This window comes from Harpia harpyja, chromosome 1 (genome assembly GCF_026419915.1).
Source record: "Harpia harpyja isolate bHarHar1 chromosome 1, bHarHar1 primary haplotype, whole genome shotgun sequence".
Classification (NCBI taxonomy): Eukaryota; Metazoa; Chordata; class Aves; order Accipitriformes; family Accipitridae; genus Harpia; species Harpia harpyja.
Genome location: NC_068940.1, coordinates 40,610,596 through 40,729,718, shown reverse-complemented (window position 1 = coordinate 40,729,718; position 119,123 = coordinate 40,610,596). Strand labels below are relative to the sequence as shown.

Here is a 119,123-nt window from a genome sequence, read left to right as displayed (position 1 = left end):
GTCTGGAGCCTGCCCCGCGGCGGGGAGCGGGGGAAGCGCCTGCCTGGCCGTGCCCGCGCCCGGCCGAGGGAGAGCACCTGGCAGCGGCTGCCCCCAGCCTGGGAGCGAGGGCGTCCATTTTGTGGAGGGCTCCCTGAAGGCTCCCCGTGGTTTCTACGCTGCCTGCTCCAGCAACCACGTTCTCCTTGCGCCGGCTGGGCCAAGAGCGGCAAGAGAGGGAATCCGGAACGGCTGAGGTCAAACACCAGCCTGTGAACAGCTGGGGCCAGCAGCCACAGCCCCTCTCGGGGGGTTCCCTGCAAGGCTTTGCCGTGCACCAGGACTCTGCAAGGACTGTGCCCGTCCCCGGCGTGACTTCTTCTCAGCTCTTCCCGCTGTTGTCTGCTCTCCCTCTCTCCTTGACGTCTCCTTTCCGGAGGGCAGCGTCTATCTCCGGGCGCAGAGCCGTCCGGAAGCGCCCTGCTTCCACCGGCTGCCAGCCCAGGCCAGCCTGGGGCCACCCCAGGAGGAAGCAAACTGCAGCCGCAGCAACGCAGCACTGGGGGTGGCACTCCGATGGAGCTCACGATGCCTCCCGCTCCCGGCCGGTCATTCCCGGATAACTGGGGTGCTCCAGCCAGTCTCACAAAGGGTTGGCTGACGCCGGAGGGTGTGCAGTAAGGTCCGAACGCCCCCTGGGTAGCAGCCGGGATGAGGAGCGTTCCTTGGCTCCTGTCGCTTATCTCCCAGGCTCCTTTCCTCGTGGGGGTGACCACGGTTGTGCTGACACAACCCGAGCAGGGACAGCGCTTTCCTGGCCTGCAGCCACTGATAGCGGTAGCAGAGCTCTGGCTGGCTTTGTGCCTGACTCCTCTTGACCTGTTGTGCAGGGAGCAAGCGTAGCGGGCTGCAAAGTGGCTTCATTCTGATGGCTCTTCCTTTGCTCCTCTAAAGCAGCCTCCAGCCAGGGCTGCTGCCATCATGCTGTGCTGGGGGAGCAGTGGCTGCTGGTGCTGCCTGTGCTGATGATCTTCAGTCAGCCGATTTGCATGGGAAATCCCTCAGTGTACTCATGGTCTTACAGGTCACCAGCAGCTCTGCTTAGGTCAGCTGTGCCTGTACTGCAGCTGCTGGCTCTGTCCCTCCTGGAGGCAGCACCCAAGTTGCTCAGTATGGTGATCTGCTCCGCTAACAGCCACCCTTCTCTGCCGAGGTCTGTGCTGTCTGCCCCCACCCTGGGTGCAGGAACCATCCCTGCACTGGAGGTGGGCTGTGCAACAGGAGGCTTTGTTTGCACCCTTAGCACATGGGCTTTACACCACTCCCCCTCCTGCAATCCCCACCTAACCCTCACCCCCAGTGCTGTTTTCTCCCAATAACACACACACCCACTGCTTGTTTAGACTGGAGTGTTATTTCTTTGTATGCCATCATTAAATGCTTGTCTGGACAGGACCTTTGTCAGTAGGACGGGGGAACTGGGATCCCAAGGGATGGCTTTCTGGGAATGGTGGGGCTGTGGGATGCTGAGCATTTTGGGGAATGAAGCAGGGAGTGTTAGCAGCAAAGCCTGAAGAGTTAATTTTGGGAGCCTACAATACCCCCTTCCTTTTCCTTTGGCTGCCAGTAGAACCTGTGGAGGGAGAGGAGGGGAAAACCACCTCTCCCCTCCTGCAGGGCAGCAGTCCAGGATGGGGTTTACTGAGTGCCAGCACCTTTGCTTCCTCTGGGCTGGCAGGTCTGTATGGAGGAGGCTGGGAGCAGGGCTGAGCTGGCTGCTAGCTTCTTGCCACCTGCTCTTTGGCACTGTCCTCCTGCAGGTCCTCCTCATCTGACTGCACCACGGGGGTCTCGGCCCCCTCCTCACTGGTGTCCAGGCTATTCAGATCCGTGGAGACAGAAGACGTGGAGGAAATGCGTGACTTGCTCTCGGCTGCATTGGGCACTTGCAGGGTGATTTCCTCTGGGCGCTGGTGGGTATCTGCTCCTGGAAGAGAGAGCGGTAAGAGAAAGAAAAAGGCTTCTGGAGGTTTACTGCTGCCTAAGCTTCATGGATAGCCCCTCCAACACACATGTCCTATTCCTTGGCAGGCTGCGCTTTCCTGGCTGCTCCCCACGCGGCTGCTGTGGCTGTTCCCTACCTCACATCCCCGGCTTGGCTCTGGGCAATGCCGCACATTCCTTCCCCGTTTTTGTCAGTGGAGCCTTTTCCATCTTGCGTGGAACATGGCTTGGAGCCATGCTATGTGAGGCCATTGGCTGTAGCAGGCAAGGAGACATTTGGCTTGGCCTCGGTGAATCACTACAGCGTGTGTGGATGGGGAGGAAGGTGCTGGCGCTCCGGGCTTTCCCTGCAGGACCCAAGGCCAGCTCTCTGGGGTCTGGCTGGGAGGTGGAGGGGTCCTGCAGCCTTCCCGCTCAGCACAGTGAGCTCTGCAGCGCAGTGGGGACCTGGGAAATCGTGACAAGACACTGGCCACTCCAGAGGAGCTTCAGGACAAGAGGATTTGCCCCACGGACTCTGGAAAGTGCCTGGGCTCTCCTGTCTTCTGCAGCATAAGGTATTTACAGGGGTCTGCACCTCTGGGCTGTGGAGGTGGATACTGACATGGACTAGCCCAGGGTGAAGTCCCTCCAACCTCACTGACCCCAGCACCACGTGTCTGTCTTTGTATGGGTGCATGTAGATCTGCACACAGGGTGGCCAGGGCTGAGGAACAAGCCAGTGTGGGCACTGGGGGCAGGAAGGCCTCCCAGCGTGGCCCGCAAAAGGCTTGGGACTGCACATACCTGGCAGGGGCCCAGCAACACTGCTTTCCTCTGTCCCACAGCCCAGAAACACGTCCACGGTGTCCTGGTCTGACAGGTCCATCATGTCCATCTGCTCCAGCATGTCCACGTTCACCTCCATGGAGGAAATGCTGCCTAAGGGGGCTGCAGAGACAGAGGTCAGTGAAAAGGTGAGTGCTAGTGCCAGGCAAAGGGCACTGTGAGCCCTGTGCAGGCAGGACCCCGAGGAGGGAGGCCAGCCTTGCCACGGGGAACTGAATTCTACCTGCTGGTAAGAGGTCCCCAGGAAAATCGTGTTTCCTTAAAACATCCCTCTGGAAGCCCCTGCTGTCTCCTTGCAGTCCTTGTCCCTGCTCCAAACTGCTGTCTGGAGGAGCCTGCCTGAAGCCAGTGACTATGCAGGGCACCAGCCTGGGTACCCATGTGCAGTGACTTCAGTTAAGTGATGTGAGTAATCCACAGCACACCCACATGCAGCGTGTGTGGTCCTGCCTCAGTGCAGGACATGCATGTCCCCGGCCGCCTTTAGACTGTGGATGTCCCACTGATCTCTAACGCCTGTGTCACTGTTCCCTGAAATGCCCCCAGCCCCGTGCTGGTGCCCGCAGCACTTACGTCTCCGATGCTCTATCTGCAGATGAGACATAGGGAAGAAGAAATCCACGTCATGCTGGAAAACCTCCTCAAAGAACTTCTGCCGGTCCCGTAGTTTCAGCTGCTGCTGCTGCATCTGCTCTGTGTCCAGGCTCCTCTGTGCCTGCTCCATGTCACCTGGGGAGAAAGGTGAGGAGGGTCGGACCAGGCAGGGCTGTCCAAGCCCTTCAGCCTACCCAGCTCATGTGGTATGGCTGTGCTGGAGGGTAGGCAATTCCCTTCTGCTCTGCTTTACCAGCGCACATTGATTTAGTCACTATGAATAGATGTTACACACTGGAACGGCAGCGTCACCAGCACTTGCTGTGCTGGAGCCTCAGATCTCACTTCTGAAATGCAGGGCAGCCAGGAGTGGGGAGCTCATATGCTGTGTTCACTACTGCTGAACTGAATTATTGAGGGGGGAAAGGGTGTTGTTATGAGATCAGCCACGGTTTGCACATGTTCAAGTTTCAGTTTCCTTGCTACAAAACAGAGGGCTGTCTCTGAATGCTAACAAGCAGGGGAAAGTCCCAGGGACAAGAACTGGCATTAGTGCTCCAGGCTTTCTGGGCTGAGGGATGCATAAGTTATAAAAGGCATCAGCAACCCTGTCACCCCTGCACATGCGCACCCCTGCCACCACCGTCGCTATAAATACAGCCGCACCCACGCTCACAGGCTCCCTCGTTCGCATCCCCCGCTTGCACAGCCAGCTTGGCTTCTGCCTGCACAAACATTTTCATTCTTCTAATTCCTCCCGCAGTCCAGTGCCAGTGCCTGTGTCCTTGGCTCACATGGGAGGGAGCGATGGGAGCCCTCGGGCTGTTGTTGAAGGAGCTTGTTGCTGCATCCCTGGGCCTGGTACCTCCCTTTCAGGCTGGGTACCCACAACAGCAAGGACCCAAATGGCACAGAGAGGCTGTGGCCTCAGCTGTTCCCAGGCTGGTGTTTGACCTCAGCCATTCCAGATTTCATCTCTTGCTGCTCTTGGCCCAGCCAGCACGAGGAAAATGTGATTACTGGAGCAGGCAGTGCAGTAACCAGGGAAACCAAACAAACATCCTCTGCCTGCCCAAACCCTCCGCAACAGAGCGAGCAGCATCCCCACCCTGTCTGGCAGGAGCGAGGGCGAGGACAGCGGGGGGGGGGGGGGGGGGGGGGGGGGGCTGGCTGTCAGCAATATGTAGCAGCATAGGACCCAAATGGGAGAGAGGCTGTGGGCCTGATGAGATGTCCCGGCGATCAGTGTCACATCTTCCTGAGAGCTCTTCCAGGACTCCTCTGCACCCCGCTTCTGGGGCATCCTTCAGCTAAACCCCATTGTCTGCGGGCGCCTGCCCCAGGAGGCTGGGTGGTGCCTGCAGCACAGCGCAGGGATGCACCGTGACTCAGGGCCAGTCACCATGCACTTTCTGGAAGAGGCTCTGGACCTCTTCTGGCTGCTCAGCATCTTCCTGCGATGCCTGGGGTGGCAATCCTGGCTGCCTGAAGGGGCCTTTGCCTTGGTATGTCTGACCTAAGCACTGGGTGCCTGCTCTGGTGCAGAGGCTCGGTGTGCTGTGCAGTGCCCAGGCTAACAGCCGCAGTGGTGGACGCACTGTGCTAGTGAAGCTTTCCTCGCAAGGCTGACCAGTGGCTGCAGCCCAGCGCTGCTGGGGTAAGGCAAAAACCTCCTGCCTCCCCTGTGCTATCTGCAAAAGAGAATGGAGCCAGGGACAAGGAGGGGGTGAGCGGGGCACTGATTATGGAGCTGGCTCCCTTCAGCAGCTGGAGCCAGCCTTGTCCTGTCTGTCCCAGGCAGAGCTCTGCCACCCAGCCCAGCTGTGCCAAATCCATGGCAAACTGCCACAGTTCACCACACCGAGGAGAGCCCATCGGGCTCCAGCTGCAGGGAGGCTGGGCTCAGGGCAGAGGCTGTGCTGGCTCCCAGATTCAGGGTGACAGAGCAGCTCTCCGTGTGGCAACTTGCCAAAGGGACCCCAGTGTGGAGGTAAGGAGGAGAGTTTGCAGTGCAAATACAAAATAAACCAAAATGCTAGCGGGCGCTGCCCTGAGTGTGGCTGATCTGTGCCATTAATGTTCTCACTGCCCATCTCTCCCTGGCACGTGACCGATACTCAGGGTAAGGGCGCTTGGGGAGAGTCAGGACGGGTGCTGGTGGCAGCATTCCTGTGGGTGCTGGGATTTCTCTTGTGGGAGAAATTAGCAGGACCTGTTTATGAACTTGTTTTCGAGCTCTCGCTGGCGAGTCAGGCACGAGCACTGAGATCCCATTATGTAAGGAATGCCGGCAGCGGGAGACGGCAGCTGGGCTGTGCTTGGCCGTGCCTGACCCGTGACCGCGGTGAGAGTCGGGGATGGAGCCTTCCCCCCCTCCCGGGGCTCTTCCGGGCCCGGGGGGAGTGAACAGCCCTGCTAGTGTAGCCGCTCCTCAGCAACCCTCGACAGGGAAATAAAGGAGAGCGGCATTCCCTGCCGCGGCCCTTCCCCATGTGACGGCCGGTCACGCTCCCCGGCTGTCAGTCGTGGGGATTGTCTCATCCGGCTGGCATGTTCCCACCGCGGGACACGTTCGCACACACAATGCAGCCCCTGTGCACCGTGGGGGATCTGTCGGTACCTGCTGGTGGCCTGGCTTTTATTACAATTGTCATGGTTATTACTACAGCCCACTCAGCCAAGGGGCTGGAGGCTTATCAGCATTCAGAGCCAGGCTCTTCCCCACTGGCTGAACCGCCCAGCATGGCTGTGATGGCACCAGGCACCCCGCTGCCTTCAAATCCTTCCGGCTCTCACACCTTATTAGCCAGCGTGGCTTGAAGAGGAACCGGGGCCAAACACTGGTGCAGAGGTTGCTTTTCCTCACCTAGCAGGTGCAGGCAGGGATTTCCTACTCACCTGCTCCTGGGCAGCTGCCCACAGGGTGGGCTGTGGGCGAGGATGCTGCCAGGGCATGCCAAGGAGCCACCTTGCACGGTGTGGGCTCGTGGCCACTGCCGTGGTGGGGAAAGGTGCGGGAGGGCTGGCTGCGAAGCAAACCGCTGCGAGCTCTCCCGTCCACGCCCTCGCCAAAATGGGCTGGGAGAGGAGCAATTCCTGGGGTGCAGTTAGCATGGGGGAGGGCCAGACAGGGGTTGAGGGTGCTGGGAGCACCAGCTTAGGGTGTTCTCCGACCCAACGTCCGCGCCGGGAGCGGAGCACAGTTCAATTCTCTGGCTGCGTTTCTGCTGGGAGCGGATGCGTTTTTCATTCCTCCTTGGCCTGTGGGATGCCGGTACAACCCCTGCTCTGTGCTGGTGAATAGGAGGGGTGTATTTGAGGGTGGGAGAAGGCTTGTTAGTGGAGGCACAAGGCCAAGGGAGGATGGGGATGGCCTTTTCTTGAGGCCACGGCTCTGCAATACCTTGCAGAGATTTTGAGGGACTTAAAGAAGGCCCTGAAAAATAATCTGGGCTGTGGAAAGGCACAGGGTCTGATGTGGAGGTGAGCAGAGTTTAAGCGAGGTGTTGTTCCAAGCATGGGCCAGTTCCCTGGTGAATGAAGGAGCTGGGGCACGCTGGCCCAGCCAGATTTTGCCTTCCTCCCTGCACTTTCCCAGAGCCCGATCCCCTGACCCTGCTTCTCCAGAGAGGCTTGGGGCACTCCACCACTGCCCGGCTTGCTGGACTGCAGCTTGTGCTCCCGGTCCCTGCGAGCAGTGCTGCGAGGAGATCGGGTGGGGGGAAGGTGCAGCTCCTCAGCTGCCACAGCATCTTCCAGGAGGCTCTGCAGAGATCGCAAGCCTTTCCCTATCACCCTGCCCCAGTAAAACTGCTGCGGGACAACGGTAAATCCTGAGGGCTTTCTGCTCCTTTAGCCTTGGGAGAAGCAGCTGGTGTGGAGAGCTGGGAACGCTCCGGAGAATCGTGCAGGGGCAGGCCATACGGAGACGGGATGCCTGGACACGCCGGCTGCCTGAGTGTTAATTCCCTGCACAGTCTTTTCTCGATTGGTACATCTGACCTCGTGTTGCAGCACAGCAAAAAATGACCGTAGCCCCGGTGAGAGGAAATGCACCAGGCTAGTGCGAGGGCGGCAGTGGTTTTGGCAGAGCCGCTTGCTGGGAAAAGCGGGGGGATGGAACTAGAGAGGGAGGACATGGCACCTTGTAACCCCTGTCTGTGCTGCGGTTTCATTGCCTGCACTCCTCCGAGCAATCTCCAAATCCCTTGCGTCTCGGCTCTAAAAATATCCCTGCCGCCCAGAGCTCCTTCCCCAGCAGAGGCTGTGTCATAAGACCCTGCTATTTACAGGGCCCTGCTTCGGTTCGTGCAGGAAGAAGCGTGAGGACAAGAAAGCCAGGAGCGCAGCGCGGTGCCCGAGGCACGGCGTCCAAGCCCCGGGCGCGGATCCGTGGCAGGCTGTCCCCTTGCAAGCCCCCGGTCACCCCGGCTGCCGCTCACCCTGCCACGCTCCCTGATGTGTTTGCTCTGCTCAGCCTCCTCTTCCCCTAAACCCGGAGGGTGCAGGGCGATCCGCTCCTCCCGGGGGTCTCGGGGCTCCGAGGGCTACCGGTGCCACTCCGCAGCGAGCCCGTGGCTCAACAGGTCCCCGAGCTAAGCCGCTTCCCAGGCAGGTGTCCCCCCCGGCCCCGGCCCCGGCCCCGGCCCCGAGCCTCCCTATCCCAGGCACGGAGCTTCCCGGGCAGCCCCTGCCCAAAGCAGCCCGGGAGCGGTGCCGGCGTAGCAGGTTGTTGCAGCGGGAGCTCCGGGGTGGAAGCGGGGGGGCATGGCTGCTTTGCAAGGGGCATCGGGTGGGTGTTGCGGGGGAGGAGGGATGCGGGCAGCCCGAGCCCTGCCCGCCCGCCCGCCCGGTGCCGGTGCCCCGCTCCCCTCTCGCCAAGCGCACCCCGCGGCCGGCTCTTACCGGGCAGCCGCCGGCTGCGGCTCTGCGCCCCGGGCCCGGACATGCGGCGGAGCGGCTGCTGCGACCGGGGTCGGGATGGGGTCGGGGCGGCCGGGCTCAGCGCGGGGCGGCCGCCCCCCCCGCCGCCGCCGGCCGCCGTTCGCCCATGCTGCGCGCTGCGGGGCGGTGCTCGGCGCTGCGCGGGGCGGTGCCAGCGCGCCCAGCCCCGCGGCATCGCGGCGGCGCCTGCCGGCCGCTGCCCCTGCCGGGGTCCCGGCCCCACGGCTGCTCGCCGCTGCTGGGGGGGGCCGGGCCGCGGGAGTCCTGGGGAGGGGGTCTCCGGTCCCCAGGGAGGGTCCTTGCGGAGGGTCCCCCTGCAGGGTCCCCGTGCACGGTACCCGGTCCTCAGGGAGCGTCTCTGCGTCCCCGGGACACATAGAGAGTCCCCGGGACACATAGAGAGTCCCCATGCAGGGTCCCTGGTCCCCAAGGAGCGTCCCTGCAGAGGGTCCCCCCCGCCATCCAGGGCCGCCCCAGGCAGAGCCCTGTGCCCCGCAGTGCCTGGCTGCAGGTGCTCTGCTCCGGCAGGAGCTCTGCCACGGGTGGCGGTGGGCAGGGCTGGAGGCGGGGGTCTCTGTGCCTGGGCAAGGAGCAGAGTTACCATTCATGCTTGCTTTTTGGTTTTTTTGCTTTTCTTCTCTAAATGCCCCGCGCACACGATCATGACAGCACGCTGCGTGGATGGGCCGTGGGCTCCCTCCCCAGCTCACCCCTGGCCTTCTGAGACCCTCATTCCCCAGCAGATCCCGCTCTGGAGTGTTTTCTCCCACGTTCAGCCCTGCACATCAGGGCTGCTCCTTGGCAGAGAAGCGGACTTGGCTGCCCGCCTCCTTCCTCTATCTCAGCAGGGTGAGTCAGTGCCTCGCCGTGCCCAGCGCCAGCTCTGCCTGCAGCCTGGTCACTGCCAAGCCGGGAAGGGGGGGCATCCACTCTGCCCTTTTCTCTGGCTGAGAGGGAGTTTCCAGTGTCTGTGGCGCGTCCCGCCTGCCCCGTTCTTACTGTGTTTCTCTCACTGTCTGGGTGACTAAAGATAACTGGGTATTGTTTGTGTCCCAGCTCTGTTTTGGCTACTGTTGCTTTGCTGTCCCCCCCATGCCTCCTGGGAGCTCCTGCTGCCAAAAACTGGCTTTGTGCTGGGGACCCAGTGCCCACATCCTGTGCACTTTGCCTGTAGCTGCTGGCTTCAGCTCACATGGTGGTTACGAGGCATGAACTTTGTCCACGTGAATGTTTATCCGTATCCAAAAAGCACCCTCAGTCCTGCCTGATGGTTTCCACCTGACTGTGGGATGCCAGCACTGTGGCTTGGCCCTGGAGGGGCGGGGGGGGCAGGCTGGTGTAGCAAGACTGCGGGGCTTATGTTCTCCAAGGAGCCACAGGAGCAAATCTCTGCTGGGTACCTGCCGATTCTGGCTTGCTCGCAGCTCTGTGTGGTCTGGCATGGCATCTGGGCAGCATCAGCCATTCACCACCATCCCTGCTGACCCCCTGCCCTGCCCTGCTAGCAGGGAGGCGAGGAGGCAGGGCTGGGGAATTAGCTCAGGTCTCTGCTATGTGACATGTCTGTGTCGATTGGCACCAGTTACTACTGAGAGGCGTGGAGACTGTTTCTGTGTACATGAGTTGCCCCGAGCACCCCGAGTTCCTTAGGGCTCACTGCAGCCCAAGTCCCCGCTGTGAGGATGGCACATGTGGGTGCTGCCTGAGCAGAGTGACACGCACCCAGGCCCCCCACTGCTGTGGCCCCTCCGTCCTGCCTCGCTGGGAGGGGGTTGGAAAAGCAGTGATATCATCAGCATGGAGCCTGACTCATCCCAGCTCTTCAGCACAAGCCGTGCCACTCAGCGGGGCACACATTTTATTTCAATTAGACTAACGCAGGCAAGCCAGCTCCACATAATGATTTTTTTTGCTCGTGGCCAAGCACGCCTGCCCCTGGCCAAAAGGTGAGAGGGGACAGAGGTGACACTGAAGTCGGTGGAGAGTCTCCACTTCTGGTAGGGAGCCCTAAGAATAAGCCTTGCCATATACCTGCAGGGTCTGCCTCAGCCGCCGCAGCATCCCTGCCTCCCTTATGCCTCCAGCACAAGCTGATGGAACCGTCTTGTGTCAACAGCCCTCACCCTAACCGCAAATGCCCAGGTCCTTCAGAGTTGTTCCCTGGAGATCCAGGTCACAAGCCCAGGTAGGAATGATGCCTCTTTTCTCCACCACACAGAGTTCAGGTCCTGCCAAAAGTCCCCAGGGGAGCCAGCATCAAAGTGCACCCGTCACCAGGAGAAAATGTAACATGACTTGTTCCTCCTGCCCTTCCCGCTCAGGTTTCTCCCCTCTATTAGAGGTTTAGGAGGTGAGTCAGAGAGCTGCGGGGCAGGGATGGAGCTGGGAAGGAGTCAGCTGCTAAGGGAAAGGTGAACCAGTGCCAGGCAGGTGAATCATTGCTGGTGAAAATAGATCTTATTCTCTAGAAGGCGTGCGTGGATGGGGCTGGGAGTGAGCTGCAGCTTGACTCGATCAGTAAACTGTGGAGTCAAGAGAAACACAAGGCAAGGCTGCTTTCCCAGTAAATGAGGCGATACATTGCAAGGGAGCAGCCTGCAGCCGGCAAGGCTCCAGCAACCCGTGGTCCTGCGGCTCCCTTAAAAGGGGCGATTTTAGCTTGGGACAGTGGGGAGACAGAAAAGCCATAAACACCCTCAAAGGAATGTGGCTGCTGAGAAACGAGCATCTCCGCAGGGCCGAGGAGGCGAGGCAGGGTGAGCCGGGCTGTGCTAAGGAGCTGCCCGGCTGGGGTTCGCAGCACCGCTCTGTGCCAGGAGCTGGCTCCTTGGCCATGTCCTGCCCCGAGGGAGGGGAGCCCAGTCCCGGTGCTAGCGGTCCCTGTGTGGTGCTGGGGGAGGCTCCTGCCAAGCCCCAGGGATGTCATGTCCCCACGTCCTCGGGCTCCACACTATGCAGACATCCCCGATGGCCAACTGCTGGCACGGGAGCTGGTAGAGCTGGAAGGTCGTGTGCGGGCAGCAGGACACCCAGCCCCGGCCCAGGGTGAAGAAGGGGTGTTCCTGGAGCACCTCAGCAGACACCTGAGCAGAGCAAGGAGAGGTCCCACATCAGGCTGGAGCAGGGGCAGCCCCCCCCCCCGGCCGTCCGCTCTCGCCTGCTTGCCCTGCAGTTTGGGCAGGCTGTCTCCTTCCCAGCTGTGCCAGCAGCCACGCTCAGCTGTGGTGTGTTTGCCCCCAGTAAACCCACCAGCCTCACTGGGTCCCACAGCTCCTTTTTATCCTCCTGCATCAAAAGAGGTGATCAAGGCCATGCAGCACACCAGTGGCAGAGCTGGGGTTCACCTGCTCCGGCCCTCCCTGACCATTGACCCCCTCCACTGAAGGCACAGGGCCAGCCTGGCCTTGAGAAATGGTACTGATCCAGCCATCAGGAAGCCAGGAGCCACTCAGGGCTGGCCAGTCCCGCCCTACAATAACATTTGCAGAGCCCATGGAGTTGATTTGGGTAACAAGAGCTGCAGGACTGCAAAGGATGGTTGTTTGTGTTGGTGACTGCCACGTACCCTGCGTGTTTGGGCAGGGTGAGCAGGGGGTCCCCGGCTTCCCTAGTGTTCCCTTCTCTCTGTAGGACAATACCTTACGCACCTGCCTGTCCTGGTCCCCGAGGTAGACCTGCAGGCAGGTGAAGCCAGCGTGTGGGCTCTTCCAGATGCCCTGCACCAGACAGGGGCTGAGGCGCAGATCCATACTTGCTGTGCACCCCAGGAAATCCTCTGCCTGCAGCTCTTCCACCCTCTTCTGCTGGCCCCCGGGCAGCACCGTCAGGGAGCCCCGCTGGAAATGGGGCAGCGCGAAGGCCGTGCTCACCGTCGGCAGCAGCAGGGACCAGAGCCCACCAGCACGGGATGGGGCTTGACGCTGCCAGTACGCGACCGCGGGGCAGAGCGGCTGGGAATAGACCAATGCGTAGGATGGTCCCGTGGGAGACAGCAGGATGGAGGCAGAAAGGTGGGTAGGGACGGGTGTGGGCACCGTGGGGACGTCCCTTGTGTTGGCATGTGGCTTCTCCTCGCCCTTCCCGTGCAGGGAAGCAGCCCTGGGACGTGGCTGCAGAGGGGCAGCGCCAGCTGAAGGCTGAGGTGCGGGGCTGGAGGGCTCTGAGGGGCTTGGGGGGGGAACCCTGGCTGCCAAGCAGGGCACAGGAGGCAGAACGAATGCAAGGACAAGGGGTTGAAACCCCTTGTACAGGGGTACAGCAAGGAGGGGACAGAGGAGAGGAGAGGAGAGGAGAGGAGAGGAGAGGAGAGGAGAGGAGAGGAGAGGAGAGGAGAGGAGAGGAGAGGAGAGGAGAGGAGAGGAGAGGAGAGGAGAGGAGAGGAGAGGAGAGGAGAGGAGCGGCTGAGGCTGCTCCTCCAGCTGTGGGGGGGGGGGTGAAGCCATGGTGTCGCAGGTTGGCCCTGGCTGTTGCAGAGGTTTGCCAGGTGCTGTGTTACCCATCTGGCTTTCTGAGCTTTGGCTGCAGTTCCCACCACCCCTGCGGGTTTTGCCTCCCGTCTCTTCTCAATGAGGTCCTGGCCCTGGCTGCCCTATGGATGCTCCCCACACCAGGGAAATCCCACCAGCTCTTTTTACTTCCACAAGCGCTACAAATGCATCGAGGGTTAGTGCCAGAGCCCTGTCATGCAGGATGCTCTTTTCTGCCATGACTTTTTTCCCCCATCAGCTTTAAAACTCCGTTGGCTTTAACGGAAAGGCAGTGTGAGCCAGCCCCAAGCAGGGCTGTGCCATGGCCCTGCTCTGCAGCACCATACTGGGTGTGCAGAATCAGCCCTTGAACAGGGTCTGCGAACTCCCTGCTTGTCTGTGGGTGTCTCTGAAGGCAGGACACCCCTTCCCTGTGGGACGGGAGCTCCGTGTGCCTGGCCCTGGCAAAGCCTGGAGCAGGGATGGCCACCCTGGGCACTCAAATGGGTGCAAAGCCACGCAGCCAAGCCTGCTGCAGAGGTAGCGGCATTGCCTCTCCCTCCTGCTCACCCCTGGAACAGTCCTGCTGAGCTCTGGGCTTTCCCCAAACGCCCATTATTCCCTCCCACAGAGGATGGACACCCCATCGCCTCCCAACTCTGTGAGCAAGCAGCCAAGCCATGTGCTCCCTGCACCCTGCCCCACACCTGGAGCCCCTCACCAGCATGGCCGGACACTTCCCGCCTGGGCAAGGGGATGGTGCAGCCCTTACCTCCTCGCCGGGCTGAGCCAGAGGGTGTGGAAGCTCGCCCTGTCTCCTGCGCTGTGCTGCAGGCACTGAGCACCGGCAGAAAAGGTCACCCCGCAGGGCGGCGTGGGAGGCTGCTCGCACACGTGTTCCCGATCTCCCCGCTGCCGCGCTGCAGCCCCCCGTCCCCCGGGAAACCCGAGCCTGCAGGGTCGGAAGAGGGTCTGAGGTCGGAGGTGAATGGGGACAGAGGGACCGGTGGGCGGCAGTCCTCACCGGGGTGACCCCACCAGCACTACCATGTAGGGACCCGGCGAGGAAGAGGGTGGCACTGGGAAATTGCCCATGGAGCCAGTGCCACTCGAGTGCTGGGCATCCTGCCATGGCCTTGGCCCTGCAGCAGTCCTGGCAGCCTGGGGTCCTGAGACCCCCCTGGGCCCTGCTCACCCACGGGGGAGGTGGGAGGAGGAGCAGAGCCAAAACCGCCTCCTCCAGCCCCTGACATTTAAGGCACATGCTCTGCCTCTGTTTTGTGGTTAAACACTGCTGTGTGAAAACACCTTCCCCGTCTTGGCAAAGCGCTGCTCACAGTCATCTCGGTACATTGAGAAGGGGATGGTGGCGGGGAAGCACACCGACACAATGACGTAGGATAGGCTGCCAGACTGGGGGGAAGCATGGCTGGCAGTGAGCACTCAGCCTCAGCAAAAAGGCGAGGAGAGATGCCCAGAGACAGGGGGGTGCCGGGAGCTCGGGAGAAGGGAACAAGGGCACGCAATTCTGAGACTACTGCCAGCCGCTTGTAGAACGATTCATCCGTCTCTTCAACCTGGTCGGGCGGTCTATAACAGACTCCCAGCACAAGATCTGCCTGATGGGGCTTCCCTCTCATCCTCACCCAGAAGCACTCCACCTTGTCGTCACGATCGTGTAGCTCTGTACAGTCCAAACTCCATTCCCTAACATAGAAAGCCACCCCACCACCTCTTCTACCTTGCCTATCCCTTCTGAAGAGCTTGGAGCCATCCATTGCAGCACTCCAGTCACGGGAGCCGTCCCACCATGTTTCCGCGATGGCCACTAAGTCATATCTCTCCAGCTGCACGATGGCTTCCAGCTCCTCCTGTTTATTGCCCATGCTGCGTGCGTTGGCATAGGTGCATTTGAGCCGGCCTATCGAATCCACCCCTAACATCGGCACGCTGCCCCCAGGCTCATCTCTGGTGCACCTTGTTTTATCCCTTACCCCCTTCAAACCTAGTTTAAAGCCCTCTCTATGAGCCCCTGCGTCTCCCGAGCGAGGATTCTCTTACCCCTTTGGGCTAGCTGGATACCACCTGTCGCTAGCAAGCCCGGTGCCGTGTAAACCTCCCCACGATCAAAAAAGCTCAAATTCCACCGACGGCACCAGCCTCTGAGCCACGAATTAACCAGGTGTGTTTTCCTGTTCCTTTCGGTTCCTTGCTAGGCGGGGTTTGCTGCTGTGCAGAGTTAGTCCTTAGAGCAGAACTTGCCCCACCACCACGTTTGAGGCGTTAACTCCTTCGGTCTCTCACAACAATAATGATACTATTAACAACAATAACGTGACACTACTACTAATAAAAGAATTGGACTCTACAAAAAAAGCGACGCACGACGCAATTGCTCACCACTCGCCAACAGATGCCCAGTTAGTCCCCGAGCAGAGATCCACCCCCCAGCCCCGCTCCCCCCCAGTTTATATACCGGTGTGATGGGTTAACCCTGGCTGGATGCCAGGTGCCCACCAGAGCTGTTCTATCACTCCCCCTCCTTCTCAACTGGACAGGGGAGAGAAAATATAACAAAGAGCTTGTGGGTCGAGATAAGGATAGGAGAGATCACTCACCAATTACCGTCACGGGCAAAACAGACTCAGTTTGGGGAAAAATTAACTTGATTTATTACAAATCAACCGGAGTAGGGTAATGAGAAATAAAACCAAATCTCAGAACACCTTCCCTCCACCCCTCCCTTCTTCCCGGGCACAACTTCACTCCCGGATTCTCTACCACCCCCCCAGCGGCACAGGGGGACGGGGATGGGGTTTACGGTCAGTTCATCACACGTTATTTTCTGCCGCTTCATCCTCCTCAGGGGGAGGACTCATCACACTCTTCCCCTGCTCCAGCGTGGGGTCCCACCCACGGGAGACAGTCCTCCACGAACTTCTCCAACGTGGGTCCTTCCCACGGGCTGCAGTTCTTCACGAACTGCTCCAGCATGGGTCCTTTCCACGGTGTGCAGTCCTTCAGGCACAGACTGCTCCAGCGTGGGCCCCCCACAGGGTCACAAGTCCTGCCAGGAAATCTGCTCCGTGGGCTCCTCTCTCCACAGATCCGCAGGTCCTGCCAGGAGCCTGCTCCAGCGCAGGGTTCCCACGGGGTCACAGCCTCCTTCGGGAACCCACCTGCTCCGGCGTGGGGTCCTCCACGGGCTGCAGGTGGATATCTGCTCCACCGTGGACCTCCATGGACTGCAGGGGGACAGCCTGCCTCACCATGGTCTTCACCACGGGCTGCAGGGGAATCTCTGCTCTGGCGCCTGGAGCATCTCCTCCCCCTCCTTCTTCACTGACCTTGGTGTCCGCAGGGTTGTTTCTCTTACATGTTCTCACTCCTCTCTCCGGCTGCCGAATACCGCCGTCCCAACTTTTTTCCTTCTTAAAAATGTTATCACAGAGGTGTTACCACTATCGCTGATTGGCTCGGCCTTGGCTGGCGGCGGGCCTGTCTTAGAGCCGGCTGGTATGGGCTCTGTCGAACACAGGGGAAGCTTCCAGCAGCTTCTTACAGAAGCCACCCCTGTAACCCCACCCGCTACCAAAACCTTGCCACACAAAACCAATACAACTGGGCACGACATCACGTGCTATGGAATACCCCTTTGGCCGGTTGGGGTCAGCTGCCCTGGCTGTGTCCCCTCCCAACTCCTTGTGCCCCTCCAGCCTTCCTGCCGGCTGGGCGCGGGAAGCTGAAAAGCCCTTGACTTGGTCGAAACACTACTTAGCAACAGCTGAAAACATCAGCGCGTTATCAACGTTCTTCTCGTCCTAAATCCAAAGCATAGCGCTATACCAGCGACTAGGAAGAGAACTCTCTCCCAGCCGAAACCGGGACGCCATGCCGGAGGACATCGGCAGCGCTCAAGGGGGCTCGCGGGCTGCTCGTGGGACGACGAAAGAGCCAAGGAGACGGTCCGCAACCCATGGAGCTGGCCCTACGCCCCGGCCCGTCTGCAGGTGAGACCTGCTGGGTCCAGCTGCGCTGCCGTCAAGATGAGCTGGTGGGGAGCGGATGGTGGGCTGGCAGGTCCCCTCTGCCCACCCCGGTGTCCTGGGCTGCCCCCTGCCCCCCTCCCTGGGCCCGGCCAGGCACAGGGGGGTGCCGGGAGCTCGGGAGAAGGGGAAGCCAGAGCTGCCCCCTCGGGACTGCAGGGCTGGGTGCTGGGCTCCGGAGGGGGAACCCCACTCCCAGCTGAGCCTCGAGCTGCGTCACCCTCCCAGGCTGATCCCTGAAGGGGCAATTCGGATCGCAACTGAATCTCAGCGGTGGGCATTTGTGGGCGAGGAATGAATGACCTGGCGTGGAGGACAAGATGGTGCAGCTGCAGAAGGGTGGGAGAGACTGAAAGAGTTAACGTCTCAAACATTGTGGTGGGGCAAGTTCAGCTTAAAGACAAACCCTGCAGAGCAAGGAACCAAGGTGGATAACCCATCAACTCAGACACCAGCAGCTCAGACAGGACGGGGAGGGCGTGCTGGTGCTGGAGGGTGCCCAGCTCCCTGTTCTGATAAGCTCTTCTGATACAAAGATCAAACAGTGGCCACGTCTGCAGGGAGGGAGAAGTTACTCCACAAAGGACCCCCAAGGCCAAAGGCTCACAAACTGCTCCTTAGCCTGACGAGTTCGGGTGCCCGCCCGAAGGAGGGGCAAGGATGATCAAAGGACGCAAACTAAAGCCCCGGTCGCGCAAGCCCACTGGAGCTGGACCCCTCGGCTGACTGGACCCCTCGGCTGGCTGAACCGACGCTGGAGCCAGGGCCGGTGAAATCGCTCTCTCTTCCTTGCTCCGTCTCTCTGTCTTCTTCTCTCTTCCCTTTTCCTTCTCCACAATCCCTACACCTCATCCGTTTCAAGACATAAACCGTTGACCAAGTCTGAGACTCAGAGTGGATCCAGCCGCCCCTGGGCCCTTCGCTGAGGAGGAGTCTAGAAAGCAAGGGGGTCTGCTCTGAACCTCGTGGCTCAACGGGAGGGATCTCCTTATTCCCGGAATTGACGTGCGTGGTTACCCTGGGTTACCCGCTTTACAGAAGTAGTCTTGTGCCAATTCCTGTTGTGAGAAACCTTGCCACCGACCGCCACGACTCCCCAGTTCAGTTTGCTTCTGTCATGAATAAAATCTTTAACTGATCGTTTGGTGTTTAGCCCGAGGGAATTTTGAACTAAACACGACTGACTCCCTGGTCTGTCCAGCCTGGGTCGTGACAAAGGGCTTGAGCTGGCTGGCGGCAGGGATGCCAGGACCAGCAGGACTCCCTGCGAGGGAATGGGGTTGCCCTTGGGGAGGAGAGCAGAAGCAGCCACGGCGTTGTCCTGCAGCCGTGCCGTGATGGGAGCGCTCAGGGGCCGCCTTTGGGCAGCGGAGCTGGGCTGGGGGATGGACCCCCAGCCGGGCTGAGGTGCCCCGTGCAACTGCTCGGGGCTGGGTGCTGGGGCAAGTGGCTACGAGGGATCTCCTCGTGACGCATCTCTGCAGACTCCTTGGAGAACCGCTGGCGGCAGCAGGACTCTGCCCAGCGCGGCGTTCCTTCGTTTTAGTTTCCATCGAAGCGCAAGAGCGTGCTTCGTTTGTCTCGAGGGGCAAGACAAGAACTCCCCGACGTTCCCCGTGAGGCTGCAGCCCCTCAAGGGCTTGTCCCCAGTCCCCCGCTGCACAGCCGGCACCGGAGCTCCCGTGTCACAGAGGTGTGATGGCACGGCCCGTGTTCCAGCTGCAAGTGCCAGCACCCAGCGACGAGCACAAGGCAGACGACCTTCTTCTCCCCTGCTCCCGACGCAGCCCTTCTGCCCTGCTCCCAGCCCAGCCCTTCTCCTGTGCTCCTGGTGCCCCGGAGTCATGAGTCAGCCCTTCCCGCCTCTCCCAGCGCCTCGCTCCCCATCTTGGTGCTGCCATCTCGGTGGCGTGGTGAAGGCCTGGAGGAAGAGGACGCTTGTGCTGCTGGAGGTACAGCCCCGCTCCACGGAGGCGGGCAGCCCCGCACTGCCCGGGCAGGCTGGAGCAGGCACTGCGGGGGGTGGCGTGGGCTGGGGACCCCGCTGTGGGGAGTTCGGGGGGGCCGGGAGCTTGGCTTGCCCTTGCCACCCATCCCTGCAAGGCCAAGGGCTGGGAGAAGTCCTTCTGGGCTGCTCATCCCCTGCTGAAATCATCGAGCATCCCTGCCTGGGGGGACGTGTCAGCAGGGGAACCCCGAGCGCCCTGGGCTCCTGCTGGAGGGAGAGATGCTCGCCGGGAGCAGCCAGGTCCTGCCCAGAGCCTGAGCCGGTGCCTCCTCTGCCCCTTTCCAGGCTGGAGCCAAGGGAGCTCAGCCCTGCCCGTGGAGCGGCATGGAGCCGAAAAGCCGCCTGCGCAGAGTAAGGAGCTTCTGGGTGCCGAGGCAGGCACGGGGCCGGGGTCTGCGCCTGGCGGGGCCGGGGTCTGTGCCCGGGGCCCCACGGGGCAGGGAGCAGGGAGCAGGGCCGCTCACCTCTGCCCTCTCTGCTCCTGCAGATCTGGAGGACGTTGCCCCTTCCCAAGCTGCTGAAGGGCGTGAAGCGCAGGATGGTCCGGCTGCGGGCGCTGGCCCGTCAGTGCTGGTGGGTGGTGGTGGCGAAGGAGCTGCCCAGCCTCCAGCCAGCTCCCGCTGGGGACGTGCCCAGGGGCCCCATCGCCCCACGGCTCTCCCCAGGCGGTGGAGAGGGGGCAGGGGTGCCGAGAGCCCTGTCCCACAGGTCCGCTCGGCTGGCCAGGGCAGGACCAACGCACTTTTCGGCTTGGCTTTTGCCTTAGGGTTTTCCGCCTCGCGCTGGAGGCTCTGGAGCCGGCTGCCAGCAGCGTGGAAGTGGAGGCAGAGATGGAGGAGGAGATGGAGTGGGAGGCAGCGACGGACCCACCAGCAGCAGGACAGGCACCTGCTCCCCACCCACTGCCCGCAGTCACCGTGGGCTGCCTGCCGCCGGGCTGGGGCTGGGGCTGGGGCTGGGGGGCCCCGCTGCAGGGACCCGGCACCTGGTCCCCCTGTCCCGGCGGCACAACCGCCACCACCGCGCTGCCCTGCGCTTTCTTTGGGCCGGGCAACCCAAGCCTCACCGGGTAGTGCCCGGCCCCCATCCCCAGCCAGGGCTTAACCCTGGCGGCAGAGTCCCACTCTCCCCGACGGAGATGTGGGGCTTGGCGGGGCTGGAGGGGAGCTGGCAAGAAAAAGATTCGTAGTTTGTCGTAGTGAGCCGTTGTTTCGTGAATAAAGAGATTTCCTTAGGTCTTTCAGAGCCCAGCTCTCTTTGCCTTTCTTTGCTTTGGGCACAGGCGGCATTTGCAGAGCTGTAGTTTCCACTTGCTCTGGGTTCCCAGGGCTGGAGGCGGCTGGGGCTGCTGGCACGGCTGCCCCGGGGGCAGGGGGGTACCTGTGGAGAGAGGGGGTCCCTCCCCCTCACGGGTTTCACGGCACTGGGCACCAGGGAGGTTCAGGGGCTGGTGGAGAGCGGCGTCCCCAACAAACAGCAAAGCTGTCCCCAGCAAAGAGCGAGCTCGGAGGTGACCGGCCCCTGCAGCGATGCCACCAAAGCAGGCAGGAGCCCTTCTGCTCCCCTTCCTGCCGCAGGAAAAGAAAAGGGACTCCCGGGGTAAGAGCCAGGGTCAGGCCGTAAAGTGCAAGATCTCGGAGGCTTCGAATGAACCTACACCCGCTCAGGGCTTTGTTTAGTGTCCCGCTTCGCTCTGCCCCGCGCCATCGGGAGCGTGGAAAGCGTGGGTGCACGGAGAGAGACTAGACGGAAAGCAAAGCGATCCTTGCCCTGCCCGGATTGCTGCTGCCGCCGGCAGCGGGCACCGGTCCCTGTTCCCCGCTCGGGCTGACGCGCGGAGTGGGCAGGCAGCGCAGCCTGCGGCGGGGAGGGGGTGGGGGGCTTGTCGGCCCTGCCCGAGGGGCTGTGGGCACGCGTGGGTGGGTGGCTGCCGGCGTGGGCTGCCCAGCAGGCGGAGGTGAGCCCGGCCGATGGCGCTGGGGTTGCAGCAGGGGCAGGGCGGGTGGGGAGGGCGGGGTGCGGGAGTTTGGGAATCCTGGAAAGGGGCAGGACTGCAGGATTTTGAGAACCCTGGCAAGAAGCAGGACCGCAGAGGCAGAGAGTTGTGGCGAGCAGCAGGCTTGCACGACGACTTTGGGCGCGTTGGAAGGGGAGAGGCTGGGCTGTGGGACGCAGGCGTGCGTGTCCTACGCGCTCCTGGCACAGCCCGCTTTGGGGCTGGTGAAGGGGTGCCACGGGGCCCATGCGTGCAGGGTCCTTGGATGTGGGGTGCAGGGGGTGGGGAGCCGTGGGTACTGGCAGAGGGGCCCGAGGGGGCGCGATGCTGCGTGGTCCAGGGATGCAGGATGCCGCGGGGCGCGATGGGGCCGGGGGTGGGGGGGTGCGGGAACGGGGCTTCCCCCGGGGTGCTCATTAGCCGCAGCCCAGCCCCCTTCTTAATTAGCCGCGGCCAAACCCGCTCATTAGCATCGGCTGGGGCCGGGTGCCCTCCCCGCCGAGGCGGGCGGGAGCGGGCGGGGAGCGCTGCCGGCCATGGGGGTACGGGCAGCGTTACTGGCAGCCGCAGCGAGGCTGGAGGCCGAGCTCGGACGGAGCCGCGGAGCCGGCGGCGGGATGGGGCAGCAGCGTGGCACGGCCGTGCTGCTCCTCGCTCTGGGTAAGGATGCCCGGGCGGAGGTTTGGGGTGTCCCCGGGCGGGGGTTTGGGGTGTCCGAGCTTGGGAGGGGCCGCTTCCCCGGTAGCCCCGGGGTGGGGAGGGGGGCGATGAGGTGTCCCCTCCCTCCTCCCCGGGTCGGTGCCGCGCGTCTCTCCCCGGCGGGTCCTGGCTGCCGGTGCTGAGCTGGTCGTGCCCCCCCGCCTGTCCCTGCCCTCGGCCCCGGGCCGGGTCTGCTAGTACTGGGTGCAGGTGAGTAGCCAGGGCAGGCTGGGAGCGGGGTGCCCCGACTGCCCCTGTACCGGCTCCCTGCCCCAGCAGAGCAGCACTTTCAGGCTCTCTGCAAACGCAGACAGGGCTGGGCACGGGTGAGGGATGGCACGAGGTTCCCGTACATGCTGCGTGGAAGGGAGAGCTCGCCGTGCCTGGGTGGCACTGGCACTGTGACGGCCCAGGGGCGCTCAGGTCTCGCTGGGAAGGAGGTGGGCTCCATTCCCAAAGGGATGGGCTCATGCCGACCCCTTTGACGGCTGGTAGGGCACCTGGCTGGGCTGCTGGCATCGGGTACCGCCTGTGCCAACATTTACCAAGGCTTCTCGGACTGCGTCCTCAAGCTGGGGGAAAACATGGCCACGTATGAAGAGATGGATGGCATGGAGCTGCAGGGATTGCACCGAGTCTGTGGGTGAGTGTGGCCCCAGGCCAGGACCCCCTGCATGTCCCACCCTGTGGGGCCGGTTCCGGACGAGGGAGGATTGGGGGGGTTATCTGTGGTGCGCAGCCAGTGTGGCTTTTTGGCATTGCCCCTGTGTTGGGTGCTGCTGTGTGAACTCTTTTCCTGCACTCATGAATCCTGCCAGTGTGTGCACACGCACACGAGCTCCCCACCCTGCTCCAATTTCAGACAGGAGCTCCCTCCCTCCATCTGTCCATCCATCCATCTGTCCGTTTGTCCATCTGCCGCTTGGCTCCAGCAAGAGTTTGCATCCCCGTCCCTTAGCAATAGCTCCAGCCACCAGGACTTGTCCCATGACCCCTTGCATGCCTGCAGCCAGGAGGAGCAGGGCTGGAGGGACCTGACCCCCTCTGCCCCCTGGGAAAGGCTCCTCTGGACACCTGGGTTTCAGGCAGTGACTTCCATGTGGCAGGGAGCAGCCTGCACCTGGCCTCAAATTGGATCCTGTTGCCCAAAGGAAGCCTTCTCCCTCCCTTCCTCCCTGCTGAGACCCTTCGTCCTTCTGGCTTGAATTTGCCCCACCCCTGGTTTTTGTGAGTTTGTAGCAAATGCCCCAAGGTGATGGTGTAGGGGAGATGTTAACTTCAGCAGAACTGAAATAATAGTAAAAGAGTTGGGTAACGAGGGGTGGTATTGGGCAGGTTTGGGGAAAGGTCAGCTTAAAAAGCAAAGGAACAGAAGCAGCAAGGGGGGGGGCAAGTGAAACGTGGAAATAAAATGTTTGTGGAGATAAATGGAAGCAGCTTTGTGTCCCTAGCAGTGAGTTGTGGGGAGTTAAAAGGAGCTATAAGGAAATGCAGACAGCAATTAAGGGAAAATCCATGTGCCTTGGGGTGGTAGAAACCTGCTAGGGTGAGGCAGAGGGCTGAGTGCCCTGCAGGTCAGGCTCTCCAAGCTGCTGAAAACCAGCCCATGGGCTGGGAGGAGAAGGCATCACCCTTAGCAATGGGGTGGAGGCTCTGGGACCTGCTCTGCTGTGCCAGCACAGCTGGCTGGCAATGGATGGGGCCGTGGCAGGGCAGGGAGCAGCTGGGACGGGGCAGTTGGTGGAGGCAGGTCAGGCTCTCAGCGAGCTGGGACAAGGAGCCGGTGCTGCTGCTGAGGCAAGCAGAGGGTCCCCAGCCTCTCGCCTGCCCCAGCTGAAATATCTAACTTTGCTTGTTGTCAGGAGTGGAAAACACTTCAGCAAAACTCTTTTGTTCAAGGAGAATAGAAAACTACCTACCTCCCATTTTTAAAAAAAAATTATTTATTTTGTCCCCGCATTCCCCTGCCAGCAAACATGCCAATGGGAGGTTGGCTGTGACCTGCTCTTTATTCCCCCTTCTCCATGGGACAGCCTAGCTCAGGACGAACAGCCTCTGTGGGACATGGCTGAAGGCTGGGTTGAAATGGTAGCTGCTCTGGTTTGGTCTGCAATATATACTTTATTTTTGAAAATGTGGCTTCTTGGTATTAGAAAACAACCGAGCATGCAGCCCAGCATGTGCTGTGGTTGACTGCTGGAGGAGCGATTCCTTTGCTGAAACTCACGTGAAATGTGTGAGTTGAGGTTTGGGGTTTTTTTACATGCTCTGGGGCACTAACCATCACAGAACAGGTCCTGGGATCTTCCCTGCCGGCAGGGCCAGGGCTCTGCACCTTCTGGGACATGCCAGCTTCTTCTGCTGGTGCAGGTGCACAGCTTGGGCTTGCCGTGGCTGGAGGAAAAAGTTGGTCATGTCTCAGCTTCCTGCCAGGAAATATTTCTGAATTATTGGCCTTTAACCCTCAGCCTTGTCCACTGCTGTCTGCTTTCCTGGTGCCATGGTCCCCTCTCTGGGAGCATGGGTGAGGTACAGATGTGGAGCTGGGAGCCAGCATGGGGCTGGTGGCATTTCAGCTCTGCGTGTGCGGTGCTGCCCCAGAGCCGGCCTGGGAAAGCTGCTTGACAGCAGCCTGCCTGGCTGAGCAGATGGAGGCTGTGGAGGGTGAAACGTTGGGAATTGCCATCCTGGCTGAAAGCAGAATGACATCCCCCTCCACCTTCCCCCAGCCACCCTTTGCCTGAAGACATGGGCCAGGTTTAACTCTCACCCGGCAGAGCTGACTTCTGCTGCTGCTGCAGCTTGGGAGCGAGCGCGGGAGGTTACTTGGATTGGCATCAGCTTTTCTCATTATCTGGGGACATTTGTTCTGCCAGAGTGACTCAGTTTAATGAACTTCCTCACAGCTGGCATTCTGACGTAAGCCCCGGTAGGAAAACTAAGTAGAGTGCTCGGGTCTGTGTGTCTGCACAAGGTGTCGTCTCCAGCACAGGGCACTTGGACAAAACAAGGTGTCCCCTTCCCGTGCACAGGGTCCCTGCTTGGCCGGGCTGCATGTCCTTCCCAAGGGGTGGCACGTGTGCCTGGTGTCCTGGCGGGATGGGGAAGGTGACAGAGCCAATTGCTCCTGTCCTCTAGGCAGTCACCAGCTTGCAGGTAAATTATGGCCTGGAGATGGTGCCCAGCCCCAGCTAACGTGGGACAGCAAAACTGAGGGGGAGAGGAGGGCAGGAGGGTGTCTTGGAGTGCGAGTTGCTCGCTCGGTACTGTGGACTGGGGGAGCCAGCTGGGACCCAGGGGGGTGCTGCCTGTGGCTGGTCCCTGCCTTGCCCTGGCATTGGGTGCCAGGACATGCGTTGCTCCAAAGAAGCTGCAATACGAAATGCTTTTCTGAAACTCTTTTCAGGTAAAAGAAACTATCTTTGAAAGAAGTCATGGGGGGAAGGTCAGTGGCAAGTGTGGCACAGAGCCTTATCTGTCCCTTGGGGAAATTTTTGTTTTGGAGAGGAGCCACTTCCAGAAGACAGGATGGCCCATGGCATTTGCTGAGACTGTCGGGCTCCTGCTGGTTTATTTTGTGGGTTTGTACCTACAAAACAGACCTCACCTGTGAATTCAGCTGTCAGGACTAGTGTGTGTGCAGCAACCCGCCAGGCTGTGGGTGCCCTCCCCATCGCAGCACCTACAGCAGCCTTTGGGGAGTCTGATATAGAGTCTAATGCCCCACTATCCTGAGATACTCAGCAGCAAAAAAACAAAAAAAAAATCAGACAGGGATGCCCATTCTTGTCCTCCCCACCCTGGGGGTGGGGGGGACATGGCCCAGCCTGGTACCTGCTGTCCTTGTCCCTGGACAGCTGGAGCCTGCCCCTCCCTGCTCAGTGTGACACCTGTGGGCAGGGAGGTTGTTGGAAACAGCTCGAAACCAGCTGCTCCAGAGCCACTGTGCTGCTTCACCAGAGGTAAGGAAGGAGCTCAGGGAGGGGATAAAGCCTTGGTAGGCTGGATACTGCTCTGGATAAAGGCAGTGTGGGGTCATCCCACATGGTGCTGGCCCCAGCGTGTCAGACCAGTGAGGTGGTGTCCACCGTGCCCTTCCGGGGACAGTCGTCTTGGGGGCTATTGTTTTCAGCCTCATTTCTGCTGGGGTTTTTCCCTGCTTGGTTCTAGCTCTGGATCTGAAAAAAAATAATCCAAGTTGCCATCCCCAGGGGAGGCAGCCAAGGGGGTCTTCAGTGAGCACATTAGTCATTAGCAGAGACTAATACCCAGCAGATAAATGGAGATGTGCCTAATGAGAACACAGTGAATAACTCCTCCTGCCCATACCTTAGTTATAATGCTGCGACAGTCTGTGGGAGCCGTTGTCCTTCTCCTTGCTTTGTGCTCGCATTTGGCCCTTGACTCAGCTTGAAGAAAGCTGAATGAAAAGTGCTGGGCCTTTGTTTGCAGCCTGTTTTAGATACTCAGGGTGCTCAGTGCTGAAGGGAAACATTTGTTGATGGAAAATAATGGATTTTATTGACTTCCAGAGAAAGAAGAAAAAAAAAAAGAAATAATTTCATTGTGTTTGGGAGTTTGGAGTTTTAGCCAAGATGCTCTGGGAGATGATGGAGGGGATGAATAGTCTGGGCAACTTGCACAAAGCACAGAGGTTGTTGCTGCTTGAAGGGCAGGCTCGGGGCAGCAAGGCTCTGCCTGGCATCTTGGTGCTGTGCTGCTGCAAAAGGACTGATGGTGTGGTGTCTCCCCTGGCCGCAGGTACTGGGATGAATTTCACACGTGTGCCCTGACAGCACTCTGGGGGTGCCAGAAGGAAGCAGCGGCAGTCTGGGAGATGCTGAGAAGAGAGTCTCGAAAAATCAAGTTTCAAGGCAGCTTGTTCGACCTCTGCAGCCCTAGCACGGCCCAAAGCTTTGCCTGGACCCACGTTCCCAACGTTTCCATCCTCAGTATCCCCCTCATCGTGACTTGGCTGAACTTATAAACTGCAGCTCTGTATCACAACAAAGGTGGTGGCAGTGTGTGTGAGGTGGCATCTTTCTGATGATTTTTCCAAACCTTTGAGCAACACACTGTGTGGTGCTTGGCGAACACTTGGCTCCGTCCTGCGCCTATGAGATGTGGAAGAGCTCAGCAGCATCTCCTGAGTTTTGCTATTTCTCTGTAATTTGGGATAACACCTGTCCCCTTCTGCCTCAAGGCACAGGCATGGATCTGGCTGACTGCAGAATTTGGGAACTTGTAGGTACAGGGCAGAGGATTTGGGGAAAAGTGATAAATTGGTCGTGAATGCTGGATTCTTTTGCATTCTTCTATGGCCACTGGAAGGAAGCCTGTTTACTTTGCTGATTCTTTCCACCAGATCAGCTCTCCAGATTTTTGATTTGGGCACTGAAAACAAGATGGGCATTATTACAACTGATTAGTGACGTGCAGGGGACTGTGTATGTCCTGTCAAAGGCAGAAAGGAGACCTTACTGCCCTGTACTGGCCTTTTTTTCTTTGAGGACATGGCTGAAGAATAATCATAGGTGCATGACCTCTTCTCTTGCACACACCTGGATTCCTAAGTAACTCCTGTTTTATGTGTAAATCCCTTCTCTACAGAAGGAGAGGGCAAAAATATTTGGAGGGAGTGTCAAGCTAGCATGGCAAAAAGGATTTATAGCAACTCTTTTGCTTTAAAGCTTTCTCCAAAGGTACCTGTAAGCAGCTCTGTGGGTGGCAGCGTGTAATTCCAGAGCATTAAAGTTTGTTGTAGAGCCTACAGCATGGTAGAAGTTATTTGTCCTGCCTCCTGTTCGATAGCACAGTCTCTTATTGCCCTCTTTGTGGCTCAAAGTGTTGTTTAGTTTTGCAGCTTCAGTACAAGCATGAAACTACATGCACCAGAGAGGTGCTTGCAAGTGATTTCTGGGTATGTTAGAAAAATTCAGCAATGTTTTTGGGCAGTATGATGCAATTCTGTGTTTTAAGGATGCTAATGAAGCTCTGCACCCTGCCTGGCTGCACAGGGCCAAAGCCATGGTGACACAGCGTGTGTCTGTAACCTGTTCCTGTGAGGGTCTCGGGGCAGTTCCTCACTAAGAGGAAGCACAGTGAGTCCTGATGGGACCTTCTACTGCTTCCAATGTGTTCCCCACATGGTCCTGCCACTCTGGAATGGGGAAGGAGCTGGTCATCTTCATGCTCTAAACTATGGCTCAACTGCTGGATGTGGTGGTAAACTCCATGTTCTAATAATGGGACTCAGCTGTCTTTCATCCGATCTGAAATTTCCATGTTCAACTAATGAGGTATTTCAGCCTGACTTTCCTAGATCTGTTACGCATCACTTTGGCTGCTGCCACAGATTGTTGGCCCCTTAACAGGGCACCTGCTTTGTCTTCAGCAGGGGCAGGCAGCTGCTAACAGTGAAGGATAGCCCTGTGTGGAGCTGGGGAAGCTCAAGGCTCCTCATAGTCCTGAGAAGCATTGAACAAGGACCTCAGGCTGATGGTTTGAGTGCTGTCTACCGTGAGAGAAGGCACAGCAGTAGATACCACCAGCCATAAATGGATCAGTAGGTTCTGAAACAGTGTCCCCAAACCTGAAAATGTGCTTTACAGTGTGAGCGGGGGATGTGGGGCCCTGCTAGCCCCAGAGATCCCACTGGATGCGTTACAGGCCTGTGGAAAAGCTTCTCCTACAGCGAAGGATCTTTTTACCAACAGTGGTGTTGGGCTTTTTAATGATGGGTCACGTGGCTCTCCTTTGGCGTTCACGTGTTCTTCCTCTTACCTTCTGTATCACTTAACGCTCTGTTCCTGCAGCAGCAGGAGGGAACAAATAAATTGAGGCAAATTCCAAGAAATAAGTCAGGGAGGAGCAGCTGGTGTTCAGACAGCACTTCAGTGCAAGGTACCTAGGCTTTCAACAGACAACAGGGTTGGTACTTACGTACTTGGCATCTTGGGCACAAAGCCTTAGCATAAGTAGTGGAGAAAGGGTAAACCAGAGCACTGCAGAACCTGGAGTGAACTACTCAGCTGCTTTGGTTTTTCTTCTTATCCTGCTGCAACAGCAGCATATGCTGTTTGATTCTGTTCCCCCCTCCCCTGTTCTCTCTTCTGCCTGTGGTTTGTAGCTGGGGAAAGCTGAAGCAAGTGGGTATCATGTACAACCAAAGCTGGAGTCTTTTTGGATCTAAATCCTGTACCTGCTCTTCATTTAGGTTAGGTGTTTAATGTCTTTAGGAAAACAAATAAGCACAATCCCCCCAAATCCCACAACCCTTAGCTTGTCTTTGGATTTGGCATGTTCCTCTCTGTTAAAATTTTCTATTTTTAAATAGCTTTGGGAAGGGGAACGTAAAAGTCTCAGCAGAGATCTCCAAGAAGTCTTCTTTTTGCAAAACCATGTATGCAAATGGCTAGCTGACACTACCACTGTCTCTAAGAAGAGCAGGTGTTGAGGCATATCTTCCCTGGAAGCAAATCCCTCAACTCTATTGCACACAAAACCCAAAGAGTCATTAAGAAACAATGACCATCTGCCACCATTCTGGTATGGAGCAGCAGATTTCTTTAAAGCCAAAGGTGCTCCTAAATCTGACTGAAAGCATGTGAGTGAAAATTAGGTCTCGCAGTATGGGAGTGATGAGTTTCAGAAGTTCCCGCCTCAATCAATATTTCATTTTTAGCAGAACTTCCCCTATCACTAGGACAACTACAGTAGTTTTCCTTTAAAAAAGAAAAAAGTAATATACAAATTCAGTCCTCAAAGGCAAAGTCAGCAGACTTTCAGACAGAATTTCTAATCCTACAGCATACTTCATGCTGATGCAGTGCAGCTCATTGGATGTCCCGCAGACTCTGTGTTAAGTCCACATTTGTCAAGGATTCTTCTCGTGGCCTTGCTGAGTGTCTGCAGATACAAAGCTGTACCTGGACTTCACACACACACACACACACACACATAGGCCCCCTGCTCCTGCAAGGGAGGCCGCTGAAGCAGTTACAGTATATCTCATGTATTCAGAAAGGAAGGAGGTAACTGTTCCTCAGTCCAAAGTTTTCATCCCTGTTCTTACAGGGGAACAAAGCACCTCTTTAATATGGTCTCACAGCAACTCTGGGATCAGTTGCCCATTCTCCTTTAAGAAACAGGATGAATGTGGCTTTCCTTCTGCTCTCTCATATTCACTGTAATTAGTCTTCTAGCTCACATTTGCCTTAAGACCACCCCTGAAGAACACAGGAGTTCACACTGTGCTTTGGTGTGGTGTTAAGCCTTGAATTAAACCTGCAAACTTTCCCCATGCAGGTTTGGGATGTTCTTTCTCAATAATAGCAACAAAAAGCAGTAGAGGACAAAATGACCCTGAAACAGTCCTAAAATATGACTGCCATCAAGCCAGTGTTTGTCAGCCCCGAGGCAGAGTGTGCCTTCTGCTGTGTAGCCTGATCCCAACTGCATGCACACTCGCTGCCCTTTTTCTGAAGGGAGATACTGGCACCTACTGGAAGACCAGTTTATATCTAGGCTGAAGGTGACTGGAAGAAAGGCAAATGTCCTTATATATAAGAAATGAGCAGATTTTGAGAAGGGATGAACTGTGTTGCTGACTGCACAGCAGAGTTGCAGGGGAAGCCCTAGGAAGTGACCTCTGGGTGGCCCTCCAGCAAGTGTTGGCTCCTGTCCAGAAAAAACTTGGGTAAACTCTTCCCTCTGAAAGACTGCTGCTGTTTAAAACTGTGCTTAAAGGGGTTTTTGGTCAGGCAGAGGTCTTGGCAAAATCTCAGAATATAAAAAGTTCTGTCTAAACAAACGTAACTGGCAATCCTCCTCTGCAGCAGACCGGCCAAGTATTTAAAACATCAGGATGTTATTCTGTCTCAATTTATAGTATCTGAATGTGAGAGCAGGAATTGAAATACAGCTCCCCCAGCAACAAAAGAACAGCTTCAAAGAGTTTATCAACTTCTGCATCTCAAATCATCCCACCACTTTTCAACAAGCTGAATTAGCAAATAATTTATGCAAATTAACACTTACAAATATTAACATACAAAGGAAAATTACTGCAGCAAGATGCTGCACAGGAGAAAAATCTGTCTTCAGAACTGGCTCTGCCCTTGTTTGGGCTCGCACAAACTGGCCATCCCTCAGCAGAAACCAGGCAGGATGCAGGTCTGCTTGCTTGGACTGTGGGGTCTGGTGGAACCATCCAGCTTTGGCCCTGTAGCAGTAAGGTGTTGTCCCTGCCTGCCCACAGGTGACATTTATTTAAAGTGCCTCTAAATAAAGGCACATCCTGTTACTTTGAGAAACAAGCAGCAGTCTCTCACTTAACTAAACATCACCTCTACCAGACCAGATCTGTTGCTAGACTTCTGAAGCCTGACTGGAAGACCCAGACAAGTGGGAAGGGCAGCGTGGCTCCAGGACACCTTTGCAGGCTTCCCCAGGACAGCTCCAGCCTCAGGCTGAACACGTGGAGACCCTGGATTGCTGACACTCCTCCTGAAGCGAGGATTATGCTGGCTGACTTCCTAAGACAGCACTCACTGATGCCTTCATTTCAGAGCAGAGGTATGAAATACTTATTGTAGGAAATTTTACGTGCCCTAGACAGTGGACATCTTCCAGCCACGTGTTCTCTGGCTGTATCCTTCTGGTGCCATGATACGGACACTCATGGTATTTCTGGAAGTGCTCAGCTTCCCAGGAGAACTATAACACGCTCACAGCAACATAATATTTTTATTATTACAAAAGATTTCTTCAGCAAACTGCTGTCTGACATCTGTGTATTAAACATGGAAACAGCAAACAAACCCATCTAACGTTATAGGTTATTGAGGGTCTCAGCTGGTGATTCAGGTAAGTACAACTATTTTCTTTCTCCCCATCCATTCACTTCCTTGACTTTTTTTCCAACCAAAGCCTAAACAAGTTACAGATTGGAAGCAGCAGCTCCCAGCCCCACTGCTCACTGTGCCAGCTCCCGCAAGAAGAGCTGACCACTGCATTACCCACATAGGGCACTCCCACATTTGTTAAATTCCAGATGCTCCTCACGCATCAAGTCTTGCTACCTGGCTTTTAACAGTCTCATGAGTGAAGAGTGTAAGAGCACACTCGCCATACAGTCATAGTAAATGCTTTGTGTTAACAAAATAAACATCTGCTCCTCCCCCATTGTTGGCTGATGCCAGAGGAGATGCTCACACTCATGCAGTCACCAAGGTCCAAAAAAAAAAAAAAAGTCTAAACAGACCTGCTGTGCTTCTTCAGTGATGATTCTCAGGCATTAGACGCACTTATGCTGGAAACGACGACATAATGCAGCATGTTGTTGCCAGAGCGAGTCTATACGTTGGATTTGGGGGCAGAATTGAGGGGGATTTCTCTGAGTTCTATCCTCATGCAGAGGTACTCTCCGATGGCAGCCATCAGCGCGGTGCACACGATGTGCACCAGCCACCACGTCAGGGTTGAGGGAAAGTGCGAGTTATAAATCCAGCAGCCCAGAAGGTGGAAGAAGTGAACGGTGACTGTGAAATCCAGGCACTGCTTTCCTCGGCGGATGAAGTACAGCAAGCCCAGAGCACTGCAACATAAAGAGAGGGATTAATAAACAAACTGTGCCAAGCGTATGCAAAGGGGATACAGCAAAAGCTATCAGCAGTTGTCGGTGCTGATTATTTAGTTGGTTTAAGACTTCTTAAATGTTTTAAAGATAGGTTGTTTCTGACCTCTCTCCTGGCTGCTGCAGCAAGACTTACATGCTTACAGCTTTTTAATTATGTGATCGCAGGGAAATGAGCTTTTAGTGCAGAGAGCCAGGCAGGAATTTTTAAACTATCTCCCCCAGTAATCGTTGCCCAGTAGCAGGGGCAAAATACATTCTTATTTATAGATCAGTGTTTGCTGAGATCCATTAATTCTAACTTTCAGTACAATCTCTCACAGAAGCAAATCTCATTCCCGGCTGGGAAACTGAGGCAGGGAAGTAAAATGACTTATCCAGGCTCTAGAAAGTCAGGAGTCAGCAGTTCCCAACTGCCCTCAGCAGACAAGCTCAACCAGGCACAGGGTTTTCGGGAGATGTTTTGAGAGAGGTAGTACATCACGCTGAATTCTCTTAAAGTTTAACGTTAAGGAAGAACGAGACATGGGTGCTCCAGCTAGTTGCCGACTTACCAGGTGAGCGCATTGAGGATGAAAGCCATCATGGAGAGCCTCCCCGGCGGGGTTGAGAAGCCTAAAATCTACACGGGACTATTAGTAGGAAACCGCGGCACAAATCACAGCCCACAGCACGTAATCTCCTCCCGTGGCCCAGCCGCATCGGCGCGGCCCTGCGCTGATTGTGAGCTATAAGAGGAGCCTGAGCAGTTACGGCAGTCCTTCTAAGAGGTCCATCTCTCTGTCTGGGGGTACCTATAGAAAAGGGACAGGTCTGTTTCTCTACTGAGGGAGGGTGTGGAGCATCCGTGTCTCCGTACTGGGGCTACCTATATGGGGGGAGTTCTTTATACTGGGGGTACCTATGCAGGGTGTCTGTCTCTATACCGGGGGGTACCACCTATACAGCGAGGTGCTGTCTCTACACCGGGGGTACTACTTATTCAAAGGGAGGGGTCTGCCGCCGCACTGGGGGCACCTACACAGGCAGCGGGTCTGTCTTTATACCGGGGGGCAGCTACGTGGGGTGCAGGAGGTCTGCCTCTACACCGGCGTGCTACCGACGGCAGGGGGGGGGAGCTCTCTCTAACACTGGGGAACGCCTACAGGGGGAGGGGGGTCTGTCTCCCCCAGGGAAGCCCCCGAGCAAGGGCCCCCCACCCCAGCAGCCCCTGCCCACGGCGGCGGCCCGGGCGGCCCGGCGCCCTCACCTCGTCGCTGAAGACCTGGTGGAGGGAGGGCCCGGTCCTGCCCAGGGTGCCGAGGAGGGCGAGCCAGAGCCCGAGCGAGCTGTAGTAGCCCGCCTGCAGCAGCACCATCTGCGCCACGATCAGCGCCGGGTCCCACACGTAGCTGCGGAACTGCGCCGCCATCGCCCGCCCGCCACAGCGCGCCGGAAGTGGCGGCGGCCGCCGCCGGGCGGCAGCGCCCCCTAGCGCGGCGGAGGCCGCGGCGCTGCCCCTCGGGACCGCGGGCTTGGCCCCTGACCCCGACCCGCGCCCTCTGACCCCGCGCTGGCCGCGACATGGCGGGCGGCGGGCCCGGGCCCGGCCCCGCGGCCGGGGCTTACCGCTGCTTTCCGCCCCCGCTGCAAGGCAGGTAAGCGCCCGGCTGCGGGCCGCAGGTCGGCCCCGGGGAGCGGAGCCCGCCGGTTAACGCGGCCCGGCTCCGTGCGGGAGCCCTCGGGCCTTGGGCGAGGGCTGAGGTGTCGCCCCTGAGCGCAGACCGGGCGGCCGGCGGAGGGGAAGCGGTCACCCCGGGAGGCCACAACCAAATATTTGGTGATTTATACGGGAGGGGTTTGTCGGCAGCGGGTTTGGGCTGTGCGCCGTCTGCCCGAGGACCAGCACCCGGCCTCTTCTCATGCTGGCTTGCTTTGGGCTTTCCCTATCTCCTGCACGGTGCCGATCGGGGTCTGTTTCCGTGGATTCAATAATTTGGCTGAGCAGCCCTTGCTAAAAAGACACAGATACCAAACATAAAAGAAATTACTGTCTTGGGATATTTCCTTTCATCTTTAGGCCAATTCCCGTAGGCGCCGAGACTGTCCATAGCTGCTGCCCAGCTCTACTCACTTTAGCTTTAGGCCATAGGGCACCGAGATGTCGTTACGCATCCTGGTATGCCCTGGCAGCACCTTTCCGTTACAGGGCTGGGCGTGTGTAGGGCTTGGTTTCTTTTGGGAGGTTTCTTCTAGTACATGGTGGTTTCTTCATTTTATGCCTCGTGATATGGCCAGGTGCCAGAGTCCCTTATGTTCAGCCGTACCCCCTCTGTGACCTGCTCGTGGCTGCTGGAGCTTGTTTTAGTGGCCTCAATGAGCTGTCCTGCTTGTTTGGCTTCAGATACAAGAATTGTCGCTATCTGAATACTAAAATCCCCAAGGCTGCGTGGGACAACAGCGTTTTGGAGATATGTTCTCTGCTGGAAAAAGGAGAGGAGGCACCCCTGGGCTGTGCCGGTGGACAGGGGAGTTGTCCCAGAGCTCTGGTCACCTGGAAGAGAGAGGAGGAGGACAAAAGGGGAACACAGCTTTTATGGGAGGTGGCAGACTCACATCAGTCATGGGTGTGGATTATTTCTTGCTATCGGAACTCAGATTATGATCTCTGACATTCTCGCATGACGTTTTTTCCATGTCCCCACAGGGGAAGTTCCCTATGTAGCTTTGCTGCATGTTTTCCCTTCCTCGTTCTGTGGATGTTACTGCGCCGAGGCAGGTTTGACACATTTTCCTCCTTGTACCTGGACCTGCCGTTCCTAGAAAGGATTGTGGGCCACCGCTGCTGAGTTCTGACTTGGGCCTTCGGCGAATTTATCTTTGCAGAAGCTTATGAGCCTTAGCCAGTGCAGAAATAAACACAGGAAAATCCCAGCCTTATCAGAGCTCTCTACTGCCAGCACATTGCTGAGCATAAATTGTGAGACTCAACACTTCCTCTGTTAACTCTTGGTAGAAATTGGTTTCCTTTCCTGAAATCTGCTGTGGTTGGCTCTCTGAGACATGCAAGCCACCGCTTAGATATTAATTTTCACTTCCCTCTTTCCTTTTCAAGCTTTATAGGACTGACTTTCCTTCACCAGCAAAAATTTTGGTTGTTTAGTCATAGCCAGCTAAAACTCCAAGCTAGTGTAAGGCAGGACTGTTGGTATAATTGCTGGGTGTCTTTCCACAGCCAAAGTCATCAGCAACAATATTTCTGATTTATCCAATAGTCCCTGGGATCACAAGATATGAGCTGGTGTGTTGGGAAGTGCCGACTCGAATTCCTTCCGAATTTGAGACTCCTCCCTGCTTGATTGCTGCCCCGTAATTGAAGGCATTGGCATGGCAGCAGTTGCATCAGACATGTGCGTGGAGGCTCCCTCCCGCCTTGGGCAGGCAGTGTAGCAGTACGGACACAGTGAAGCGCTGTGGCACAAAGACATTTGTGCTGCAACTCAGCAGCGGCCCGGTTTGTGAATTGATTTCCTGGCTGACTTCGCAACGGCATGTTGCATGGTCACGTCTGTTCGTCTGCGGTCCTGAATTCAGCTCTCCCTTCTCTCCAGGCTGCTCCAGCTTAGGGGACCGTGTCCTTCTCCTGGAAGAGAGGGTATTCTCCCTATGGGGAACCTTGCCCCACACCTCTGCTGTGTGGGAAGAGTTTAAAGTGGACCTGGAAAGCAAACATTATTGGGGAATTAAGTGGCATTCTCAGTTTTCCTTTTCTTCTTTAGTTCAAATGAAAGTCAGAGACGGCTGTGAAGGAAAGAGACGTTAAAGGGGAAAAGGATGTTGAAACACAGAGATTGTGCTTTCTAGCGTGCTGCTCGCCTGGCTTCTGGTTAGAATGTCCTTTTTTAACCAGTTGACTGTTTTGTACGTGACACCTGCGTGTCGTGAAGAGCAGCAGGTGGAAGAAGAAGTGGCTATATGCCCAGGACATAGCAGATGCCCTGAGAATGTACCCAGATCACATGCTGCTATCGTGGTCACTTCTTTATCAGGAGCGTGGAAAAAGAATGCCCTATTTAGCCAGGGATTCTTTCCATAAGAAATAGCTGTTTAGGATGGTATTGTTTTTCCTTCTCAGGAACCATTGCCTAAAACAGGAAGCTGTTTATTTAGGTGATCCGTATTTTACCAGCTGGTGTACAAAGGGCAGTGCTATCTGAACTGACCTTTGCTGGGGTTTGTTTCCCTCTTGCCAGGCAGGTAGGATTTGTGCTAAGGTGACCTTTGCTAAAGGGACAGTAAGGCTAAGTTTATACATTTCCAGAATAACTCAGCATTAGGTAGCTCAAAATGTGGGATGAGAGTTTTCAGTCGCTCCTCTTCCTCTACCCATGCAGTATGCAGGTGTGTTTTTCCAAAGAGCTCAGTGTACTGAACTGGCTTTGGGAGTTGAGATTTTTTAAAACTCTAATTAAGGGTTCTTTGTGCTTGAGAATACTGCTCTAAGCTCGTTTTGAAATCTGCCTGTAGGAACTGTGCTGAGCTTGGCTGAAGAATCTCTTCTCCTGGCCAGTGCAGTAGCATTTATGATCTAGAATTGTCTAAAGGGCTCTGTGTGTGGCCTTCTCAAGATTATCTAGACATTTCTTGATGTGTCATGTAGAAATGTGATTCCCCTCACCCTCCAAATGCATTGTATTTGGATGCTCCATTCCACTTCCAGCATGTTTGTGTCGTGTATTTGGAACTGGCAGGTGATTATTTTTATTTTCAATGCAAGAGTTAGGTAACTGTTCACTGTTGAACACTGGGTTAGGAACAATGGTGGCCAGCCTATGTTATTTCTCTGCCAAATGTAATTGTTAAATGGAGAAGGGAACTGACACACCTTGAATATGAGAATTTATTGCCCAGAACAAATGTGTGGCTCAAGATGTGTTTTATTTTTCTTCTGCTTCTCTCACTTGTAGTGAGGTTTTGGGAAAGTATATTTCAGTTGCGCATTTTTTCTCTCTGGGCCCGTTTGTCCTGTCGCTCTTGGTGAGTGTCATACACCCAATGCATTTCTGCATTATTCCAGAGAGAGGAGAATGTCAACATTTTGAGAGGGGACATTTGAAGGGCAAAATGAAGCAGGCTATTTTATGTCATGGGTTTACAGAACCATATTATGATTTTTGTGGCTGCATTTTCTCTCATATGAATTGTCTTGAGATACGGTCGCAGAAAGTGTGTGTGTGTGTGTGAGGGAGGTGGATCTACACAATGCACTTTGAGAATGTCATTGGTAAAGTTACGTAAATTTGTTCTCAAGGTTGGAAAATACATTAGGGTTGAGTTTCATTTTCTCTTATGTTTCCAGAAGCCTAAGATTTCTTTCAGTTTGCTTGAAGGATTGTGTGTGCAGGTGCATCTTTGATGGACAATGCGTGTGGTCCCTGGGCCAGGTAGGCAGACTGGCTCCTCTCCATTCTGTCAAAGCAGAACTTCCCTAGGAGGGAAAATGGTGCCCTGTGCCATGCAGGGGGACTTTCTTGGTGGAGGGGATGTGTGTTGAGGGGTATGACAACCAGGAAGAGTATGGTGTATTGTGCTTGTTTGAAGAAGAAGTTAACAGGCAAGTTAGCAGTGTTTGTAGCCACAATACAGACAGCTGGTTTTGAAGGCATCTTTGTGGTGGCTGCTTTACCTGGAAGGAGGTGTAGAGGGGTCATGGCCACAGGCACACAAATACAGGTGCCATTTAGAGGGTTAGGGAGGATTGGAGTGCTTCTGGCCACCTTGTGCTGCTGAGGCTCTCTCCTGTCTGGCAGGTGTTGTCATGGTGTGGACCAGTCTTTGCAGATTTGACCCAGCCCATGTGCTCTTGTTCCTCTCCATCTTCCGCTGCCCACCTCTGCTGGGTGTCCAGAGCTGGAGACTCACTGGAGCTGGGCTCCCTGGCTGCACCAGGAGTGACTTTCATCAGCTCCTCTGTGTGACGAAGTAAGGGTAATAAGGAAGGATAGTAACCCAGCACACGGCACAGATCCCTCCCTCGTGGCCTTGGTGGCCTTGGATGCTGAGGTGAACTAGAGGGTTAGTGATAAATCACTGTCCTGAGCACAGAGGGTCACGTGCTACAGGAAACTCCACCACAGCCTCCTCCAGGCTGGTTCCTACCCTTACCTGGATGTATGCTGTCTTCAGATCTTATTTTTTTAAACTCCAAGCAGTGCTCCTTATTACTTCATGTTATGCCAACCGGCTCCTCAGCCAGTTCAGCACGGTGTTGCCAGGAGATTCTCCTGCCAGTGGTCATGTGTGCAAGCACGGTCCTAACAAACATTGCAGAGACCTCGACCTCAGCTCACACCCTCTGTACCTATTTATTCCCAAAGGAACAGCCAGTTGGGAAGGCTGCTTCACCTTAGGGATCTTTTTGGTTTGAGGGTTAACATGCTAAGGTGGGACGGGGGAAGGCTACACGTTCTCTCGGTGTGGCTTTGTAGTGCTGGAGCGGGCCAAGAACCAGATCTAGCAGTTTGCATCCATACCTGGCAGATGGGATCACGGTACGCACGCTTTGTAGTCTGTGCATTGCTTCCCCGTTAAGAAAATATTATTCTGTGCAAACTAGAGCCCAAGCACAGACTGATGTAACTGCAGTGTGAACGAGGGACTGACACAGAGGGTGTACCGGTATGGTAGCTCAGGTGCACCTTGGGTTGTTAAGGGGCTGAAACAGATGCTTTTAAGCACATTCTCATGGTCAGGCAAAGTTATTGAGAGAATTAAAACTGAACTAGTTAAACTGTGCTGTTGGCATTTTTCCCTTATTAATCTGTGTGGGTTTCTTGTGCTTGCCACTTACGGATAAAACAGAAGAAGTGGTTTCGTTTTCCATCTCCAACAAGAACTGTGTGATGTAACACCCTGCCTGATAACCGCAGCGATGACATGCTGCGAGAGAGTCGTTCCGTTTTCTGTAAATGTGAGACTGTTACTTGTGGAATGCTGCGAAAGCGGATGCTGCATGCCTGCTCCCCCCAACTTTCCCTTCCCCCCCTTTTTCTCCCCCTCCCCCCCCTTTTTCCTTCTCCCCTTTTTTTCCCCCTTCTCCCCCCTTCTCCCCTTTTTCCCTCTTTTCCCCCCTTTTCCCCCCCTTCCTTTCTCTTCCCCCCCCTCCTTCCCTTTCCCCACAAGTTAGTGGCTGTCGCCACGCCGGCTGGAAGCGGGGGGACACACAAGCCGTGCAGAGCAGGCTCCGCACCCGCACAGTCACAGCCGGCCCCTCCCGGGTTTCGCAGCAGGGCTGAAGTGCTTCCGAACCGCCCCCCCCCCGCCCCCGGCAGTGTCCCCAGGTGCCTCCCGCCTCCGCCAGCCGAGCCGCCCGGTGCCCGGGCTCCCGCGGCGAGGCTGGCGCCGCCCGCCCGGGGACGCCCGGTGCCGGTGCGGGGCATCCCCCGCCGGGGCTCCGGTGCCGGGGATGCGGGGCGGAGGCCGCGGGCATTCCCGGCGGGGCGGGCGGCAGTGGCGCTCCGCCCCTGCGGGGGCTGCACCGTCCCTATAAGTTCGGCGGCGGCGGGGAGCGGCCAGAGCTCGTTCGGCTCCGCCGTGCCCAGCCCAGCCATGCCGCTGCCCCGCGTCCCGCCGGTGCTCCGCGCCGCCCTGCTGCTCGGCCTCCTCCTGCAAGCCGTCGCCGCCGAGTCGGTGAGTCCTGCCGGGCCGTGGGAGAGGAGAGGAGAGGGGAGGGTCTTCCCCCGCCTGCGAGCCCCGGGAGGGAAGGGTGCTCCCGGTGCCGGGGGGCGGGTGACCCGGCTGCTCCCCGCCGCGCCGGGGCTCTCGGCCGGGGCTGCGCTTGGCGGCAGGTCCCGCTCGCCGGTAGCCTGAGAGCTAATGCCCCCGCTGCCCGCCCGGGGATCTGTCCCCAGCCATTTGCCCTTCTCCGGGGAAGGAGGGGCCAAAATGGGTTAATGACAATAGGGCAGCTCCCAGTCCTTCCTCCGGTTCCCCTGCCTCCTTCCGGGCTTGCACGCCTCCGTCTGATGCCAAAGCAGCGTTGTCCCGGCCCAGTCGTGCCAGGACTCCTGCCCTGTCAGTTACCAGTCCCTTTCTCCCCCCTACGCGGTGGTGAGCCTCGTCTTGCTCTTCTGTAATTGGGGCTGGTGGAATTAGAGCAGTACAGGGTACAAAGTTATGTGATAGAAATGAGTGGCTCTCCATTACAGCTTTGATCTCCAACTGCTGGTCATGGACTTAAGTCCTTTAATCCCTCTTTTATTGTGTGTGTGTGATGGGTTAGATATGCGCAATGCATTACAGCACCTGGGTAGACTTTCCAGTCTTACCTGAGTTTGGTTGTGCCAGTACCTGGTGTCCTTCTCTGTGTATCCAACCTTCCTCGCTTCCACATGGGAGTGAAAAATGATGTATTTCCATGGAGAGTTTAAGAGTCTCTTAAATATATAATGAGGTGAAACAGTTTGGATGCTTCAAGCTGGGCACACATGGGATCTTCATGGTGAAGCAGAGATTTTGGAATTCTGCCTTCCCTGCTGTTTGTTTTCATTTGTGTGTGTCCGTCTTGCTGATACTGCAGTCAGGGCAGATTCCTCTGCTAGTCTGAAAGAGCTGCTGAGATTAAAGTAACTGCAGGAGATCAGGGGTTCTCAAAACGAGGTTTAATCATCCACACTGCTTCCTTCTGGACTGAAGGCTGGGTGGGCAGATCAGAACTGATAAGGCTCTGCTGCTCCCTCTCATAGGGACACAGGGTTGGGGGGTTGCTGGTTGTAGAGTAGGAAACTCCCACAGAGAGCATCTGTAGTAATTGTCAGCTACTCTGTGCTAAGACCCACCAGCCCAAATCCACTTTACTCTAATCTGGTGTCTTTATCCCTTCTATTAAGCACGTGAATTGCTCATTTGAGAACTGGCCCAAACTAGTAGGGCAAAACTTTGGGGCAGATAGCATCTGGAAGTTGCATTGACCATGTTTGGTATGAAATGTAACTTGGTGTCCCTGGGGAACTGAGTGGTCTGCAAGCATCGGATTTCTGCAAAGACAACAAATTTTGCACAGATGTATTTTGTAAATCCTTATATAGAACTTGTACGGAGTATTTGTCCGTATCTTTTAAGCTACTTAAGATGGAGTGTATGCTTGAGAAGTAACACTGCCCTACTATAAAGCCTTATCCAAATAAATTGTTGGGGTTACAGGTTGCTGGGGAGGAGATGAGGATGACACACTGTTTGGGAGAGTTCTGCTGGTGCTCCTCCCATGTTTTTATTTTTTTTTAATAGCACTGCCAAAACGTGCAGAGCTGCACAGCACGTGGCTCTTAGTTTTTCTGTGCGGGCAGGGTGAAGACAGGTAGCCGTTTCTTAACAAGACGGGGATTGTATTTCTCGTGCTTATGTAAGAGCATGGCTTTTGAGAGTGATTCGGTGCTTGAATATTTCCCTGAGCCTGTACAAACAAAAATGCCTTGGCTCCTTTCCCCTTGCGTGGCTTTCTGGTGTAGATGAGACTTTTCCACGTGAAGCAATCTTGGATGTGTAAGAGGGTGGGGAATATTACTGAAGTGCTGAAGTGTGACGATGGTGCTTAGGCTGTGGGTGGGTTGTATTACAACAGCCCAGCAGCCTTGTGTGAGAACATCATCTTGTTCCTGGGGGTGGGGGGGTGGAGGCTGGAGCTGAAGCCTGACATCTCCCAGTGGTCCCCAGCCCTCTCTGGTTGAGTGCTTTAGAAAGCAAAGGCTGTGCAGGCAGGATGCTCCCCTCTGCTTGTGCTGTACGAGGATGGGGTTCCTGCAGAAGATGCTTTAGGGGCCTGCTGCTGGGGACGAGCAAGAAAGCCACCAATGCAGCCAAGACATGGGATCAGTGGAGTTGATGAAGGACTTGAGGTCTGCCTTGCTTGGGCAGAGTAGCGTTATTGCACTCTCCCTGTGCTTTTAGCATCTGGAAGTGCCCCTGGCCGCACAGGAGGGAAGCAGGGGGTGTTCCCCTGCAGCAGAGGTGTCTGCCTGCTGCAGGCTTGGGCTGCTCTTATGTTTGACTGAGCTGCAAGAAGGCTCTGAGTGCCCTGAGATCAGCAGGGCCTTAGCAGTGCTAATGGGCTTCAAGGTCATTGCAGCCGTCCTACTTTTCTGCCTTGCAGTACGCAGAAAAAGTCTCTGTGCAGCACAGTGTCGTGTTTGTGTGTTCCTAGCAGTATAGACAAGCAGAAATCCCGCCGCAGAAGCTGCTGGCAGAGGGTTGCTCAGGGAGAGGGGGGAGGCTTTGTGCTGTTTGTGGTCTCTTTGCTGGTTTAAAGCAATCATGCTTGGAGGCCTCCTGATTGGCAAAGCTGGTGTCTTGTTGATGATAGCTGTGTTTGGAAAGTAGTGCAGCATTATTAATGTTGAAACCGGTTTGGCTTGTCCTGCTGCCATTGATCCCCGAGGCCTGTTCTTTCAGCTCTTTGCCCAGTTTCTCATCTGTCCCTCCCAATCAAATCAAGACATTGCTATCTGCACGTTTTACTTTATTTTACCTTCTGACTTGGCAAACACACGGGGCAGCTGAACATGTGGAGCAAATCCTTGCTTTGCTTCAGCCTCCCTAAAACACAGAGCAGCAAAATTACAGTGTCTAAGGCGATGTCCCTTAGTCCTGAAAGGAAGGAGCCCATGACTTCTAGTAGCCGAACCTAGAGCTGGCTGTGGGGATGAAAGGCCTGTAATGTGTAGAAAGAAATAGCCTCTCTAGTAGCTTGCACCTTGTCGAACTGTATGCACAGCTCCTGGGGTGGGAGTTCAGGGGTGCGGGGTCCCTCTGCAGCCCAGGACCTTGTCCATACTAGACATGGAGGTACCCACATGGGTGGGAGCAGTTGCCCCTGCAGTGCTTGGGGCACAGTCAGGGAAACAGCCCTGCTGCCCAGTTCTCATCTGTCTTAAGTGCCTGCTAGCTCCCATGCTGGAGAGCACTTCCTTGGGGTTCAGTTTTCCAAACAGCTTATGCAAGAGGCAAATCGCGGCTGAACTTGGTACTTTCCAGACTCACGATACCAGAGACTTATTCACTCTAGGAAGTTAAGGCTGTTAGCCAACATGATTGCTCTCTTCCCTGCCCCTCCTGTTGTTGTCTCCCAAGGCTTTGGCACTTTGAGGTCCTGCAAAAGCCTGGATCCAGTCCAACAACAGTGAAAATGTTTTTCCCTGTGTGTCTTCCCCTCTCCCCTCCAAGCCTCTGTTAATGTCTTTACTATTGCTTTGAGCTGTCTGAATGGTAGGGGTGGGGAGGCCATTTGCTGGTCTCAAATGCCTGAAGTGGAGCCTAATGGGGCCTTGTCATGGTTTCCTGTGGTGGCTTACTGCCTTCTTGATACACTTGTGTCCCACTTCTACCACAAGCTGGAAGCTGCTAACTTGACTTTCAGAGTGATGATGGAGAGGAGAGACTCTGGCTGGCTGCTTGGCATGCAGACATCAGCACAACTCCTGCAGCCACTTTTCCTTCCCCTCTGACTCCTGGTGCTGGGGAATGCTCCCTTGAAAACATGCTGGCTGCTTGAATCCACTTGGCTATAAGTTAACAGTGCATCGTGTTGCATTTTGTGTGTGTTAAGTTCTCTCTCAAACGGACAGATAGATGGACCTTGTCTTTAAAATCAACTTTTTTTTTAATTCAGTGATAGTAACTGTACCAATAAAGGAGGCATGATAACTGTGGTTCTACGGTCTGCAATGTAAATGACTTAAGTTGACTCATAAGATTACTTGATTAAGTTACTGTGGCTCGCTGATGCCGCAGAACTCCCCAGCTATTGCTTTCGCTAGACAGAACGGAGTGTCCATCCTTCAAAACACTTCCTTGCTCTTGAGTTAACATTTATCCTCTTAAGCCTGCTCTTAGATCCTTGCAGCTGCATTCTCCCCTTCCACTCATTACAGCTTGTTCCTTTATGCTCTGTAACAACAGCAGGGTTGTGCTGCTTTTGCAACCTCAAACTAGAAGCTAATGCCGTTGAAGCACCACAAAACCAGTGGGGACAAACCCTGCGCATGCCTGACCTCCGGGCTGCTGTTGCAGAGCATATATGGCTGTTCGTTTGAGACTTGGTGGAATGCAAATGCTTTAAATTAAGGATTCAGATGATTTGCACTAGAATGAGACTCTTGTGATGAGACTGGGCTTGGTGGCTCTGAATAGACAGGGCAGCCTAGTTAAATTCTTTAACTTGTAATAAGCTACTGCTCTGAGGGGCTATAAAAGATCCTACATTAATGAGCTGTTAGGGCTGCACTTCTGGATTAGTTCAGACTTCTATTTTTTTTTTTTTTTCCTTTAAGCGCGTGCCTGAATGGTCGTCCAACAAATGCTGCTGCCTCTGACCAGCTCTGCTGTGTGTCACCATCAGCCCTGACTCGCAGCAGTCATGCTCTCTTGACTCAGGGTTTCTGGCACTTGCCTGCCCTTGCAGCTCCCGGACACTCTGCTGTCACCCTCTGAGTAACAGCCCTGGCCCCTTACCCAAAGCAATGACTCAGACTTCCGAGGTGCTGCAGCACGGAGGTGGATCTCTTCTTATGGGGTTAGAAAAGGGGTGACAAGCAAAACTAGTGCTGCTTGGCAGATGGTCTGTGCTGCCCTCAGCACTGAGCACCTTCGCTGCTGCCTCTTGTCTAATCTGCCTCACATTGTGGCTATGGTGGGCAAAAAAGCTATTGGGGCTCTGACATATGACTGCTGCCAGTAGCTGAGCTAGTGTTGGCACAGGCAGATCAGAAAATGGCCTTGTCTTGAGCAACCACTAACTTGCTCTGGCAGCTCTGTGGTTGCTGCGTTTTCAGACAGATACAGTTGGAAACCCGAGTTGCATGGGGGAGAGGGGAAGGCAGTAGTATTATCTGAAATGACTGAAAGCATTCAAAGCAAGCTGAAGGAGTGGAAAGTCTCAAAAGAGAGAGTTAAATACTTAATCCTGAATCTGGAGAAAATGTCAGTGTAGGAGGGGAAAACACGCAAGATGTAGCTGCATCCCTCTCAGTTTCTGAAGGCTGGCTGACTTCAAAAATACGCTTCTTGTAAAAGTCTTATTTTTGCTGGAAATATGCACTCTTGTCAGTTTTATGCTTAAATCCTTTGAGGCTGAGACTCTGCTTATAAAATGCCAAGAGGCTGTTGTTAGACAAATTATTGGGATAACTTAAAAATCAAAGCAGTTAATTAAAATCTTAGAGAGACACTCCTTGGGGTGGGAAGGAGACTGGGAGACCCATAGCACTGTTACCCAAGCAGCTAGTGTCATGTCAAACAAAAACAAGGTTTCTTCTTGCTTAAACAAATTGTGTTCTGTCAGGGAAAGCAAAGCCTGCCATGGGAAGGATTTCTCTCTTCTGATGTTGTTCTGCCTTAGCTGCTGAAGGGGAAAAGGTGTCTCCACCACAGTTCAGCTAAAACTGTATTGCTGTCTGCTGTAGAACTTGAATACAAAGTGATGCAGCCTTGCCCCGTTTACCTTGCTGCGAGGCTAACCCTGCCTCCTGCCCTTCAGCTGCCATTACAGTCAAACTGTAGCAATAAAAAGAAATGTTAACGTCCATTAGTGGCTGTGAAAGTGCCTGTCTTGGACTTGCACCGAAATGGCCTGCATGGCACAGTAGCCAGAAATCTCAGTGCTTAAGGTGAGATGACTGAGGGGAGCATGGCTGGAAGGAGGACGACTGGTGTGATGGGGTGCTGCCAGGCTGGCTTGGAGAGGAGTGGGACCCATAGGTGGAGGGATGGATCCTGGCCAGCGTGGTGCCTGGAGGGTGGCAGAAGCTTCTTTTGTGGGCTAGTGTGCCCCTTTAAAAACAGAGAAACTTCTACTCTTCCCCAAATGGAAATACAGTCTGTACTGATGTCAGGAGCTTTTGCTTGGAAGACGCTGTTCCCAGTGAGATAAATATTTATTGCAAATCCACAGTGTGCAGTGGAGCAGATTCTGGAGCCAGGATCTTGCAGGAGACTGTTTATGTGCGCGCTGTTCTTGGCGCTAATTCTAAATTTCCCGAGGCTGAGTATGAGGAGCTGGTCCTGCGTGTTGGTTACTAAACAACTTGCTAGTCCAGCCAAGCACAGGCTTTGCAGGGCCAAGGAAGGAGCGACCAAAACAATAGCTGGGTCCCTCTGCTCCTGGCTGTGACAGTGTGGGTGCAGAGATGTGGTCAGGGAGGGCTGGAAAACTGCTGCCAGCTGCTCACCCCCTGCTCGGAAAGGGGCGGAAGCCTGGCTGGGAGTCCAGAGCTCTCCAAGAGAGGAAAATGCTCCCGGGAGTGACAGGTTTCCCAAAGTACAGCTGCATGATCCCCAATAGCACACGCTGTGTCTGCTGCTTTCTGGGCTGAAGCCAAGGCAACCTCTGCACAGGTCGGGAATGCCTCTATTAAAAAACAAAACAAGAAAAAACCCCACACACTGAAACCCTGTCTCTGCTGCTGTAGCTAACTAGGAAAATCCCTGTTGTTGAAATGCTTGTTTGTATAAATGCTTACATGGGTATAGCCTGATAGCAGAGTGGTAGGGCTATGCTGTGTCAAGTGCTTTGGTGCTGATAACTTCCTCGGCTACAATTTTTTGCTGGTATCTTTGCCAACAGAGCAAAACTTTAAATAGTGTAACTGTGCTGGCAGAGCTCAACTGCCTGGGCTAAGCCTGAAGCTTTAGGCTACTACTTCTGATTAGATTAAAACAGATTGTGGGAGGGGAAGCATTTGTAGGGTGCAGCATTGAGAATCTTGACTGTACAAACAAGCTGAGATTAGCTGCATGGTGAGCCCGCTAGGAAAGGCACCCTTTGAAGTTGGGTGTCTGCCTGGCTTAATTTTGCTAACACTCTGGCATGAGGGAGCAAAAAGATCCCGAAAATGCATGTCACACATTTCTTGCCAAGTGGAAATTCTCCTTGTATGTGTGTCCAGGGAAATACTGGGGTGTAGCTGTATTCTAGGAAAGGGCAATGAGGGCAGGCCTATCCCCAGCGTGAGGGGGAAATATGATATATGAAATATCCCAAGCCTGAAGTATCAGCATGAGAAATCATCCTTGATGGAAAAGCTGCCTTGCTGTGGGCCTTTATATCCTTGTTTTTTTCCACAGGCAAGGATGCAATAGGAGCCTCCTGGTATAGAGTAGGGCAACTCAGAGTGAGTCATGAGCCAGAAAAACTTCCTTTTTTAACCTTGACTAGATTTCTCCAACTTAGGAACTGAGCCCTGGGCAGTGAAGTATATGAAATACCTATGATCAGGTTTGTAAATACCATAAAAAATAGAATCTCTTTATGAACTAGGCGTGTATCACTGCCCATGACCTGGAGAACCAACCTTTCAGGGACGTGAAATGTCTCTGCCGCAGTTGTTTTCCTCCTGAGTCACATGAGAGCTCCTGCTTTCCCCTCCTCTGAACCTTATCTTTATTTGCTTCAGGGCAAGTGATTGACCCACAGCTATCTGCAACTGCCTGCTGAGCATTATCTCCTCTAGCTGAAGGCGGGAAGCAGTCATCTTCTTCCCGTTCTGGCTCTTGTAGGTCTCCCGGAGCTGGGCATTGACTATTTAGAGCAGCTTTTTTGCCACCGTTGCAGTAAACAGATCCCAGCATGTGCCTGTCTGGTAAAGGACTCAATCTTTATGGCTTTGCTCTTGGTTGATAATCAGGCAAGAGCAGTTAAACAAGAATTCATTCCTTTGTAATCTCTCCGTCCTCCTCCTGCTTGCTTCTATGGCATGGCCTGAAAGGCACGCGCATACCGTGTGGTCTGAAGAGAGCAGGCTGTGTGTAAGCAAACACACACGAGTTAAAAGGTAACTGAGGTTTGACTTTGTAAGTGCAGGGAAGCCTATTTTGAGCAAGCAGAGCCCGGGAGGATTCATCCCTCCTGCAGGGGAGGCACCCGTGACAGCGGGTCGCTCTCCAGAGCCTGGGATTACGGTGTAATTGTCACGGGGATTATGCCTCTGCTGCCACATGAGCCCCCAGGAGAGCTGCTTGCGGCGACACAGCTTAAAGAATCACACGGGGAGCAGGGGCAATTGGGGAGTGACCCAGGCTGAGGCCGTGTTAGTGCTGGACTTGTTACTGCACCCTGCCACCACGTAGCACGTGGGCTGCTGAGTGTGAGCACACAGGACTGGTTATGTGGCTGCAGGGAGACGGATACCTGGTTGGACAGGGACTGGGGATGCTTCTCTTAAGTCACCTTGAATGAGTGACACTTTTACCAGCTGAACAGCCTGCATGTTGCTCTTGCTCTGTCTTATTAAGCAAGACCCTGCTCCTTGCTTGTATTCCTGAGCACAATTCAAGAAATAAATACATTTTTTCCCTCTTCGGTAAGAGGCACAAAGAGACAGCATGCAACAACTGGTCTGGGGTACTGGAGATGCAGTGCTATCCCCTGCTGCCAGCCAAGAGCTGCCTGCAAGCCCTGATCTGTACTTCTGTCTTTGATTTCCCCCTTAGTCCTCAGAGACATTGCAGATTTACCTTTATGGCTCACTGTGGTGCGATTGCACCTGTACAATGGCTGTTGGAGAGGACATGGGCAAGGCTGGCTTTGCCCAAAGCCACTGTGCCTGTGGTCCTGCTCTAGGACTGCTTGAAAAGTGTTGAGCAAAGGCACGGTAGTATTTAACCATGTCTGGAAGCCTCAGGGTGAGCCTGTCATGCAACTAAATACACGTGTGCCTGGATGGGAGCTGTTCAACTTCTGTCCCTTGGTACAGAGGCCAGTGCGGGCCATGTGTGCTGCGAATTATGTGGGACAGACTGACCAGGAACAAGAGGTAAAATGGTACCCTCCAAGCATGGGCACAAGGAGCTGGCACAAGTGGATTTTTTTTTTTTTTTCCCTGCAGCTGATGTGTTGAAGGAGTTAGGTGTGACCTAGATTGAAATACTGATATTTGCCTTCCTCTCAGGACAAAAGTGACTTTTGTTTTGGTTTTTTTTTTCCCCCCTTACGTAGAGCTGGAGCATGAAGGGAGGGGAGGGGAGGGAGTAAAGGGTCTTTTGGGAGGAAATATAGACCCTTCCCTTACTAGTCTGGCAGGAGCTGCCTCTGCTGGAAGCTCTGCTGAATAACTTTCTTTTAAAGTTTATTAAGATGGGAAGATAGAGCTGTCTTTGCCTGTTACCTCACTGCACGCCTTGCTCCCTTGGAGGTCAGCTCTATTTGGCTGACTCGCACCGATCTGAGCCACCCCGTTTCCAGCACTGTGTGGCTCTTCAGCTTTCCTGCTTTTGGGGAGCTGGTGTGCTTCAAGGGGATGAGCTCAGCTCCTAACCCCTGCTCCTTTGCATGCTTTGTGTGAGCTTTAAAACCTTCCTGGTTTGCATGCTTCTGCAAGAGCTTGGTGGAAGTGAACCATATGGAAATCCCTTCTGTTGGGCTCGGTGGTTTACAGAGCTTTGCATCCTTGCACTGGAGAGGCCCCATTGGATTCGGTGCTCTTTGGTTCATGATGCAGGACAGCACGAGGGCCAGGGTGGTGGCTTTGCGAGAACAATCTCTTAATAACCCGGCTCCAAGGCTGGGGCATGTGGCCTGTTGCTCCTGTCATCCAGGAGCCCTTTCTTGTTGAGCTGATCTAGATATGCATTGTGGTGGTGAGGTGACATCTGTCCGTGACAGCACAGGTCTGGGAAAGATATATTGTGTAATACTGCTCGCTGAAGTGAAACAAGGTGATCTGTACAACTGTCCCCTAGTACAGAGCACCTGAGAAAAGCCCCAGCAGCAGTTTACATTTATCTGTTCCTACAGGCTACAAAGAGTTAACAGGTCTGCACCTCTGCCCTCTCTTCCGCCACCTCCCAGGCTGGCCCAGCTCCATGTGCTTTTGTCTAGGAAAGATTGACTTTCACCTTGCTCCTGTTTACTGCTAGACTTGTGTACACAGTGCTGGGGAGGGAGATGCAGGAGCGAGCGCTGGTTCTCCGTGCCAAAGTTATAAACTTGATAAAAAGCTCCCTGCACTTCGGATGCCTGAGTCTCTGCAGGTCTGACTCCCTTTGCAGCTTGCTGGCTGTGACCCTTCTAAGAAGCTTTTAATGAACTCTGGTGTGTTTGATCAGAGACAAGGACCAGCCGTAAAAGCCCATTCCATGTCTGGAAACCTTTGTCTCTGCCCCAAAACATCATTTTGGTTTTTTTGAAGCGGTTTGCAAAGGCTGTGGTGAGGACGTGTGGGCTGTGGCAGGCGAGCTGCCTGTGTTTGTTATTTCCCAGAACTAGCCAGCGGCTGGGGAAATTCACACATCGGACAGAAACTTTGCTTGCTCCCTCAATAAATAGATGTTCTTGCTTTGAGAAGAGGCTAGTGGTATGCTGGGGCTGTAAGTGAAGGCCCCAGGAGCACAGAATGGAGCGGGGTGGGCTAGGGATGGAGCACAGCAGAGCTGCAAGCCCCTGCATGGGGTACTAGGGGTGTGATTCCTGTGCCTGAACTGAGCAAACAGTGTCTGGCTTCATCCAGTAGTGCAGCCTGTCTCAGGCTCATACATGAGACCTCTGTGCCTGGCTTTTCCAGGAATGACGCTCATAGTTCATGTGCCTGACATGCTGGTTGTCTGGCAGGGAATAAACTTATTTTTTTGCCACTGGCAGGCAGGAAAAGCTTCTGCTCCCCAGCATGTTGGTTAATCCCCCTTGGTCCTTACTGGGGATAAAGCTGCTTAACATGAGGAAGAAATCCTGGAACTAGACTCCTGCAGAAAAGGTTGATTTTTGTACAGACCGCTCCTAGAGAGGAGCATATTAATAGTAGGGCTTGACTTCAGCTGCTGAGGTGAGGTGGGGCTGTGCAGCCACCCAGTCCGACTCCCCCAGCAAGTCCCTGGCCTGGCTCCAGTGCTGGGATAACAGGTGGTGGAAAGCAGACTCCGAGCAGCACTGGTGCCCTTCTCCAGCTGGCAGTTGCAGAAGGTGTTAAGCTGAATGTGGCCAGAGACGACTTGGCAAGGGCTGACCATCGTCCTGTGGCAGTCTCCTAGCTTTTTCCTCTTGGCTGCGGCCTGCCAGCCGAAAGGAAGCATGGGCACCTTCCATGGGGCCTGTTCACCTGGTAGCGGAGCTGTAGGAAGGACTGAATCCTCTTGGAAAGAGATGCACTTTTTAAGCAATACTCCAGGGACCTCTTTATGTGGCACTTGGGAAGCCTGAAGCCCTTGCTTTTAAGTCTGTGAAAGTGCCTGTGTGCCTTCTCACAGGTGTGTATGCGAGGAATGTGCCTGCTCCAGACCTGCCCCTTGAGCACAGCACTCCAGTGTTAACTCTTCCTGGGCTGCCCATGCCCCAGGTCCCAGTGGGAGCCTGCTCCCTAGGAGAGCATGTCTTGAAACCTGGACTGTAAGTGTGGAGGTGCCCAGCAGCCCTCTGACTTCCCTGGCAGATGAATCTGTAAAATGAGGCTCGCTGCCCACAAGAAAAGTTTCCAGTATGGTTTGAGAAGCTCTCATGGCTTCCAGGAACTTCCCCGTCCTTGCTCAACAGGATGATGAAGAGTGAGTTCAGGGAACGCTCCCATATAATCTTATTTAAGCTTGTGAGTCAGTAATTTCCTTGTTATGTCCTCTGGCTTGTAAACACTGTCTGTCCTGATTTAAATAGGTTTTTCTGATAGCCGAACCTGGTGCGTTCCACTGTATGTACTAATCACCGTGACTGTCTGCCACTGCTTTGCTCATGGCTGGGCTGATCTGATAAGGCCAGCCTGCTGTCCAGCCACTTGGTGGCTTAAACGCAGGTTTTCTTGAGCCGCCCTCATTAGGACATTAGCTAGCTGTGACTCATAACAAAGTATGGCATGAGCTGGCACAGGGGTGCGGCTCAGCGCAGCGCTTTTGCCAACATTGGTCTGCCCTGGCGCAGCCAAGTTATACAGATCTGCAGCAAACGTGTTCCCCAGCCCCAGTGCCCTATTTCGGGCAGATGGGAATTGGGCTCTTCCTGCCCCTTGATGAAATGGCCAGAAGCTGTCCTGGGAACAGCTACTGCATGCTGGCAGCAGTTTCCATTGCAGGTCTGGCTTTGGCTGGGTTTCACATATCTTGAAATGAATTTGCCTTGGAGCGAGTGATCCATAATGTTAGGAATGCCCGGTTCCAGGCCGGGAGGGGATTTCTTCCCAGCTGGCCTTCTTCCCCAGCCCCCTTCCCATCACCTAATGCCAAGCTCAGGCAGAGTGGAGACAGGGGGTCTAGGAGGAGAGCTGGCCTCAGCACTTCATGCCCTCTAGGCTGTTCATTTGGTTATCTTCCAGCAGAGCTGCTGGGGAAACCAAAGATTCCTCAAAAAGCTAAAGAAAAGCACATCTAGTAGCCACTGCTCCTTATACAAAATGAGAAACATCTTGTCCTGACCATGAGGTCTTGTTTGTGGCAAAACCAGTATGCTAATGGGCAGGGAAATCTGGGTTGGAAGCAGGGCTGGGGCTGTGGACAGAGGAAGCTGACACATGGGTTGTGGCTGATTGTTGGTCTTCGCTTGTGAGATCGATAGCGGATGTAATTAATCAGTCGGTGTCACCGCTGGGCTGTAGGATGGGCAACACCTGGCTGGGCAAGCAGGAAGGCTGGTGCCAGCTGCTCAGGGTCTCTCTGCTGCCCCGATGAAGCAGCAAGCGCTGGGGCTCCAGTGGTGCCACCCAGCTCTAACTGTCCCCACGAGTCTCTGATCCTCACCCCTGTGAGGCTGTAGCTCATGGTAAACCGGTACATTAAGAAGAGCCGTTGGGTGTGCAGGACTATGGAGTAAAGGGATGTTTTAAAACTGCTCTCCTGGGTAGACAAACCTTCAGAAAGACTTGCCAATTTTTCTGTGGGGACAGCATGAAAAAATGTTGACAGCTTAGCCCCTAGCTATGGGACTTCTTGCCTTAGGGGAAGGGGTCAAGTTCCCCACACCCATGACTTCATGGCTGTGGAAGCATCTGGAGCTGCTGGAATCTGCAGGCTGGTGTTAAGCAACCTGAGAGCTCATACCTGTGGTGCCCTCACCAGGGCTGGCCCCAGGGCTGTGGGGCAAGGAGAAATAGTTCTGGGGAAATTGCATAACCTTGGTGAGGGCAGGAGGTTTGTGCTTGCGGCTCCTTGAAGGTCCAAGTGCAAACAAGCTCTGGTGTGTAAATTGCCATTGTGGCCAAACAGCTGATTCTCTGGGAGGCTCTCCTGCCATTTTGCTAAGGTGTGTCTGTAACTGATCTGGCCATAGGATCGTGGACTTCATTTTACAGACTTGTTTGTTTACATGCCTTTTAAGAAGTGAGGCAGGGGAAGCTCTTCCTTCAGGCAAGTCATTACCGATAGCAAGTGCTCTTAAATGTCATACTATATTGCACTGCAATTCAGCTGAACTGACAGACCAGTTTCTAACCCTTGGGTGATAAAATAGGTTTGTTCTCGGTACAAGAAGCAACAAATTGCCTCAGCATGAGGCTTTGGTGCTATGCAAAAAACTGACCTATAGGTGCCAGGCTTTTTCTCTGGGAGTAGCAAGTCCTTCCAAATCCCCCCTTATCACAAACTGAAGGTATTGCTTTTCCAAATGCTTTTGCTACAAACTGCTGACCAAGATCTTGTGTTATTTTCACCCTGTGTGTTCAAGTGAACCTCCTGAATCTGTAGCCCTCGGGAAATTCCCCTCCCAGGCTGGCTCTCACTTCTGTTCTGAGAAACTCTAGGGGAATTTGGCTATTTCCAGGCTGATGAAGATAATGCTCTTGGTGGAGAGGAAGTTCAGTATTTAATGTTCTTCTGATGGAATTGATGTGCTCAGCACAGGCTCTGAACTCCTGACCTTTTGTGAAATGCTTCTGAGGAGTTGCCTGATACTTAACACTTTTCCACTCCCCTTTACAGGTGAGAGAAACAGAGACCATGGATGCCCGATGGCTTGACTACCCTGCCTCTGGAGACTTGCCAGATGATGAAGACATTGGCGAATTCAGGCCTCACTTAACTTCTGATGGGTTAGATATAGATGAGGCATCTGGGTCTGGAGGTACGCAGGGAAGGGGGGGGGAATGGATCTCCCTCAGTTGATGCTGTGAAATTTCTTCTGGCACCAGCCCATGAGTGATGGGCTAAGTGCAGAGCCAGAGCTCCAGAGGGAAGTAGTGTCAGGTGGAGATGAGAAAGCCGTGTGAATTGTAGTCACTCACAGATGAGAACAGTGAAAGTGGTTGTACCGTGATGTTGAATCACTTGGGGAGGACAGATGGAGTCCAGCCAGGCTTGTCTTGCTGCAAGTGAAAAGGCATTGCAGTGGCTGGATCTCTTTCCTATTGAACTCCAAAGAACTTCTGAGAAACTTAAAAAAAATTTAAAAATAATAATTAAAAAAAAAATCTGTTGTTGAGGCAGTGTTAAAAGGCTTAAAGTTAGTATCTCAGCTGAGGCCAAACAAGGTAAAGGACTAACTGATGTTCAAGTGAACTCTGTGACATGCAAAGTTCCTTGCCCAAACCAGTTTCTGTAACTCCATGTCCCCTTTATGTGAACATTTGTTCTCTAAAGGGGAAAGAACAAGTGCTGAAATCGGTGCCCAACATGTTTAGGCAGATCCAGTAACTAGAGGTTTGGCAAACTATCCTTTAGGGATGGGTGGTGAGAGCATTGCCTTTCATTGGCATTAGCTTAGCAAGCTATAGCAGACCTGCTTTGCAGGGTAACTCCTGATAATCTGCAGCAGGGGCCAGTGGATCCAGCTGAAGACCCCTCCCAGGCAAGAGGTGTTGGTTTTAAGATTATGTCTCATCGTCTTGTGCAATCAAAGCCATTAAATGGCAAAAGTACTAGTAGGTAAGGGGGAACTGTAGTCAGCAGAGAACAAGAGTCCTAGTTTGTCTGCACTTGCTGGCATTGTGGGAATTGTCTGAATTCTGGAAAAATAATGAGAGGAAAACTTAGTGTCCTCTTTTTTTTTTTTTTTTTTTTTTTTTTTTTACTCCCCTCACCCCCTGCAGACTACTCAGACTCTGAAGATGCCATATATCTGACCACCATGGATACTCCTGTGGTAGGTATTGCCTCTGCATGTTATAAACAACACGTAGCTACTCTGGTCTGTCTGTGAAGCTTTCTGAATACCCTTCCCCCTGCAAGATGTGGCATCAAGATGAGTCTACCTGCATGAGCAGGAACAGTGTACTCATAATGCACTAATCAAACTTTCTTTTCCCTACACACCTTCCTACTTTCACTTGTGGGTAGGCTGGGTGCTACTGGGTGCTACCACTGATGGGTGTGGTTTGTCTATATTCTGTAGGTATCTGACAACTATATCCCTGGAGATACTGAGAGAAAGATAGAAGGTGAGAAGAAAAATACAATGGTGGACAATGAAATCATTCCAGACAAAGCTGTACCTGTCGAAGAGAACCTGTCCAACAAGATCTCCATGGCAAGCACAGCCAACAGCAGCATTTTTGAAAGAACAGAAGTCCTTACAGGTAATACTCCACCTTGCCCTGATAAATCATTAATACTGTAAATCAAAATAGTTTCTATTGTTCCCTGTTTTTCTGAGGAGCAGTTCCCTGCTGACAAGGGGAGTGAGATGCATTACCTCTGTGAGTACCTGTAGCAATGTCACTTCTGCCTTCTAGTCCTTAAACAGCAGAAGAGCCTACTGCTTGCCTTGCTGGGGTAAACAGATTGGTTTTGAGCCTGCCAGCTGAGTGTTGGCTTAAGTGCCACTTAAGTCATGCAGCAGCTGCTCTGCTCTCAGATACTACCTCAACAAGAGGCGTATCTAGCCGTAAATCAATGACATCATAGACTTTCATATCAAATGGAGGCATTTGCCTTCTAACCTTTGCCCAAGTCCTGCCTTTTTGTGAGCCTTGCCAAGAACCAAACCACCCCTCTAAGGGATTTGAACACCTAGTCAACTGTTAAAAATCTAAGTACCTCTGTCTAGAGCAAAACCTCAGCATGTGGGACAGATCTGTCTCAAGGCACTCTTCATCAAGTACTTGGCCTGATGTGCCAAGGTTTGTACTTGGACCATCTTGCTGATCTGCAGCCATCCCTCCAGTTGGAGGAGTGACTGGAAGAGTGGATTGCAAAGACACCTAACAGAGAAGCTGATGGAGTGCAACAAGTAGGTGCACAGCAAAGGATAAACTTCACTAAAGTCTTGTGGCTACCCTTGGTGTGAGGAGAGAGAAAATCTTGGTGGGTTTTTGTGGGTTTGTGGTTTTTGGTTGTTGGAGTGTTCTTTGGAGGGAGGTGGTGGTAGTGGGATGTTGCTATTTAATTGAAATGCAGAGTCCCCAGAGTGTGCTCACACAGATAGTTAACAAAGCATTCAAATCGGAGCTATACCATTTTCCTAGAGTTGACACTGTTTGTGGGCTGTGGTGGGGCTTTTTTGGGTGGGGTTTTTTTGTTTTGTCTCCACACAGGGAGGATGTCTTTTTGTCACAATTTTTCTTGCACTAAACTGGAAGATTAACATGAACTGGTTGATGTGGAACATGTGATTATTCTATGGTTGGATTGAAAGCAATTTATGGCATTTTCCAATAGCATCTGCTGTCTCTGAAAATGCCAGCATGTATGGTGACAGACACAAGGACAACGCTGACACTGGAGGCAGTTCTGGGGGCTGGTATCCTTAAGCAGATTTTGAGATGTAGCTGATCGTTTGGAGTTGTCCAGAATTTAGACTTACTCTGTGCTCTTTTTTCCTCCTCAGCTCTCATTGCAGGAGGGGCGGTGGGCCTCCTGTTTGCTGTCTTCCTGATCCTCCTCTTAGTCTATCGCATGAAGAAAAAGGATGAAGGCAGTTACGACCTTGGGAAGAAACCGATCTACAAGAAAGCCCCTACAAATGAGTTCTATGCTTAAAGCTCAGCAGCACCTTGTGCCCATCAAGGGATGAACAGACTGTATGGAAACACTGTGCCCTCAGCTGAGATGTGCTGAACAAATGCTCTTTTGGGATTGAATTTCAAAGCAACTTTGAGAAAAAACAAACTTCCTACATGATCCTTCCCATCCTGCTCAGCTAACAAGGGCCCAATGAAATACAAAGAGTCTGAAAAAACCCTCAGTGTATTTTTTTTCTAAAGCTAGTGTGAAAAGAATAAAGATGCCAAATTTTCTGCTTGGTTTTATAGAGGGTATATAAACACAAAACAGACTGTATGGAAGCAGACACCATGTGTTTGCATCCAGTGTGCTGTGCTCAGATTGGCTGCTTCTATAGAAGATGGCTTTTTTTATAAACCTTGTTAATAGATGTCTTGCAGCAGGCTGTTGATGTGAAGCATTTTTGTGGAGAACTACTTATTGTATCTCTTACACTACAGATAATGTTGCCTTATCAGGGAGTAAAAGGCCCATAGGGGCTCAAAATCCCTGAATGCCATAAAGGGCCTATGGGAATGTTTTCCCCAGGAGACTTCTGTCTCTTCCTGTCAGCCCCAGGCAAGGGTCGTTAGTCCATGAAATTGCAAATCATGACAGCCAGTTTTGTTTGGCTATGATGACACCCTTTCCTTGCCTTCAGTCTCGTTAACTTTTTTGAGGATTGCTTGTAGGATATTTTTATAACAAAATTTTAAAGAAAATAGCCTAATGTTTATATAAAGTTTGTAGAAATTGTTTTGTAAGAATAAAAAAAATTACTTTTTTAATTTCCTCAGATTTATTTTTTCAATCCCTTTGTGTTTCCTTTGGCTGGGCATTTCTCTAGAGATGTTGTTTTATATGATTCATATTCTGAACTGAAGCAGAGTTAGCTACAGTGTGTTACAGGTTTCTTGTAGTTCTATAGCAGCTACTGTAGAGGGTAAAGATATTTATGGTTTTCCCATAACTTTTTTAGGATTTGATTTTTTTAAGAATAGAATTATTTATAGTTTCTGAAATGGCTGCTCTTCTCATTTGGTAACTTCTATCCTTTTTATGTAAAACACTAATATAACGAGTCTCTGTGAAAACTATTTAAGCTTTATTCTGTGAATTTTAATTATAAATTCAAGGCAATAACTTCTAGGATTAATCTGTATGCAAAATTGGATTCATAATGATTGAAGTAGGGAAAAGATGAGAGTATTTCTAGCTTGTAATATATTATAATCAGTACTATAGAGCTATATATTATATGTTTTACTGGGAAATATACAGTTAAGAGTGAGAAGGCTGGAGTTAATTCTTCAGCAGCTTTACTGTATGTAAGAGGCTTGATCTCGTTTGTACTGCTGTTTGTCCAGTGTCTTGTCTAGAGGACAGGTGGGCTTGTGCTAGGGAAGGCAGCTGGGAGCAGCCTGAGCCCTGTGGGCTCCGTTGCTGTGTCCCAGGCTGTGCCTGGAAGCAGGCTGCAGTCAGTGGTGGGTTTGATCCTCGCAGTTGGAGCAGAGATCCCTATCTGGAGTTGCTCTTTGAAGCGAGCCTTGGAAGCTCGCAGTACAGAGAAAATAACTTTTTGTTTTGGGGGCTGGCTGCGCTGCAGAGTCCCCTGCGGTAATGTGCTGAGTACCTGCCTCTTGCAGAAGGCTGGCTTTGGTAGCTAGAAGTCTGTCTCGGTGGCATCTCCTACCTGGGAGCACTGAGCTTTCATAGATGGCTAGCTCTGAACCTCCCACGGTGGGTCTTTCTTAATATATCATGTACATAGCTCCTACCTCTGCTGAGAGTTAGACCAATTCCCCCAGGGCTCCTAGAGTGAAAGGTAACGTGCGTGTCCAATGTCTCTGTTGCAGGAAGGTGTTACAGAACTACTTTGCACAAGTCGTGTCTTCCTGCAGCTCTTTGAATTTAGTGTGGTTTAAGACAAAATCTGAGTGTGGGTCTCCAAATTAAGTAACTGGGTAGGCTGCACAAAACCAGATGGTTGCAAAGGCTCTTTAGAGAGCTTATTGACTCCTGAAGCCTCCTTACTGAGGCTTTGTTGTAGGCTTTAGGCCAAATTCAGAGGCAATGGAACAAAGAACTTCAGCTGCCACCAGCTGAACCTGCTTCTCAGAGCTAGGCAGGCGAAGCGGGGAACGCAGGGGAGCCATGTATTGAGACATCAGTGCAAGAGGACTTTTCCCAAGGGTCCTCCTCCAGTTTGACTCACTCGGTCGCAGTACAAGCGTGTTTGGGGAAACTGTGGTCTCTGGGAGGCTCTAAAATCTGCACAGAGTTCACTGTAGACTGGGAAGGAGAGTGAGAACTTTACTGCCTACGGACAGCATTACCAGAAAGGCAGGAGTGGTGCTGCTTCTCGGGATATTTAGATTCTCTTGTGTAATTGCTCTGGGGATTTTCCACTGTTACTGATTTTTATTTTTTTTTTTTCCTCAAATAAACTGGTACTTTCTAAAATTGGCTTTTTGGACTGTTTCTGATCTGAAATTACTTTTGGGAGCTGGGTAACAGGGAGCTCTGCAGCTCAAAGGAGCTTTGTCAGCTGCTCCCGAGCTGCCTTCAGCATCTGACCCACAAGTGACTCCTGTGGGACCAGCGTCACTGGGTTTCTGGAGCTACCGAAGCTCCTCCAGGCAAGTAAAGCAGATGCAGTATGGCACAATGAGGTGAGTCCATCCCTTCTCTGGTGATCAGTTTTGTGACACCACTTTGAGAGGGCTGTCCCCTTGCAGCCGGAAGGCACAGAGGGAGGTAGAGATGGGCTTGTGCATGTCCCCTGATGACAGCAGCACATTCGTGTGCCCTCAAACATAGGACAGCAATGTGCAGAGAGTCTTGCTCAACCAAGTTTCAAGCCAACCCTGTTTAACTGATGTGGGTCTTCAAGTGGGTGTAGAGCTGTTTCAGCTTCCCTGGGATCAGCTGCTCTGGGAGCAAGTCCACAGGTGACTTCATGCCATTTTGGACTAAAGCAGCTCTTCTCTTAAGCAAGACTTGGAGGAAGCTGCTGCTTCTGCACTCCAAGCCCCTCTGCTCTGACAGCTTGGTGCTCTCGAGGGATGGGACCCATCTCTGTCTCCCCGGGCACATGGGAGAGGGCAGGCTGTGCGGAGAGTAGGGCTGCTTGCTGGGAAAAGTGCTGAGTCTCCTAGGAAGTGCTGTATTTAAATGGATTATTGTCCTTGAGAAAATCTAATTCTCTCTTCCCTGCTGGGAACTCCTACTCTGGGTGGTTAGGATTAGCAGGGATGGAGGAAACAAATTAGGACTAGTACACAGGCTCCCTCAGGGGTGAGGGAGTAGCAAACAATTCTGCTCCTTGTTGCCTGGTTCGTCACTGGTGTGCTCTCGAAGGTCCTCTGAGAATCTGCTTCTAGTACCTAGTAAAGCAGAGCCACATGTTCCCAGGGCTGGCCTTTGGTCTGTGGGAGCTGCTGTTTGTCAGTAAATTGGTGACGTACGCCTGCGATCTTCATGTTCTTGTGCCTCTTGCGGCTGTGACAGGTTCTTGGACGTGCTTCTTGGAACAATGTATGTTTGTCTCTCTCTCTCTCTCTTTTTTTTTTTTTTTTTTTCCTTTCCCTCCAGGGCTTCATCTCTTGGTTGTAAGAATCCCGTGTACTTTCCAAAACTGCCCTCAGCGTAAAAGTGCCTTGTTTTTGCAATGCGATCTGGACGAGTACTCTGCGAATCCCCGGAGCGCAAGCCTGGCTGCCTGCCTGTCCTTGCAGAGCTGCGGTTCTGGGACAAAGTTGTCACCATTCCCTCCTTCAGCCTTTCTGACTGCCTTGGCCAGCCTGCCTGTATCCACTGTTAGCTGAGGGGCAACTCACACTAACACTTCACAAATTCCTGGTCTTCAGCTCTGACCCCTGAGATGATACTCGGTTGTTTTTCCTCCTAGTGCTGCTCTGGTTTTAAAATTAAAACCATGAGGACCTGCTTCACCTGGCTTGAAAATAGCTGGATCCTTCCCAGGTACTGACGTGATCGAGTGGCCACTGGCAGGTCTGCCCTTCTCAAATGCTCCCTGGCAGGAGGGGCTCAGGGGAAGGAGTGGAGCTGCTGGGACATGAAGTGTAACCTTGCTCATCCCCTTTATTTTATGGCTCCCAGGGGGGTTTTGAGGTAGAGTTCATGGGTGTTTGGGTCCCTTGTTTTGCAGGGTGAGCCACGGTGCTGGGCTGAACGCTGTGCCATGCTGCGTGCCAGAGAGGTGCCGAAATGAGTCACGGAGATGGTGTGCAAGAGTGAGAGCGGTGCCTGTCCTTTCTACCTCTAACCCTCCAGAGGGGTGCAGGGCACCCACCTGTCTGAGCAGGACACCCAGGCAGGCTGCCCACAGAGACCATGGGGTCTGGGCGGGGGGACAATTCCTGCACCCTGGAGACATGGTGTTTCCCACAAGTATCCCCCAGCCCCCTGGGTGCTGAGTGGGGTGCACAGCTGGGCTTCCCATGGCTGCAGTCAGGGGACAGGGAGAGCAGGGAGAGCCCAGGGGCTGGGGGTCCTGGTACAGCCCTCCTCTGCCCACTGCGACTGGAGGGCACCAGTGGGGGTCACTGGGCTCCCAGTTGGCCAGATGAGCCAGGACTGTGCAGGAGGTAACAGGACGGATTGTCCTCAGGCCTGACAGGTGAAAACCTTCCTTCCTTGTTATTGCTGGGCGCAGATGACCCTTCGCTGCAGGGATGGTCCGATCGTTGGGGCTAAAGCCTTTCAGCTCCTCCTTCACCCTCCTCTGTCCCATCTTGCTCGGTGCCAGCTCCGGTGCAGGCAATGCTGCCCAAAGTTTGGGTGTCTTTGGGGTGCCCAGTCTGTCACACGTACCACAGTGGCTCCTCGAGGGTTGTGTTTCGGACAGACTCGGAGGAACAGGAGGGCTGGGATGCTCGCTGCCGTGTGATGGAGCAGCAGTGCCCAAGCAGGCTAACAAGAAACACGCCGTGGATAAGAAGGGTGGGTTTCGGTTGTTTTTTTTTTTTTTTTGCACCAGCAGTTGCACCCTTGGGTGTAGCTGTGCTGTTCTGGGTTTCAGCTGCAAACTCTGGACGGCCGCTGCCTGCCTGGTTTCCCTGCCCATGCCCCCCTGCCTGCCCACCGGCCCCGTTTTCCTGGGTGGCCCCGCAGAGCCCCGCGGCCGAGCACCCCGGGCCCACCCGTGACATCCCTCCCGGGGCCCGTTCCCTCCCGCTCGCCTTGTCTCTGCTGCCATCTCCCGGGCAAACCCCTCCCGGCACGGCCAGGCCCCTGCCCGCTGCTCCCACTGGGGAGCGGATTTTTTTTTTTTTTTTCGGGGGGCATCTCTGCTAATTACAGGCTGTTCAGCCGTGGCACCCCGCCGCGGGTGGGAATTCCTCGGCAAGCAGCGGTCTCGGACACAGGACTGTGAATTGCAATCATGCTAATAGAGTTAGTAAATCCAGCTGGCTGCTAAGAGTTTCTCCCCCCCTCCCCTTTTTTTCCACCTATTTTCTTTTTTTTTTTTCTTTTTTTCCAGTGCATTGTAAGAGCCTCAATACAGCTAAAGGCCCTGAGCCCTTGGCGGCCATGGGGAGGAGGGACTGAAACAGCTTCTCACCTGGAAGTACCACCAGCTTCTGAATTCTCAGATGGGAGCAAGCGCTTCCCAGGGTGCTCCCCGGCCCAAGTTTGTGCTCCTTACAGGGAGGATTCAGAGAAAGCATTATCAAGGCTTAGCTATGTCGCTTTTTGTCACGGCTATTGTAGCCAAAGCTCGTGAGCATCTTTACAGAGGTGGCCTGGGCTCTGAAAGGCATCTGGGACCCACAGGGAAACATAATTTCCCTGCAAAATGTATTAAAAGAGCCTTTGTAGGGCTTTGCTGTGGGGAGGAGCAGCACACGGCCAGACACCCCAGCAAACCAAGGATGGTCACCCATAATGGCTGGTTAGCTGGGGAGGGTGGAGGATGCGGCGTGAGACCGGGGAGAAGGGGAAACCCCCAGAGTGCCCTTGTGGCAAGAGGTGCTCAGGCTGAGCAAGGGCTGGTGAGGTGCTGACCTGGTTTCCCCATGCGTGTGTGGGCTGCATGTTTCAGGCGCTCAGGGCTGCGTCCCGGGATATCACCCCATGCCCGAGTCACCACTGAGCTGTGGTGGGTGAGCAGGGCTGGGAAAAGCTGCACCTCCCCAACAGCACCCGCCTCACCCACCAATGTAAGGATCTGCTTCTTTTTGTGTCTGGAGACGATCAGACTGTGCTGTGCCTCATGCTGCAGCCTGCGCAGGGAGAGCCCCCCAGCTCACCAGCATCCCCCTCCTGCCCCAGCGACACGGGGATGGGCCCTTCCCCTCTCCCTTTCCCCAGCACAGCAGATGGAGACGCAGATCCCCTGGCCCCACATGGAAACCAGAAGGGGCAGGTATTTCTCCTGCCATCTTAAAATATTGGTGGCTTGGGAAAAGTGTGGGTGGGAAAAGGTGTTCTGATGCATTTGTCCTGGGAACAGATTAAACTTAATAACATGGGGTCACTGCGGTGAAGGTGTGTCCGATTGATGCAGTGAGACGAGGCAGAGCTCGATGATGGGTAACGGACCCTGAGGGAGCAGGTCCTGCATGTCTGGTCTGACCCCATGGTGCTGGGAGCTCACCTGAGAAAATCCACCTGCAGCTGTGCCAAGCATGGGGTGGCCAGGGCTGCCCTGCCCAGAGAGGGGCTTGGGGGTGCCAGCCAGTCTGCTTCATGGAGGAACCCACCACCCAGCATGGGGTTCCCCCTGGGACAGCAGCATCCCCAAGCCCCCCGGGCTTGTCCTAGCCTGGGACCAGCACACTGCAACGAGCTTCTGTGTTCGCAGCTCTGGGAGCCGTGTCGCCAGAGACACCGGCAAGCCCAGACCTGCGAGGGCTGTGTCAAGCATTGCAGAGGGTGTGGTGGAGCCAGCCTGGCTCCCAGCGGCACCCCCAGCCTCGGGGCGGGGGGCGGTGGTGGCTCAGTGCAGAGCCTGAACTGCTGGGGATGTCTGGGGCAGGGTTGCTGGCTCAGTTCAGCCTCCCCATCTCGTGCTTTGCCATGGGAGAGAAGCTGAGTGGGGCCATCCTGAGCCCTGTGGGTGCATCTCCACTCAGCTGCAGGGATGGGATGCTTGCCTGGGACTGGTGGCCCTTCATCCCAGCTGCTCACCTGTGTGGCCAAGCCAACGAGATATGTGGGGTGCTGAGCGTCTGCCAGCAGCCTGTCTTTAGTCTGGGTGGTGCTTGCGCAGGATCTGACCACCAAGGCTACTGATGCTGTTGGGGTCATTGCAGGTTTGGTTGCAAGTTCATCCTTGGCAAAGGTGATCCAAAAACCCTGGTCCTCCTGTTGAGCCTTTCCTGGGACGGCCAGGATGATGATGGCTGGGGCCACTTTGTGTATGTCTCCTTGCAGCAGGCTCGGGAAGAAGCATGGCCTGAAAGCAGAGCCAGAGCTTGGGGCTGCCTAATTTTGAAGGCAACCTGCCAGGACCAGCATGAGGGCCAGGCTGGCATGCTATCCCCTGCCACTGCCCCAGTGAGCAGCCATACCACCAATGACCAGTTCATTGTTGGAAACCAGTTTGCTGCAGCCACGAGTCCATTGCTCCTCTGCATCCCAAGGGTGGGAGCGTTTCTGCATGGGTAGGGCAAGGACTCGGTGTCCCCGGATCTCCGTGAGGTTTGGCAGAGGCAGGCATGGACACGAGTGTGGATGTCCCCATGGCTCTGCCCAGCTGGCCTTGTATGAGGGCCTGGGGTGTTGGGGGTGCTCCCAGTGCCAAAAGGCACCGTCTCACCTGCGGGGACTGCCTTTGCTGCCGCAGCGTCGCCCTGCTGGCCCTGGCCACAGGGGAGGCTCAGGGCGTTTTGCCCAGTATTGATGTTATGGAGGGAAAAGACCTGGTTTTTAATCATGGGCCTGTTATTTCGGGAAAGTCGGGGGTGCAGGAGGTGGGACGTGGGCTGGCTGCCCCAGGCGTGTGGGAGGGAACAATGGGGCCAGTGTGCAGCTGAACGCCCCAGCTCCTGTCAGAAAGGTCCAGCGAGGGGTTTTCAGCACGTTTCTATTCCCCTGCTCGGGTATAATTACACAGGGGAACAAAGAGCCCTTCAAACCTGCCCGCTCCCCTCAGCACAGCCCCAGGGGGCTGTGTGCACGCACACGTGTCAGCTCTTGGCCGGGTGTGAGGGGATGGTGACCATGCCCCCCCGCAAAGGCAGCCCGGCGGGGATGGTGACCATGCCCCCCCGCAAAGGCAGCCCGGCGGGGATGGTGACCCTGGGCAGTGGTGTGGGGACAAACCCTGGGTACGTCCCCAGATTCCCTGGGAGCCATGGCCAGGGTGGGGGGGCTCCTCTCCCGGAGCCACGCTCCCAGTTGTGCACCCCAGGGCAGAAAGCAAACCAGCAAATCTTGCCCTGCCTTCTCAGCACTGATCCTGCTCTTGTTGTTGTTAATTTAGTTGTACGCTAGAGCGGGTTTAATAAAGTGCCTTTTCTTCTGCCCCTGTGGTGCCTCATCCTGTGCATGGGAGACCCTGCGAGCTCCCTTGCTGGGTGCTGGTTTGGGCTCGGCAGGGGGGCAGCGGCTGCTCCCTTTGCTCCCGTTCAAGCAGGCAGCTCCTGGCAGCCCCTCCGTGCAGGGTTGGGATGGACAGCCCCCCACAAGCGGTGTGCCAGGGGCCTCGCATCAGCCCCACATGGGTCTGGCAGGCGAGGGCCACGCTGAGCATCCCTGTGTGGAGTGAGTGTGTGAAGGGCTAAAGCCCCTGTGCTGCTGCCCTGCACCGTGTTGCCTGGCCCTGGCAGGGCTGAGCCCCTCTCGCAGGGACCTGCTGCAGCCCGGCTCAGGCAGGGACTGTCAGGCAGCAGTGCAGGCAGGCAGGGTCTGGCTGGGGCAGGTAGCTCCGTTCACTCCTGGCCCCGCTCCCCAGGGACATTCCCAGGGCCGGCTCCCTCTCTGGGAATGGGTTTGTGCTGGATGGAGCTGTGCTCACACATCAAAACTGTAGCAATTCATTCCCCCTGACTTTTTTTTCCAGCCTGTGTTCGTCGCTCAGCCCACACCCCAAAATCCCTGTGCTGCCCAGGGCCGCGGCCAGGGCTAGGTCCCTGTTTTGGTTGCAGGGAGCAAGGGCACATCACTGCAGGGTTGAAGCCCTCCAGCTGCTGCTTCTCCTTCCAGCTGCTCTCCTGGCAGAGCCTGGTGCCCATCTCAACATCCCTGTCTCTTCACAGAGAGCAGTTGGAGCAGGCTGTCCTGGCCAGGCCTGATGCAGAGGTGAGGGGCACCAGCGGGGGAGTTTGGGGCTTCATTCCCAAGCTGTCCCAGCCCAAACCAGCCAGGGCAGGAGGCCAGATTTAACAGGGCAGGGGGCACTTGCAGCCAGCACGACCATGCAGCCAGGGTGCCAGCACGTTCTGTGCACGGCGCTGCATGGTACTATAGTACTGTCTGCTCCCCGTGGTGCTCTGAGCAAAGCCATGCTGGGGTAGCACCCAGCCCAACAGCCCTGGGGCTGCGGACAAGCACCCAGGGGTGCTGCTCAGCTCCTCTGCTGGCGGCTCCACAGATGCCACGTCCTTGCTGGGTTCACAGGGAGGGAACTGCACCCAGTCATTTCTTTCTCAGTGCTGATCTGTAACTGTCTGCCTGGTTTGCATGCCTAATTACAGCAATGGTGCATGGAAATGAGGCCGGTGTTTTTCAAGCCCATTTGTTTATTTAAGCTGTTTAAAAATCTACTTTCCCTCCCCAGCAAACCCTGAGAAAACTACTCCTGTTTCTTTTGAGAGCGGGATGAAAGCAGATTGCCAGCTCCCTCCATCTTGCCCCTGCTAGTCAGGCTCCCTGGACCCCCCAGCAGCGCTGCAGCATGGGGTCAGTTGTGGGGAGCCATGTCCAGCACTAACCCCACACCCCTAATCCAGACACAAAGCCCCAGCTGCAGCCTTGGGGCAGTGGTCCAGCCCTGCATCCCAGAGGGATGCTGCCAGCCCCCATGCTCAGTCCTTCCCTGGGCTGCAGGGAATCCAGAGTTTGCCAGGAGTAAGCTTGTTTTCAACTTGGTTTTCTTGTTTTAAAGAAAAAAAAACCCACAAAACCCAAAAAAAAGGAAACTCAATTTTTCACAGGCTTTTTGGCTGCATGGGCAGGGCTGAGTGCCCAGAGCTGTGGGCATAGAAGTGTGGTATTCTCTGCCCCCAAACAGCCCGTCTCGGGACAGAGGCTAATAATACCCGCTTCTGGCATCATTGGTGATGTGGGCACCCATGGGTGTCTCCAGCTCACTCTGTCCTTAATGCTATTTGGGTTTTTTTAGAGTTTGGCCAGTGGGGCCACACACCTGGGCAGTTCCCAATGCGCTTGGAGTCTCTTGAGCAGGTAATTGTAATTCCTCAGTGACCCAACTGAGCTTATTTTGGCCCCGGTGTAGTTTTGCATGCTGCTGCCCAGCTGGGTTATTTATAGCTCTGTCAGAAAAAGGATAAAGTCAGCACAGGTTTTCTGGGCACTGCCCAAACCTATGGCCCCGTGTGCTGGGCTGGGGCCAGTGGTGCCCTTGGAAGGATGCTTGGGGTAATGGGACCCCACTGGTGTCTGCAGGTAGGGCTGGGGCCAGTGCAGGGGCTTGGTAGGGAGGGGGATTTTTTTGGCTCATGATGCAGTAACAGGCCCCTTGGTTCAGTCCTGTTGGCTGAGCCCCATTCATGCACTGCACCAGCCCTGGGTGTCAGTCCCAGGGGCACCACGTTTCCAAGAAAGGGATTTTTCTCTGCACCTTTCCCCTGGCTGGTGGGCAGAGCAGCATCCCCACATCCCCCATTCTCGAGGCCCAGCGATACAGACATTTATACCAAGCAGCACGGGCCATGGGCCCGCTGGGCCACCTGGAGGCTCTGCCCAGGGGTGCGAGGCAGGGACAGCCCCAGGGGAAGGGCTTAGGGCTGGGGGCACAGGCTGCTCTGGGGGGGGGGGGGGGTGGCCCCGCTTGCCCCGTGTCTCCAGCACTGGCTGCATCAGCTCGTCCTGACGCAGGGTCCCCAGCGATGCTTGCCTGCAGCCCCGTGCTCCTCTGCAGGCGACGGGCAGGGACCTGGGAGCGCTGCCACCACCCTGGTCCTTGGGGGAGCCGGGGGCCACCAGGTCCCCTCAGGAGGGGTGAACCGCCCCAGGTCAGAGACAGAGCGGGTCAAAACTCCTGTGCTGATCAGTAGTGGGATTGTGCCTGTGAACAGTCCCTGTAGCACAGCCTGGATGAGAGAGCAGGACCCAATTTCCTCTTTCCCTGTCTTTCAGAGAGATAGATAGATAGATAGATGTACACCCACACACAAATAGCATTCCCTTAGTCTATGGGCCATCCTTCTAACGTGTCCATCGATTTTATTCAATCCATGACTTTGGGGCTCCATCTGTCATAACAGTCCTTCAGGGTAGGAGAGATGGTGTGTGACATTGGATTGTTGTGTGCTGCCTCCGGAACTTGCAGCTGGTGTATTTGGTGCAACCCATGCCCATGGTCTGCGAGTCGAAGATGTCGATCTTGAGGAAATTGCTGGGTGTCAGTTCAAGTTCCATCACTGCTGCACTTCGCTCGGTTTCAAGGTCCATCCTTCAGTCGTTTGGGTAATTCTTACTGTAATACCCTTGATATGGCACATAGCCACTGTAGATATAATGACATACAGTGGCAGGTTATTTAGCAATAAACATCATACAGCCTAATTCACTGGCTATTCCCTCCCAAAATCGAATCTCCTTGAGGCACACATTGAATTTCCCAATCCTTCCGCATCACCCACTGGCTCGTGTCGGGGAGGTGACAAAGCCACAGCACAGCAGAGGGACTTGCCCTGGGCTGCCTCTTGCCAAGGCAAACGCCTCGCTGGCACAGAACAGCCCCACCCCTTACAGCCCCCTGGCCAGCTGCCCCCCCTCTGCCCACGCCTCATGCTCAGGGAGGTGCAAAAACCCCCTTTAACTGGAGTTTTTCTGGCCTTCCTGCAGGTGTGGTTGCAAATTGCCCTACAAGCAAGCCAGCCCAGCGGCCGCCTCGGTGCCAAGAACGGTGTCACCAGGCTGGATTTGGGCTGGGTGAGCAGGGAAGGGACATTCCCCTCACCCTCCGTGTGCCATGGCTGCCCCCCACTCTCTGAAAAAAACATTCAACCAACACATCTAGAAACCTGCTGTATGGCTTGGTGCAAAATGCAGTGCAATGGCTGTTTAAAAATATCAGGCAAACCCTCTGAGTTGGAAAGAAAAATGTCCCCTGCGGATGGCCAGAGATGCCCAGGTGATCCCCAGCACTCAGTGCGGCTCCTGGGCTGGCCTGAGCCACTGCACAGCATGGGCACAGGCAGTGTGATGAGTGTGGCGGTGCTCAGCAGGCAGGGTGCTGGTGCCTGGGCTCACTAGATGGCAGTAAGTCTTCTTCCAAATGGCCAGGACAGTCCTGCACAGCCCAGGCAGAAAGGGAGGCAGACCAAGACCAGACTTCATGTTCCTCTGGGATATTTTTCATGGAGACAAAGCCAGGATTTTATTTTCTTCTTGATGTTTTTGAAGGTACACTCACCTCTGGGACCTGAAATGGCTTCTTGACGTGGTGGGGCTCTGGGCAGCCCCAGCTGCACCCTGGCCTGGTGGGAGCAGGGGATCCCTATTGCCTTCAAGCCTCACCATTGCCCGGGGATGCTCATGCAATGCCACAGCTGCACACAGCGTAAGTTATCCTGAGCATCCCTAAAGCATTTGATGCTTTTCCTAAATCCCCAGCTCTTGGAGTGATGTGAAGGTTTTTTCATGCTCCATTTTATACCCATGTTTCTGGCTGCCTTGGGGATGGGGCAAAGCTCCATGTACAATTCAGGAGCACAGAAAAGAGCTGCCAGATGGGCTCTGCCGGGCAGCCCAGCTCTGAGCAGGCAGCCCAGCTCGCCAGAGCCGGAGGGACGCTCTGTGCGTATTTCCCAGACACGTGCTGGGTTATTGTACAATCTGGCGGAGACTGGCGTTGCCGACTCGCGAGCGAGTGAGAACATACAACTGGATGGCTGGCACCTGTCCGAGACATTTGTGTTAATTGGTGATTATGCAAATAAACAGCTCTGGCGATGCTACCAGCTCCTCTGCTGAGACATGGAGCATATGCTCCCTATGGCAGGGAAGTGTCTCCTCCAGAAGCTGCAAAGCTTCTCCTCTGCATTTGTGGGACCTGCTGTGAAAAGCAGATTAAATGCAGCCTGTGGCTGGTCAGAGGAAGGCAGGAGCCCCTCGAGGCCCCCCCAGCCCGCCTGCCGCCGCCTCTCCCCTTTCCCCATGTGGCTTGAATTACTGCGGCCGTTTGCTTAATCCATCAGTCTTCAAGAATGAGCCACTCGGTGCTTTCTTGGCCTCTCCAGCAAAGCGCTGCGCTGTAAACATAACAAGGCAGGCTTGTTCCAAGCCCTTGAAGTCAACAAGCAGTGCTCTTCCTGCCCTTCGGGACCAGGCTGCTGCTAAATATAGCAGAGGGTGCTTTCCATTCATAAAATGTGAATTATGCCCGGGCCTCCAAGGGAGGGGAGCAGGCTGAGAAGCCCCCGGGGTCCAGACACTCCTGTGTGGGATGCAGGCAGAAACTGAAAGGCTTGGCCCCATCCTTTCACTGCCCTTCAGCTCTTCCCCGAGGAGACAGGGGAGGAAATGCTTTTGGGGGAGATATGAGGGATCCTTCTGTTGAGGTTGATTAAAGGATTTTCTTGCATCTCGCCCTCAGTTACATTAGGGCAGGGGTGGATTTTCTGGGGATGTGAGCATAGGGGACGGTAAGCATGGGCCGATGGGGTGGCCACGCAGGGTAAGCAGCTGTCACACAGGGGAAGCCCCCGTGGCCCCCAGCACCTGTACAAGATGCTCGAGCCTTTGCCAGGAACAGGAGCAGTAAGGTCTCGTACCAACTGCTCCTGACACCTAATGAGCACATCGGGACCTGCCTCCTGCTCGAGGGACTTGCTTCCTTTTGAAACCCCCTGCGGATCTCCACATGGTTACCCTTCCTCTGTCCTCCAGCCCCTTCCTCCACCAGCCCTTGGCTGTTGGCATGCGCTGTAATATTCTCCCTGAGTTTTTCCTCCAGCAGCTGCAGCTCCAGATGCACACAGATGTGTCTGCCAACAGCTTTTCACCTTCTCTGAGGTTCCTGTTTTGGGGACGAAGGAATCCCATCTCCTGGTGGAGTTTAGGGAGGTGCTGCCCCCGGGAAGCCCTGGGTTAGGACCCCGGAGACCCAAGCTCTTGTGCTCCCGTGGGAGCCAGGGCCATGCACAAGCTGCAGAGGGAGGAGGCCAAGATACCAGGCATCACTGTGCATTTCCATGCTGGGTGGTGTGAGGCTGTGAGCCCCTGCAGCCCCAAATTCAGCATCTGGAGCCGCAGCATGGCAGGGAATGCACACAGCGAGGCCGAGGATGGGCTGCATGCTGGTGCTGTCGGTCCGTGCAGTGCTGGCATCCAAAATGTGCTGGATCGCACAAAACACGCGGGTAAGCCGGGTGATGAGCCAGTGATGGATGTCGATGTGCAGGGCCAGGCACCCCACACTCCTGGGTTGCTGTGGGTCGTGGGGCACCATGCTTTCCCTGTTCCCCTGCCCGCTGCCGCCGAGTTCAGTGTGGGTTAAACACCTCCATAGGTTTGGCAGCTGGGTTGTTTCAAAACCCAGCTCAGGACTGCCAAACCAGCAGGTTTCCAGGTACACCATGGGCCTTTTGATGCTATGGAGAGCTGAAGACTAAATAAAGCTGTAAGACCCACTCTGCGTAACGCTCGGGTCCAGCTCCAAGAAACCTGGCTTCTTCTTATGGCATATTTAGATCAGCAGTTTCCTGCTGATGCCAGCACTGCAATTTCTGTGTGTGTATAAATGTGTAAAACAATGGAGCTCGGCAGACCCACACCAGCTAGGAAGGGGCTGGGTTTTGCACTGAAGTTTTTTTTCCTCTCTTTTTCCCTTTTCCTTTTGAAATAACCCCATTTGGGCCTCCAGTAAAAAACCAAAACATCTGGTGCCAGGTATTTGGCTGCTGGAAATCAGCTCCTCATTACTGAAAAGCACAGAAGCAATGCAGGGATTCCCGGTATAGATCAATAACACTTAAGGTCATGTTCATGCATCATCCCTGTCCCTCCTGGCCTTTGAATATATGGACTGAGGACATGAAGAGAGCTGTGATTCTCTGTGCCAGCACAGGAAGTAAATCGTGAAGGTTAGTAAAGAAGCAATTGAATCAGTAAAGAAGTCCTTCAAGCCTGATTTATTGACGCTTTCATGTGAGATCTCAGCAGGGTGAGATGCTGCCGTGAAGAACAGACAAGTCAGCAAATCACAGTAACACGGCGGGCATTCGATGTGCAGGGAGAGCCCTTTGGCAGCGCCACCTTGAGCCCTGGATGGGGAACCCTGGGGCCAGGGTTGAGGCCAAGCCTCTGCCCGCCCAGCTTGCTAGCTCTGCATGAAGAGGTGGAAGTTGGTCCTGGTGAACTCCTGATGGATGCTGTCAAGTAATTTGTCCGAGTCCTGGGGGACATCTGAGAGGACCTGCTGCCCTGGGATGAAGCTCTGCTCCGGGGTGTAGGTGAACGTGAACGAGCTGGAGTAGATGAGGCCATCATCCCTGATCAGCAGGAGTGGGACTGTGATGGGGTATCGCAGCCACCTCCAGTCACTGCCAAAGGCAGAGACATCAGGGACGACGCAAACGAGGGACTTGGGGCTCCTGGGAACAGCGCAGGAGAGGAAAACATGCATTAACAGATGAGGGTCCCATGCAGAAGCGGCTGGCACATCTCCTCCAGCCTGGAGCTCAGCATGAAGCCTCTGGCCAGTTTCCCCTCTCCTCGCTGGTGTTTCCTTCCTCTCTGCCCGGGCTGCTTGCTTGTTTGCAGCCCCCTAAGTTCCCTGTTGTCTCCCAGCCACTGCTATCCCCAGACTGCAGCCAGGGCAGAGAGCAGGCAGCAGCCAGACTTGTCCCTGCCTCTCCTTGCAATGCTCATACTTGGTCCCACAGAACGGGCAGTGCAAGTGCCCCCGTCCCCAAGGTCAGCAGCCACATCCCTCCCAGAGCTGCCCAGCACAGCCCAAACCCAGCTGCTGTTCCCTGCCTGCTCCCTGGCCCCCTCGGCTGTGTTACCTGTACATAGTCTCTGCTTCCACGTCTCCGAACCAGACCTTGAGGTGTGCGTGGAAATGCTCCCCCTGCACCTCCAGCATGGCCACATCCCCGCCACCCGTGAGCTGTGACGGGCAGAGTGCACGGCAGTGTGTGACGTGGTGGAATGAGCCCAACTCCTTCTCCCACAGGATGCTCTCCCTGCGCATCCCGTCCCCGCCGCAGCAGTCCAGACCCGGGCATTCCCACAGCATCCCAAAACCAGGAGATGCCGAGCGTGGGTGCAAGGGCTCAGGAGCAGGAGCCATGATGGAGGCAGGTGATGGAGAGGAGGGGGTGGCCCGCGGCCAGTGCTGTGCCTACCTGCAGGGCAGCGATGAGTGGCACAGGGCTGACAGGCTCGCGGACACAGGCCAGGCTCTCGCTGAAGGTGTACTCCACCGTTTCGGTGCCGATGATGGTCCAGCAGGAGCCGTCATTCAGCAGCTCCCGGTTGGCTTCCTTCGGGCAGGGAGATGCCTGTGGAGAGTGTCACAGCTCCAGTAACACTGCAGCAGGGGCAGCAGGGGACTGGGGCCAGGGCACCTGGCTTCTTCCCCTGGTGTCTTGGTTCCAGCAAGCAACTACTTTGCTCACTGGGAAACAGGGATCATGGTGCCTTTGCAAAGACCTCGGTGACAATGTTCCCACCGAAGCAGGGAAGCCAGAGGCAGACGGCTTTGTAGCAATTCCAACCTTAATTTGGATGCTAGCCCCCTTCAATGGAAGACCCCTCCTGGTGACGTGTTCCCCAGCCAGAGGAGCTTGGAAAGAGGACAGGGAGCACCCCGGGGGTCCTCACCTCCTCCTCACACTGCCGTACCTGGAACTGGATCACTTTCTCCGTGGAGAGACACAGGTACATGCGGTCGCTGCCCTGGAACTGGAAGGCGCATTTGTGGAGCTGGGAGATGGGCTCGTCCACGTCCAGCATGGCATACTGCTTTGTCACCTTCCGGATGATCTGTGGGCAGCAGCAGCATCTCAGGGATGGCATCCATCGCTCAGAGCCACAGAGCAGCCAGGTCCATGTGCCTGACACCCGCAGGGATGGAGGCTTACCAGGGGAGGCAGGGTGATGCCGGTGGCCGTGCAGACCAGCTGGACCACGGAGCCGTAGCGGATATACCCTTCCCGCAGGGGGAACTCGCTCCGGGTGCAGTGCTCATCGGCTTGCCAGGAAGGAGAGAGGCAAAGTCACCGCCCGGAGCAGCCAGGGAGCAGGTTAACCTGGGCTGCCTTGCTATGCACAGGTCTGGCTGTGCTCCCAGTGCTTTCTTACTGCCTTCTCTGCTCTGCAGGTGCTCACTGCTTGGAGAGACCACTGCTGCCTGGGAGCCCAGCATGGAAGAACGGGACTGGGATGTGGTACCTCGCAGGGACACTGCCAGAGGCAGCAGGGGCAGAGATGCTGTTGGGCTGTGGCCTCTTCCAGGCAAGTTACTTGTTTGGATTTGTGAGCCTCCAGACCAGTACAGTTCTTGCTGTCCCATTTGCAGCCTGTGTGCTCTCAGGGCATGATGCCAACCCTCAAGGCCAGTGGGAAACAGCCATCGGCTCCAGAGATACCGCAGGAACACCAGGCAGAGGTGAGATCTGAGTCAGGTTCCCACATCCCCAGGCTAATTCCCATTCCTTTCGCCCCCCCAAAACTGGCTTTGCAGGAGGGGAGAGCCAGGGCTGGAGGCAGCCAGCCCTGGGCATGGCCAGCATCAGTGGTCCCACAAGCTTCTTACCCAGGTGGAGGGTGAAGGCTGCCCACTGCCTGGCGCTGGCGATGAAGGCTCCCCCCTCGACAGAGAGGTAGCGGGTGCTGACGGTCTGGGAGCGCAGGCGGTTGAAGAGGGAGACTTTGGAGCCCGAGGAGATGCAGACTGCTGGGAGAGGTGGTTGTGTTGTTAGCACTTGCCAGGTCCACGTGTGGCTTGATCTATGGCTTTTGTCAAGCCAAGGGAGGACAAGTCCTGGTTGCTGCTGTAACCAGCCCAGCAGGAAGCAGCACCCCCTCCAGCTGCCTTTCTCTGTATATGAGTGCCAGCCCAACTGGGCTTTTCAAAGGTGAAGCCCAGGGAGTGGGCAGTGTGTTGGTATCAGGGCATTACACACTGTGGTGGCTGAACCCTTCAGAAAAGAGACATCAATATGCCCAGATACATTGCCCCTCTTTTGGGGATGCCCATGGGCTTTGGGTCCAGCCTGGACCACTTCGGAGCCAAGCCGTGAGCATTCAGAGAGCATCCCACCCTGGGCTTGCACCCGCTTTCCTCCCCACAGAGCCATCCCTGTACGCACGGTCCGTGTTCTTCAGCGACTGCTTCTTCTGCGAGGGCTTGGAGATGACCTTGATCAGCTTGCTGTGGAAGGTGCCAATCTCCTGCCCGTTGCTGAAGAAGAGCTTCAGAACCAGGCGGAAATGCTTGCGCTTGTCTGCGTCCGAGATGTACAGTGCCTTGGCACAGCTGAAGCCCTGCCAAGGGCAGAGAGGGGCTGCCAGCAGCTCCAGCCCAGCCCCGCCAGCCTTCCTCACCCTCCTCACCGCCCCGCAAGGACATAATAGTGCCCTTTCAAAGAGCCCCGGGTTCATTTAAAGGGGGAAACAACCAGAGATGTTATTACAGGTGGAATGAAGAGCTGGGGATCAGCAGAGGCTTTATTTACACTGGGGGCAGAGAATTCCTCATGGAAATGAATGTTCACGTGTGATTTATCCCACATAACATGAGAAATCGCCCTGGGTTTATGGTTTCCCCGCCGTCCTGGCTGATACACCGTGCCATAGCAGCAACGCAGGCACTGCAGACAAAGGGTCTTTTTGTAAGGTTTCTGGCCCAACTCAGACCCCGTGCTCTTCAGGGACCCCAGATAATGCTTTTTCTTCTTTTTTCCCGCTATCAAAAGATGCCAGAGCTCTGCTGAGGCTCTTGAACTTGGGGATTGACTGAGGGTTTTTTAGCCATTTATCTCCAAATGAAAGACTGGGCTTTACATTTTGCGATAAGCAGCAGTGCTGCTCATCGGGAGAAGGTACCGGGGCTGAGGGAGCTGTGCAAATTTTGGCAGCTTGCCTGCCACAAGGCTGTCAACCTGAAAAGATGGGGCCGAAGAAAGACGGGGCTCTTTGCAAGGCAAGGGAGCCTGCCTGGCTGCCCAGGCTGCTGCATGTGCCACAACAGGGCAGAGCAGGAGTGGGGAGCGATGGCTAGGAAGGAAGGATGGCGACATCCCAAGGAAGGGGATGATGCAACATTCCAGGGCGTGGGGTGACACCGGGGACAGCCCAGCCCCTGCATAAGCAGCTCCAGGGAGCAGCGGGCTTTACCTTTGCGTCCGGCTGCTCCTCAAAGCTGAGTTTCTGGGTCTCCATCAGGCTGCTGCCCATGCTGTCCAGCCCCATGTACCCGCACACCCGAAAACCTGTCTCTCCCAGGTCTCTGGCTGGAAGAGATGGGGAGAAGCACCCTCCAGCCCCCGCACAGGCACAGGCATGTGCTCAGCTCCTCCTGGCACGGTGGGTTGCCCCAGGCTCCAGCCCTCCCCAGGTCCGCACCACAGAGGGGTCAGCCTCAAGGGGAAAAGAGGAGTTTGGGGATGCAAAGATAAAAAAAACTGGGTCACTCTCCGCTTTGCAGAAGTGGAGGGCAGCTCTCTGTGGCATGGGAAGGGAGGGAGGAGAGGTCCAGGGCTGCTACCAAACGCTTACCTTTTATCTGCTCCTGTTTTAACTTCCATCCTGGCCCGCTCAGGTAGACACAAGGTGGGGGGCAGAAAAACCTGCAGAGGCAAGAGGACATTTTCTTACTGCACTTCAGCATCCAGAAAAGATGCTCGGGGGTGATGGAATGGCTGCGCTGAGAGCACAGACCTTTGCCTGAGGCTCACCGGCACCGGGAGCAACCCGGCACCCTGGGAGGTACGTGGTGGTGCAGCGAGGGGCTGGGGACCCCCCGGCTGGGGGGCACGGGCAGGGCTGGCCAGAGGAATCGGGCTCTGCTGAAGCAGCTGTCTCAGCCTCTCTGCCCTGCACCGGCTCCCTCCAGCCGCAGCGTCCAGCCCCAGCCCGGGTGGCTGCCACATCTGTTGGTGCTGCTGATGACCACTAGCCCACTGGCCCCGGGATGGCCCCAGGAGGGGAGGACAGGGCGCCTCAGCCCACCCGCCCTGCCCTGAGCCGAGGGGGGGATCGGGCCCCCCGCCTCTGCCTGCCTGCCATGTGGGAGTTTCGGCAGGTCGGGAACAGAGTTTGCATTCACAGCCAGATTCAGAGCCCAATGCAAATAAATCTATAGCCAGGGTTTTAGAAACCTATTTTCCTGTGTTTTATTTGGGTTTCCACTGTCTTTGCACTTGTGTGAATGGTGCAAATTCATCCTCTATTGATACTGGGTAAAGCGCTAGCAGAGAAAACACCAGTGCGGGGGGTTGGATATTTCAGAGCCCTAAAGTCCTGGGCATGGGTTTATTTAAACAAGTCATCCACAGCACAGGCCCCTGACTCCCACCATCAAGAAAAATGGCAACAGCACCTTTAAACTTTAACCTGGGAGCTCCGTGCTGGTTTTCCCTCCCTCTCCAGACCCAGCATCTGATTTTCACCTCTTGCATGGGGTCTGGAGCAGGGGAAAGAGGCTGTCCCAAAGGCTCAGTGATATGGGGCCTTCCGTCCTGGCTGGGAGACCCAGTCCCGAAATAAAACCTTTACCTGTGGACCAGCAGCCCCTGGCAGGAGACTGGATGCGATGAGGACTTTGTAGGCACAGCCAGCCCAGCTTAGAGCTGCCTCCTGGGGTCGCTGGGGTCTGGGTGGGTTACGCCTTACAGGTAGAGCTCATTGCCTCATAGCTATTCCACACTTGGTAATAACAGAGGATTATTTATATCACAAGGATTAATGGAGGATTAATTATATTACAGTGCCACAGTCTGACGTCACTGCCCAGGAGTAGCAATTTTGGAGATTCAAGCCAGAACCTCAAGGTTGCAGTGCGGGAAGGATTTTCAAAAATAGCAGCTTTTGGAGACCGTGGGCATTGATGGAAACATCCCAGTCCCTGCTGTGGCTGTTTGGATTATAAGACAAGATTTCCAGAGCACTTAAAACACTAACCCTTCCTCTTCTTCACTGTTGTAATTTCCTTCTTGGGGGGTAAGATTTGAATAGTATCTTTCCTTCCTTCACTTCATCTTTCTGCTCTCCAGTCCTTCACAGGAGGAACCTAGCCACTAGGAATGTCTAACTGGGATAGATGCGGGGGGGGGGGGGGCGGTAATATCCTTCTTGTGTTATTCAGTTCACAAAGACTAAACAATGGGTTTGGATGCAAAGAGGTCATGAGTGGATGGAGAGAGGATATGTTAAATCATTTGCTTCACCAGCTGAGATCACAGAAATCTAGCAAGGCTGAAATCAAGCTTTAGGTAGCTGGGTTTGGAAGCGGCTATAGGAGAAGTCGGAGCAATCTCCTACCTTTTTTCGTTGCCATATGACTTCTGTGCGACTTTGGCATGCAGTATCAGTACCGTCTGGTCTGCCGGCAGCTGCAGGTACCTCCGCACACCGTCTCGAAGTGGGTTGGTTTGGTATGGGTTGGATCTACAAGACAGCGGTCCCCCAGCACTGTAACATCAGAATCGGGCTCCTCGCCTTGCCCTACCAGCCCTGTGCTGAGCCAGGAGCCTGGAGCTCCCTCCGTGTCCAGCCCGATGGGGCGAGGAAGGTGGAGAGGCTTTCCCATCGGGAAGCACTGGAGCTCAGTTGCTCTAAGACTGGGGCTGGCATTGAAAAATATAAAGTTTGGATAACTGAATAACTGCTTCATCAGTTTTCCATCAAACACAAAAAGGGGACTATGTTAATAGCTCTGAAACACGCATTTCTAAGACTTCCACGCAATGGTGGCAGTGCTCTAATTGATTATTAATTTGGTTTTCCACCTGATGTGCTTGTTGCTGTATGTTTTTTTGGTGAGTTGGGAAACGATGCTGCTGAGCCGTGAGGGCAGCTGTCACGCAAGGAGGAGCTGCTCGTTGGCTTCTGCAAGAGCTGTTGGGTGAAAATAGCTGCATTCTTCTCCAAGACCTAAGAAGTGGGTGGTTTTGCCGATTCTTTCTGCTCTATTAACTAGAAGGAGTTCCCGTGCACCCGGCATTTAACTCTGCTAACTTAGTAGGTTGGGCGTTAACCGGCTAGAGAGAGATGAGGTGGGTCCAAGCCCGAGGTGCCCTGCTCTGCCACCGGGGACTCGTGTGCAAGAACTGGGGGATGAGAGCGGGGAGAGTTATGGAGTGTCTACTGGGGAGGCCTTCTGTGGTACTGACTTGCTTTCAGGGGAGGTGAGACCACCCATCTGAAGAACACCAGCTCCTGCCCTACTGAAAGCCCCTAGACCTCCTGAGTACCTTCGGCTGGATAAGAGGAAACAAGGAAACCAGAGGAGAGGGAAGGGCTGCTGCCTGGTCAGGAGCCCCTCCTTTGCACATCTGCCAATGTTTGGGACATGGCACCGGGGCACACTCAAGAAATTGCTCCTACCAAGGGGACCCAGCCTGGCTGGTTATGAAAAGGTCTTGACTTAAGCCTGAGCTCTATTCTTCCACGGGCTGAGCTCCCTTGCCTTGCTGCAAAGGGGTGTTTGTGCCTGCTGGTATTTGGACAACGTCTCTGTGTTTCTGCTCTGCATGGTCAGGGGATGTTTTTGGAACCACCTGGATGAGCATCAGACCCAAACTAGGTCCAGTATCCTCAGGAGAGAGAAAGCTGTATGGAAACTGGCTTCAGGCTCTGGCTCTTGACCCTCCCAAGGCTGCTGGGGGTCACTCATGACCTCTCCACAGAGCAATGGCCTTGCATCGGAGACAGAGAGAAACAGCAGTGGCCAGAGAAGGCTGTGAACCACAGCTGCAAACACATGGCTGAGTCACCAGGAGAAAGTGGCCGGGGACTGTGGGCAGTGCCAGGGGATTGCTCGGAGGAGAAGCAGTGAGGATGGGGGGCACCAGCCATGGCCACAGCCACCCACAGAAAATCTTGCAAGAGGTACGCAGTGGAGCATCCCCATTAAAACCAGTTCCTATTCCTCTTAAATGGGCTAGAAATGGAGAATAATTGAGGGCATAAATGATCAGATGTGTGAAGAGAGGTAAATCTGGTCCTGCCAAGCACCCCAAGGCAGGCTATGGTGAGCTCTTGCTGGGCTCAGAGGCCAGAGCAAGTTCCCAGGGAGAGAAGCAGCAAGCAGTCTTCCCAAGCAGCCTTTTAGAAGAGTTCACCTGCCAATTCCGTTCTTCCCAGTGCAACATGTGTATTTTAAAAAAGCTGTGCCCTTTACAGCTTCTAGGACCCATGTTACAATTCACTTTAAACGTATATCCCTTCACTTCCAGCTTTCCCACACTGTGGATGGAGTTGATGCTCTCCTGTTTGTATGTGGAAGATAAACACATCTCCCATACAAGCAAATATTTACCCAGCATCTCCTCTGGGTAGTCCCACGGGGACCTGATGCTTTGCACTCCACAGATTCTCCCACCACTGCTCTGTTCAGTTATTAGATGGGCGATACAGTCTCCTGCCCTCCTTGTTCTCAATTCTTTATCCTAGATGCGTTAGCCAGATCACCAGCAAGCATAAATCAACAGAGCTCTGCCAAAATCAGATTTACAGCTGGTGCCAGTGTCACCCACAGCATTAGCTGCTGCTCTGTGTCTGGGGAATGAATGTTTTATGGCCACGGCAAGCCCGTTCCTGACTGCAGAGCACATACTGCAACCGAGCTCCTCTCCCCGTGGCAGCTCCAGTGCTGCTGCCAGCGCACGGCTCTGGGCTCAGCCACGGCTCGCCCCAGCCCACACTCACGGCAAGGCAGAAGGAGCTCCTTTGCTAGATAGACCCTCAGATTGCCCTTAACAGCTCCCGTGCCCAGGCTGGATCTGTTCCCTCCGACCCTTGCTGGGCTGGGAGAGTCCAGCTCCAGCATGCTGAAGTTGAGCTTTATCAACCAGTATCCCACCAGTGCTCGCTCCAGGGGGGGTTATTTAGTCTTGCTGAAAAGCTTCACTCCAGCCTTTCTCTCTCCTGAATGGTTTATATCTCTGCACAGCCAAAGAGATCCCATAAGAAAGTTATTTAATCTTTTTCCATAATGGCAATCTGCAGCTGTCTCACTCCTCAGCTGCCAAGCAATAGTGTGATTTCAGCTTTGATCCGCCTTTGTTATTTTCCCCTTCACCTAAAAGCACCATTTGGGAATCTCTCTGCAAAAGTTTTGGGGTTTTTTTTTACAGAACTACTGATTGTGATCAGGATAAGTGTGGAAACAGATCGAGGAAAAGGCTGTCCATTGGCCTGACACTGGATATTCTTTTACACTAATGCAACATCATGAAAAATGAGTACTAAACCTTGCTGGCTCCATTCAGTAGCATTTTGCCCTCAGTTTGTCAGAGACAACGGGCACAGAGCGGGAAAGAACCAGGCTGGGTGTGAGAATATTGCCCTGGTGAGTCTTATCATTCAGTATTCAGTGCAAAATGAGGAGGGTAGCTTTGGGTCCTTGCTCGTGTCTCAGCTGCGGAGACATATGCTCCATCCCTGTTAGTGTCACCCACCAGCACCGACGCACTCACCAGCGCCCATCCACATAGCATGGGGTCTGCCTGGGAAGCACCGATCCCCGCGGAACTGCTGGGCTGGGAGCTGCTGGAGGGAGCCTTTCCCATTAACCCATTGGCAGAGTAAAGAACAGCCCGGTACCAAAGCCAGGCAGCAGCAGGGAGTGTTCAGGAGCAAACTGCCAAAACCTGTGGATTAAGACGTGTGCTGACAGCATAGCCAGCAGCAACGCTGGCTCCGCAGAGCCTCCTGCGGCACCAGCTCGGGGCAGGGCCAGGCTTGTGCAGGTATCACTGCTCCCTGCCATCCGTACGTAATACCAGAGGCACGTGGGTTACTGCCTGGAGCTTATTAAAGAGCCTTCTGGAATAATTATCCACATGCTATTTACTGCTCAAAGTGGGAACGTGCATGCCAAAGGCAGGTAAACAGACCGTAGTTCTTCAGATTTGATGTCTAGCTGGAAGAACAACTACCTAGAAACTTGTTTTTCTTTTCTTTGTCCATTCTCTGCAGCCATTGCCTTCCCAATTTTGGGGCTAAATTGTTTCAGTGACGCACTTCTGAACAGTGCTCACCATTCTGCCCACGGAGGCGACCACCCAGCATCCATCATCTGGTTTAAATTTACCTTCACAGAGTCAAAGGGCTATTGCTAAAGCAGCTCAATATACCCACTTGGCTCCTTCTGGCACCTACAGCCTCCTCAGGGTTACAGGGAATTATTCACTCCTTCTGACATTTATTATATTAAATTATTAAAATGCTTTGATTGTAGTGCAGTGTTAGTTCAGTGTCACGTTAGCAGCACCGCACGGACCAGGCTCTTAGAACTCATGCTAAAAGCCTCCTTTTCAGAGCCTGAGGTCTCAGCTGGGACTCGAGTGCTCTCGCACACAGTTAGGCATTATGTGGAAGCAGGGGGGGGAGCAAGGGGGGAGCCACCACCTTTCTCCTACACTGATTTTTGTAAGCCTTTCCCCTTCCCTGCTCAGCCTGGCATCGCTTACCACCAAGGCTTTTCCCCGGCTTTAGGTCAGGATGTGCCTCTGGAGAGGCTGCGAGCGTGCTTTGAGGTGCATCTCTGGGGTGGCTCTGCCCTGGTGTTGGAGGTGGGAGAGACCCAGGGCACCTGTGGCTATTTGCAAGCCCTGGCCATGCTGCTGTGCCCTCTTCCATAGGAAATGAAGCAGAAAATGAGGAGTGCCCTGTGTGCTTTTCATAGGAGACACACAGCTGGACCGTCTGCTGAAGGGCTGTTTTATGCGGGCACGCAGGGAACCCAGGCAGGCGCTGAGAGGCTTTGGTAGGGTCAGACCCTGCAGTCACATCACTGATTTTAGGAGAGCTGATGTTTAACACCACAGCTGAAATTTAGCCCTCGCTTTCCCAGCGGTGAGCATGGGGGGCATCACTCAGCGCTTTGTCCTGCCTCCGGCCGGGAAACGCATCTTCTCCTTCCTTGGTCCCAGTGGGTTGGGCAGGGCTGTGCATCCCCGGCGACCTCCCACCACAGAGCACTGCAGCTCAGCGCATCCTGCCTTCCCGCTCTGGCTGCTGCCCTGGGTGACCGCCCTGCCGCAGGCACGGCTCCTGCCTGTGTCACAAACAGGGGAGAACCCAACCAAGGGGCCTTTTCAGCTCAGCCTTCCCCTGCCGCCGGGTCGCACGTCTCTGCTGAGACTGCCACGCTCATGGTGTGCGACGTATCCTGGTCCCCACACCACAATCGGCTCTGCGAGGGCAGATCAGGCCGGGAAGTCCCACAACACCCTGTGTGTCCACCCTTGGGCAACCGCAGGAGCAGAAAAAGCACTTTACGGGCACCGGGAGAAGCAAACTGCCTTCTGCACTGCTGCTTTCCAGTTCACCAACGTTCACCAGCTCAGTCTGCAGAGGAAGGCATCCAATTTTTTCAGTCCCCTGGGAATGAAAGTCCTCGGACTCAGGAGACCAAAATACGATCCCGGCAGCTATTGTTTAGAAACTGGGTCTTCGAATCAACTCTTTATACAAGAACTTTAACTCATGGTAACAGTGTCCTCAAGTGCAGGTAACACTAAATTCAAGTGCAGAGGTTTAACTTGCTGCTTTTCCCCCACAAAAGAACTGCCGTTTGCCTCACTCAGGAGATGGCTGCCCTGCAGCTTGCTAGGGACTTGCTGCCACAGAGGTCAATTGTTCTTTCCTCAGCTTGGGGAAACCAAAGGTTCTAATAAAAAATATCCATTTTAGAAGTCTGGGTTATATTTTGTACAGAGCAGGGGAGAAAATGCCTGCAGTGCTCTTGGGTATGGAGTCAATGCAATGTTTATGCAAAAGGAAAAGCCATTAGAAATCACAGAAATGAGAAGCCTGCAGTTTCTGGCTTCCCTCATTTTTCAATACCTCCTTTAATCCAGACCAACCCAACCCACAAGCCCTTGTATATGCATGGGTATTTATAAATCCTATATTTTCCTCACTGCACACACAAGTGAAATTCAGCCTTTTCTGGGCTTGGGGGATTTATCGACCACACCAACAGCAAACACCAGCCGAGAACAGGAAGCACAAAAACCCTGTGGCGGTGAGCTCTGCGGGGGACCGGGGGCCAGCCGGAGTGGTCACCCTGGGCATGTTCCCGGCTGCCCTGCGCCTGCCCCTGCAGCACCAACACCCTCAAAATGCCCTAGTTTGGTAATGCAGTATTGGCTCGTCTGCTAGAAAATTCAGATGATGTGGGTGATTTACCATAGTCTCCTTTCTCTCTTCCTCATGTAGGCATTGACGTTAGTGCAAAGAGGAAGGAAAGTGCTGTTAAAGCAGTAAAAGACAGTCCTATAAAGCACTAAAGGCGGTTCCTACCACCACGACGTAGATCTAAGTGCTGAGAAGAGGTGGAGGGCTGGGAAGGTCTATTCCAGGGTGTCTAAGAAGACTCTGCTGATGTTCTCCATCACTACAGTCGAGCACATCAGTTGACCTTCTTGCTGGAAGCTCAGCCTGAGGCTCTACAGCTCTCAGAGCTCTGGTCTGCAGCTCCCTGGTTCAAACCCACCTCCCCACCCTGCAGCCACTGCCTGCAGAGGTTCCTAAACTCCCAGAGCACTGTAGCTCAAGTGGCTATTAAGCTTGGACTCTCCTTTTTCCAGGACTTGCCGAGTTTATGGGGCTCCCAGGTGCACTCCCACAGCAGGGGAAGATGAAAGAAAAGAAAAACAAAGAAAAAAAAAAGAAAAAAAAAAAACTTCTCCCTGCCCGACGAGCTCCTGGCAGGCAAGGGCTGTGAGTAACCCCGGGCCGTGCCCGGCTCGATGCCGATGCCGCCGCACAGCTCTGGCGATCGCCGTTTCCACCTGCGCGGAGCTCCGCTCGCCCGTGGGCACCTGCACGGACGCGAGGGGGAGGTGGGAGCCCGCGGGCACCCCCCACGCCGGGGCAGGCGGCTGGACACCCCCCCTCCTTCCCCCCTCCCCAAAGCGCTGCCCCGGGGCCGGGCCGGGGCGCGGCGGCCGTGCCCGCCCCGCCGCCCCCCCCCCCCCGCTCCCCCCGCCCCGTTAAATGCCACGCGGGGCCCCGCCGCCTCCCAGCGCCGCCGCCGCCGCGCCCCGCTCCGCGCCCCGAACCGCGCAGCTCCGCGCCGCTCCGCGCCCGCCGTACCTGACCCAGTAGCGTGGCGGGGAGCGGCTCCGCGGCCGGCACGGGTGAGTGAGGGGCTCCGCGGGCACCGCCGCCCCTGGGGAAGGATGAGGAGAGGAGAGGAGCGGGGGTGAGGGTGAGGGTGAGCCCGGCCCCGGCCCCGGCCCGGCGGGGGCTGAGCCGCGGGGCTGTGCGCAGCGCCGAGCACTGCCGCGGGGGTTGGGAGCCTCCGGGGGGGGCTTTTCCTTGGAGGGGGGCTGGCAGAGAGGGGGAGCAGCGGTCCTGGGCATGAAGAGCAGCAAGCAAAGCCGGGGGCTGGGGGGAAGAGCAGAGCCTTTGACGTGGGTTTTATTCCCAAAAGCGGTGGGCTGGGGGGGGAAGGGGGGTGTGTGTGTTGGTGGGGCAGTAAGAGGGCATGGTACCCCGCTTTGTCTGTCTGTCGGTGCCTGTGCACAGGACGCAAAACTCTTCTCCAGCGCTGGGATGGCACAGTTCGCAGTCTGCCTGCCCTGCTCACCTTTTGCCTAGCTTTCGGGCAGGTTCCTGCTTATACAATCAGGGATCTCTTTTAGCAGAGAATAATAAGGTCTGGTACACCTGGGCAAGGCGTACTGAGCAACAGGAGATCGAGATCCTGCAAAAAGATAAGCTTGAAAGTGTGCCCTAAGTTTGTTATGTACTGTTTCTGCACGACTGGAAAATTGGGTCTGTGCGTACTCATAAATATGTTTGCACAAGCAATCCCCCACCTTTGGCTTATAATTCCAACCATTTCACGAGGAAAAATTAGCTTTGGGCACTTTTGTTCCAAGCAATTACGTGGGAAAACTTGTTTGGAAAATCAGATTATTCTGCACTCATCGTATTTGTGCTAACATGCAGCCGTCTGAGATAAGTGGAGCTGAGCAGATATACGATGTAGCGGTGGTACGTGCTCTGCTGGGGTTTTCCCCCTCGTTCTGCGAGGACGGCCTTTGCTGTGGTGCAGAGAGCTGCCGAATCCATCCAGGAGGCAGGGCTGCAGAGAGGGAACCGGTGTCGGTGAGGAGGCCGGCAGCGAAATGGGACTGTCCCGCTTCGAAGGAAGCCACCATGTGTGTGCAGTGGGACTGGAAGGGGGGAAAGAGGGCTCTAAGATAGGAGCCTGTTCAGAGCCCTAACTCAGAGAAGGCACACAACTTTAGCTCTTCTGCTTAAAACCATAGGATTTTTGCTTCAGTCAAGCCCAGATTATTGATAAAGTTACTATGAAGTCCTCCCTGTGGGACCCTCTGTAGTGTCTCTTGATAGTAAAGATTATTTTTTTTTCTTTTTCCAAAACCAGGAGCAATTAATCACAGGCAGTGAGAGTGCAGGTTCTCAGTAGCAAGTAGAAACTGCATTTCACAAGCAGATTCTTGTGATCTCTGCAGGGATTCATTGGATTGGCATTCGGTATCAGCAACAAGTGTGTGGGGGAAATCTATTCTCAGATCTCTGCCCTGATCTTTGCCACCAGGATATAGATAAATTTGGCCTCATCCGAAATACAAATTCCTGTCTGGAAAGCATGCAGGAGATCTTGGTGTTTGTAGTAAAATGACACTTTCCATTGAAGCAGGCAGGGTATTGCTGCATCCAACTGGAAAAAGCTGTTGTTGATTTTTGTGGAAGTTTTAACTTTCTTTTTTCTTGAAGAATTAAAGAAATTTTATGTGATTAGTACAAGATGGGCTTGGAAGCTGCCCTTGTTGGCAATGGTAGTGAACAGAAAAGACGTAGCCAACAAGGCAGCCTGTTGTAGGCAATCTGCGGTCACAGAAGATGTTTGTGCTCCGATTGCTCATAACATAGCATTTCCCTTGAGGTTGGCATTAGGGGTTAAAGGTTTTCAAGAGAGGCCTTTGTTTAAACATCTTTAAAGTTTCCAATAGGGGCCCCTTTGTTCGCTTTTGGAGCAGTGTGCCTGCCTTGTTAAAAACTCAGCCCTCATAAAATGCCATTTACAAATGCTTGATGAATAGGGCTGAAACATGGAGGGGGAGATAAGTAGTGTTTGTATCTACACGCACATGTGAATTACAGACAAGCCCTACTGTGAGTGAATAAATGGGACCTAGAAAGAAACACACCAAAAAAAAAGATTGAGTGGTGCTTATAAAGAAACTTATAAAAATCAGCTATTCCCCCAGAACCAGTCAGTCCTTCTTGTGCCAGATGTCACACGCATCTCCTCCAGCCGTGCCAGGAGGCTGAGCGGCTCCCGCCACTTATCATTACCTCTCAGTAATCATGTTTTCTCCACTTTGGGCCCAAACAGTAGCAAATTGATCACTTGGGCTCCATTGGCTGGAAGGGAGCTCACGCAGCTGCCGTAAGGGCTCCGTTGAGCAGGCGGGCATGGGGACCTGGACTCTGTGCTTTCTGTTACCTGCTGTGGGCTAGCAAGAGTCACCCCTTTGTAGGTACTTGCAGCACAGATGTACCTTTGGGTATCAAGTAACATTTTTAGCACTTAGAAGGCTTTGGTTCCCTCTCCCATCCTGGCTAAATATACAGAGTTTGAAAACAGGTCTGTTAAAGCAGGGGAGGGGATAGGCGTATGCTCAGGAGACTCCAGAGACTGGTGCACATCTATGGCAGTGTTTCCACAGGGGGTGCCCCTGGGCTGCCATGCCTTATCCTGTGTCTGAAGCTTTTCTGGTCCTCGGGCAGCTTGTCCTTCCTGGTGTTTTTTACTGGAGGCTGGATCCATCTTCCCTAGCAACTTTCTGCCTTTGCTTGTGTCTCTGTCCGCAAACTTCTAAACTTTCGCCTTGCCAGCCCTTGGTTGCACATATGAACCCATCACCAACCTGGTCCCTCTGGTGCCCATCATGGAAATCTGTAGGGGTCCGCTGTGGTTCCTTACAGAGAGGTGGCAGTAACTTAGTTTCGTTCCAGACTTCAGCCTTCCCCTCTCTGGACTGTGTCATGCTGCTTCGCTGGTTGATTGCCAATGTATAAGTTTGGGAGTCTTCTGAGTTGTAGCCTGTGGACCCGTAGGAGTCCGTGGTCTATGGCAGGAATCAGTAGGAGCAGACCTGTTGACAGCAGAGGCAACCCACTACACAAGAGTCTGTGTCTTGGCTGGAAAATTAGCAGGGTCCACAAGCTGAAAAAGACGGAAAAACCCTGCCTTTGGGTATTCACAGCTCCTATGCTTGCAGCTGGACTTGGATGGCTTCCCCAGAGTGTCACGTTAGACATCCCCCTCGCTCTTTTTCTCTTTTCACAGCATCTTGCTTTGGCTTTAATAGTACCAGCCAGGATGAGTGTGACACAAAACATTTCAGTCTGTGCTCAAATGCCAGGCAGCAATCTCACTACTGCTCTTCCATTTTGTTCTCCCTGTCATCTGCTGAACCTCTCATGTCAAGTTGTTGAGGCAGATGATGGGCTGAGAGTGGCTGCCCTGTGCCCAGGTTTCCTAAAGCATGTCTGGGCTTTCCCTCGTCTGTCTGAAGTGCCCTTGTTTCACCCCAGCTGGGTCTGTGCCCTCATCCTGGGATGCAGGTGGGAGAGCCAGCCCAGGTCCTGGCTCTGCCACAGACTTCCCACAGGCTTGAGCAAGTGGCTTTGACTCTCTGGGCTCTGGTTCCTCATGCCATGATGTAGGACTCTCCTTGGAGAGCCTCATGAGGCCTGAAAGCCTCAGTGAAGCAACCTCAGGCTGTTCCCTCATCTCTCCTGGAAGCAAAGACCTTGTAGGCACGTTTGGCAAGAACTTGGTAAGTGCAACAGAATTAGATGATTTCAACTAGTTGCTCACGAGTTGACCAGAAAGGGGTAATCCCACACAGGGGTGAGGTTGAGGTCAAGTAGTCCTCAGCCATGGCCTCAAATGCTGCTTTGAGTCCGTGGGGAGGCCTCGCAGGAGGTTTCCATGCAGCATCTGTGTGTGCTGACAATGACAGGATGATGCTGAGGCACAAGGGTCCCCAAGGCACCTGCTCTTCAGTGTGAGCAGGAGTGAGGCTGCCAGCCACTGCGACGCTGGTGGAAGTTCTTTGCTGGTGCATCTCCTACGGGCTGATGGCATCCCAGTCCTGGAACAGCAGTTCTCCTGCCATCCTGCTGTCAGAGGGATGTGGCAGCTGTGAAGTTAGGTGGGAACAGTTTCTCATGCTACCTTTGGCGTTCTCCCTGTGAAAAGTATTTAGACAAAGAATTCAACCAGCTTTCTCTTCTGTCTTGAGGAGGGCTGAAAAGTCTCCGCATGCTTTTCTGCAGCTGCCAAACACTCCTTGCTTTCTGCTATTTCAATTAAACACATAGCAGGATGGGTAGGATAAAGGGGAGAGGCACAAGAATATTCTCCTGGCGTGTTTCCTTATGCCAACACATTGAGTCACGTCTCCAGAGTGAGAAATATGATATAAAGGTTTAGAGAAGGAGGTCAGGCAATGAATCTATGATTGTGGGGCTGAAATAGCAGGCGTTCTCTGTGGTTGTCTGTGCCATGTAAGCTTGCTGGAGGTCAGCTGGGGATATTGGTCCCAGCAGATTTGGGAGACAGACGTCCTGCTGGTTAGACATTGCTTAGAGATACTGGCTCTGCTGCATCAGGAGCTCAGCTGACAAACTCTGCACCAGGAGCTGCTCTGGGCCATTTCTCTTTCCTTTGTGGTTGAACATGCATATTTCTGGGGAAAAAAATGCTCTCTAACACCTTCCTCCCAGAACAAGAACTTGGGCAATGGATTGCTGCCTCAGCTTCTGGATGGCCCAGACCTCCTTCCCTCCAAAGTTGAAGTGTCTTGGCCCAGTTCAGCTGTCCTCCAGGGGCCCATTTGCTGAAGAGCATTTGCTTTTTAAAGAGAGTCAGTAAGGTGGGTCTTTCCCCCGTTCATCACTCTCCATCAAAATCTAAAAGTATTCCAAGATCACTCCAGTTTTGCTTAAAATACCAGTTAGGAGCAGCGCTGAGTTTGCCTGTCATGCAGCTCAGGGGACAAGTGCAGCCTAAGGTCTTGAGTGGGACAGAGAGGAACGGAGAAATGCCACCAGCAGTCCTGAAATAGGAGCCATCTCTTGACATGATTGGTTGAACAAGGGGAATCGGCTGACCATGTTTTCCTCTTGGCTAGATCTTTAACACGCGCTTTGGAAGGCCATGTTTAATTTGCAAGTGAATATGGCATTTATTCTTGCCAGCTGTTGCTGCAGCAGCCCAGGTACAGCCTGTTTCAGTGCAGAGGCTGGCTGGACAAGAGGCTTTCCTCCTACCTGAGTTGCAGAGCACTGGGAGGTCTTTTAGAGACAGAGTGGTGGCAGAGAAAGACCCCACATGCTGTCATGGAGAACATCTAAAAGGGGATGCTCTGTCCACTGCTACACCCAGCATTTCCCTCCCAAGGGGACTTCAAATGTCATCTCATAGTATAAGCCTGTCAGGACTTGTATGATGTTACGTCCATGAGCTGTGAGACAAAGACGTCTGTCACTCAGCCTGCAAATGGACCTGGACAAGAAACCCGTCTTCTTCCTGCCCTCCCTGTGAATATGCTAATCCTATTGAGTGCAGGAGTGGGCCCCATAAAACAGGGAATTGGCTTTTGGGGGGAGCAAGGGAAGAGAAAGAGAAGTCCCTTCTGCATCCAGCAAGGTTTTCCTGTTACAGCACTCCTGCCGATTCACTCCTGTTGGGTTTGGAGCCATGATGTGCTGTTCGAGAAATACAGCCTTGTTTTTCAAACTACATGTACTTCCAGGTGGCACTTGGCCCAGTAGAGCTGCCATAGCGTTGCAACCAGAGAGTGCTGTGATATCCTGGAAAGAGTCTGCTCTTGTTCTCCCACACGTGTGTTTGGGACGAACCAAGGACACATCAGTCCTTAAAAAGGGGGAAAAAACCATTTTTGGCTGGAAATTCATGCCACTTCCCTGGTTTTGACATGCCTGTGCTCCCTGACTCTTCCTTGCTCTGAAAACTGCATTGCTGTCCTCTCTCGTGGGATTTGCAACTCGTCACCCAGCTGCTGTGGAGGATGAGCATTGGGATGCTGGAGCTGTGATTGAGTGCAAGGTCAACACTGCCTGTAAAATGGTCCTGAGGGTGGATTCAGTGCTCACAGGCAGCAGATGCACTGCTGAGAGCTGTGCACCTTGGGAGAAATCAACCTTTGGGCAACCCTCCAGGAGAGGGTGGGTCCAGTTCCAGGACTGTCCTGGGCTTCATCTGTTCACACGGCTTGAGGGTCTTGCAAACATATGAAGAACGTGCCAGTGGTCCATCAGTTTCCACAGCAAAATCTGACATCAAGAGGTGCCTCCAGATTGATGTAAGTTGTCTGCATCTCTCCAGGTAGCTGTTTGCTTCATTGTCCCCTGTGCCTGGGGCAAGACACGGTCATCCTCTCTTGGTCCCACATGCACTGTTTGGGCAGCCTTTTCTTGGGCATGGATCTGAAGGATGACTTGCTGTCCTGCTGAGGACATGAAAATTTGTCTCCCCATCCTCTAGCCTGAGGCCAGCTCTTGCTGTCTTTCTGCTGTTGTCCTGGCAGGACTCTGGTGTTCTAAGCACAAGGAGTCTGTGTCCAGGCTCCTGAGCCTATTTTGGGGTTTTTTTTGACACTTTCATCAAATAACACTGATGTGGGAGTTGAATTATGTCCTGCCAAAACCGCCTGGTTGGGTATCTGCAAAGAAAAGCTCTGCAGAACAAACAGGGTAGCTGGAGAGGTAGGAAAGGCAGGTGAGTCTCAGGAACATCATGTCTAGGGCTGCTCTACTGTTGGCCAAGGTTTCCAGCACAGAAATACGTGCTATTAGCTGGTAGCACATGCAGCATCAGTGCCATGCACCCCTGCCATGCATGCCCAGGCACGCTGTGCGTTCCTCCTCCCACGCACCGGCATGCTGCATGGGTCAGCCCTCCGGCTTTGCTCGTGTTGGGCAACAGCGTGCTCGGTCAGAGGCTCTCGGCTGTTCCCCGCTCCTTGCAATGCATGGCGATCCCTTGTCCTGGCTTCTCGTGGGGTCTCAAGCCAGGGCAGAGCTGCTGCTGCTGCTCCCACAACATGCCAAAGGTCTGCCAAGCCCAGGCAGATGGCTGGAGTTGTGTGTTTTTGCCATAAACAGAAATCTCAGCTAAAGGCTGATGTGCCCATATGTATGAAATCTTGCATGTGGTTGTACCCAAGACCTGGCTCGTGACTCCACAGCCATGGTCCACAACCTGCTTTCCTCCTCATGACTCTACAGCTGGGGCTTTTCCTGGGTTGTGAATGCACTGCCACCTCCTGAGCCTTTCACCCCTTCTTTCTCCATCTGCTTCATCCCCTCTACAATTCAATATATAAAGCCCCCACCCCTGTAACAACAAGGAGGGTAGGGAGCTGGCTGAATGCCTCACCCTGCTCCCTGCCATGCCCTGTCCTTTAGGCTTGCCCAAGGGAGGATGCGCCCAGGTCCAACCTGCGCAGATGAACCAGAAGGGTAATATTCAGAGCATTTCTGTTAACCTGTAGCCAGGAGAGAGCTGCCAAGGAGGCCGCGCTGAAACCTGAAGCGGCTGTTTTTCCCGAGACTCGGCACTTGGCAGGGAGGGCAGACGGACAAGTGGCGGAGCGGGGAGGGATGCAAGCGCCCTGAGGGGCAGGACTGCCGGTGGAGGTGCCTGGGGAAAGCATGCTGGCTTACCTATTTGCCTCTGGGGATTCATCTCCATGTCCTCCTTGTCCGAGATCATGAGGAGAGTCAAGAGGAGGCTGGGGTCATTGCCGACCCTTCTGTCCTTACATGTGGCTCTTCCCTTGGTCACCCTCTCTGCGCCATGTACTGAGCATCTCCTTCAGCAGGGACAAGCAATGGCTGATTTTCCCCTCGCGTTGGTCAGAGATAATCCAAGTGTCCCTCTCGGCTTGGCTGCTGCGGGGTTCAGCTGAGCCAGCCCAGCCGGCAGCATTTGCCCCACCTGGACCTTTTTTCCTTTATAGCTCAGCGTTATCTCAAGGTCTGTGGCATTGCAGCCAGTGCTGTGTTTGCCTTGCCTCACAGCACCTGCCTGCCAGCCGGTCGCTTCCCACCCATCTCCCTCCTGCTCCTGTGTGGTAGCAAGGGGGCTTGGGGGGGGGGTGGGAGTCCTGAGGGTGGGGGAACCCCTCCACAGGGCTGCAAGTCAGCCCCAGTGCTGCCAGTCCCGCGGGAGTGAAGACACTGCGTAGCAGGGAAGTTGCCCAGTGCAGGATGGTGGGAGAGATACTCGAGGGCATCTGTCCTCTCACCTTTGCTTCCCCGCTTTTTTTTTAATGCAGGGCTGGGTATTGAATCGGGGACCGGGATGCTGTCCCAGCCTAGATCTCTGCTGCCAGGACCGGTGCTGGATGTATGGCTGAGCTGCCGTGCCCTGCCCTGTCCAGGCAGCATCAGCTCCTCCAGCCATGGGGAGTGCCAAGACTTCATCCAAAGCTGAGATGCTGTTAAAAATAGATCAGTCGTGAACTGGTTTTCTCCTCCTTGGTTCCTGGCCCAAGAGCTCATTCCTCTCTCTGGGCTGGCTTTGAAGCTATCTGGATGCTGTGAGACGCAGGCTGCGTGCCAGCCTGCCATTGCAGGGAGGCTTGGAGAGCGGAGAGCTGCAGAAATGTTATAGGTGGCATAGCTGTCCCCAAAATATTTCATGGTTAGTGAGTGCTCTCTCCCAAAAAAAAGCATTGCTGGAAAAAGAATCTGCTAAATAAAATGGGAAACGAAGCTGGGATAGGAGGGGCTGTTTGCTCCTCTGCTTGCACATGGTGCTCTTGTTGAGGGGACACAGGCACCCGAGCACTCCCGGCCACAAAGTGATGCTCGCCTCGGCCCCACAGCTTCCTAGAAAATGCCTGCCGGGCTGCAGCCTCCCCTTATCTCCGCAACCCGCAGTGATCCTGCCGGCCCCTCCACCTCATGGTTCTGCAGGAGCTCCTGACACTTGCTGCAGAGCCCCTACGTCCTGGGCTGGCTGGGTTGCTCCTGCTCTTCGGGAAAAGGCCGTGTCTCTCACTTTGAGATGGTATTCTGGATCCCAATTTCCTCTTGTAGCCCTTTTCTGTCCTTCTAGTTCTTCAATATCATTTTTCAGGTGTGAACACTGAGTCTGGAGACAATTTTAAGATGCAGCTGTGAAACCTATTATCAGCGTCCCTGCTATCAAATACATGAGGTTCAGGGCTGCACGTAACCACTGAGCAATTAAATGGCAGCCCTGGTGATGAATTACAACTGAGACCTCCTGGGGCTAAATAAATATTGGCTGATAACTACTGATAAAATGAATTTCCATGTGCACCCTTACAGTATCTGTGCCCTCGTGGCGCTGCACGTCTCCCAGGGAAAGCCGCGTTAACTGTGGCATTTCCCCCCACCCCCACCCAGCACCTTGGGTTTCCAACCAGAGCTGGAATAAAAATAAACCAAATAAATTCATGTCCCTGCAGGAGCCAGGCAAGGGCAGGGAAAGGCAAGGCAAGGCAACACAGAGGTAGGCAGGGAGGGAGACAAGTGACAAGCTGAGCCTTTGGGTAACCGGTCTAAATATCTTTCCCCCAACTATCCTACCTCAAACGCATGAAAAAACTGTCAGGGTGCAGAGCATCCCTCAGAAAAGCCAGCGGGATGGGGAGAGCTGCAAAGTGCTGGTGTCAGTGCGATGGGGTCCCCTGGGGTGATGCCTCCCTGCAAAGAAGGAGAGCAGCAGGCTGGCAGTGCTTCACCCAGCACCTTGCCCAGGGGGAACGGGTGCAAGCCCATCTTGTACCGTTAACACCTGGTGCCTGCCGAGGCATCTGCTCTTTGCTCTCCAAAGGTAGTTTGGAAAAAGTCAGAGAATCAGTTTATGGAGCTTCTTGGAAAAATGGTCTTTGCCAGTGACTTTGAGAGACTTCTGAGCAGGTTTTGTCTGTGCTGGCATTTCATTTTGGGGCTTCTCTTCCCATGCGGAGGGAGTGGCAGGAGGGCCGGTGGTCTGCATCCCTGGGTGCAGCTTTCCCACTCTCCGTCTGGCTGTGGAGAGCAGCTGCACCGCCAGTGAAAAAGCATTTGGCTGAACATCCCATCCGCCTGGTTTGCAAGTGAAAATAAGGCTTGTCGGATGGCCAGCTCCACCCAGAGCAGAAAATCAGACCTTTTGGCAGATCGTTGCTACTGTAATGAAATTTAGCTGTGCTGAGACTGCCAGTCCTCAAATGGGAAAAGTCCCACGTGGGTTCAGAGAAATTTGGGGATGGATCTGTCAAAACTGCTGCCCAGGGTTTTCGGCACTGCCTGGGGACACCCACCGCAGACGAGCATGGCCCCGTGGCTCAGCTCACCCTCAGCGCTGATTGCATGTCATCTTCTCCCCGCAGCGAGTCTCCCCAGCCCCGTAGCTGTGTGGTCTCACAGAGCCATGATGAAGCTTCTGCCCATTGCCCCCATCCTCCTGCTTCTCCTGACAACGCTGGAAGCCAGACCAAAACCTGCAGGTGAGCCCCGGCCGGTGGGGATTGCCTGGAGGAGAGAGAAGCAAGTGTGTCAGGGCAGTGAAGCCCTCAGAGGACAGCTTGCTGCTTGAGGTGGGGGGGACCTGATGCCTCTTCTTTGGAGGCATCCCCAGGAGGATGGAGGATCCCCCTGGGTGTGGGACCCGAACTTCCCAGCGCTGCCCAGGGGAGTGGGAGCCTGAGCCTGGCACCAGTATGGTGGGTCTGGTGCCACTCACTCCAGGCACGTCCTCAGCTTTGACACGGCCCAGCTCAGGGCTTATCACCCTCCTGCCCATGGGCTCCGACCTCGGCAGGAGGCACAGGCGTGAGGGGGAACCCCGTCCCTGCATGGGTCTCCTGTTAGCGGGGGAAAAAGCAAATCCAGAGGTACCAGCCTCTCTCCTCCCAGGGAAGAGGGGGCTGAATCAATTCCAGTTTAAAAACAGTGAAGGCACCGAATGGAGAAAGGAATGGGTACGTCTCAGAGACCTTCGGAGCAGTTGAGATGACAGCCCAGGTCTGGGCATCATCCCAAGGGGACTCAAAGTGTTTGCTTACCATTAGGGCCAAATTCTCCCAGGCTTGGGTACGCACAAGCCAAGCAAAATATGTTCATTGGCATTTTACTTGCTAAATGCTCCCAGTTTGCACTGGAAGCAGCACCCATATGTCCAAGAGAGGCTCTTTGGCTCGATCCCCGCCATGTGTGTGCCCTGAGCTGTGCTTTTCACTGTCTCATTTTTTGCCCTTAAAAAAACCAACAACAAAGCAAGCCCTCATTTTAGGCAGAAACAGTCAAAATGCAGTAAAAACCGGGGGAAGCTGGAGCTGTGGGGGCAACAGAAGAATTGCCCAAAGCAGTATTTTCGTGCTTCACGCCGCAGCAGTGGGAGCCCATGCAGAGCAGGGGTCTGGAGCAGGAGCTGCAGCTTGCGGAGGACAGCACAAGGCACTGGGCTATTTTACACTTTAATGCTCTGATTTGCTGCAGAGATGAAGATGCCACTGCCTAAACCTGTGCCTAAACCTTGCCAGGGCAGATGCTGACAGACAGAGAGGCATTTCTGCAGCCCCTGGGGCCGTCGGGTGTGGAAATGCAGGGAGCAGGAGCTGGGTCTGGCTGCAGGGACAGTGTCAGGGAGGAGGGGACACTGCCATTTCCCCACAGCCCCACGGCCAGGGCATGTCTCCGCAGCCTGTCGCCCCTGCTCCCGTTCTGCCGGCACCCTTCTTGGCTTTATTTGGCAGTGGGAAGGTGCTGGTCTGTGGGGGCTGCCCAGACCTGCTCTCTCCATCCCCCACTGAGCACACCTCAAGCCACACAACAGGGATGTCTCCGCTCCCAGCCCTGCTTCCCACAGGCATCCATGAGGCTGAGCCATCTCTTTGCCCCCTTCCAGCCCTGAAGTGCAGGACGGGTCCCCTGGACATCGTGTTTGTGATCGACAGCTCCCGCAGCGTGCGCCCCTTCGAGTTCGAGACCATGCGGCGGTTCATGATGGACATCATCGGCAGCCTGGACGTGGGCCCCAACGCCACGCGGGTGGGGGTGATCCAATACTCCAGCCAGGTGCAGAACATCTTCTCCCTCAAGACCTTCTTCACACGGGCAGACATGGAGAAGGCCATCAACAGCATCGTGCCACTGGCCCAGGGCACCATGACGGGGCTGGCCATCCAGTACGTCATGAATGTGGCCTTCACCACGCAGGAGGGCGCACGCCCTCTGCACAAGAAGATCCCCCGCATTGCCATCATCGTGACGGACGGACGGCCCCAGGACCGTGTCACCGAGGTGGCCACCCAGGCCCGGAATGCTGGCATCGAGGTCTATGCCGTGGGCATCCAGCGGGCAGACATGAACTCACTGCGGGCCATGGCCTCACCACCGCTGGAGGAGCACGTCTTCCTGGTGGAGTCCTTCGAGCTCATCCAGCAGTTTGGGAAGCAGTTCCAGGACAAGCTCTGCGGTGGGTGAGAGCCGTGGCTGTGGGGGGGCAAGGGTTGCCCTGGTGCCTGCTCATCCAGGCTAGAAGATGACCTTCAGAGGGGTGTTTGGGGTGGCTGCCCTTGCTAGGAGCAGCATGAACAGGGAAGCAACCTTCCCAGTGGGGTGCTGGGATAGGTGGCCTTTCCTCTTGCTCACCTTTCCTTTTGCTCAACTTTCCTCTGCTGGAGTGAGATAAGGAAAGCTTTGAAAGCATTGCAAGCAAGCACTTTTCTTCACCTGTGTCTGGTAGCTCTGCCCCAAGTGAGGATGCGGTAGCAGCAGTGATGGGAATATTAAAGAGCAGGAAATGTGGAGCTAGTTTCCCTGGGTGTGATGAGGACGGGTGACATATCCCGGAGCCCCGTACACATTTCGACGTGGCTCTAGCAGGGTCTCCTCCTACGCAGACACGTGCATGGCATCTGATGCATGCACATTTGTGTTTAATAAAACGCTGGCCGCGTGGTGCTGCTCTGGAGCGTCCAGCCAGTCTCGGCTGGGAGCCGGGAGGCTGGTTTGCACCATGGCCGTGCTGGCGCGGGTCAGGAGCTTGCAGACTGGGACCTGTCTGTCCCCTCCTGTGCTGGCGGGCTTTGCTGGAGACCTGGCACTGCAGTGGGCTGGCAAGACCTTGCTCCTGTGCTTCAGCATCTGTTGAAGGGCAGAAGGCAGCTGCCAGCCTCTTTCAGGCAGCGTTTCCCAGCCAGGGGGACGTGCATGCCTGCAGGGCTGCGTTAGTGCCATGGTGAGTCCCTGCTTGCTGGGGTGGGGGGTCTGGGCTGACCAGATATTGCCCCCTGGGGCCCTGATGTGCTCCTGTGCTTGATGCCTTTGCTTACAATGCCCTGCCCGTTGCCTGCCTGCCCTGGTGCCTGCTTCCCAGACAGCTCCACAGGCTCCTGGCGGCACGGACACGCAGACCTGGCTCCTTCAGCACGTTCCAGCTGAGCTCAAGCTTTTGCTCATTCAGCTCAAGCTATCAACAGTATCAATTAATACTGAGCATTGAGTTAGCGCTCGAGTAGATCAGAAAGCCGAGGCGGTTCAGAAACCTGCCCTGCACAGTGTCTGTGTCTGTGCACTGGAAATTAGTGGGTGAGCGCTGGGGCTGTGTGGGTTGCCCTGGTGGTTTTCGCTGCAGGGACAGGGCATGTGCCAGAGCTGGGGTCCCTGTGCATCTGGCATGCCCATGTGCTGCTCTGATGCCCGTTCTGTCTTGCAGGGGTGAACACGTGCATGGAGCAGGAGCACGGCTGCCAGCACAGCTGCATCAGCACCGCCAGCTCCTTCTACTGCGAATGCAACCCCGGCTACAGGCTCAACATGGATGGAAAGACCTGTTCCCGTAAAAACCCTTTTTTTATCCTAACTCTTGCAGAGGGCTTGTAGTTACAGGTCTCATGGAGGGAAGCTGAAATGCAGCAGAGGACCCAGCAAGGCCAGCAGCAGCCTGGGTGCTCTGTTCACTGGGCCCGCTGCCTCCTGGGTCCGTAATGACTGTGGACATTCAGCATTGCTAAATCCTGGTCACCTCTCTGGGATGGGACACTTGGGGCTCATGTGGGCACAATCAGCTGCCTGTCACCTGAGGGGGCTCCGGGCAGTGGGTACCAGAGCATGCACATCCCAGCCACCAAAGTGCACGGTGGTTTGGCCCTGGATGTTGGGTGCAAAGCTGTATTAGTTGGTCTGGCCACCACCCTGGGACTTTTCCTTCTTGTCTCATGGTGCTGGGAGCTGCTTTGAAGCCCTGGAGCAGGCCCTGCTCAGCTGCCCCGGGGAGGCTGGGACAGGAGGATGACAGGTGTCCTGTTCCCCCGCAGCCATCAATGCCTGTGAAGACGGGAGACACGGCTGTCAGCACCAGTGCATCAGCACTCGTGGGTCGTACTTGTGCCACTGCCGCACGGGTTACTACCTCAACCAGGACAAGAGGAGCTGCTCTAGTAAGTGGCTGTCTCCCTTCCTGTCCCTTCTTCGTTTGCTTCTCGCTCTTCTTCTCTTGTCTTCCCCTTTCTGCCCACCCTTCTCCTTCTCTCACCAGTGATCGATTACTGCAGCTTCGGCAACCACAGCTGCCAGCACGAGTGCGTGAGCATCCCCAACGGGCACTACTGCCGCTGCCGCAGCGGGTTCACGCTGCAGCCCGACAGCAAGTCCTGCAGAGGTACATGGCGGCACGGCACAGGCTGCGGTGTACGGCAGATACCTTTATGTCCTGTCCAGTCGCTGGGGGAAGGGCTGTTCCCGGACCACCCTGCCTGGCCGGGGATAACCCTGTGCCCTTGGCTTGTCTTCCAGCCACCGACCTCTGCAACGGGGTGGATCACGGCTGCGAGTTCAAGTGCGTGAGCACGGAGGGCTCCTACCGCTGCGTGTGCCCCGAGGGCCAGCAGCTCCAGGCTGACGGCAAGGCGTGCAGCAGTGAGTACCGGGACGCAACTCTTGGCATCCTCCTCATCTGGGCTCCGTGCTCCTGGCGAGGGCTTACCTGAAACTAGGCTGGGGGTCTAAGTGGGACTTTGTCTGAGCTGGGTTGGAAGGAGGATGGAGAGCTGGCTGGGCTTGGGGGAGCGCCCCAGCTGTTGCAGGGATGGATTGCGGGCTCATGTCCTCAGAGACATGGCCCAGAAGATGCAGCAGGAGCTTTGAGAAAAGGTTCAGGAAAAGGGAGACCTAGGAAAGACTTTCAGGGGACACTGGGGTGGCAGTGGAGGTTTTTGGGCTGAGACCGCTGGGCATGCTTTGCCCTGCTTCCTGGCCTCACCTCGGCTGCAGGTCCAGGGGGTTCACGCAGCATCCTGAAGCCCAGCAGCTCTGCCCCAGCCCTGGGCATCTTCACCCCGACAGTGCCCCTGACCAAGCTGGTCCCTTCTCACCTTCCCCCTGTGCCCACAGAGTGCGGGGCTGGGCACGTTGACCTGGTGATGGTGATCGATGGCTCCAAGAGTGTCCGGCCCCAAAACTTCGAGCTGGTGAAGCAGTTTGTGAACCGCATCGTGGACCTGCTGGAGGTGTCACCCCATGGCACGCGGGTGGGGCTGGTGCAATACTCCAGCCGCGTCCGCACCGAGTTCCCCCTCAACAAGTACCACAGCGCGGATGAGATCAAGAAGGCGGTGATGGAGGTGGAGTACATGGAGAAAGGCACCATGACAGGTCTTGCCCTCAAGCACATGGTGGAGCACAGCTTCTCTGAGCTGGAAGGTGCCAGGCCTCTCTCCCACAACGTGCCCAGAATTGGGCTCGTCTTCACAGACGGGCGCTCCCAGGATGACATCTCTGAATGGGCCAGGAGAGCAAAGGAGTCAGGTGCGGGGGAGCTGGGGAACCCCAAATTGCAGTGCTTTGGGCATCCCAGGATGGTTCCTCGGGGTGGCTGGCTCTGGGGGAGGCTGCAGCATCCAGCCTTGGGGTGCTGCATCGCCCGGGTCCGCAGGGGCAGACGTGCCTCTGCTGTGGTCGCAGGGTGCTGTGAGCAGCATCCTTTGTGAAGCAGCCTGCACCATGGCGGTGGTGCCGCACTCGTGTCTGTCCTTCCCAAATTCCTGCTGTGTTTTTGGGAAGCCCCAGGGAAATCCTGCATCCTTGACTGCCCAGGGGAAATTCTGCAGCCTTGGCTTTGCTCCCTCTCGGCTTGGGGCTGCTTGGTGCGGGGTGGCTGGCACGGTGCTCAGGGTCCATCCTTGCTATGCAGGGATTGTTATGTTCGCTGTGGGCGTTGGCAAGGCTGTGGAAGAGGAGCTGAGAGCAATTGCCTCCGAGCCGGTGGAGCAGCACTTCTCCTACTCGGCGGACTTCAGCACCATGACCCACCTCGTGGAGAACTTCAAGCTGAACATCTGCCCAGGTGGGTGCCCTCAGCCCTGACTGAGCCGGGGGCTCAGCCCTGAGCTGGAGGGACCCCTTCTTTCCCTGCCGGGGTGGTTTGTGTGTCTGTCACCTTGTGTCTCATGCCCCAGGGTCGATCTGGGCTAGTGTGAGCCTAGGGTATCTCTGGATCTCATCAGGCTGTTGTGGGTATAGAGGTGGGTCTCAGGGAGGTATTTGGAAGAGGAAGAGGTGGAGCTGGGGGTTTTAATGTAAAAGGGATGGCTTATGAGCATCCACTCCGGTGCCATTGCGTGGGCAGAGTCTGGGGTCTTACCCTGCCTTGAGGGATGCTGCCCTAGCTCCAAGGATGGTCCGTCTCCTCAGCCAGACCTCCACTTCTCTTGGTGCCAGGCGGAGGAGGACCGTGCTGAGTTACTGTGGGGTTCTCCCTGCCCTGGGGCAGGCTGGGGCTCCCCAGTGCTCTTGTGGCCCCCGGGGGCTCCTGTGGGGCTGCAGACATTGGGTCAGCAGCCCCCCATGGCCACCCTGGCTTGAAGGCAAAGTGAAGCTCAGCACTAGCTCTCCTCAGCGTGCTGTGATCACTTGCACGGCAGCTCCACGGTATGCCTGGTGGGATGCCTGGCAGCAAGGTCACTGGGCTTGCAGGGATGCAGCCTGGTGAAAAGGAGCGAGGCTGGAAAAAGAGAAAACAGGAGAGCCCCGAGGCTCAGGTCCAGTCCGGGAGGTGGCTGTAAGGACAAGGGGCTCGTGCTGTGTGGGAGCAGGGGGGAGCCGGGCACCGTGGGGCCATGGCTCTGACTGCCCCCAAACCCCTGCGGTCACAGAGGAGGGCAAAGGTGAGACGGAGATCCGCAACCCGTGTGAGTGTGAGGCGCTGGTGCAGTTCCAGACAAACACGGTGGCCATCCTGCAGAGCCTGACTGAGAAAAATATCCTTTGGGGTGATGCCTGGGCTTGCTGGGGTGCAGGGCAGCCTGGGGACAGACTGCACACAGGGAAGGGAGGGATGGATACATGAGATTGGGGAAAATTTTAGGCTCCTTCAAAGGGAAAAAGCCCTTTGCCCACCAGACCGTCCGGCTCATGCTGTTTCCTTAGCATGTTCACTTGCTCAGATGACGGCCAGACTTGAAGACTTGGAAAAGCAGATTGCCAACAAGAAGTGATCCTTGCAGAGGGCTGCAGCGCTCAGACGGGGCACAGGGACATACAGTAGCTATGTGGCATTGTTATTGCTAGGTTATTGTAAAGCATCAGTGTTTGTTCTTGTATCACAAAATCCCCAGGGGGATGTGGAGTGTATTTAAAAAAAAACAAAAATTCTTAAAAAAAACCAAAAACAAACTTCAGCAAAAACCCCTGCTGTGAAGCCAAGGGGTTCAGCCATCGCTGTTGCCTCGTTCCTCCGAACTGGCAAGTCTGGGATGAGGTGGGATGACTGTGTGGGCAGGCTGGGCTTTGGATGAGGAGATACGACACCCAGCCTTTTCCCAGAGCGACTGGGATGAACCAGCACCTGCACAGCCCCCCCAGCAAGCTGCTTTGCAAGAGAAAAAAAAAAACTACAACGATCGCACCCTGAGAGCTTCTGCCATCTCAGCAGCTGCTACCAAGTGGTGGGGCAGGGAGAGCCGGGCACAGCGGGCAGCGCATGGGGATGTGGGCCCCCCAGCTCTCCCATCTGGCTCCCGGCATGGTGCCTGGGTGTGCACCCATGGGAAAGTGGGTGGCAGGAATTAGGAGATCCCCTTGACCCCATTTTGGCAGAATTGTTTGGGAATTGGTCATTATCTTGTTTTCTTATCACATAGCAAAATGGTAATAATTCTTTCTATAAATATCTATGTGTGTGTGTATATATATATTTCATTTTGAGAGCAGGGTAGTGCTATTTTTAAACACTTCTTTTATATAAAGAAATTCCTATCCTGACAATAAACACCCTGAAGATTTGTATGACATGTCCTTCTCCTTTCAGCTGGGCTGCAGAGCCATCTCTGCATCAGAATGGGGGCCTCTGGCTTTTGCAAAGGCTCCCTGTCCTCAGGCTCTAAAAATCCTTTGGGAAAATCTTTCCTCTATGAGCACCCCAGGATGCTGCAGACCCGGCCTCAGCTGGAGGGAGCCAGCGCAGCACGGACACCGTGTCGCCGTTCCCAATGTTTGCTTTGGAGCCTGTGCTTGTCAGAGCACAGGGGGCTCATCGTCTACTTTAGGGGGTGTAAACGTGCCAAGTCAGTGGTGCAGAGCCGCTTACACCCATGGGGGACGAGGCCCTGGTGCTGGATTGTGTCTGCTCTGGGCAGGAGAGGCACCAAGCTCCCTGGCTGGCTGCACAGGGAGGGATGCCAAGGCAGCCAGGGACCCATCTCCCAGAGGTGCATGGCTTTTTAATCACAGAAGCCCACCTTGGTGTAGCCTCCACGCTCCACAGCCAGGGGGAAGGAGGTCTCCACTTAGTCCTGTCCATTGCATGCTGGCAGAGGCTGCTGGATAGGGACAACAAGATTTTGGAGGGGTCCTTCACATACCCATCTTGCTTGCTGGCCCTGTACCCAGGAGGTTAGAGCAAAGCAGGACTGAGAGGAAATGTTGCTTCTGAACTAGCAATTTGTGCAGGAGGGATTTGTGTGCCCAGAGGGGCTCGTGGGGCTGTGCAGGGTGCTGTGCAGCCCAGGCTGGTGGGGGGAGGAGGAGGAGGAAGGTTACAGCCCTGGGCTCACACCACTTCAGCACAGCTCCTTCTCCCTGGGGACACTGTTAGTGGCTCCAGCACCCACCTTGGCCAATTTGCTTTGCAGAGCCTGGGTATTTCCACTGCCATGAATATTCCTGGTGGGTTTATAGGGCACTTTCAGGGGTGGCTGGAGGACACATCCTGCTGGTCCCGCTTCCGGGAGCGGTTTGCTCCATGGGACTCATGTCCTAGGGGGCTGGAGCTGGGATGTGGCAAGGTTTTGTGTGCTTGAGGCTGGGATTTGGAGCCAAAGAGCAGGAGGATGAAAGCAGGTCCTGGGCTGGGGTGTGGGGCTTCCTGGGACTGCTCTGGGGAGAGGAGCTGGGAAGTGCTCAGATATTCGCTTTACAAGGTGAGGAGTAGCTTTTGCCACATGCAATCAAAAGCAGTGGTTCCCTAGTTCAGCATGGGGGTTTGATGGCTTGTGAGCAGGGCTCTTGTCCCAGTTGGCATGGACTAGGGCATTTGTAGCCTCATCATATCTGTTTGCTGGGCCAGCAAACGAAGCACTGCTGATTAGCTCTGCACAAGATCCCAGCTGGCAGCCCCATGGCTCTCCTGTCAGCCCTATATCCCACCTATCAGCCCCATATCCTATCCATGAACCCCCCCCCCCCATCCCTTTCACCTACCCTGCAGCCCAGCAGACAGCCCTGGGGACGGGGGGGAGGTTAGGAAGGGGCTGATGATCACAAACCACTTCCAAGACAGATCCTGTTGCTACAGAGCAGAGTGACCAGAAAGCCACAGCAGTGTTCAGCAACTCCGAAACTGGGGGCTGGGACTTCCCTGCTTTGTATGCAGCTCTCTAGAAAATGCACAGTAACTGCAGGGAAAATTAAAAAAAAAAGGGGGGGGGGGGGGAAGCAATTAGCTGAGTTTGGGATTTAATAACAGGCTTGATTAGAGCAGATAACAGCACACCCTGAGGGCATGATTAAGCCCCAATTGGCCCAATGTAATTTTGGCAAATATTAAGGGAAGCTGTAGACAAAGTGGAGCTGGACAGGCAGTGAGACGGAGAGGCTCGACAAGGGCTGGCAGCACAGCATGGCCCTGGGGATGGCAAAACATCGGTGGGGAGGTGTGGGGGGTGGGAGGCACAGGGAAGAGCAGCAGAAACTGGGCATCAGCTGAGGTGGGATTTTTGGGAAAGCATTCCCAGGACTGGCTGTGGGATCGCATCTGGGAGCAGAGCCGTGTGTGCATGGTCCTGCAAAGCCTCATTAATGGCTTTTCACTAGATGGCACCAGACACCAGCGCTAATGAGGGTGCGCTGGGCTGGGGGGCACCCCCTTCTCCTAGGCACCCCGAGGCGGTGGACCAAGCCCGGGAGCAAGTGGAGCATCCTCAACCATGAGCTGGGGATGGATGGATAGAGCCTGACGTCAGGCTGAAAGCATTGCATCGCCTGGTAGGGGACAAGGGCTGCTTGGTGGGGCACAAGGCATCCCTCGGGTGCTTTGTGCACCCTCCTAAGGCTGGGGCTTGGCCATGGTCAAGCCCCAAGCTGGGGGACCAGGGGCTGCTGGCCTCCCTCCTTGCCATCCCCAGGAAATATAAACTGGAGAGCCCTGCTAAGGCTGGAAAATCGCAGCATCAGGCGGCAGCATCCTCAGCATTGCACAGCTCAGGCCTTGCTGCCTCGGGAGGGGGCTCATGAAGTGCTTTTCATGGAGGACAGCATGAGCAGTGTGGGAAGGGGATGGCTCTGCAGGACCCTGGGGCAATGGGTGCTACACACATAGAATGCAACATGGGGACTGCAGGCAGTCCTGTGCACAGAAATGCCATGGTCCGGGTTATTCCATGGTAGTTTGCAATAGAAGCAGATTTTCAACTTTTCCCCTATGGACTCACCATGGATAAAGCACTATCAAGAGTCCTTCAGATGGATTTCTTCCCCCCCAGCTTCTCTGCAGCTGAATCCAAGCCTTGCTCCTTGTCTTTTCTCCTTTCTTAGAGGTGCAGCCCCAAGCACCACCTCAGCCAGATCCTGGCACCAGCTGGAAGCACAGCACTGTCCTCTCCAGCCCTGGCAGCAGCTGAACACCAAAGGATTGCTTAAAAATTAATCCAATGCTTGCATTTCTCATTAAAAGTGCTAAATTGTTGGTGCACAGCCCAGAAAGTCTATTTGGGTTGGCTAAATACTCTCCCAGTTATTTAATAAATTACTTTACAAAGAGCTAAATACAGCCACAGGATCATTAGGGAAACTGGACAATAATTAACAGATACCCAGTACGTTAAGGTCCAGTTAACGTGGCACATTGAGACATGAGAAGGGAAGTCTGAGCAGAAAAGGGCACAGTGAGATGCCCACCATGCCCTAGAGGGAAAGCAGGGGCTCCAGGGGCTAGGGCAGGGCAATGGCAGGGGACTCAGGGGCTGCATGGAGCACACAGGGGCAATGCCTGGGCTTTTGCTGCTCCTTGCCCTGCCCAGCTGCAAAATCAGGGGCTGCCCCAGCATGCCTTTTGCGGGAACACAGGGAGTTTGGCTGCAGCATGCCTTCCCCTCCCAGGGCCTTCCCAGCACCCGTTTCCAGCACAGCTCGGGTTCCTGCCAGCCCCAGAAATCCCAAGGAAAGGCTCCAGGAACCTGTTACACAAGGCAAGGGGGACATTGACCCATTGGTCGGAAATGGAGTAATTTCCCATTACCCAAGAGCACCTAAAGAAAACAGCTTTGCTCAGAGCAGGGGTACAATCTCCTTGTGAGGGAGAAGATGGAGGCCTGAAGGCTGGTGAAGTTTTTGCCCTCTGAGCAAGGACCACAGCCCTTTATCCCTACAGCCATCAAGAGTTAGGGCTCAGTCACACCACAGATGTTTGGCTGATGACAGGGCTGTATGGAGCTAATGCTCCTACCCTGGTGAGCCAGCCACTTCCTTCCAGCACCCACCTGCTTCCCACACAGCAGCGGCCACCCGGAGAAGATTCTGGGATTCAGGTGCCCCCCACAAAGCTTGGGAAAGACTCACCCTTGGCCAAGCCAAAGCTGCTTTCCCCACACTAGCTTATGCCACCAGTGGGGCAGGAGCCAGGAGAGGCTGGGGCAGGTTTCCTCTGGGAAAACCTCAAAGGATCATCCCTGGGAAGGCACAGGCAGCTCCATGCTGATTTGGATCACACTGTAAGGTTTGGTTTAGCAGGTCCATGTGGAAACAAGGTAGAAGGGAAACCCACATAATGGACCCACAGAAGGGAACACAGCATGGTCACCACAATGGCTTCTCCTGGACAGGCATACCTGCCCAGCAGAAAGCAGCTCCACTGCCTCCAGCCTGCTTGGGGGATGATGCCCTAGACCATCTCCCCTTGGCTTGTCCCTCAGCCCCAGGTGTGGCTGCAGGGGACAGTTGTGCAATGGAACAGCTGCTTTTTGAGCAATTGAATCATCCCATTTGTATCTTGTGCAAAAGGCTTCCAGGAAACACAATGCAATGGCAGAGGAAAAAGGTACAAACACCAGCACATGCCCAGCCCAACTCCCCACCCCCATCCTCCCCAAGGGTTTAAATGTCAGCATGCCCCAGCTCTCCACGCTCGCACCTCTCAGAGACACAGCAGCATGAAGTCAGTGGCTGCTCTCTTCCTGGTGGGGATGCTCATCCTCTGGACAGAGCTGCCAACAGGTATGAGATGTCCTAGGATAAGGTACAGGGAGGAAAAGCACAGGGGCTGGGAAGGAGCTGTGTTTGCATGGATCCTGTGGGATGGGAGGGGAGAGGAGGGGGGCTTTTGCCAGGGACCATCTCCCCAGGACCTCTCAGCTACCAGCAGCCTGGAGTAAACAACTCCCTCCTCTCACAGGCAGTGCCTGGTCCTGCCCACCCGTCCACATCACCTGCGCGATGGTCAACCCACCGAACCACTGCTACACTGACCGGCACTGTCCGCGGTACAAGAAGTGCTGCCCATCCTTCTGCGGAAGGAGATGCATCTCGAGGCTACCTTCCCTCTCCTACGGTAGGGTCTCGGGAGCCCCCCCCCGTGCCCACCTCCGCAGGTAGCAGAGGGGGGATACAGTGACAGTGGCTCTGGCCAGGGAGCTGTGTCCAGCTGCCAGAGCCTTCCACTGTCAGGCTGGTGGGGCGATTGATGGCCAAACATGTGAGCTGGAGTTACTCTGAGCACCGGACCTAACCTGCTGCTTTCTCTCCCTTTCCCCAGCGTGAGCTCCTGCTCCCAGGACAGACTGAGGGCTTTCTCAGCATCACTGTGCCACCCAGGCACCAGCCAGCTGCCCATACCTCTGCTAAGGCTTGTACTGCCCAATGCCAGCTCCCAGATAGATGGGGACAGCCACCAGCCTGTGCTCAGAGACCACCTTGGCTGCAGCACCACTTCGCTGACAGCTACCACACAGTGCTACGTGCCACCTGCTCGCCCTCTCCCTCTGCTTCCCCACTGCTGTTTTAACAAATAAAAGAGCTTGTCCCAGGGATGCTTACGGTGTGCAACTCCTTTTCCCACATCCTCCTGCCTCTCTCCAGACCCATCCTGGCACACGCTCCTACTGCTTTCACCCCAGATTTTCTGCCTGGGGAAGATGAAAACAGTCCAGCTGCGCACCCAGAGTGAGGTTAGGGGCTGACTTGGGGGAGCAAATCCATCCAGAGGCATACAAACCCTGGGAGGAGAAGGCGATGGGGAGGGGCTGGAATGAAACATGATGGGACACTTTAGGGGACTCTCCTGGCAGGCTGCGAGGGGCCCTGCAGAGCAGCCTGTGCCCCCAGGGACACCCCAAGCTGGACAGAGCTGTGGAAGGGGAATGGCCCTGCCTGCCCAGGGGGATGCAGGAGGCAAAGCCTCTCTGTGGGTACCTCACTTGGGGGGGCACATCTGGAGGGCAGAGGAGGGGGGTTACATAGACCCAAACCCCAAGTGGTGCTGAGCCCCTCACTGAACCTGAGCTGGTGGGCAAAATTCAGCTGAAGAAAATTGCCTGGGAAAGCCTCAAGCCAGGGCACAAAACCACAGCTCTAAGGGGTTCTTGTAACTTTTGTACAGCTGAGTGCCAGGGCCAAAAATTCAGGAAATGCTGAGAAACAGGAAGAAAGAGCACGTGCAGCCTGAGGGACCTGCCCGGCATCTGCCCAGTGCAATGGCAGAGCCAGGCATTGCCCCCATGTGCTACAGGGGCAGAGCATCACCCAGCCTGCACTGACGCCCAGCAAACAGTGCCTGCCAGCCCCTCCCCAGCCCCATAGCTGATGCCAGGCTTGCATGTCCCATCATCATATTCTCAACAAGCAGACCCAGCCCAGACTGGGAGAGGAGCCTGGTCTGTCTACATACACTAGAGAGAACAGAAAGGAAAATGAATGAGTGCTGGACAACAGAGGGAAAAGGAGCACTGGGTGGCTGGCTAGGAGGAGGCACTTTGCCTCCATCTCCTTCAACCTGCAGGCAGACCCCACAAACAGCCCAGCTCCCAGCCCCTCACACCTCCCTGCCTGGGAGGAGCATCCTGCAGGCACTGCCTGAAAGGTGCCTGGTGCGGGAGTTGCTGCTGCGTAAGGGCTGAGCTAGTGATTCCCACTGCCAGGCACGAGCAAGGCAATCTGGAGAGCAGCATGATCTGGCCAGGTATCTAAGCCACTCACAAATACAGCAGGATGAAACCTCTGGCTGTGGAATTGACATCTCACATGGCCCAAGACAGACACTGGAAGCTCCCTGGCCAAGGCTGGGGAAAGAATCTGCTGGAGCAAGTCCTTCCACAGTCACCCCCATGGAGGAACCAGAGTGAGGGAGGCAAAGAAGTTATTCAGTAACTGAGAAAGAAGTCCTGTGGTGAAAGACCACCTCTCTGCTTAGGTCAGCCAAGGGAGGGCAGAAAGAACTGGAGAGCTCATGCAGTACCAGGGAAGGCTGGAAATGCCAGGTGATCTGGCAGGGACAGGCAGAACAAGGGCTGGGAGCTCATCAGCTAAATTCAGTGTGAAATCAGACATTGCTCTGACCAGTGCAGTGTCCTACTGGGGGAAAAATATTTCTGCCATCCTTACACCAACCCACCCCTCTGAGCAGGGAAGCACTATGCCACACAAGCCATGGGGTGACAGGGGCAGAGCCCCATCACTCCCCTGACCATCCCCACACCGAGGCAGCCCAGGCTGGTGCAGTGGCCAAGAGCAGAGAAGCCTGATTACACCTCCTGCCAGTCATTAGTCACAGATCACAGCCCTCCTTCCTCCATCAGGACCAGCTATTATCAGCTATTAAGCAAGCATTTCCATACAGCTGGCTAATTTGATAATGTTGCAATTATCTTGGTTTGTTAACAAGATTAAATTGCTAATTGGTTTGATTAAGCACAGAGCTCCAGACATGGGGTGCTTCTTGGCTGGCAGCACTCAAGGTCCCACACAGCCCAACAGCTGCTGTGCCCAGTGCAGCAGCTCCTCCGCAGAGACAAGGGCAAAGCAGCAGCACAGGAAGGGTTCACCCTCCCAAAAACTGCTCCCTGGGGCCTCCAGATCTCCATGTGCTGGTCTGGAGAGGTCCCTCCTCCTGCCCTGAGACAGACCCAGCTTTGCCCATGTCACTGCTATCACCCAGCTGCTGGCCCAGGCAGGCAGGAGATGGCTTTGGGGCCAGAGGATGCTATGGGGACATCTGGCCTGCCTTGGTCCTACTGCTTTCCATTTGGGAGCACTGCAAGTTAGAAATCCCTGAGGCAATGCACCAACTATGTACATCCACCTGCATCAACAAATCCTCTGCCCTCCTCTCCCCAGGCACAGGTCCCTACCACCATGCACAGCATTTCCAGCAACACCCAGCTTGCCAGCACAGCTGTACTGGGGAGCTCCCATCACTGTGGATTAGACTCACCTGTACCCCCCCATGCAGTCAGCACCTGCCTGGGAGGAGCTGGGCAACACACCAAAACATGCCCAGGGCAGGATCACTGACTGTGGTAAGCTCCTGGCAGCAGGCTTTGACTGTAAATCCTTTGGAACCAGGTCTCTGGGGAGGAAGGGAATTCCCCTCTGCATCCTAGGTACATGCCAGCAAGACAGCAGGAAAAGCAGCGAGTCCTGTGCCAGAGAGGAGATGTTTCTATGCTGGTTCTTCCCACGTCATCTGCTTCCCGAGGTCTACAGCAGCCTGGAGATGAAGGGGTTCGTTTTCTCTGCCTGGAGACTTACCACAGCTCAGGACTTGCTGCTGTGGGACCTTCTCCTGGGACAAGCCCACCAGGTCTGGTGCTGGGAACATGGAAAAGGCTGCACTCAAGGACCCAGCTTTGGGTTGGAAACATCCATCATGGCATGTCACAGCAGCAGCAGCACCGTTGTGTGGCAGGGAGCCGTTCAGCTCCTTTTGCAAACAGCAGGTCTGACTTACTCCATCTTCCCTCAAAACAGGGGTTTTGGGGCCAGCTGCTCTTGGATCAATCCCAAAGGAAATATCCAACACTCCCTGACATCCCAGGGGATGGCATCTAGAGCAGCTACCCAGGGAGCCATCAGCATCACTGAAGCAGCCTTGCTCCACAGAGAAATGCACTTTGGGCCACTCAGAGATAGAGACAGGGCAGAGGATGGGGAAGTAAGGTCTCACCTGCAGCACACCCCTTGCACACTTGAACATATTTTTAACATTTTTGTGGAGTCTTCTCCCTGCACATTTTATGCTTTGGCTCAGGAAGCTGGGTGATCGGGGTCTGAATACAGAACAGTTTGGTGCTCAAGAGTGATGTGAGACCTTTTCAAGAGATGATTCAAACCAGCTTAATAAGAATTACTACGGCTTTGAAAAACCTTTGAAAAGGGAGGGTTATTTAGCTAGCCTGGCCCAGGAGTGGAAAGCTATAGTCCCAGCAGGACGCAGCAATCACATCAAATCCAGAGGAGAAAGTACCCTGGGCTGAGCAGATCCACCCGGCAGTGGCTCTGCCCATGGTCAGGTGCTATACACAGCCCTCTTCTCCTCTGCAGAGAAGCAGCAGTATTTCAGGTGGGAAAAGGAGTCAATACTGTTCTGGTTCCCACCATAAAAGAAATATATATACACCTCTGCAGAAAAATAAACCATCCTCACCCTGCTGAAGGTCAACAGATGTATGAGTTCACTTTGTGCTTTCTTCTGTGGGATGATTTATATAAACTCAGCTCCTCACCTGGACCGAGTCACCCTCCAGCCACAGGGAGAGGGTGGTCAGGGCCAGAGCTGTCTCACACCAGCTGATGCCCTCCAGCATTTTCTTTCTGAAGACACAGGATGCCTTTTTCCTCCTCAGGAGTCTTGCCATGAACATGCTTTGGCTTGCCTGGCCAGGATGCACCAGTGCCCTTCTGGGTGCCCTCCAACCCTCCCCAAACACAGCAAAGGGAAACACCCAGCACCAGCTCCCACTGTGCTGGGAGGGCAAAGGGGGAGCCACATCCCAGGATTGCATGGCAGAGGGAGGCTGCGCCTGCCACCAGGAAGACTTTGAGACATCTGGGGTGAAACCTGTCCCTTCTTTCTGGCTCCAGCACATCACTCCGGCTGTGCACCGCACCCAGCCCGCTGCTGCATGGTGGGGAGCCCCAGAGCAGTAGGATCTGGCAGGGAACAGGACTGTGGTTGAGGGGTGCCAGAGCAGCCCGCTGTGATTTATCTCCTGCCTAAAGTGCTGCCAAGCCTTGCAAGCTGCTTCTGATGAAGCCCTTCGATCTGGTGCAGAAAGGGCTCTGCCTGCCCCATGATGGCCAAGAGGCAGTAGAGCTGTGCCAAGCCGCTTCACTCAATCTCCGCATTCATCCCACCAGGAATCCTCACCCAGCTGCTCTCTGCTACAGCAACACAAGGTTGCACACCCAAGGAGGCCTGCCAGATGCTGGCAGGACTTCCCCGAGATGGGGAACCAAAAGGAAAGGAAGGCAAAAAAATGAAGCACTCACAGCACCCTGTAGCTGGGGGAGATCCCTGCATGCCAGCAGTCCCTTGTCCCCACAAAGAGGGCAGAGGAGACAGAAACCTCTTTCTTCTGCAGTAAGCTACACTGCATGAAAGCATGTGTGGGAGCTCAGCAAGAGGCTGGGCAGCAATGCAGTCAGGGCTGCCGGGTTCCCTCTTCCATGCCCTCTCTGCAGCCCTAGCTCTTGGCTCCAGGGCCAGACTCACAGCCCCTCAGACAGGCTGATGTCTGAGTCAGCCAGGCAGCTGGGACATTATCCAAATAAGAGCTTTGGCAAAGACTGGCGAAGCACTTGAAGACTCTCACATGAAGCAGTTTGCAGAGAGGAAAGCACAAGCAGCAAGCAAAGCACTTCCTATAGGCACCTGCCCTACAACAGCCCTGCTCATGCACCAAATTGCGGCACAGATCCCAACTCACAGCCACACACATAGACCAGACCAGCTCAGGGTCATAAACTCACCATCACCCCCAAACCCACCAGCACAGGCACTGGGGTACCTGCACACCCCCTCCCAAATGGGGCCACTCACCTGCAGCAGGGCCCTTCTAGCTGATACCAGTGCCACCCCATAGCAGGGTGCTGTGGAAGAGGAGGGTGGGCTATTTATGCTATAGGGCAGCCCAGATGAGTTCCTGCCACTCATCAGCTCCAGCTGCAGTGGGGAAGCCATTTCCCAGCTCCTTTGGGTCCCAGCACCAGCTCACCGTTAGCATCAGCAGCATCGCACGGGGGAATTCCTGCCTCTTCAGCCCTGCCTGTGCCAAGGCACACACAGATGCTCCTTTCACCAACAACTATGTAGGTTAATAACATGCAATGTGATTGCAAGACACAGGGAACTGCAAAGCTATGTCAATATTTAGCTTTTACACATTTGGCTAATTAGAGAGGAACCTGTGATTCCCTCCAAAGGAGGCACGGCTGCTTCGCCCCTCTCCCTCCCCTTCTGTATGTTCCCGGTTCAGATGGGATAAACGTCAGCTCATTATTTCTGGAGTTCGTTGGTCGCAAACGGTCTGTCCCAAAATGCTATTCCCAGGCACTGGATGTCAGAAATCATTATACTAAATAAAGCTTCATGAATGATTCATGAAGCTGGGTTTCACATTAATCAGGGAGAGATGGGCAAAAGCAGCACAGCATCGCAGACCACTGTGTCGTGTTCTTGCATAGGCTGGCAAATGGAGAGGTTTGGACCTTCAAGGCACAAATCCGAGATATGGTGCAAGTCAGAGAAACACCCTGGTCCCAGCACAATCAGAGCCTGCCCGAGCGGTGACCAAAAGCAGGCAGTGGGCCATTGCCCAAATACCCTTCTGCTTCAGGAGTTCCTGTGACTCGATCACATTAATGAGCCCAGGGCAGCCTGCTGCTGCTCTGAGCATCCTCAGAGATGCACGACTGCTTTTCACATTAGCCCCAGTCCCCAGCATGGGGCTGGACCAGCGCTTGGGACTTACGTACTGACTCCCTGGCTCTGTGCACTATGGCCACTAAAAATAGAAAAATGTTTTTCTGAAATGTCATCGGGAGGCTCCTTCCACGGCCCAGGCAAACGGGACTTCTGCCTGGATGCCACGCTGTATCCCAGCATGGGCTGTCCACCAACGGGTATTTTCTTGGGCTGCAAATGCTTCTTCCACTGCTCCAAGACTTTGGAAGGAAGGTAGATGTGTCCTCTCTTGGTACCGGAATCAACCTAAAAAGGCAAGCCCTGAACTCCGTAAATCAGTGAAAGAGTGAGGGGTGCCCTCAACATGGCAATGTTGGTGGAAGGAGGTGATGAAGCATGGAATCCTGTGTGCATTTTGCAGGAACAAGTGCCCATGCCTCTCCTAACCAGCCAGGCTCAGCCAGCAAATTTTCATCCTTGGGTCTGCCCCTGCATCCCTGGCTGCTCTTCTGCTGCTTGCTCAAAGACTCCTGGTAAAAAAATCCTCAAAACTACAAAAATATGGTGACAAGCAGCCAGGCCAGCTGTATGGCAGGGAAAAATCCATAGCTGGCACTGCAAAATCTGGGCTCTGACATGAAGACAGCAGCAATTCTCCATGCAGCAGCAGAGGAATATCTATCAGGAGGCCAAGGAGCTGTCAGACACCCCTGCTCCCACCTCTGTGGCTCTGCAGCCTTCCTGGGGACAGCAGTGCATCACCAGCCCTGAACCATGGCAGTGTCGATCTGCCGCCAAGCTCTGGGGTGACATGCCACCCTGCTCCCTAATGCTCCGGCATCTTGTGGGGTGGATTGCTGATGCTGTAGCTCCATCAACCCCAAGTCCTCCTCCTTGGCCCAAGCTGTCCTGCCCACACAGGGATGATGTCTGCAGGAGGGAGAGGCAGAGATGGGATGAAGGAAGCCAGCAAGTCCCCCCAGCATCCTTCAGAGCCTCAAAACCTGAAGGCCCTCTGCCACCGGAGCCCGTCTCACCACCCCCAGCACCGCCAAAACCTCCTGCAGGGAGCCCGACAGACAGCATCCTTGCAGAGATGGGCAAGCCCCTTCCCCCTCAGCCCATGCTCTGTTAATCTCCAGCTGTAATTGCTTCTGCACTCACCCCCTGCCAGCACAGAGGCAGCTGGAGGCAGAGCTGCAATGGGAGCTGGGTGCTCAAACCACTGGGGCACTTCCACCTGCAAAATACCAATAGTGACAATTCATCAGCAATTTATAGTTTTGGCTTGAAATTTCTAGCTGTGTCATCACAGCCAGGCAGGGGCTGAAGGGGCCCAAACCCAGCGGCCACTCTCCATCGCCAGCTCTGGCGAAGAGGCAGAGCCCCAGGGCAGGTTTATTGCCCCTGCTCCCACTGATGCCAGCCCCTCGCCTGTGTTTGCTATGGGATGAGAGTATCTGCAAGATCAACTGTCTCAGGGAAACAGCATCTCACTTTATCCTGATCCCCTTATTGCATGGAGAGACTGATTTCCAACTTGTCTCCTCGTATCATCACTAAATACTAATTTATAAGGCAGTGCCATATCTGGGGCAGCAGAGGGGCAGGGGACAGACCTCCCTGCTCCATCCTGCCTGGCCATGCCCAGTGGGGGTCAGGAGCCACCACGTGCTCCCTCCATGGCCATGGCCATGGCTGCGCACAGTTATCAAAAGCAAAGTGCAGGGCAAGTGTCTGCACTGCATGAGCCTGTGGGGAGTCAAAGGCTTGGCTGCACTCTTGGTTACTCGCATGATTTGACCTGTAATATTGTAAGATTTAATTACAATGAAATTTGTGCTTCCATCTTCACCTGTTTCTCTCCTGGCAGAGAAATCAAGCAGTGAGCCTGTGCTGCCTGTGCAAGCTTGGGTATGATGATTAGCTGCTGTGGCTTTGTCTGTACTAGTAAAAGAAATGTGCCTGGGCTGACTCGGGCACCAAAGCCAGGTGGCAGGGAACAGACCAAGTCCTCGCTATTAACCTCTCCTCTAACACTGTGCTGCCTACCCTTCTGCCAGCATCCCTGCCCGCAGCGGCTCCTAGCCCTGCTAGGAATGGTATGGAGAGGGCTGCCTGGCCCACGGGAAGAGCTGGCCGGAGATGCTCCAGCAGGTTAACGATGAGCCCTTGGTTTTGTTGAATTTGATTTTGGGGATGTGTCCTGGACGCAGGAGGGCAGTGAAACAACCTGGGGCAGAGACAGAGCGGAGGGAGGGGATGCAGCACAGGGATGATTGCAAGTTGCTATAAGATGGAGGCAATGCATGTCCTCAGGGCACGTGGAAGCCCTCCAGACAGTAAATCGTTGCTCTGAAGTGCCTGACTTTACACTGCAGCATCTCCCTGTTCTGTCTCCAGAGGTTCCCCATCTATACAAAAATAGCCACCACTGTGTTACGACTCCAAATTTTCTCATATTTCTGGTTACAGCTTCAGAGCACAACCACAAGCCAAGGTCTCCAGCAAGTTCAGCAAATGTTCATTAATCTTTCCTGGCTTAGGCACCCAGTGGGCTCAGTCAAACTCCAAGCCAAAAAAGTTTCAGGCTGTCAGAGCCATGGGCCCTTGCCAGGCAATACACCAAGAGCCTGTCCCGTGCCTGCCGCAGATGGATGGTGATGCAGTCACCTTACTGCAGGGGGCTGGATGCTGCAGGTGCATCCAAAGACTCCCGTGCAGCTTTTGGGGAGGCTCAAATCTGAAGGAGATTGGTTAAATAATCTCCTGGCATGGAGCAGGCTGAGATCCCCCGGGCAGCAGCGCCTACAGACACCCTGCGGCTCTGGGAGGAAGATGGGGGTTGTAGGGATGGGATCCCCAGAGCTGGTGGTCCCCGCTCCCCTCCTCCTGCTCAGAGGATGCTGCCATCATGGCTCGGTTTTCCCTCCCCACCAGCCCGTGGGCTGGCTCCAGGGAGAGGCAAGGCTGCGTGGGGACAGCCGATGGCACAGGAAGGAGAAGCCCAAACCCCTCTGGCTGGAGCAACGCCCTCCCAGAGCTCGTGGGAGGCCGGGGAGGACAAACACACCAGTGAATGCAGAAACCACCAGGAAAAAAAGAGTATTAAGGAAAGCCCACATATTAAGTCTTTGCCACTGAGAAATGCAAGAGCTGGCTTTTGTGTCTGCCCTAATTTAGCTCTTTCCCTCTGGAAAGGACTATTTGTGAAATGCTTTGTGTTCGTGTCCCCAGCATTAATCAGCCCCCGTTGACAGCCAGCTCCACAGATGCCCCTGCGTTCGCAGGTGTGCTGGTGCTCGCCCCGCTCTATCCCACCCTCCCATGTGGCAGGTACCCAGCGGTTCTGGCCTTTCATAACGGATGTCCAAGGGGCTGAAAAGTGCTTGAAGATTTTTCTTTTAATTAAAGGAGCTCTGCAGACATGCTATATTCATATATATTTTCCCCTATTTTTTAATTTATTGCTATATCAGCTATTAAAAAAAAAAAGGCAGAAGGAAGAAAGGAAGGGAGCTGCCACAAGCTGAGCGCCTTTCGGGATGACTCACTGCAGTACTGAAATGGCTGCTGGCTTCAGACTCACCCTGCCTCTGTGATTTGCTTCCAGACTGCAGAAGAGACCCCGGCAAGAGGTTCCACCCTCCATCCCCGCGTGGAGGATTTGCCGTGTGGTTATCGACATAATCCCCCCTGGGCTTCCCCAAGAGAGGAAGATGAGGGGAGACATGAAAGGAAGAGATGGTGAGGCGTTTCCAGCTGACCTGATTTTCTGCCTGTTCCCATCTCCACATCACTGCCGGTTAGTTCAGGAGTGGCGGCAGAAGCACAGGGCTGGCCCGTGCCGTGGGGAGCTGCGCCCTCCCACTGCGGCTGCAAACCCGGCTGTGCCAAGTAAGGGCCCTTGCACCTCAGTTCACTGGGAAAGAGCCTTAAAATGGGAGTCTTCCTTTCCTGCCATGGCTTGCCAGTGTCAGTGTGAAGTCAGGCCAACAAGCTCTGGTCGGCTAATGGGAGAGTCAGGCCTTTCGCATCTGAGTTTGTGCAGCAAAGGGAAAATTCACCTCGGGTACCATTGATGCTGCAGCCAAGTCCCCTCTGAAGGATGCTGTGATGCCAGCACAAGCCTAAATGGGCCCTCTGCAGCCTGCAAGGTGAACTTTGCTCTCCTGCAGCCGCTTCCAGCCAGGGCTTTGAGCTGCAGCAGGAGATGTGGAGGTGTCTCCCCTCCATGTCTCCCCAAGCCCCTTCCCAGGGTGATCCCTCCTGCCTGCGGGCATTACGGGCAGAGCCCCGGCAACTCCC

The 119,123-nt window shown here is 54.8% G+C and overlaps 6 protein-coding genes across 7 annotated transcripts; 3 read left to right on the top strand and 3 right to left on the bottom strand.

Moving 5' to 3' along the window:
- Positions 1-1,374: 1,374 nt before the first annotated feature.
- DBNDD2 (dysbindin domain containing 2) lies at positions 1,375-8,478 on the bottom strand. The gene is made up of 4 exons (XM_052789206.1): positions 8,311-8,478; positions 3,385-3,540; positions 2,770-2,913; positions 1,375-1,966 (listed from the first exon to the last, which is right to left on the bottom strand). Exons 1-4 carry the CDS (start codon positions 8,351-8,353, stop codon positions 1,758-1,760), a joined length of 552 nt encoding a protein of 183 aa, XP_052645166.1. The 5' UTR covers positions 8,354-8,478; the 3' UTR covers positions 1,375-1,757.
- A 12,879-nt stretch (positions 8,479-21,357) lies between these two features.
- LOC128141723 (neuritin-like) lies at positions 21,358-27,562 on the top strand. The gene is made up of 3 exons (XM_052786830.1): positions 21,358-21,525; positions 22,060-22,207; positions 26,326-27,562. The coding sequence occupies exons 1-3, from the start codon at positions 21,402-21,404 to the stop codon at positions 26,549-26,551; spliced, it is 498 nt and encodes a 165-aa protein (XP_052642790.1). The 5' UTR covers positions 21,358-21,401; the 3' UTR covers positions 26,552-27,562.
- A 3,730-nt stretch (positions 27,563-31,292) lies between these two features.
- On the bottom strand, positions 31,293-33,651 carry SYS1 (SYS1 golgi trafficking protein). Its single transcript, XM_052789179.1, has 3 exons — positions 33,450-33,651; positions 32,755-32,822; positions 31,293-32,161 (listed from the first exon to the last, which is right to left on the bottom strand). Exons 1-3 carry the CDS (start codon positions 33,609-33,611, stop codon positions 31,921-31,923), a joined length of 471 nt encoding a protein of 156 aa, XP_052645139.1. The 5' UTR covers positions 33,612-33,651; the 3' UTR covers positions 31,293-31,920.
- Positions 33,652-39,411: 5,760 nt separating this feature from the next.
- On the top strand, positions 39,412-59,515 carry SDC4 (syndecan 4). The gene is made up of 5 exons (XM_052789167.1): positions 39,412-39,868; positions 54,056-54,197; positions 55,162-55,214; positions 55,464-55,647; positions 56,898-59,515. The coding sequence occupies exons 1-5, from the start codon at positions 39,788-39,790 to the stop codon at positions 57,047-57,049; spliced, it is 612 nt and encodes a 203-aa protein (XP_052645127.1). The 5' UTR covers positions 39,412-39,787; the 3' UTR covers positions 57,050-59,515.
- A 12,828-nt stretch (positions 59,516-72,343) lies between these two features.
- On the bottom strand, positions 72,344-93,241 carry RBPJL (recombination signal binding protein for immunoglobulin kappa J region like). The gene is made up of 12 exons (XM_052789153.1): positions 93,131-93,241; positions 85,487-85,562; positions 78,701-78,826; positions 76,937-77,007; positions 76,556-76,671; positions 75,529-75,703; positions 74,973-75,110; positions 74,299-74,408; positions 74,060-74,200; positions 73,561-73,716; positions 73,219-73,322; positions 72,344-72,804 (listed from the first exon to the last, which is right to left on the bottom strand). Exons 1-12 carry the CDS (start codon positions 93,177-93,179, stop codon positions 72,531-72,533), a joined length of 1,536 nt encoding a protein of 511 aa, XP_052645113.1. The 5' UTR covers positions 93,180-93,241; the 3' UTR covers positions 72,344-72,530.
- On the top strand, positions 85,453-108,943 carry MATN4 (matrilin 4). 2 transcript variants are annotated; one of them, XM_052789130.1, is made up of 12 exons: positions 85,453-85,530; positions 95,815-95,931; positions 97,332-97,901; positions 99,144-99,266; positions 99,745-99,867; positions 99,966-100,088; positions 100,223-100,345; positions 100,820-101,233; positions 101,619-101,771; positions 107,921-108,133; positions 108,312-108,467; positions 108,672-108,943. In XM_052789130.1, the coding sequence occupies exons 2-12, from the start codon at positions 95,856-95,858 to the stop codon at positions 108,674-108,676; spliced, it is 2,079 nt and encodes a 692-aa protein (XP_052645090.1). In that variant the 5' UTR covers positions 85,453-85,530; positions 95,815-95,855; the 3' UTR covers positions 108,677-108,943. The 2 variants fall into 2 exon arrangements, with proteins under 2 accessions (XP_052645090.1, XP_052645099.1); XM_052789139.1 differs by lacking the exons at positions 107,921-108,133; positions 108,312-108,467; positions 108,672-108,943 and adding exons at positions 102,580-102,684; positions 102,863-103,698.
- The last annotated feature ends 10,180 nt before the right edge of the window (positions 108,944-119,123 follow it).

Bases quoted from the DNA above. Each gene is read 5' to 3' on its own strand.
- RBPJL (XM_052789153.1), bottom strand. From the start codon at position 93,179: ATGATCTCGGACAAGGAGGACATGGAGATGAATCCCCAGAGGCAAATA. The intron at 74,201-74,298 runs GTAAGCCTCCAT...TGCTGCCCACAG, and splicing joins GCATCACCCTGCCTCCCCTG to ATCATCCGGAAGGTGACAAA. The intron at 73,717-74,059 runs GTACGGCAGTGT...CACTCTCCACAG, and splicing joins AGAAAGTGATCCAGTTCCAG to GCATCTCCCTGCCCGAAGGA.
- DBNDD2 (XM_052789206.1), bottom strand. From the start codon at position 8,353: ATGTCCGGGCCCGGGGCGCAGAGCCGCAGCCGGCGGCTGCCCG. The intron at 2,914-3,384 runs GTAAGTGCTGCG...CTGTCTCTGCAG, and splicing joins GCAGATAGAGCATCGGAGAC to CCCCCTTAGGCAGCATTTCC. The intron at 1,967-2,769 runs GTATGTGCAGTC...TCTCTCTTCCAG, and splicing joins TGTTGCTGGGCCCCTGCCAG to GAGCAGATACCCACCAGCGC.
- SYS1 (XM_052789179.1), bottom strand. From the start codon at position 33,611: ATGGCGGCGCAGTTCCGCAGCTACGTGTGGGACCCGGCGCTGATCGTG. The intron at 32,823-33,449 runs GTGAGGGCGCCG...AGTCCCGTGTAG, and splicing joins ACCAGGTCTTCAGCGACGAG to ATTTTAGGCTTCTCAACCCC. The intron at 32,162-32,754 runs GTAAGTCGGCAA...TTTATGTTGCAG, and splicing joins ATCCTCAATGCGCTCACCTG to TGCTCTGGGCTTGCTGTACT.
- MATN4 (XM_052789130.1), top strand. From the start codon at position 95,856: ATGATGAAGCTTCTGCCCATTGCCCCCATCCTCCTGCTTCTCCTGACA. The intron at 97,902-99,143 runs GTGGGTGAGAGC...TCTGTCTTGCAG, and splicing joins GTTCCAGGACAAGCTCTGCG to GGGTGAACACGTGCATGGAG. The intron at 100,346-100,819 runs GTGAGTACCGGG...CTGTGCCCACAG, and splicing joins TGACGGCAAGGCGTGCAGCA to AGTGCGGGGCTGGGCACGTT.
- LOC128141723 (XM_052786830.1), top strand. From the start codon at position 21,402: ATGGGGGTACGGGCAGCGTTACTGGCAGCCGCAGCGAGGCTGGAGGCC. The intron at 21,526-22,059 runs GTAAGGATGCCC...GACGGCTGGTAG, and splicing joins CGTGCTGCTCCTCGCTCTGG to GGCACCTGGCTGGGCTGCTG. The intron at 22,208-26,325 runs GTGAGTGTGGCC...CCCTGGCCGCAG, and splicing joins GGATTGCACCGAGTCTGTGG to GTACTGGGATGAATTTCACA.
- SDC4 (XM_052789167.1), top strand. From the start codon at position 39,788: ATGCCGCTGCCCCGCGTCCCGCCGGTGCTCCGCGCCGCCCTGCTGCTC. The intron at 54,198-55,161 runs GTACGCAGGGAA...CACCCCCTGCAG, and splicing joins TGAGGCATCTGGGTCTGGAG to ACTACTCAGACTCTGAAGAT. The intron at 55,648-56,897 runs GTAATACTCCAC...TTTCCTCCTCAG, and splicing joins AAGAACAGAAGTCCTTACAG to CTCTCATTGCAGGAGGGGCG.